The 131068-nt window shown below is 44.4% G+C and overlaps 2 protein-coding genes across 2 annotated transcripts in view; both read right to left on the reverse strand.

Annotated features, from left to right (window-relative positions):
- Nucleotides 1-330: 330 nt before the first annotated feature.
- Nucleotides 331-96826, reverse strand: SLC7A6 (solute carrier family 7 member 6). Its single transcript, XM_030204297.1, has 10 exons — nt 96647-96826; nt 78557-79131; nt 57897-58022; nt 56241-56385; nt 51812-51935; nt 47877-47980; nt 38096-38192; nt 24916-25065; nt 1759-1942; nt 331-761 (listed from the first exon to the last, which is right to left on the reverse strand). The coding sequence occupies exons 2-10, from the start codon at nt 79086-79088 to the stop codon at nt 670-672; spliced, it is 1554 nt and encodes a 517-aa protein (XP_030060157.1). The 5' UTR covers nt 79089-79131; nt 96647-96826; the 3' UTR covers nt 331-669.
- A 12418-nt stretch (nt 96827-109244) lies between these two features.
- Nucleotides 109245-131068, reverse strand: part of PLA2G15 (phospholipase A2 group XV) — a 55372-nt gene continuing 33548 nt past the window's right edge. Inside the window, exons 3-6 of the mRNA XM_030205140.1 lie at nt 128499-128617; nt 118615-118713; nt 115074-115298; nt 109245-110090 (exon numbers count right to left, since the gene is read on the reverse strand). Of these exons, the coding sequence (XP_030061000.1) occupies nt 109579-110090; nt 115074-115298; nt 118615-118713; nt 128499-128617 (955 nt within the window). The 3' untranslated portion in view covers nt 109245-109578. The remainder of the gene's footprint in view (nt 110091-115073; nt 115299-118614; nt 118714-128498; nt 128618-131068) is intronic.

Here is a 131068-nt window from a genome sequence, read left to right on the forward strand (position 1 = left end):
TTCATGATTAGCTCTTAAGAATGGATAAAGTTTAATCTGAATTATAACCTGGTAAATGGTTAGCAGCCCATGCTTTACTCCATAGATAACAAGTTTGCTCATATAACTGTGAGGAATCATGGTATTCATTTTGAATAAGGCTGCATCATGTGTCAGAAATTTTTAGTTTCAAGATGCACTATTTCTGAGCTTCAGCCATCCTTAACCAGAGCTGAAGAACAATGCCAAATGCAAGAGGAAGCAAGAACACTAACACACACCAGTATTTAAAAAAAAAATAAAAAAAAAAAACTACCCTAGATTTAAATTGTGTATAGTACAACTACTAAATACAACAAAAAAGAACTCATTTATTCATCCAATTCATAGGCCGCCTGTCTTAACAGTGATTCACTTTGTTATAAAAGGCTTCTTAATTTTGCATCCAAGATGTCTGCCCTTAAGAGTTGACCCAGAAACATATGCATACAAGTAATCCAATCATGTGGACTGACATTCTTGAAATAAAGTGTACACAAAACAGCAGATGATATATTAATGTGTGATGAGAAAGGCAACTGGTGTTCTCCAGTTCATTTGTTTTTGTCTTTCCACCTTTAGCTTGAGTTTTCTAGACTTTTTTTTTTAATTTTTTGGTTTACGACCTATAATCTTCTTAGTCTGAGGATCTCAGATAGATTTGGTGTCTTGCTTCTCTTCCAGGACATCCATTTCAGTCAGAACACAGTATAAAACTAACTGGGTTCCACGAGTAAGAGCACCTAAATGGGAATAAACAGTAAACAATAAAAAAAAAACTGACGCGACTAAAAAACTGACGCGACTATTTGCAAACTAATGCATATCTATTAGGGGACTGGGTGTGAAAAGACATGGTAAAGAATGTCCCATTACTAGCTGCCAGCGAAGCTCTCTCAGCAGCTTTTTTAGGGCCCCTTTTACCAAGCTGCAGCAAAAGGGGGCCGGGCGCTGGCGCATGTTTTATTTTCGGATGCATGTAGCGGACGCGCGCCAAGTGGCATCTGATGCGCGTAGGTCCTTACCGCACAGATTCCTTACCGCTAGGTCTATGGCTGGCGGTAAGGTCAGGCACCCAAAATGGATGTGCGGCAATTTTGATTTTGCCGCACATCCATTTTCTGAAAAAATTTTAAAAAGGCATTTGGTACATGGGCTGAAAAATATTTTTGCATGAGCCCAAAACCCATGCCTACACTATCGCAAGCCACTTTTTACCGCGGCTTAGTAAACGGAGCCCTTAATGATTTATTTTGTACATCACTTTTTTAACTAATTGAGATGTTCATTACCAATGTGTTTAATTATGTATTTATTTACAATATTTTACCCCTGATGCAGCTCTCCAATATGGAGCGAAACATGGCCATGTCGGGTTTTTAATGTTCCTGTATGTTCTGTAGTTAATAAAGCCTTACATTTATTCTATTTGAACATTTGATCTGCTGTTGTTTTTGTACTTCGGCTTCTGCAGATCCTTGCCTCCCTGTTGTATTGTTTGCTTTATACTTAGCGATGTGCAGTTATCCAGAGTGGCCCCTCTGATACTAGGACCTGGTCCTACAGTCAAGAACAGGCAAGATTCTCAAACTATTTCACAGCAAGTTTTTTTATAGCTATTATCTTCCAACCAGGAAGATACATGTGAGCCTCATATCAACAGTTCACTATTACCTCAGTCACAACATTTACTCGTTCCCTTTGTCAAGCAACAATACAGCCCCACCCATCTGATCTTACCTAAAAGTTTTCTAATGCAGGGAAACCTTTTAGACTCTGGCAGGTAGACTCCTATTACATAGATGGGAATTCCAGACACAGCAATGAGAATCCCAATCAAAGAATTAATGGTGTCGCTATATAGTGGTACCACCACCAGGAATACTGTGCATAGAACAAAAACTATGGGGAAAAATAAGCTCATCTGTAAAAGGAAAAAGGAACAGAGTTTAAAAAAAAAAGCATGAAATAGCACTTTTCCAAATACAAATAGAGCGCTGCTTTCGTAAAATAGAGATTGTTCTTATTTTTTAAACATTTTTAATCCACAAAATATCATTTGAACAAATTTAGTTTAAAAGACAGTAGAAAAAGGTTACACATCAGCACTATAGTTTTTAGGTGTGTATAAATTGTACATTTTCCATGTACAATTGTACATGTTTATTTTCCAGCTACTGAGGATTCTGTGAGGGTACAAAAATTAATGTCAACCAGTTTTTGCAAATACCATATATACTCAAATAGTTGTAGAAGCTTAATTACCTACAGTGCATTCTTGGGTCACTGTGGTGACAAAGAAAACTACTGTTTCTATGGAAGGTGGAACAGCTCTGAAGTATGTTCAACATGGGAGAGGCTGAGACAGGATGTGGGAGAGAGTGGTGCTGGACCCATAACAGGGGGAGGTGCTGGATTTGCAGGGGAAAAGATGTTGGACCTGTGAGAGGTAAGGGGACAAAAGAGAAGGGTGAGATACTGGACTACGGGGGCGCTGAACTGTGGAGGGAGGGAGGGAGGTAGAGATCCTTGATTGTGGGGAATGGAGGGAAGAGAGGGGGAGAGACACTGGGCCCAGAGGAGATGCGGCTACACAAATCCTGATGCCATGCTCCTTCCTAGGTTGTGTAGGTGGTAAACAGCACTTAGTAGGCTTTTAGTTCCAGTGCAAAGTTTGTGACATACACACAACCCAGGAAGGAGAACAGCATCAGGATTTATGTTGCTGCATATTTCTGGTTTCCTACTGCAAGTCCAGATTTCCTGCTCTTGCTCTCTCCTCCGAGCTACAGCTTTACTGAACATTAAAACTGCGCTTTTTCGGGGGGGGGGGGGGGGGTGAGGGAGCAAGGTGCTGGACCATAAAATGGGAACGGGAGAGAGAGGGAACATGGAGTTGCTAAAGCATAGGGTAGAGGGAGAAGGAAAAGGGAGCAGAAAATGCTGGACCACAGGGGTAGAGAAAAGGGGACAGAGATGCTGGGCTTCAAGAATGTGGGAAGGGGGAAGGGGGAAGGGGAAAGGAGAAAGGAGGGGGAAATGTTTTGTATGGTGGAACCATGTGGGAGAGCCCATGGGGATTCTCAAGGAGATGAGTGAGAAGAGGAAGGTGAGTACAGAGGGTAGAGGTATAATAATGGGGTGTGAGTGAAAGAAAAGGGAATAGGAGGCTAGAGAAGGAGTGTGACAGGAGAGCTAGAGGGTGAGAAGAGGAGATGGAAAGTTGGTAGGTAAGTGAAATATAGCTGGAAGACTGAAGAGTGAGAGTGAAATCTGAGTAGGTAAAGAAGAGAGGAATATGTCAGAGACAGATGTATTGAGGGAATGGAAGAAGATAGGAAGAAAATGGAGAAAGGACAATAATTTGTATGTGTGAGTTTTGTATTTATTTATTTATCCAAATTTTATTCCGCACAATCCTACGTTCTTGGTGGATTACAAAAAATCACATACACAATCATTAAAACACATCTCCAAAACAACAAGGCAAAATCTCCAAAGATTCATTGATAACAGCGATTGATCAAAGGTAGCCATGCATCAGCCCTTCACCCTATTTTCCCTTAAAGCCTCCTGCTTCGCCAAGTGCTGTTAAAAATAAAAATGTTTTTAACTGTTTTCTGAAAGAAAGAACCAGGCACACCCATTAAAGGGGGGCCGACCACAACCGGGCTGAAGGCCAGCGAAGACAGAAGTGTGGGGGAGGGTACAGGGAGGGACGATGCTGCGATAGCTAACAGACACCTTGCGGACAAGATACACAACCGCACATATAGTCAACACTTAGAAGAGAAGGGTGGTACTGATATATTCCCGGCCCCCGGCATGTATGAAGGGAATTAGCAGAAACCAGGTCTCAAGCATGTTCACAGCCATCAGTTTTCTCGCCAAAGCGGTGGCTGTCCAAAATCCAGCTAGGTCATTTGTTGTCACGAGACTGATGAGAGGATGGGGCAGGCCGGGAGTACCCTACCCAGGTGAAAGAAAACCCAGTACCGGCAGGGAATGGGCCGTCTCTTTGCATCATTAGAGGAGATAAGTGACACTGAGTTTGAGGGCCGTCGAGTCAAATGCGCATTCTCATTAGCTTTGCATGGTGCTCTGCGAGTCAGTGAGTTGGTGGCTACATACAAGCATGCCCACCATGGCACGTCCCTCTTAATACGTGACGCGGCCATTACAGCCGCGGCAACTGACCTACTTATTCGCAAATCAAAATGGATCGGAACGGACATGCCCTGTCCTGAACCTTCAAGCCAACTTAAAACAAAGACCAAAGACCAGCCTGCTGATTCATACACTAGGTACAGTACCCACTCATTTAGGATTAGGGCAGCTACGGCAGTGGCAGCACTAGGAGTGTCCATAGAGGCCATCAAAAGCCTGGGCCGATGGCGACCTAATGTATACAAGCGCTACATCAGACCTGTCTAGTGTATACAAGCGGTACATTGGACACATTAAGGCATCCACAGCAAAGTGATAATGGTTGCTTGCACTGTGCTAACATGTCGCTTCCCATTATATTCTGTTACAGGTATCCATATCCAGAATGAGCTGCAGCGGATCTGGATATGCGGTCACTCATCACTCGTATGTACATTGGGCACAGGGAAAGGCGGTGGGCGCATAGAAGGGCAGCAGTGAGACCGAACAGTGAGAGCCTGGGTTGTCAGGGCGATAGAGGAGCCAGGGCGATAGAGTAGCCATAACAGGGTATAGGTAAGGGAGGGATGCTTCAGGCATTCATGTGTGCATTAAAAGCCATACGGTCCCACATGACTTGCGAATAGATACAAGCCATAGCGTTAGGGCATGACCGCAGCCAGGAGGGGTGGGGGACCACGGCAAACGAGGTGTCATTGCCGTGGCCTGTGGCGTTAGACTACAATGTTTATGCACAGCCAGCAATGGGTACACAGCAGCTTGACACATAACAGTTACAAGTTTGGGGTAACTACTGCTGCAGAAAGAGTTGTGTGGAAAATTATCAAGTTGATGCAAATGGTAGGCTTGCATGTGAGCAGCCTTGTTATAAGGAAACAACGTGTATACAGCTTGTCTCCTAGCTTCGGCGGCCGGGAGGCCTAGAACGTCATTTTATAAATATGGTAGGTGCCTCCTTCAACGGGAGACACCAAGTGACGTCGGGTGCTTAGAAAACAGCACAGGGGGCCACAGGGGCTTGGTACGGCTTGGCCTGTGGCCCAGAATATGCAACTACGTGTAGAAGCTGTGTACCCGGGTAGAAATGCATGCTGGCATAATGATTAGTAGAAGATGTAATGTAATTTGTTTAAGTTATAACAATTTTGATGTTCCTGGCTGCGGCCAAAATAAATCCAATTCTATCGAAGATACGGCTTGTAGTGTGGTATTGAAGGGGGCGGGGGTTGATACGTCTGAGTGTGTGCCGAATGCCCGAGTTGAGCAGTGTTTCAATTTTACTCATTCCAAGTGGTAAAGTATTCCATAATTTATGCCCTGCAATTTGAAAACTAGTAGCACGAAGACCTAACAAACTCACCAATCAAAAACCTTAAAGAATGTGTAAGTTTCTAAATTTTATTTTTAAGAGTAAAAGCAAGCAGAGATGGACCTGCATTATTCAATGCTTTGAAAACCAATGTAAGAACCTTGAATTCAATCCTATAAACAATTGGCAGCCAGTGCAATGGTGCTAATAATTATTTTAATTACATATGATAACTCAAAAAAATATTATTGGTAATGCACTTATATCATTTCCTTAGCATGATATAGGATTTTATATGCATGTGTTTATAGCAGTATGAATAAAAGTTTTGTATATTCTATATAAGTGCATTACAAGTAATAATTTTTTCAGTTAAAATCTGTATTTCTGGTATTTATATTTGATTTACCCCCTGTATTTTCAGTTTTAGAATTACAAATGAGAGACAAGCTGGCCAAAGGTTTACAATAGGTGTCATAAGAAATGGCTTTCCACACAGAGATATCAGAGTTTGTCTTAACTTGAAATGCTCTGTTCTCAAGAAAGGATTGCGTTTGATTGGTTTTTCCCTCCTATTTTTCCCCATAGGAACCAATGATAGTACTGGACTCCATATTGGATAATGACTGTTTAATGCATTTGCATTGTTTCCTATCCAGAGATTTGAGGTTCCATATTTGAATAATTATCTAGTTCTGGTGAATCAAATAAATCAATAATCCATCCAACAGAAACAATTAGCTGTCGAAAACTGCAGGTCAAGATGGTGTCCGTGTGAGGGAGTGCGGCATGTCGGCTCTCAAACGCTAGGGCTCTGCTCCAGTAGCGAATACTTTCTCTCACCTGATATTATGGTGAAGAGAAAGGGGAAAGTCGGGGCAAAAGCCGCCGCGAGCCCTGGCGGAAATCCGACGCTCCGGCAGCCGATCCTGGAATCTTTTGGCCTTCGTGCATCGGGAATTCCGGTACCAGCTTTGGTTGGATCCCCAGGACAACATGGGGATCTTAGCTTAGAGGCGGCATCTTTAAGTCCACCTCTTCAAGCTGCACCGCTGAGACCGAGCTGTGAGATAGGACCAATAGGAGAGCCTCAGGCAGGTCCTTTGGAGATTAGCGGCGGCCCTGTTGGATTCTTAATCCCTGGTGGAATGCCATCTGGAGAGAGTGCGGGAGGTATTGATTCCTCGCCCTTCCCCTGCCAGGAAACCCCGCTCGTTTTGCTCGGCGTGAGGAGTAGACCTGCAGCTTTTACCTTGGAGACCCTTTGGGAGGTGATCCAGACCATAAATTTGTCTCTACTACAACTAACCAATTCCTTTAACTCTGAGGTGAAGGAATTAAAAAACTTTCAGCTAACGATGGAATCGAAGGCTCAGGAGCAGGAGAGAAAATGTGAGTCAAACTCTCAAGAGATAAAGACATTACAAACTGTAGTAACTAATATGGCAATAGATAAAGATTCAATTCAAAGGAAAATTGATTTCTTTGATAATCAACTCAGGCATAAGAACCTGAGATTCCTAAATTTCCCGAAGACTCCTTTGATATCACTGACTGAGATGTTAAAAAAGTACTTTACTGAAGTGCTAGGTATTCCTAAAGAAGCCATACCACCAATTATAAAGGCTTTTTATATCACAGGAGCTAATATAGTTCGAACACAGGTTTCAGAACTGAATGTAACAAAACTTTTAGAAACATCTTTAGAAATTATAACAGAGCGTACAACTCTCCTAGCTACCTTTGCATTCGAGACTGACAGAAACCATGTCTTTAGACTTTACTTCAGAAATATGTCGACCCAGTTTCTCGGAACAAAAATACAAATTTTTCCTGATTTGAGTAAAAATACCCAGAGGAGGAGGAGAGAATTTCTGGGACTTAGGCCTCAGGTTCTCTCCTTAGGTCCTACTTTTAAATTGAAATTTGCCTGTAGGTGTTTAATTTCCTTGAATGCTGTATATTACGTATTTTTTTAACCAGATAGTTTCTAAAGAGAGTGGAGGCGAAAGAGGCCTGCCCCCCCCCCCCCCCCCCCCCGAAGGGAGCTGAAACCCCAAGCTGAGAACGGTCTCTGCCCTCACAGTGTATTTTTTTCTTAGAAGTATAAAGTAAGAATTCCTTGTATCTTGACCATATTATTGTGGACTAAGTAACAATATAATTTCTTTCTCCTTGATGTAAAAAATAAACAATTTCTTATACATTTCCTGATTTTCCCACATTTATATTATGTAAATGTTTATTTTGAAAAAAAAAAAAACAATTAGCTGTCTAGATATTACACTACCTTTTAAACCATTCTGTACGGGGGGGGGGTCACATGATGCCATGACCGAGAGAAGACGCAGGGACTGAGCTCTCCCGGCCTTCCCGCTCCGTTCCGCTCTTAAATTGTATTTTTTTCGATAATAAGACATCACTTTGTGGAGAGGAATCATTATTTACTTGGACAGAGGCATTTTGACAATAATCTGACGATTCATGGCGGCTAAATCTTTCCGTAAAGGCTCGGAGTGTTCACGAGGTGGAGAGGACAAGATGGCGGCGTCGGCTAGTCCCGCCACCGTAGAACTCAGTTCGGCCTGGGTTGCAGAGGTTGTGGCTGAAGTGACAGCGGCAATGAAACCTCATTTGGATAAACGGCTGCAGCCTATAAACACTAAACTGGAACGATTACAGGAGTACCTGGATTCTATTAATCGAGACTTGACACAACAGCAGAACACTAGTGATTTGGAGGGCCATGTGAAGCAATTGGAGGATGAGTGCGATCAATTGCAGACTAAGGTTTCAAGTTATGAGGACAAATTAGAGAATCTTGAAAACCGGTCCAGGAGGAATAATCTTCGTTTGGTGGGCCTCCCGGAATCCGTGGCGGAGAAAGAACTAATCGGGGCTCTAGAGGCTTGGCTCTCATGGGACCTACAATTGCCTATGCACGCTGGGCTTTTGTGTATTGAGAGAGCTCATAGACTTGGGCAATATTTGCCAAATGGCCCCCGACCTCGAGTGGTTATATTTCGTGTTCTTAACTATGCTCATAAAGTATACATTCTACAGGTGCTCAGAAGCGGTATAACATATGATAATCATAAAGTGTTATGTTTTCAAGATTATTCGGCTAAAGTAGCAGCTCAGAAGAGCAGTTTTGCCCCATTGTGTACTCAGTTGATGAATCGAAAGATTCGATTTGTGCTTCAATATCCAGCACGTAAAACTGATGCATGGCAATAAAGTGATGTATTTTGAAACTATGGCCACTGCGCAGGATTTTTTATCTGGGATACCGACGACATCTTCCCCGGAAGAAGCTGAGACTTGAGTCTTGCTTTAGAAGGTCTTATGATACTCTTGGATGGACCTAAGAAGATTCGCCATAGGCCAAGGAGACATGAAGAGTTATGAACTTATTGGGGCACTCTAGTTAGATCCGGACACCCCTCAGGGTGGAATTCGTGGTACATTGATCTGAAACATTGATGTACAGCTAAGTACTTGCTATTGAGCCTACAGATTTGGAGTTTTCATTTGATTTTGCAACGCCGATCATTTCTTGGAATGGAGATTTGAGCCAACTTTTGGAGATGCCGCACCATGGAATCTGGTGGATTACCTCCGTATTGTAAGGATGGGAAACACAGAGAGAGAACTTTTTTTCCCCCTTCATGACTGCTATGACACTGACATTTATATACTTTTATTATTTTTTATGATGCTTGTGTTGGGAGCAGGTCCACTCAAAGATGCCATAACTGTGTTTGTTCCACTCAATCTAGACCAGTGATGGCGAACCTTTCAGAGACCAAGTGCCCAAACAGCAACCCAAAATCTAATTATTTATCGCAAAGTGCCATTCCCCCTCTTCCCTCCCTCTCATTCCCCCCCTCTCCCCCTTCCCCCTCGTCCCCCCTCCACCTCCCCCCGAGTTCCAGGGTCCCCCTCCCTCTGAGTTACACAGGGTCCCCTCACCCTCCCAGTTCCAGGGTCAAGATCCCCCCTCCCCTCTCCCTCCCAGTTCCAGGGCCAGGGTCCCCCCTCCCTTCTCCCTCCCTCCCACCCAGTTCCAGGGTTGTCATGGGAGGAACCAGAATGCTGCTCATTCAATGACTCTCTCCTATCAGCATTTTCCTACTACTGTGGTAGCCAATCTTTGTGCCCCACAAACGGAACGGTGTTTTATTTAATCCTGCAGTGCTGTCGTAGTGAAAACACACCAGCAACCCTACATGGAGGCTGGTCTGACAAGGAAAACCAATAGCGTCAAAGACAAAAGCTTTTCCTGAGCAGCCCGCCCTCCCTCCGTCCGAGTACCAGGGCCCCCCTCCGAAATTTAAAAGTCATACCTGGTCGGGGTTAAGGCAGTGTCGGTGGCAGCAGCAGCAGTGAAAAGCGTGCTGACTCGGCACGCCTTCAGCCTTCCCTTGCGGAAACAGGAAATGAGGGCGGGACCAGAGCTTGAGAGACCGAAGGGAAGGCTGAAGGCGCGCCGAGTCAGCACGCTTTTCACTACTGCTGCTACTGCCGACGCCGCCTTAACCCCAACCAGGTATGACTTTTACATTTCGGAGGTGGACCCTGGGGGGCTGGAATTGGCTGAGGCGACGGCGCGCGTGCCAACAGAGCGGGCTCTGCATGACCTCTCTGGCACGCATGCCATAGGTTCGCCATCACTGATCTAGACTATCCAACATTACTTTGTACTTGTTTTTCTCACCGGATTTGTATTTCTTACCGAACACTACTTTGTATTTGTTTCTTACCGGAATCAGCAACCGCCTTTCCGATAATATGTAAGCCACATTGAGCCTGCAAATAGGTGGGAAAATGTGGGATACAAATGTAACAAATAATAATGTGATGAATGGTAGATTTGAATGAATGCATACATTAGCTGGTTTTTTTTTGTTTGTTTGGGTTGCCATGGGAGTGGACGGAGCGGGAGGGAGGTATTTCAGTGACCTGCCCCTTTATCGGGGCTCTTTAGGTTTTTGGAGAGAAGGATTAAGGGGAAAGGGAATAGGAGGGATTTTTTGGGATTATGGATAGGAGGGATAATTGGGATTTAGTGGGTTGGTATGAAGTTACTTTCTTTAACGCTGGGAATTATAGGGCTTTGGAGGGAATCATGCTGGGACCTTTTGAGGTGGATTATGAATTGGAGAGGGATGGCTGCAGGCTCGATGGGCAAGTGGAGGAGGAGGATTCTGGTGGCTGGGACAGGATCCCCGAGAGTGATAATCATAGTTGGTATTGGTTGGCACTATACTGTGGGACTACCACGTAATACCTAACTTATTTACTTGGAATGTGGGAGGCATCTCCTCCGCCATAAAGAGAAGAAAGATTCTACACACCTTACACAAGAAACATGCACAGATAGCTTTTCTCCAGAAAACACATCTTTGTGCTGAAGAACACAAGAAACGTTTCACAAGGTGAGTGGGTACTTACCTAGAGGCCCCTGCTGTTGCAAAGAAAGTGAATGATACATACCTGTAGCAGGTGTTCTCCGAGGACAGCAGGCTGATTGTTCTCACGACTGGGTGACGTCCGCGGCAGCCCCCACCAACCGGAAAAAAGCTTCGCGGGACGGTCGGCACGCAGGGCACGCCCACCGCGCATGCGCGGCCGTCTTCCCGCCCGTGCGCGACCGCTCCCGCCAGTTGAATGACTAGCAAAAGATGAAACACACAACTCCAAAGGGGAGGAGGGAGGGTAGGTGAGAACAATCAGCCTGCTGTCCTCGGAGAACACCTGCTACAGGTATGTATCATTCACTTTCTCCGAGGACAAGCAGGCTGCTTGTTCTCACGACTGGGGTATCCCTAGCTCTCAGGCTCACTCAAAACAAGAACCCAGGTCAATTGAACCTCGCAACGGCGAGGGTACAACAGAAATTGACCTACGAAGAACAACTAACTGAGAGTGCAGCCTGACCAGAATAAATTCGGGTCCTGGAGGGTGGAGTTGGATTTACACCCCAAACAGATTCTGCAGCACCGACTGCCCGAACCGACTGTCGCGTCGGGTATCCTGCTGGAGGCAGTAATGAGATGTGAATGTGTGGACAGATGACCACGTCGCAGCCTTGCAGATCTCTTCAATAGTGGCTGACTTCAAGTGGGCCACCGACGCTGCCATGGCTCTGACACTATGAGCCGTGACATGACCCTCAAGAGTCAGCCCAGCCTGGGCGTAAGTGAAGGAAATGCAATCTGCTAGCCAATTGGAGATGGTGCGTTTCCCGACAGCGACCCCTAGCCTGTTAGGGTCGAAAGAAATAAACAATTGGGCGGACTGTCTGTTGGGCTGTGTCCGCTCCAAGTAGAAGGCCAATGCTCTCTTGCAGTCCAATGTGTGCAACTGACGTTCAGCAGGGCGGGTATGCGGCCTGGGAAAGAATGTTGGCAAGACAATTGACTGGTTAAGATGGAACTCCGACACCACCTTCGGCAGGAACTTTGGGTGGGTACGGAGCACTACTCTGTTGTGATGAAATTTGGTATATGGAGCATGAGCTACTAGGGCTTGAAGCTCACTGACCCTACGAGCGGAAGTAACTGCCACCAAGAAAATGACCTTCCAGGTCAAGTACTTCAGATGGCAGGTATTCAGTGGCTCAAAAGGAGGTTTCATCAGCTGGGTGAGGACGACGTTGAGATCCCATGACACAGTAGGAGGCTTAGTAGGGGGCTTTGACAAAAGCAAGCCTCTCATGAATCGAACGACTAAAGGCTCTCCAGAGATGGCTTTACCTTCCACACGATAATGGTAAGCACTAATCGCACTAAGGTGATTCCTTACTGAGTTGGTCTTGAGGCCAGACTCTGATAAGTGCAGAAGGTATTCAAGCAGGTTCTGTGCAGGGCAAGAACGAGGTTCTAGGGCCTTGCTCTCACACCACACGACAAACCTCCTCCACTTGAAAAAGTAACTCTTTTTAGTGGAATCCTTCCTAGAGGCAAGCAAGACCCGGGAGACACCCTCAGACAGACCCAACGCAGTGAAGTCTACGCCCTCAACATCCAGGCCGTGAGAGCCAGGGACTGAAGGTTGGGGTGCAGCAACGCTCCGTCGTTCTGCGAGATGAGAGTCGGAAAACACTCCAATCTCCACGGTTCCCCGGAGGACAACTCCAGAAGAAGAGGGAACCAGATCTGACGGGGCCAAAAGGGCGCTATCAGAATCATGGTGCCGCGGTCTTGCTTGAGCTTCAGTAAGGTCTTCCCCACCAAAGGTATGGGAGGATAAGCATACAGGAGGCCGGTCCCCCAATGGAGGAGAAAAGCGTCCGACGCTAGCCTGCCGTGTGCCTGAAGTCTGGAACAGAACAGAGGCAGCTTGTGGTTGGTCTGAGAGGCGAAAAGGTCCACCGAGGGGGTGCCCCACTCTCGGAAGATCTTGCGTACCACTCTGGCGTGGAGCGACCACTCGTGCGGTTGCATGACTCTGCTCAGTCTGTCGGCCAGACTGTTGTTTAAGCCTGCCAGGTACGTGGCTTGGAGGAGCATGCCGAACCGACACGCCCAACGCCACATCCCGACGGCCTCCTGACACAGGGGGCGAGATCCGGTGCCCCCCTGCTTGTTGACGTAATACATTGCAACCTGATTGTCTGTCCGAATTTGGATAATTTGGCAGGACAGCCGATCTCTGAAAGCCTTCAGTGCGTTCCAGATCGCTCGGAGCTCCAGGAGGTTGATCTGCAGATCCTTTTCCTGGAGGGACCACAGACCCTGGGTGTGAAGCCCATCGACATGAGCTCCCCACCCCAGGCGAGATGCATCCGTCGTCAACACTTTCGTGGGCTGTGGAATTTGAAATGGACGTCCCAGTGTCAAATTGGTCCGGATGGTCCACCAGAGCAGTGAAGTGCGGCAACTGGTGGAGAGGCGGATGACATCTTCTAGATTCCCGGTGGCTTGGAACCACTGGGAAGCTAGGGTCCATTGAGCAGATCTCATGTGAAGACGAGCCATGGGAGTCACATGAACTGTGGAGGCCATATGACCCAGAAGTCTCAACATCTGCCGAGCTGTGATCTGCTGAGACGCTCTGGTCTGCGAAGCCAGGGCCAGGAGATTGGTGGCCCTCGCTTCGGGAAGGTAGGCCTGAGCCGTCTGGGTATTCAGCAGAGCTCCTATGAATTCCAGAGACTGGGTTGGCTGGAGATGGGACTTTGGGTAATTTATCACAAACCCCAGCAGCTCCAGAAGCTGAATAGTGCACTGCATGGACCGGAGGGCTCCTGCCTCCGAGGTGTTCTTGACCAGCCAATCGTCGAGATATGGGAACACGTGCACTCCCAGCTTGCGTAGGTAGGCCGCTACCACCACGAGGCACTTGGTAAACACTCGTGGGGCAGAGGCGAGCCCAAAGGGCAGCACACAATACTGAAAGTGCCGTGCACCCAGGCGGAATCTGAGATACTGTCTGTGAGCTGGCAGTATCGGTATGTGAGTATATGCGTCCTTTAAATCCAGGGAACATAGCCAATCGTTTTTCTGAATCATTGGCAGAAGGGTGCCCAAGGAAAGCATCCTGAACTTTTCTTTGACCAGGAATTTGTTCAGGCCTCTCAGGTCTAGGATGGGACGCATCCCCCCTGTTTTCTTTTCCACAAGGAAGTACCTGGAATAGAATCCCTGCCCTTCCTGCCCGGATGGTACGGGCTCGACCGCATTGGCGCTGAGAAGGGCGGAGAGTTCCTCTGCAAGTACCTGCTTGTGATGGGAGCTGAAAGACTGAGCTCCCGGAGGACAATTTGGAGGCAGGGAGGCCAAATTCAGGGCGTATCCGCACCGCACTATTTGGAGAACCCACTGGTCGGAGGTTATGAGAGGCCACCTTTGGTGAAAAAATTTTAACCTCCCTCCGACCGGCAGATCGTCCGGTACGGACACTTGTAGGGCGGCTATGTTCCCGTGGATCCAGTCAAAAGCCCGTCCCCGGCTTTTGCTGTGGGGGCGCAGGGGGCTGCTTAGGCGCACGCTGTTGACGAGAACGAGCGCGCTGGGGCTGTCCCTGTGCCTGACGAGGCCTTCGGGCCGGCTGGTTGTACCTACGCTTCGCAAAAGAATAGGGTGCAGCCTGCCGGGCCCGGGAAAAACGTCCACCTGTGGAGGTGGATGCTGAAGGCGCCCGGTGGGAGAGCTTGTCGAGAGCGGTTTCCCGCTGATGCAGTTGGTCCACCATCTGCTCGACCTTCTCACCAAAAATGTTATCCCCCCGGCAAGGGACGTCGGCCAGTCTCTGCTGGGTGCGGTTGTCCAGGTCAGAGGCACGCAGCCATGAGAGCCTGCGCATCACTATACCTTGGGCCGCAGCACGAGATGCCACGTCACAGGTGTCATAGATACCCCTGGACAGGAACTTTCTGCACGCCTTCAGCTGCCTGACCACCTCCTGATAAGGCCTGGACTGCTCCGGCGGGAGCTTCTCGACCAGGTCCGCCAGTTGCTGCACATAGGTCCGCATGTGAATGCTCATATAGAGCAGGTATGATTGGATGCGGGTCACGAGCATGGAGGATTGGTAGGCCTTCCTCCCAAACGAGTCCAGAGTGCGAGACTCCCGCCCCGGGGGCGCCGAGGCGGTATCCCTCGAACTCCGTGCCCTCTTGAGAGCAGAATCCACGACCGCTGAGTCATGGGGCAATTGTGGCCGCATTAGCTCTGGGTCGAAGTGGATCCTGTACTGGGACTCTGCTTTCTTGGGAATGGTGGGGTTAGTTAATGGTCGCACCCAGTTCCGAAGCAGCGTCTCCTTAAGGACATTGTGCAGCGGCACCGTGGAGGACTCTCTAGGTGGTGATGGATAGCTCTTCCACAGAGACCACGGGGAAGGGAATGCTAATAGACATATCCCGCACAAAGGAGGCAAAGGAGAGACTCTCGGGAGGTGAGAGTTTCCTCTCCGGTGAAGGCGTGGGGTCCGAGGGAAGGCCCGTAGACTCCTCTGAGGAGAAATATCTAGGGTCCTCCTCTTCCCCCCACGAGTCCTCATCCTCGGTGTCGGACATAAGCTCATGTAGCTGAGTCCTGAACCGGGCCCGGCTCGACGTCGAGGCACCAAGGTCTCGGTGTCGTCGAGCGGTGGACTCCCGCGCCGGCGGGGACGGAGCTCCCTCCATCGACGTCGACGGGGACTCCACCTGCGTGGCGGTCGAGACCGGCACCGCAAGCGGCGGCGGTGTCGACGGCCCCGGCGCCGGGCTAGAGCTCGCCGGCGCCACAGTCATCGGCACCGAGGGCGCAAGCACCCCCGGCGCCGGCACAGCCTGGCGCATCAGCCCTTCCAGGATCCCCGGAAGGATGGCTCTGAGGCACTCGTCCAGGCCCGCTGCCGGGAAAGGCGGTGGGGCCGGTAGGGGTGTCGGCGCCAGAAGCTGCTGGGGGCCAGGAGACGGCACCGAGGTGCCGGAACCCCGACGCGTCGGTACCTCCACAACCGACGGAGACCTCTCCTCTCGACGATGACGCTTCGGCGTCGCCTCCTCTCCGATATCCGGATGCACCGAGGGCGACCGGTGACGACGCTTCTTATCTTTCTTACGATGCCCGTCACCGGCGCCGGAAGGCATGGAGGAGGAGGAGGTCGATCCCCCTCGGTCTCGAGGTACCGGGTCAGACAGGGTTCGGTCCCGTGGCCCACGAGCTGAGGGAGTGACCGGGGCCGACTGCCCACGCGGCCTCTCACCCCCACTCTCACCGGAGGACCGGCGGGCCGACGGGACCTGTTCTCCTGGGGTCGCTGCCATCGGTGCCGATGTCTCGGGCATCGATACCGGTACCGAAGGGCCGGGCGTCGATACCGATGCCTTCGAGGTCGACGTCGAGGGGCCGGCGCAAGTTCCAAAAAGACGGTCCCGCAGAACTTGCCTCGCAACCTGAGTCCGTTTCCGGAGACCGAGACACAGAGAACACGACTTGATATTGTGCTCCGGCCCGAGGCACTGGAGGCACCAAGCGTGGGTGTCGGTCTGCGAGATCGGCCGGCCGCAGCGACCACACTTTTTAAATCCACTCGGGACCTTCGAGGACATCGACGGAAAAATCGCGTCGGCGAAGTCAAAGTCGTCAATGGTGGCTGAAATCACACCACGAAAAGGAAAACGACCGTGCGGCCACTAGGCCGCAATGCAGCGTCCCCGCTGGAAGCGAGGGAAAAAGGGAGCGCGTGCTCCACACGCGCAGGGTTTCTTTTTTTTTTTTTTTTTCAAAAAGAAACCGGACGGTAACTAAACCTAAATAAACAAAGAAAAAGCACGATCGGCGTAAACGCGATCGAAAATCCGGCGGCTGAATCAGAGAGAACGGCGGGGCACGACTCTCTCCAGACGCGGAAAAAAAGGAACTGGCGGGAGCGGTCGCGCACGGGCGGGAAGATGGCCGCGCATGCGCGGTGGGCGTGCCCTGCGTGCCGACCGTCCCGCGAAGCTTTTTTCCGGTTGGTGGGGGCTGCCGCGGACGTCACCCAGTCGTGAGAACAAGCAGCCTGCTTGTCCTCGGAGAAAGCTGGAGTAGTTATTCTTTTTCATAAATCATTGCATGTTGAAACACAGAGGGTATTCTCGGATCCAGAGGGCCGGTTTATAATAGCTCATGTGCTCATTGATCGTAAGCACTTGATATTATGTAATGTTTATGCTCCCAATAATTATAAAAAATCCTTTTATGTGCAACTGATGTCCCAGCTCCATCGTTTTCCACCTGATCCTAAAATTGTGGGGGGTGATTTCAATTTTGTAGCAGATCCGGAGTGGGATAGATCACATAACCCACGCCATCATATAGCAGATAAGACCAAGGGTATATCATTATTGTGTGATGCTTTGGATTTATTGGACGTTTGGTGTTTGTTGCACCCCACTGAACGAGACTATACTCACCTCTCTAGAGCATATATGACACACTCCAGAATAGATTATCTACTAGTGGATAGGTCTTTTTTTTCTGAATTCTTGAGGCAGAGATAGGACCAATAGAAGTGTCAGATCATGCATTGGTGTGGATACAATTTCGGGCTAGCGAGGAGCATTTCCTCTCGATTTGTTTACTGATCACCATTTTTTAGATTATATTAGGAATAAGTGGGGGGAGTATAAATCCTTGAATGGTATACACCAAACAGATGCCATCTTGTTCTGGGATACGGCTAAGGCAGTCCTAAGAGGTGATATTATAGCATATTGTGCCGCCAGGAGGAGGGCCCAAGATGGAGCCACTCTCCAACTAGAGAGGAAATTAGTGGGTCTCCGTAGATTGGCGAGATGTTCTCGAGCCCCGGATTACCATAAACAATTGCTGGCTACTCAAGCAGCACTTAATGAACTTTTACATCATAGGCCTAAAAAAATCTGTGGTATACTATCAACATCATTTGTATAAACATGGAGATAAGAGTAGGAGATTATTGGCACACTTGGCGCGCCCACCAGCAGCTTCATCTACTATTTTGGCTTTGAAGGGGGAGGGTGGTTGTGTGATTCATGATACTCCAGGTATTACTGATACTTTCTTAGGGTTTTATAAAGCTTTATACTGTGGAGAACAAGCTGGGGGTTTAGACCCAGAAACTTATTCGTCAAGTCTGGATTTACCAATCCTCACACAGGCCCAAACAGACTCTCTAAATCAACCTATTGAGAAAGATGAGGTGGTGTGGGCCATAAAGCGTAGCTCTCGGTTTAAGGCACCTGGGCCAGATGGATATAGAGCAGAATTTTATAAACGTTTAGTAGCAGATATTGCCCAACCTCTTATGGCAATGTTCAATGAGTTTATTGCGTCCAAACGACTTGCTCAATCTTTGACATTGGCTCATATCACAGTGCTCCCTAAACCTGGTAGGGATCCCACTTTACCAGGTTCATATAGACCTATCTCACTTTTGTGTTGGCCTCAATATTAGCTAATAGATTAGCTAGAGTGTTACCATCCATCATCACTTCTCCTCAGGTGGGATTTGTACTGGATAGACATGCAGTTAAAATATTCAGCAGATCCTGGCCTCTTTGGAAGCTTTTGGTGAGTCTGCATTTATGTAATGTATTGTTGATAAAGCGAATGCTACATACCTGTAGAAGGTATTCTCCGAGGACAGCAGGCTGATTGTTCTCACTGATGGGTGACGTCCACGGCAGCCCCTCCAATCGGAAACTTCACTAGCAAAGTCCTTTGCTAGCCCTCGCGCGCCCGCGCGCACCGCGCATGCGCGGCCGTCTTCCCGCCCGAAACCGGCTCGAGCCGGCCAGTCCAGTATGTAGCAAGACAATACACTTCAAGGGAAGACACAACTCCAAAGGGGAGGCGGGCGGGTTTGTGAGAACAATCAGCCTGCTGTCCTCGGAGAATACCTTCTACAGGTATGTAGCATTCGCTTTCTCCGAGGACAAGCAGGCTGCTTGTTCTCACTGATGGGGTATCCCTAGCCCCCAGGCTCACTCAAAACAACAACATTGGTCAATTGGGCCTCGCAACGGCGAGGACATAACTGAGATTGACCTAAAAAATTTACCAACTAACTGAGAGTGTAGCCTGGAACAGAACAAACAGGGCCCTCGGGGGTGGAGTTGGATCCTAAAGCCCAAACAGGTTCTGAAGAACTGACTGCCCGAACCGACTGTCACGTCGGGTATCCTGCTGCAGGCAGTAATGAGATGTGAATGTGTGGACAGATGACCACGTCGCAGCTTTGCAAATTTCCTCCATGGTGGCTGACTTCAAGTGGGCTACCGACGCTGCCATGGCTCTAACATTATGAGCCGTGACATGACCCTCAAGAGCCAGCCCAGCCTGGGCGTAAGTGAAGGAAATGCAATCTGCTAGCCAATTGGATATGGTGCGTTTCCCTACAGCCACTCCCCTCTTGTTGGGATCAAAAGAAACAAACAATTGGGCGGACTGTCTGTGGGGCTGTGTCCGCTCCAGATAGAAGGCCAATGCTCTCTTGCAGTCCAATGTGTGCAGCTGACGTTCAGCAGGGCAGGAATGAGGACGGGGAAAGAAAGTTGGCAAGACAATTGACTGGTTCAGATGGAACTCCGACACAACCTTTGGCAGAAACTTAGGGTGAGTGCGGAGGACTACTCTGTTGTGATGAAATTTGGTGTAAGGGGCCTGGGCTACCAGGGCCTGAAGCTCACTGACTCTACGAGCCGAGGTAACTGCCACCAAGAAAATGACCTTCCAGGTCAAGTACTTCGGATGGCAGGAATTCAGTGGCTCGAAAGGAGGTTTCATCAGCTGGGTGAGAACGACATTGAGATCCCATGACACTGTAGGAGGCTTGACAGGGGGCTTTGACAAAAGCAAACCTCTCATGAAGCGAACAACTAAAGGCTGTCCTGAGATCGGCTTACCTTCCACTTGGTAATGGTATGCACTGATTGCACTAAGGTGAACCCTTACGGAGTTGGTCTTCAGACCAGACTCAGACAAGTGGAGAAGGTATTCAAGCAGGGTCTGTGTAGGACAAGAGCGAGGATCTAGGGCCTTGCTGTCACACCAGACGGCAAACCTCCTCCAATGAAAGAAGTAACTTCTCTTAGTGGAGTCTTTCCTGGAAGCAAGCAAGATGCGGGAGACACCCTCTGGCAGACCCAAAGAGGCAAAGTCTACGCCCTCAACATCCAGGCCGTGAGAGCCAGGGACTGGAGGTTGGGATGCAGCAGAGCCCCTTCGTCCTGCGTGATGAGGGTCGGAAAACACTCCAATCTCCACGGTTCTTCGGAGGATAACTCCAGAAGAAGAGGGAACCAGATCTGACGCGGCCAAAAGGGAGCAATCAGAATCATGGTGCCTCGGTCTTGCTTGAGTTTCAACAAAGTCTTCCCCACCAGAGGAATGGGAGGATAAGCATACAGCAGACCTTCCCCCCAATCCAGGAGGAAGGCATCCGACGCCAGTCTGCCGTGGGCCTGAAGCCTGGAACAGAACTGAGGGACCTTGTGGTTCACTTGAGATGCGAAGAGATCTACCAGGGGGGTGCCCCACGCCCGGAAGATCTGTCGCACCACACGGGAATTGAGCGACCACTCGTGAGGTTGCATAATCCTGCTCAACCTGTCGGCCAGACTGTTGTTTACGCCTGCCAGATATGTGGCTTGGAGCACCATGCCTTGACGGCGAGCCCAGAGCCACATGCTGACGGCTTCCTGACACAGGGGGCGAGATCCGGTGCCCCCCTGCTTGTTGACATAGTACATGGCAACCTGATTGTCTGTCTGAATTTGGATAATTTGGTGGGACAGCCGATCTCTGAAAGCCTTCAGAGCGTTCCAGATCGCTCGCAACTCCAGAAGATTGATCTGTAGATCGCTTTCTTGGAGGGACCACCTTCCTTGGGTGTGAAGCCCATCGACATGAGCTCCCCATCCCAGGAGAGACGCATCCGTGGTCAGCACTTTTGAGGCTGAGGAATTTGGAAGGGACGTCCCAGAGTCAAATTGGAGCAAATCGTCCACCAATACAGGGTTTCGAGAAAACTCGTGGACAGGTGGATCACGTCCTCTAGACCCCCGGCGGCCTGATACCACTGGGAGGCTAGGGTCCATTGAGCAGATCTCATGTGAAGGCGGGCCATGGGAGTCACATGAACTGTGGAGGCCATGTGGCCCAGCAATCTCAACATCTGCCGAGCTGTGATCTGCTGGGACGCTCGCACCCGCGAGACGAGGGACAACAAGTTGTTGGCCCTCGCCTCTGGGAGATAGGCGCGAGCCGTCCGAGAATCCAGCAGGGCTCCGATGAATTCGAGTTTCTGCACTGGGAGAAGATGGGACTTTGGGTAATTTATCACAAACCCCAGTAGCTCCAGGAGGCGAATAGTCATCTGCATGGACTGCAGGGCTCCTGCCTCGGATGTGTTCTTCACCAGCCAATCGTCGAGATATGGGAACACGTGCACCCCCAGCCTGCGAAGCGCCGCTGCTACCACAGCTAGGCACTTTGTGAACACCCTGGGCGCAGAGGCGAGCCCAAAGGGTAGCACACAGTACTGGAAGTGGCGTGCGCCCAGCTGAAATCGCAGATACTGTCTGTGAGCTGGCAGTATCGGGATGTGTGTGTAGGCATCCTTCAAGTCCAGAGAGCATAGCCAATCGTTTTGCTGAATCATGGGGAGAAGGGTGCCCAGGGAAAGCATCCTGAACTTTTCTTTTACGAGATATTTGTTCAGGGCCCTTAGGTCTAGGATGGGACGCATCCCCCCTGTTTTCTTTTCCACAAGGAAGTACCTGGAATAGAACCCCAGCCCTTCTTGCCCGGATGGCACGGGCTCGACCGCATTGGCGCTGAGAAGGGCGGAGAGTTCCTCTGCAAGTACCTGCTTGTGCTGGAAGCTGTAGGACTGAGCTCCCGGTGGACAATTTGGAGGTTGAGAGGCCAAATTGAGGGTGTATCCTTGCCGGACTATTTGGAGAACCCACTGATCGGAGGTTATAAGAGGCCACCTTTGGTGAAAAGCTTTCAACCTCCCTCCGACAGGCAGGTCGCCCGGCACTGACACTTGGATGTCGGCTATGCTCTGCTGGAGCCAGTCAAAAGCTCGCCCCTTGCTTTTGCTGGGGAGCCGCGGGGCCTTGCTGATTCGCACGCTGCTGACGAGAGCGAGCGCGCTGGGGCTTAGCCTGGGCCGCAGGCTGTCGGGAAGGAGGATTGTACCTACGCTTGCCAGAAGTATAGGGAACAGTCTTCCTTCCCCCGAAAAATCGTCTACCTGTAGAGGTAGAAGCTGAAGGCTGCCGGCGGGCGAACTTGTCGAATGCGGTGTCCCGCTGGTGGAGAGACTCTACCACCTGCTCGACTTTTTCGCCAAAAATGTTATCCGCACGGCAAGGCAAGTCCGTAATCCGCTGCTGGACTCTATTCTCCAGGTCGGCGGCACGCAGCCATGAGAGCCTGCGCATCACCACACCTTGAGCAGCGGCCCTGGACGCAACATCAAAAGTGTCATAAACTCCTCTGGCCAGGAATTTTCTGCACGCCTTCAGCTGCCTGACCACCTCCTGAAAAGGCTTGGCTTGCTCAGGGGGAAGAGCATCAACCAAGCCCGCCAACTGCCGCACATTATTCCGCATGTGTATGCTCGTGTAGAGCTGGTAAGACTGGATCTTGGACACGAGCATAGAGGAATGGTAGGCCTTCCTCCCAAAGGAGTCTAAGGTTCTAGCGTCCTTGCCCGGGGGCGCCGAAGCATGTTCCCTAGAACTCTTAGCCTTCTTTAGGGCCAAATCCACAACTCCAGAGTCATGAGGCAACTGAGTGCGCATCAGCTCTGGGTCCCCATGGATCCGGTACTGGGACTCGATCTTCTTGGGAATGTGGGGATTAGTTAATGGTTTGGTCCAGTTCGCAAGCAATGTCTTCTTCAGGACATGGTGCAAGGGAACAGTGGACGCTTCCTTAGGTGGAGAAGGATAGTCCAGGAGCTCAAACATTTCAGCCCTGGGCTCGTCCTCCACAACCACCGGGAAGGGGATGGCCGTAGACATCTCCCGGACAAAGGAGGCAAAAGACAGACTCTCGGGAGGAGAAAGCTGTCTCTCAGGAGAGGGAGTGGGATCAGACGGAAGACCCCCAGACTCCTCGTCAGAGAAATATCTGGGATCTTCCTCTTCCTCCCACGAGGCCTCACCCTCGGTGTCAGACACAAGTTCACGGACCTGTGTCTGCAACCTCGCCCTGCTCGACTCCGTGGAACCCTGTCCACGATGGGGGCGTCGAGAGGTAGACTCCCTCGCCCGCATCGGCGAAGCTCCCTCCGCCGACGTAGTCGGGGAGCCTTCCTGGGAGGTGGCCGCGGTCGGTACCGCACGCGGTACCGACGTCGGGGACCTCAACCTGGGCGATGGGCCAGCCGGCGCCACGCTCGACGGTACCGGTGGCGCAAGCACCGCCGGTACCGGAGGGGTAGGGCGCAACAGCTCTCCCAGAATCTCTGGGAGAACGGCCCGGAGGCTCTCGTTTAGAGCGGCTGCAGAGAAAGGCTGAGAGGTCGATGCAGGCGTCGACGTCAGTACCTGTTCCGGGCGTGGAGGCTGTTCCGGGCTGTCCAGAGCGGAGCGCATCGACACCTCCTGAACAGAGGGTGAGCGGTCCTCTCGGTGCCGATGCCTGCTGGGTGCCGAATCCCTCGGCGACCCAGAGCTCTCGGTGCCGACACGGGGAGGAGACCGGTGTCGATGCTTCTTCGATTTCTTCCGAAGCATGTCACCGGAGCTCCCCGGCACCGACGAGGAGGACGTCGAATCCACCCGTCGCTTCCTCGGGGCCGAGACTGAAGAAGGTCGATCTCGGGGGGGCTGTACCGCAGGAGCCCTCAGGGTAGGCGGAGACCCACCCGAGGGCTCACCGCCACCAGCAGGGGAATGGACAGCCCTCACCTGCACTCCACCCGATGCACCACCGTCCGACGACATCAGCAGACGAGGTCCTGGTACCACCGACGTCGATGCAGCTATCCGATGTCTCGGCGCCGATGCAGAGGCCCGATGCCTCGATGCACTCGATGCAGGGGCGGCCGAGGAAGATGGTCTGGACGCTGACGACGTCGATGCACTCGAAGATCCCGGTGCCGATGCCGACGAAGAGCCCGAGAACAACACGTTCCACTGGGCTAGTCTCGCTACCTGAGTCCGCCTTTGAAGCAGGGAACACAGACTGCAGTTCTGAGGGCGGTGCTCGGCCCCCAGACACTGAAGACACGACGAGTGTCGATCAGTGAGCGAGATAACCCGGGCGCACTGGGTGCACTTCTTGAAGCCGCTGGAAGGCTTCGATGTCATGGGCGGAAAAATCACGCCGGCGAAATCAAAAGCCGAAATGGCGAAATTCGAAGCACCAAATTTAGAGGGAGAAAAAATCTCGACCGAGGCCGAAAAAAGGCCTACCCCGACGACGAAAGAAAACTTACCGGGGCAAAAAAGCTGGAAGTACGGGGAGGATTTACACGAAACCCGGCGGGGGGTTTCCGGAGCACTTCCCGACAAGGACAAAGCTTTCCCGAAGGAAAAAAACACGTTCAAACAAATTGGACGCGCGAGGTCGACTTTCCGGGGCTCGACACGGCGAAAACACGACCGTACCGAGTGCGGACAAAAGAAGACTGGCCGGCTCGAGCCGGTTTCGGGCGGGAAGACGGCCGCGCATGCGCGGTGCGCGCGGGCGCGCGAGGGCTAGCAAAGGACTTTGCTAGTGAAGTTTCCGATTGGAGGGGCTGCCGTGGACGTCACCCATCAGTGAGAACAAGCAGCCTGCTTGTCCTCGGAGAATGTTACTTCTCTTCAGTCATCAATAACAAACATTTATAAATAAACCATTCTGTACTGCAGAACACTTGCCCCCACAAAAGCAAAACAAAACACTACACACAAGCATTCATGTTTTCAGTAGGTGAGCTTGCTCACAAGTTCCTACCTTAACAGGCCTAGGCCTATTTGGCTCTTTCCAACGGAGGTATATCTGTCCAGCAATTGAAAGTCCCACAAAGAACCAATAACTGAAGCTGTAGTAGTTAATAAGCAGGAAGACGTCTCTTACAGATAAGTAGATCAGTGTTGTAGCACACTGTAAGAACAATTACAAACTATTAATTCATTTATTTTTGTTTCTTTCTAATACCACCAACAATCAGTAAACAAGAAATTACATACATGAGATGCAAAATAAAAAAAATATACGAATGTTAAAGTGTCCATAATAACTGAGACAAAGAGTAAAAGACTTAGGCTATGTGTGATTTAACCAGGCAGTTGCCATTATCGACTGATTAAATCACACATAATCAGCTATTAGCGAATATTCAGTAGGAGATAATCACGAGCCAGCTATCTCAAGGGCATTCCGATGGCGGGTCACGCTTAAAACTTGATATTCAGCGCTAACCAGACAAGGTTAGCACTTAAATAGGACTGCATAAATAGCTGTCCTATCTTTATGCACTAGCCGATGGCCGGTTAGTGCTGAATATCAGCTTAACTAGTTATCAGCTGGCCTGGCATTGAATATCCAGGTTCAGCGCTGGCGGTGGGCTTTAACCATGCTGTCTGCCGCTTGCTGAAAATTGGGATGGGGGGTGAGCTTAAGAACTCAACTCAGACACAGACACTTATCCACAATGCAGACTTCACGTGGACAGAGAAAATGAAGTCTGGTGATCCTGGTTTAACTACCTCCACTCTTCTCAAAACAAGATGTTGCTTTTCTTTCCCAGCAACCCACAATTTAATTTCCAGTGTTACTCATTCAATTAAATCTTCTGCATTATTTCTACCAATAACTAATTAGGTATTCCACTTTATATTGAAAATAACCACCTTACCTGCCCATGTTCTTAATTAGAAAATTGTTTTCATCAAAAAAAAAAAAAAAAAACAGCACGATGACTTGATCACCACAAGAGTTGCAAATCAGAGTATTCCAAACCTTTGTATGTAAGCAACATACGAGCGAACACAATTCATGTAGGGTCATTACTCAACACTATCATCTTTCAGAGAACTGGTCCAATATACTGGATGAAGTACCGCTGTTAAAGGATTTTACAGGCATATTTGGAATGTGACTATATGGATGCCACTGATTCCATATCGAATGAGATGTTGCTTGCATACAACGGTTTGGAGCACTCTGATTTGCAACTCTTACGGTGATCAAGTCATTGCGCTGTTTTTTGGGAAGATTTTACACCTGATGAAAACAATTTTTCTAATTAAGAACGTGGGCAGGCGGTTAACTCAAAATGCAACAGTAAAAGATGAACTGTTGCATTTTGAGTTAAATGCTACTTACACCAAACTGGCCCCATGCTGCATATTATGCTATATTTATGAGAAGATTAAGTTTGTAATTTGTACATGATATGTGAGAGTGTGAGAGAGGTGAATGTGATTTGTATGTAGTAGTGTGAGTGGATGGGCATGTATTAGTAGTTTAATAGAATTGTAATTCATTTGCTTATTGTAACACTTGATAAAGGAATTTGGTACTTGAATAGTTGTTAATATTGTGTGAAATATATTGAATGAGAAGGTTGCAGGAATGTATTCACCGGGAAGGCAGACTCTCAACCCAAACTGAAAGGGTAGGAGGTCACCCCAAATCCAGGATTTTGGCAGGGGAAGCCGTGCACATTTTATTTCCCAAACATCCTTCCTGATGTGTGGCTTTTTGGCTGAGAGGGGGTGGTGTCTTTACTAGTGGAATAGCTGAACTGTAGGTTATGAGCTCAGTTAGCTGAAATCACTACGAGCTACAGCTACTGAGTCATTAGTCAAGAAGATGCAGCATCTTGTGTCAGAAACCCTTCCCAAGGAGAAACGGCCTACCAACAACTGGGCAGAAGGGATTCACAGGAGAGCAGCACTCAGAGCAGAGAGTGGAGGGAGGTCCAGCAGTTGAGTGGTGACTCTTTCAGGCAAATGAGATCCAGCAGCTGTGAATTAGAGCCACAGCCTAGAAAGGTAGAGTTCCAGGAGCGGAAGGCAAAACAGTGGAGGGTAGGCCAGGCTACGCCAGCCACGAGTCAAGTTGCACTCCTGCCTATGGATGAGACGAGGTACAATGGGAAGAAGATTGGGTAGGATAACTAGTAACGGAACATGGGGGAGAAAGATTTTCTACTAACTAGTAATGTTATATTGGGATTAGTACCTCAAACCCCTCTGCTCAGTGTGCAGCAGTGGCTAAGAAAGCAAATAGAATGTTAGGAATTATTAAGAAAAGATTGTAGAACAAAACCAAGATTATTATAATGCCTTTGTATCTGTCCATGGTGCGACTGCACCTCAAATATTGTGTGCAGTTTTGGTCACCGCATCTCAATAAAGATAGCGGAATTAGAAAAGGTACCAAGAAGGGCAATGATAAAAGGGACAGGACAACGTTCCTATAAGGAAAGACTAAAAAGACTAGGGTTATTCAGCTTGAAGAAGACAGCTGAGGAGAGATATGATAAAGGTCTATAAAATACTGAGTGGAGTGGAACGGGTAGATGTGAATCGCTCATTTACACTTTCCAAAAATATAAGGACTGGGACCACACAATGAAGTTACTAAGGTGTAAATTTAAAACAAATTTGTGAAAATATTTCTTCACTTAACTCTAGAATTCATTGCCAAACAATGTGGTAAAAGCAGTTAGTTTAGCAGGGTTTAAAAAAGGTGTGGACAAGTTCCTACGAGAAAAGTCCATAAGCCATTATTAAGATGGCCTTGGGCAAATCCACTGCTTATTTCTGGGATAAGCAGCATAAAATCTGTTTTTATTCTTTTTGGGATCTTGACAGGTACGTCACTGGGCTTGATGGACCTTCGGTCTGAGGCTGTATGGCAATGCTTATGTCTTAAAACTATCTAAATTATCTGATATTATGAAGGAATGTGTAGGCCAGGGCACACTGGTGCACCTTGTGAAAGTCTCTGGTTTGCCCTGGTGGTGACAACCAGGGGCATGGCCACACATGGCCTCATGAGGCTTTTGCCCCATCTTTATTGCACAGTGCCTCAGAGAATAGCCCTCTGCTTCCCACTGCAGCCCTTCCAAGAAGCAGTGAGGGAATAGGAGAGGAGGAGCTGAGATTGGAATAGACAGAGCAAAGAACATCTCTACTCTCGAATCTACCCCTCCCTTCTGTCACAGAAGGAAAGAAGAGAATGGATATGACTGAAGCAGACACTGCAAAGAAGAGCACCTACTCTAATCTGCATAAGACCCTCTCTCTTTTTTCCTACAGTCAAAATGCTGCAGTCAGAGATGAGGCAGAAAGGAAAGAAGGTAAAGATTAAAGCACAGAGCTTTTCTTTGCCCTGCTGTGCCAGCTATAGCCCCAATTCTCCTTCCCTCCAAGGAGAGGAAGCCTAGAGCAGAAACATCTGTTACTTCTATGAGTGATTATTGGGGAGTGAGAGGATGTTTGGGGGGAAGGGGAGGGGGGAAGAGAGAAATTGATGAATTCTGTCTCCTTCCCATGCCCCTGATGCCAGCTTTGCACACTTGGGCTATTTGGATCTTGGAGAGGAAAAGGTTGATGTTCTACACCATGTGTTTTGCAGAAGGTATGAAAAGACCAGGGTAGGTTGCAAAAATAAAGGCTACTGGAGAGAGACATGATAGCCAGTTATCCGCCGCTAAATATTCCTGGTTAGCTTGATTTGACCAGCTATCCCCAAATATTCAGCAAATAGCCAGCTATTCTAAGTGGCCAAATCGGACTGCTTAAATTGCTGGTATATCTTTAGCCAGTTTAAAGATAACCGGATATCTCTGAATATAGACTTAGCCGGTTAACTTTAAACTGGCTAAAAATAGACCAGATCTTCAATGACGGTCGCTGACTTCGAGAATTAGCCTGGCTCCTTCCTGTGGTCTGAATATTGGCCCCAAAATTTTAATGTTGCTTTGTGCAGCCTTTTACCCTAGTTTGCCTCTCTCTCTCTCCTTATTTCTTATTCCTTATAGTCCACATCGAGTCTATAGGTCTTCTCAATTAAAATATCATACAATTTCCCCCTTTACCTAAAGTGTTTGGATTGTTTCCACAACTTGGCCTTTTGTTCTATGGCCCCCTTCTCATTGGAATTTTCCATCTATTAATTTACATCCTGAGACTTCTTACAAAATAATTTAAGAAAGGTGTGAAATCCTGGCTTTTTACCCAGGCATATTTAAATTATTTGCAGCTTCACTTTTTTTTTTTTTTTTTTAATGGGGCTACGAGTCAGCAATGGCCAGCATTTTCCTTTTATGTTTTTTCTGTTAAATGTTTGTTTAAGGGTATTTTTGGTTGCATTTACTCTGGTTTTTCAGTGCTACATGCAATCTTGACAGGACATTTGTTTTGTTTTTATACATCATCATGGTGGTCTATCAAATCTCCTAAATACATTTTTTTTCCTAATGTATGTTTAACCAGCTCTGAGTTTTTTTTCTTGGCTCAAACAATTTTGTGGTAACAAACTTAGAGAATGTGGTTTTAACTAAGGATAGCTTAAGAGTACATTATAGAAAATTGTACAAAGACAGCCACTGGACTTCTTCCATTCCTCTCACCCCAAAAACGAACTGTTCACTCCATTACTAGGAATAAGTTTCAGATTCACCCTCTGAAACTTGGATTGGCCGCTGAAACCTGGATTGGCCGCTGTCGTGGACAGGATGCTGGGCTCGATGGACCCTTGGTCTTTTCCAAGTGTGGCATTGCTTATGTACTTACTAGTAAAAAAGGCCCGTTTCTGTTTGAAAGGAAACGGGCGCTAGCAAGGTTTTCCTCTGAGTGTGTATGTTTGAGAGAGTGACTATGTGAGAGAGGCTTCTGTTCCTGCTGCTGTGCATTCCCCGTGTTGTGCTGATTCGCTGCTCCCTGTATCGTGGCTCCGCCCCTCTCCCTTCTACTGGCCAATCTGATGTGGGTTGTGTGACATCACTATTATCTACTCCAACATGAGCCACGGTTCCAGGCAGCCTCAGAATGTTGGAGGTGAGAATTATTATATAGGATGTACTTATGAGAACTGGTAATCTTATCCTCTCTCCTCCCTGCTCACTAGCAGGAGAAAAGCAGCACATTCTGGGTGCATGCTTCCTCTCTTGGCTTCAATCTGATGCCAAAGCAAGAGGTCCTATAACTTTGAGTTATCTATGGCCTATATTTGGGCATCAGACTGGAGCCAGCAGACGGAGGCACATAGGTATTAATTTTGCTGCTCTTCTGCCAGTGGGAGGGAATGGGGGTCATGCAAAATTTGGTTTGGTGTGCTGTAGGGATCGAACAAACTCAAAAGTGTGCCACAGAATTTAAAAAAAAAAAAAAAAGGTTGAGAAATACTGGTGTAATAGATTCTTGATATTCTCTGGATGGTTATGCTTCAAGGAGTTTAAAACCTCAACTGTTTGAGGGAATAGCTGGTACTTGCTATGAATGTATAATTGATTACATTAATAAAATTTGTAAATACTGCCAGCTAGCCTTGTTTAACTCACATACACTCTTTTTTGTTTGCTTGGGGAAGGAAGGACAATCCTATCTGCTAACACTCTTCTTCAGGTGGAAGCCCCAGCCACCAAGCATTCAGGGACCAACAAAGCTTGACTGAGGGGGGTATTACATTTTGTTATATAAAATACATCAACTATACTTTTTTCTCCATTTAAAAAATTATTTTCTGAGTTTTTCAGTATGAATTTCATTTTTCAAGAACAAAATGTAAGCAAATTGTTTGATTATACATTAACCCCCTAATTCTATATAGTGAGTCACAAGTTAGGCTTTAATTAAGCACCTAACTTTAGGTGCTCAAATGAAAGTTAGCTGTCCAAACAGGGGTAAATGGCAGTTAGGCGCTAACTGCACTTAGGATCTATTCTGTAAATGAGCGCTTAAGTTCCTTACTGCCCAACTGCAAAGGGGGCATGTATGTGGGTGAGGCATACACTTAGGTGCCAAAATTTACAATTGCCTTAGTGTTAGTGGCCTAGTGGTTAGGGTGGTGGACTTTGGTCCTGGGGAACTGAGGAACTGAGTTCAATTCCCACTTCAGGCACAGGCAGCTCCTTGTGACTCTGGGCAAGTCACTTAACCCTCCATTGCCCCAGGTACAAATAAGTACCTGTATACAATATGTAAGCCGCATTGAGCCTGCCATGAGTGGGAAAGCACGGGGTACAAATGTAACAAAAAAAAAAAATGCTAACTTAGGCTTTATTTTATAACAGAATCTGGGTGCCTATATGCCATTATCAAACACAAATAGCACACAGATTTTGGGCACCTAATTTTTAGTGCCCTTTGTGGAATTGCCCTCTTTGGGGATATTTTTATAAAGGATTTTTGTGTGTTTAAATTATATTTTACGTGCTTAAAAGATCCTTCATAAAAGTTACCCTATGGTACACATGTAAATATATGCACTATGACAAGGTGGCCAAAACAATCTTGCACTCAAAAAATTGGCTATACTGTTCCCCAGATTCTGAAATCTAAGCATATTCTATAACAACGCACGTAACTTAATTAGCTTAACAAGCTAATTAGAGTTGATAAAAGCACTTAAGCAATGAGCACTAATTAACAATAATTAGAATTTACATGCACAACTCGTTAAGTGTATTTTGTAAGGCAGTGCACCTAACTTCTAACACACACAGGCAAAACGAGCATGGTTATGGGTGAGGAAATGGACGTTTTGTGGGCATTCCAAAATTTACACGCACTGTTATAGAATATCGCCCTCTGCGCCTAAATCTACATGCTGGGATTTACGCCATGTTTTCATTAGTGTAAATGGAGGCGTACAGATTTAGATGCTATGATTTCTGCCTAAGCGTATTCTATATATCAAATCTATATATCAAATAAAATATATTTAGGTGGAAATATTTTCTGCACTGATTTTTTAGTTGCTATATATAGCATCCCTCCCCATATCACCATGATACCCACATCACAAAGGATTCTTACCATCTCTGCCAATGGCAGACTGCAGTATTTAGCCTTTAAGCGACTGCAGTAATCATTGGTCAAAAAACTCCTTACCAGTCTTTGAAAAATCTTATCATGTTTTTTTACATATGTCCAATAATATTTCTGTTTCGCTATAAGCTGTGCATTCTTCAAATATAATTGTGCATTACACTCTTCAAATATAATTGTGCTTCACAATTAAAAGATACCCTCAGCAACAATGTTGACTTGCAAATACTGCACAATCAATGTCAGGGATCCAAGCCTAAAGAAAAGTGTCACTGACTGTGCAGAGACGGTAAGAATCCTTTGTGACATCTGAGGTCTTTTTCTCCTGCCATCATCTAAGTATATTTCTACTGTCTGTAGTTCAATAGTTCACTTGTGGGTATCTATGACAAGAAGGTGCATACTTTTATGAAATCTGCTTGCACGTGTGGTGCACAGCATAGTTTGCTCACAGTGTAGTCAGAGTAGCATAGAATGCAATTAATTTATAAAATAAGGAAAAATGACAAAGCAGATTGATATAAGACAAAAAATAGTTTATTATTGTAAATCTAATGTACAGATCAGCTGATCTGTACATTCGATTTACAATAATAAACTATTGTTTGTCTTATATCGATCTGCTTTGTCATTTTTCCACCTTGGAGTTTGCAGATCGTCTGCCCTTTTGATTTATAAAATATGTACCTATCTGTATATTTCACCCACTTAGTACTAAAACAGTCCTAACTGCTGTATTAAATGAAATCTATTCTCATCTAGATAAACACATGGTTGTTCTTGCAGTGTCACTTGATCTTTCCACAGCCTTTAACCTGGTAAATCATAGCTTGTTGTTATCACACCTATCATCTTTGGGTATCTCTGGTTCTGTTTGTCATGGTTCTCTTCTTTTCTTTCTGACCGCTCTTGCAAGGTTGCATTTGCATCATCTAGTACTTCTCCCCGTCCTCTGACCTGGGAGTCCGCAAGGGGTCAGTTCTTTCCCTTCTTCAACTTATTCCATAGTTCTCTGGCTTCTCTTATCCAATCCACTGTAGTTTCATCACACTTTTATGCTGATGATATATTGCTCCTTTTTCCTACTAATCCAATTAACCCTGTCATCACTCCACTTCAGGATTGCCAATTGCTTGTCTCAAACTGGCTCAGTGACCATAAATTAGTCCTATACAAACAGAAGATAGTGGCCTGCTGGTTTACTGGTGGGCTGTCTGTCCTGGTTACTACCCTTAATCTTTTTGGCCTTCCTATGCACCCGGTTGACTTATTTCATTGTCTAGGCATTATCTTAGATTCACATCTCACTTTTTCACCACAAAATTCCAGTTTATGTAAGACTAGTTTTCTTGTCCTCAGTCAACTGCGATTTGTCCAAAATATTTCAATCAAGCACAATTTTACTCTCTTGTTCTGTCACTACTAACATGAGACTGGACTATTGTAATATAATATACTTAGGTTCTTCCCGGTCAAATATGAAAAAAAACAAACTCCAGTCAATACAGAATACAGCCATTAAACTCATCTGTCATGCACAGAAGTCTGACCACATCCCCCCTTTATTTCAAAAATTCCACTGGCTTCCCATCGAGCAACACATATATTTAAGCTGCTCACTCTCGACTTCAAGTCCCACAGAGTTGGTCTTTCCAATTGGCCATTCCTTACTCTATTCATCTCCTTCACTCCATTAATGACCACCGCCTGGTTGTCCCAAATCCCTAAGCCGCCCAGGTAGAATTCACCCGCAATCATGCTTTCTTTTTTGAAGCCATCTTCTTTTGGGATTCCCTCCCTCTCTCCTTGCATTACGAACTGTCTTTTAAAAATGTTTAAATAGCTCTGAAAACCTGGCTGTTTAAACAAGCATTTCATCTTGATGATTAAGAGGTGGTAAGCTGCCTTCAATTTCACCACCCCTCATCTACCCACCCCTGTTCCTCTCTCCCTTTCCCCTTCTCTGTTCCAATCTTACCCCTATCTTTAGCTACCTCTAGTCTTGTTATGATTGATCTTTTGTGGCTGTCAAAATATTGCAGTTCCTTTCCAAGCTGTTGTATATGTTTTTTAGTCTGTAAACTGCCCAGTTCCACCAGTCAGCTTAGGCAGTACAGTAAGTTTTAATAAACCATATTTACACTGACTCCTCAGCTGCTGTAAAGTTCAACTGCGATTACAGACTGAGACTGTGAGAGAGTGTGTGTATGAGAATGAAAGTGTGTGTGTGAGAATGAGAGTGTGCGGCAGAGCCCCCCACTCTCCTCCCCCCTCCCTCCCTCCCCTCCCCATTCCAGGTTCGTCCTCCCCCTCCCTCCGCCTTTCAGGGTCGTCCCCCCCCCCCCCTCCACCTTTCAGGGTCGTCGTCCCCCCTCCATCCGCCTTTCATGGTCATCGTCCCCCCCTCCCTCCGCCTTTCATGGTCGTCGCCCCCCCTCCCTCCGCCTTTAAGGGTCCCTGTCCCCCTCCCTCCCTCCCTCCCACCCACGTTCAGGCTCCCACCCACATTCAGGCTCTCTCCCTCCCACGTTCAGACACAGGCAGCCTCCCTCCCTCCCACGTTCAGGCACAGGCAGCCTCCCTCGCTCCCTCCCTCCGACGTTCAGGCTGGCTCCCTCCCAGTTTCACTGAAATGGTCCCGGTCTCCGTCAACCACGGAGTTTCCCAGGTGTAGGTCCCAACGCAACTTGACTGTGCTAAGCCGTGCGCTGGAACCTGGACTCTTGTATTGGTCGCGACGCACTGGGCTACTCCGTCCCTCAAGCTTCTGCTTATCTGAAGCTCCGCCTCCGCCCCTGTGCCATGTCCCTTTCGCCCCTCCTCCGCCCATGTGCCCTGTCCCTTTCACCCCTCCTCCTCTGTCTCTGGTGTTCTACGTGACGTCCACCTGGGAGGGGGGGGCGACACATGCGCAGAATAGCCTTATCTACGGAGCCTAGCAGACCAAGGAGCCACAGTCTGAGGCAGCAAGATTCGAATGTTGGAGGTGGAGGAGTGGCCTAATGGTTAGGGTGGTGGACTTTGGTCCTGGGGAACTGAGGAACTGAGTTCGATTCCCACTTCAGGCACAGGCAGCTCCTTGTGACTCTGGGCAAGTCACTTACCCCTCCATTGCCCCAGGTACAAATAAGTACCTGTATACAATATGTAAGCCGCATTGAGCCTGCCATTAGTGGGAAAGCGCGGGGTACAAATGTAACAAAAATAAAAAAATAAAAATAATTACATAGGATATGTTTCTGTGTCTCTATATAAAACAGCCTCACCCAGCCAACTGCTTGGCCTCCCAAACTAGACGATCTGTTATAAAATTACCCTCTAAAAGCATAATATACTAAAGCAGACACCGCTCTTTAAATGTATTTTTCTGTTTTTATTCTACATAGATATATATGACCTGTAAGAATAATCTTATCATAAGGTAGGACTGAATTCTATTTTGATTTATTCAATTACTAGTAAAAAAGGCCCGTTTCTGAAACAAATGAAATGGGCGCTAGCAAGGTATTTGTTTTCTGCCACGAATGTGTAAGTGATTTTTATTATAATTGTGTTGTGTTGGTAATGAGTAATTGAATTTTTTTGTTTTTTGTGTAGTTTCATTTTTTATTGTTTTCTTTTATTGCTTTTTTTTGTATTGATTTGCATGACAAATCTGCTTTGCCATTTTTTTTGGGGGGGGGAGGGGGTGGTATCGTAGAAAGATGATGATTGTCCCTTTTACAGTTTGTGTATGATGTAGGTGGTGTTGATGGGGGTGGTGGAGGGTTGCAGAGTTTGTATATGATGTGGGGTGGGGGGGGTGTACAGGGTAGCGGTGTCTGTGCTTGAGAGTGTTTGGAGTGGGGACAATTGCATTTGTTCCCCTGTACTTCCCTTTCCTTAGTCCCGTATTGGAAGGAGGGTTGGGTGGGGTGTGGCCTTGGTTATATTTTTTTTTGTATTGTTTGAGTTGCATAACCAATTTGGCTTGCCATTCTTGGGGGGGGGGGGGTGAGGGTAGCATTGTCCTGTTTTTTTTTTTGTTTGTTTTTTGGGTGGTGGGTGGGGGGGTTGTGGGTGTGTGTGTGTGATTGAGAGAGATAGATGTTGAATGTCCTTGTTAGAGTTTGTGTATTAAGGTGGGGTGTGATTGTGTGAGTGTGAGAGAGAGATGCTGTCTTTCCCTGGCAGAGTGTGTGTATGTTGTTGTGTGGTGTGTGGGGGGGCGGTTGCGTGTGTGCGTGTGTGTGTGTGAGAGAGTGAGAGATGTAGATTCTTCAGGGTACAGGTTGTGTATCTATTTTTTGTGTGGGGGGGTGGGGAGTGTGTGGGTGTGAGTGAGAGAAAGAGATCTAGATTCAGCGTGGCAGTGTTTGTGTATGTTGTTTTGGGGGGGGTGTTTGGGGGTAGTGTGTGTGTATCTGAGTGAGTGAGAGAGATGCTTTTTCTCCATAGCACAGTTTTTGTTTGATGCTTGTTGGAAGGGGGGGGGGGGGGGGGTTGAATGAATTTATGTCTGTCTGTGTGTGTGTGAGACAGAAACATGTTTTTTTTTCCTGTGGAGAGTGTTTGTATGATGTGTGTGGGTGGTGTTGGTAGGGGCTGGTGTGTGGAGGTTGGAAGCTTTGGGGAAGGGGGGGGTGGGTGTTTGAAGGAATTTATGTCTGTGTGTTTATCAGACATAAACATGCTGTTTTTTCTTTGGGGAGTTTTTTTATGATATGAGTGGTTGGTGTTGGTAGGGTGTGGTGTGTGTGGAGGTTGACAGGGTTTGTGTATGATGTTGGGGGGGTGGGGAGAGTGTAGTGGCATATGTGGGGCATAGTCTGGCCACTCACCTTGGAAAACGTTTTGTCTGCTGAAAGAATTCTTTCCGTTTTTCCGCACCACACCGTTCTTCCCTCTTTCTGTAAATAGTAATGGTTGGCTATCGGCTGTCATTGTGTGAAATGACAGCTGTTGCTGTGCGCGAGCGGCGAGACACAGTTACCGTTGTTGATGCACAGGGGCGCTTGGTGTATGCACACGACTCGTTTTGCGAGAGATTCATTGTCAGCGAGAGGCAGGTTATTTGCTGCGCAGGCGCGTTTGGCGTGGTCACGCGAGGTTTTTTTTTTGTAGCGATTCTTTTTTCCCGATATACCCGCCCTCAACGTCATCACGTTTTTGTCGCGAGAGCGGAGGTCGATCTTTGTTTTCTTTGATGCGTTTCTTTCATCCCGATTTACCCGCCCTCGACATCATCACGTTTTTGACGCGAGGGCGGAGCTTACATAGATGGAGCCTGAGCTTCGGAAGCTTCATATCCTTCACTGAAGCCATGGAGTCAGCTTCAGAACTTTGAGGGTGCTTTTTATTATATAGGATTTTTCTTTTTGAGATTAAATATTATTTGAGCTTCCGTTATGTGGGCTAAAGCTGTTTATGATTATGAGATAGGATATTTGATTCATTATGTTTTGTAATTACTAGGGCTGTACCGAATATTCGTATTTAATTCAGCCCTGAAGAGTGCCCAAATATATTATTCGTATTCGGCCAAATAGTGATTTAAATTCAAAAAACAACAGCCTGGGGCTCTACTGTGCTAAATTCTACTAAAACACTTGATCTCTGATTGCACGTTGCTGCTTTTATTATTTATGTTGAAGCTCAATGCCCATTATTCGTATTCGGTATTTATATTCGGCTGAATAATATTTTTCATAATTCATATTCAGCCAAATAGCAACATAACCTATTCAGTACAGCTCTAGTAATTACCTTTGAAAGGAGCATTTTCTTTGCATATTATGGCTATGTATATTTTGAATTCTTTAATTAAAAAAAAAAAGACTGTATATTTAATTCACAAGAATCTGAAGAAAGGGACAGTTATATTTAAATGCAGTGTAAAAAATATACCCAATTGGTTTATACACAAAAGGGAAACAATTCAAATGTAAATATGAGATATCAGTAAGAAATAGCAAAAAAAAAAAAAACCCAACAAAGATTTTGTAGATTTCTGGTTAAAAATAGAGAGTACTGACTTAATCAGTGTACATGACCTGGAGTTCTGATGCACAAGTGTCACCCAAAAGGTGCTTTATTCAAAATGCTTAGAAATGTGATGCAGCTACTTTAAAGGAAAGCAATAATCTTACATTAAAGAGCAGCGCTGGTACAGGTGTGAATCTCTTCAAATGGATCAAAGACAACAGATTAGGGAGATGACCTTCCCGTGCACCTACAAAAAACAGCCTGTAAAGAATACACATAATTAACATTGGTTGGAAAAAAAAACCACTTTATCTGATTTAAATTTCACCCCTTCAGCAGAACAGTTCTTGGCTCATACCTACATAAGTACATAAACATTGCCTTACTGGGACAGACCAAAGGTCCATAAAGCCCAGTATCCTTTTTTTCCAATCGTGGCCAATCCAGGTCAGAAGCACCTGGCAGGATCCCAAAAGAGCACAACAGATTTCATGTTTCCCCAAGTCCACCTTAATGATGGGTTTATGGACTTTTCTTCTAGGAATTTGTCCAAGTCTTTTTTAAACTCTGACATGCCAACTCCCTTTACCACTTTCTCTGGCAATGAATTCCAGAGCCTAACTATACACTGAGCGAAGAAATATTTTCTATATATAGTGGAACCCCGATATAAGGCTATGATTGGGATCCATAAAATATCACGTTAAATGTGGGGTCGCGTTACAGTGGGGTCAATAGAAGATGAACACAACTGAACCAAAAACTGATCTGTTGCAAAAAGAGCTGTATGTAAAAATAGGGAAGCCAAGACATGATTGGGTTATATGCAGATTCACGTTATTGCGGGTGCATTATATCAGGGTTCCACTGAAATACGTATTAACTTCATTGCATGCATCCTAGTCCTTACACTATTGGAAAGAGTAAACAAACATTCACATCTACCTGTTCCATTCCATTCTTTATTTTATAGACCTCCATCATATCTCCCCTCAGCCATCTCTTTCTCCAAGCTGAAGAGCTCTAACCTGTTTAGCCTTTCCTCAGAGTGAGATTTTCCATCCCCTTTTTCATTTTGGTCACCCTTCTCTGTACTTTTTATAATTCAGCTATATGTTTTTTTTTTTAGATACAGTAACCAGAATTGCATACAATATTTTAGGTGCAGTCGCACCATAAAGCAACACAAAGACATTATGGTGTTCTGTGTTTAATTCTTCATTCCTTTCCTAATGATTCAAAACCTTCTATTTGCTTCATTGGCCGCTAAAGCGCGGGGTACAAATGTAACAAAAAAAAAAAAGTGAGCAGAGGATTTCAATGTATCAGATGATAAACATATATAACTTTTTCCTGAATGGTGACTCCAAATTAGAGAGCTGCACGGGGACAGAAATTTCACTCGTCCCCGTCTGTCCCCACTGGAATCTCCTCCATCCCTGAAAATAATCTTCTCCATCCCCGCCCATCCCCTGTACTATAATAACCCAACTTAATAGTAGCCCATGTTGATAACTTCCCTTCTCAGTGCTTTTGGGGATTTCAATGATGTCAACCACATCCATTAATTTTTTTTAGTGCTATTATAATTGCTATGCTAACTTAGAAACACAAGCAAAGGATAGGTAGGCTGGCCTGGCACTACATGTCCACGGGAACCCCGCAGGACCTGAATCCATCCCCGCGGGAGTCCTGTGGACCTGGAAAGGATTCCCATTAACTCCGGTCCCATGCAGCTCTTTAATCCAAATACAGAACTTTGCATCAGGTAGCTATAGTTTGTTTTTCTCTTCCCTACATGCTTCACATTAATTCTTACATTTAATCTGCCATTTGGATACCCAGTCTCCCAGTCATACAAGATCCGTCGTCAGGAAATTTATCACCTCACTTGTTATTAATAAATGACATGGACACAAAAATATGTTAAAAAGCAGTGATCCCAGCACAGATCCCTGGTAACCCATTAGTTACCCTTCTCCATTGAGAATATTGACCATTTAACCCACTCTGGTTTTTATCTTTTAACTAGTCTTTAATCCACAAACAGGCCATTGCCTCCTATCCCATGATTTTTTTAATTTCCTCAGGAGTCTCTCATGGGGAACTTTGTCAAATGTTTTCCGAAAATCCAGGTAAGCAATATCAACTGGCTCACCTTTATCCACTTGTTTATTCGTGCCCTCGAAAAGATGCAGAAGACTGGTGAGGCAAGATTTCTCTAGGCTAAATCTATGTTGACTTTGCCCCATTAATCCATGCCTATGCATGTGTTCAGTGACTACTATTTTATTTTAATAGGCCCTCTTTTGACCAATACCAATATCAGGCTCACCAGTCTATAATTTCCTGGGTCACCTCTAGAACCTTTTTAAAACATAATAGCATTATATGACTACCCTCCAATTTTCAGGTGCCACACTTCATTTTAAGGATAAGTTACACTTTCCTAATAGTAGATCTGCAACGTCATTTTTAATTCTATCAGTTTTCTGGGATGTATGCCAAGAAGTCCAGGTGATTTGCTGCTCTTTAGTTTATAAATTTGCCCCATTACCTCTTCCATGTTTACAGAAACTTGTTTCAGTTTCTCCAACCCATGATGGTTAAATATAGGGCCTAAACTGTAAACATAAAAGAAATGGAACTGTGGAACCAGAGAAAGGGACAGGCAAGCCAAGATCAAGAACAACAGTAGAAGAGGGATAGGTGAAGAAGCAGAGAGACTGTTCTCTATTCTGTTCTAAGCTCCCCCCCCCCCCCCCCCCCCCACACACACACACTTCTCCTTTTCTTCCCTGTAGGCTGTCTGGAAGGGAGGTGATGGGGCAGAGCACCCCTGATTCTCTGAAGTCTGAAATAAAGTAGTGGAACTGTGTTCCAGGCCGTTCACCCAGAAATTAAGCTCTGATTAAACACTATTTCTGGCATGGGTATCTCTCTCACATCTTCCTCCTTTGAAGACTGACTGAATCAATTAATTCTTTTCACTATGGTTTTGTCATTCCATCTGCCTTTTTAAATACACGGTCTGCACTTCCAGGATGGTATTTTTGAACATCATCCATGTCTGATGAAGCTCTTAACCTTTGCAGCTGCTCCTCTAAGGTGTTTTGTTTTGTTTTTTAACCATTTACCTCAGTTTATCATGGTCTCCTTTTTAAAAGTTAAATGCTAATATAGGGAATTTTCTGTGTGCATTTAGTCCAGTTATTAAAAATTAAATTGACTCAGAAGACCAGCAAAAGGATTTCAAAACTGTGTCACTTCCACTCTCTTGAAAATAAGGCACCTGACTAGCTTTCTCAGTCATATAAAATTAGTTTGATTTGTGGTTTAATGGCACTTTGTTTGCCTTGAGCTACTCAGCAGCATTCTGTTTTTCATCTCAGAGTGAAATAAACATACAAGAAAAATTTTTTCGTTATTTGCAATTAAAGCTGTACCAAATATTCGTATTTGTTTCGGCCCTGAATACATTATTCATATTTGGTCGAAATTGTGACTTAAATTTAAATACAAATAATCCAGGGCTCTACTGTACTAAATCCTACTGAAATAAACACTTGCTCTCTGATTTCATGTTGCTTCTTTTATTATTTAAGTTAAAGCTCAATGCCCATTATTCATATTCAGCCAAATAATAAAATATGCTATTCAGTGCAGCTCTATTTGCAATGTTCAAAGTTCGTAGATAAAAAGAGCACAGCACTATTCATCCTGATGCAGAGCCTGCTTATCTAAAAAAAAAAAAAAAGAAAAATCATCTAGGATGACAAATATAGGAAATCATTGTATTACAATTTTGAAGGGTAAGAAGAGGTATAAGAAAATATTAGAAATTAATATTCAGTTAAGACAGATTGTGCAAACTTGTTGCATTTTATATCACATTTGCTTTTTAGCTGAATTAACATTACGTATTCCCAGTGCATGTTTTGAAGAGGTTTGTAATGTAACCTATATAGATAACATGTACATTTGAAAATGTAATTTGCTATATTTATTTCATCTGCAGAAACAGGTGCAAAAGTCTCCTGGCCCCCATGGAGGTCAGAAGCTCAACTACCAGTTAGTCTATCCCCTACCTTTTTCTTCAGCTTCTAGCCTGTCTTAAATTACTCTTACCATCTAATGCTGCATTCCCATCATTGGTTTGTCCTGCCTTTTTTCACTGTCTTCTGGCTTGCCTTACATTGCTTACATTCTCATCTGTTGTATTTTTACCTTCCAACTCCTCTGGCTGTTCTGACCCCTTTCTTCTGGTGCCCCTTGGCTGTTCCAATAGCTCTCTTCAGGCACTCACCACTGAATCTCATTTTCTCTCACTATTTCTCTTTCTGTATCATCTATCAAATGTTTTAGGTTGCCATCACTAGGTGCTTCTTTTCTTTGAGTTGTCTACAAACAAATAATACATTTATCTTAAATTTCCCTTTGCAGCTTTTCCTTTGATACTGTTTTTCTTTTGCTATGCTAATCAGTATGGTACTCTGCAAAAATGTTAGTGCATTCTATCCTAGGAGTAGTGCAGCAGAAAACAAAATACCTTTAAAGTTGTACAATGAAGGCTTGTTACGCTTGCAGAGCAACAGTCACTCTTTATGTGCTGTTCTACTTAGAGATAGGTCAGAGAAGGACAAAGTGACTATAAGGATAAGGCAGTATTTACCTTATATTGGCTTTTAACCACACATAACCAGCCAAACGTTATATAGCATTTTATGAATAAGTTCAGTAAACATACTAAGATATTTGTCACCACGGGAACATTTTTCTACCTGTCTTTGTCTTTCTTTAACCCACATAGTTTCTTTTGAAATTAAGGATGCTTAGTGCTTTAAACATGTTGTAAGGACTAAGATGTGGACATAATATGAGTGAACACAATGTGTGAACATGTGCAGGGTTTCTTCTACACTATTCCAGATGTTATCATAAAAGAAACTCATAGTGGATAAGAAATAATGAGGACTATACACTGTTATTCTAGACAGAGAGAGGAGAAAGCCAAGAAATAAATAAATAACCTCAACTGAACTATACTGGTTGAGTCAAGAATAAGTCCTGATGCTAACCTATAAGGTCCAGTATAATGTGGACCCAAAATATTTTGCTGGCTAAGTTTTAAGATCTGTACTCCAGGACAAGTCCTATATTCACAAGAGGTAAACAACTTGAGATGATTAATTTCATCTGCCTCAGCAATGACATGTTCTATGGAGAGAGCGTTGGGTTTTGCTGTTCCACAGCAGTGAAATCCATTACAACTGGAGCTTTAATGTGCAAAAACCCTGACTTGGCTTTTTAAAGGGTTAGGAAGAATTTGGGGTTGAACAATTTGTTATTCCAGGTGAGAGAAGGTAGTACTGTGATTTGTGACCTTAAAAAGCTCTGATATTTTGATAAGATTTTTAAGTTTAGAATGTGAAAGGAATATTAAGGCTTCAATATAATGAACAGCACTATATCAGTGTAGTGGTTTATTTCAGGTTTAATGCTAATTTTGTGGATGCTACATTTACTTCCTGTGCAACAGATTATCATAGCACATAAAAAATAAGCATTGAACATGAAATAAACTACTTCAGCTGCATACAGAATTACATCAAATGCAGAGAACTACACTGACAAAAATTAGTCCAATATTTTTATTTTCTCAATAGCACAAAACTTTACTTCACTTCTAGAGGTGAAGTAAAGTTTTTAATTCCTATTGACTAACAGAAATCAAAGAGAAGTTAAAAATGAGTGCTGGATCCCAATCTCAGAAACTTTTGGAGATGGAATCCCCAGAAATTGTCCTCTCTGATAGGCCAATAATACCAGATTCCAGAGAAGCATCATCCATTATCCTCTTCAACCATCAACCGAAACACAAATAATTTTCAGGATGGAATTGATTGAAGATGACAATGAAGATGGTTCTTCAGGATCAAGTAAGTATTCTAGGTTTACTGGACTAGGTAGGGGAGGAGGCCCAAGATTTAGTTCTCTCTCTAATCAAAGATCTCATTCCTCAAGGGGTCCTGGTAGAAGGAGTACTTGGTAGTTAGCTTTACTTCCATGTTAACAATGTTTAAAAAGTTGTAAAGGTTGTTTTGAAGTTTATTTTTGCTTTACCATATTACCTACACCAATGCATTAGTGCTATTTATTTTTTCCAACCCAACAGAAGTTGGGAAGAATCATACAAGAGAGGTCAAGAATATCTTCTGTCCTCTCTGGAGGCCAAATAACACTCCAAAAATTTAATGAAATGGGATGAAACTTGGCATATCGGAAAGACAGTAAAAAGACACCAAGTTCAAAAATGGGCAAACCTGGACCAGAGATTACAGAGAAATAAGCCCCTCCCCACCAAAAGACCAAAATAATTGAAAATTTAACAGAATGGGATGAAACATGGAATATGAAAAAAATGATTACAAGGAGGAGCGAAGATGATCTGAATAGACGCTCTGACCGACGCTCCTCCCTATCTCCGCTGTGGTCCGTTTCATGTGGGTCTGACCCGGCTTCTGCATGGGGAAGAGGAGGAAAGGAACACTCAGCAATATCCTTCTTTGCCGGCTGCTCCAGTGTCAAGGCAGCCCACACTTGGAGTTTGGGGTCTCGGCCATATCCAGGGCAACTTCCCCTTCAGCCACGCCACAAGATGAGTCTTCCAATAACAGTACAGGCAGGGCATTTCTAAGTCCTGCGTAACAAGGGGCTCCACCACAACCCAGATCAACCTGCCATGCAGAGGGGCGAGTGCAGGAGGAAATGGAAAATCTTACCACCTCTGATGCCATTAGAGGGATTCCCAGTGGTGGGCTCCTCTTTCGTTGAAATTGTTTCCCCTGTTGGTCATCAAAATCTGCAGCAAAGTTTAAGATCAACAAGGAGGGAAAGGAGAGATGATAGCTCCAGAGTTCTGGTGAGAGTGCTGCAGAAACCAAGTAGTGACAATTGAGTCATTATGGGATGCCATGCAAATGTTGAACTCTTCTTTATTAAAACTTTCTTCTAAAATTGTGGGTGATTTGTCTGTGCCCACTCAAAGTGCAGATGCTCAGAACCAAGTACTGGAACAGCATACCTCAGTTTTGGGGTCCTTAGAAGAAAAAGCTTCAGAGTTGCAGACTGTAAATGGGGTAATGATAAAAGGAAATTATTTAAATAATAGATTGGTACTTCTGCAGAATAAACTAAGGAAAATACACTAAGATTCTTAAATTTTCCTAAATCTCCTCTAACATCACATTTGAATATGGTATGGAAATATATGATAGCAGTTCTGAAAATGTCCCCAGAGACGTTGCCATCTGGTCTCTTTATTTGTTTTGGTGAAAGGCCACAGGTCAGCTAATAAACAGGAAGGAATTCTCCAGAAATGAATCTTAGATTTTTTTGGAATCATCTCTGAATATAATCACTCAATATAAGGTGCTTGAGCCTGATTGAAATGCAGAGTTTCGTTTATATTTTCATGCTATATGTCATGTCCCCCACCTCAATGCAAGCAGCGTTCTCGGGCTGCGCGGGGTCCCGTCAACATGCACACTTGACTGGCACTGCCCTGAGCCATGTGTGTGTAGTTCTTCTCTGGGTTTGTTCAGAGAGCGGTGGTTGCAGGCTCCTTAATTGCTTTGCTTCCATGCACCTGTGTCTGCTCTCTCTCTGCCTGGCTTCCAGGCTCCTTGATTGCTTTGCTTCCTCCCACCTGTGTCTGCTCTCCCTCTGCCTGGCTTCCCTTGCTTCTCTCCTATTGATCTTCTGGTTCCTCCTTCCCCTGCTCTTGTCCTATGGCTGTGCTCCTTCTCCCTGCTGGTTCCTGCTGATGTCAGATGCCAGCACTTTATCAGCTGAGCTCTTCCTGGACTCCATGCTTCGGCTTCTACTTTGGTAGGTGTTACCTGCTCAGTAGTTTGCTTCTTGTCTACTTGTCCCTCGTTGCTGACTTTGCCTGTACCTGGATCACTCTCTTGCCTGCTGCCTGCCTATTGACTTTGCCTGTGCCTGGATTACTCTTTTGCCTGCTGCCTGCCTACTGACTTTGCCTGTACGTGGATTATTCTCTTGACTTGCTGCCTGCCTACTGACTTTGCCTGTACCTGGATTACTCTCTTGACTTGCTGCCTGCCTACTGACTTTGCCTGTACCTGGATTACTCTCTTGACCTGCTGCCTGCCTACTGACTTTGCCTGTACCTGGATTACTCTCTTCACCTGCTGCCTGCCTACTGACTTTGCCTGTACCTGGATTACTCTCTTGCCTGTTGTTTGCCTATTGACATTGCCTGTACCTGGATTACTCCCCTGCCTGCTGCTTGCCTGTTGACATTGCCTGTACCTGGATTACTCCCCTGCCTGCTGCTTGCCTGTTGACACTGCCTGTTCCTGGATTACTCCCCTGCCTGATGCCTGCCTATTGACTTTGCCTGTACCTGGATCACTCTCTTGCCTGCTGCCTGCATGGCCAATACGTTCACCACCCCACTTCCAGCTCCATCTCGTAAGTCCTGCAGGCCGCCCGCACCTAGGGGCTCAACCTCTGGGGAACGGCGGTCAATGTAGGTGAAATCCGGGGTTGTCCGGCCGCCAAGCAGAACCTGGTCTGAGTGCCAGGCTCAGCAACGCTCTACTTGGTACAAGAACTCACAAGTCTGACACTACAGAATTTTTTTTATGGATTCAAAAGTGAGAATTTTCCCTGATTTATCTGGAGCAACACAAAAAAGTGTGCCAATAGTTCTTTTCCTTGTGGCCTACAGCATTGGTTCTAGGAGCTACTTTTTGCTTCAGTTTCCGTGTACAAGCGTAGCTGTTCAAGATAAAACATACTTATTTTTTTGACCCCAAGCAATTGTCGGACTTTATTGTGACTAAAGAAGGTTTAAATATATCTGCACGATGATCCATGAATTTAATACTGTTATTGGCTGGCTAGGAACTTTGTGCGGGTTGTAGCATCCTGTTTTTAATTCCTTTTCTTAAATATTTTTCTGAACCTAGCTCTATTTCTATGATGATCAACAAATTATTTGAAATTTTTTCCTTATCTCTGGTTGATGATATTTCATATATAATTTCTTTCTTTATTTCCTTTATCACCACTAAATCTGGTGATTACTGAAAATGTAAGAAGGAACAGAACAAAGCTGGTTTTAAACAAAAAACAAAAACAGAGCTTAAAAGTGGGCCAAATCAGACTAAGGGCTCCAGAGAAATAATGCATTTTTATAGAAGTAGTTCCAGCTTCCATAAAATAGAAACTTACTTATAGTGAAACAAAAGTTAGGGAATTCTCTCTTTCAAACTGCCTCTTCCCCTGTTTTCTGCCCTTCCAACTCTTGACTACCCCCACTCCAATAAAATACACAACCTGCACAACTGTTCCACCCCTAAAACTACCCTCTACCCTACAAATGGCCTCGTTTTGAAAACCTGGCTTTTTCAGAATGTATTTGAGAAGTAGATGACCCGGGATTTCTCAAAAATCTTAGGTTTCAGGGTGGATAGAACCATTATTAGTGGGCAGGGTCTCAGTATCATGCAGTATTTTTTAAGAGGTTGGTTTATTTGGGTTGTGGATGTTGTGTTGGTCTGAGTTTATTTGGGTTTATTGTAATTTATTGAGTGAATGCTGATTGGATGGGTTTTTACTTAGCTAAGCTTTTCTTTTGGTGTATAAATGAATGTGCAGGTTTATAATCTTCTCTTAGAGGCCCTTTTACTAAGGTGTGTTGACATCCAGGCTTAACATATGTTAACAGGGGACCTTACTGCACGCTAAGCCCAGAGTTACTGAAACACATTTTAAAGCATTTAAAAAAATTGTTTAGTCATGTTGTGCACTAATGTTTGCCTGTTTATTTCTATATTAGAAAAATTACACTAATGTCAACACCTACAAGAAAAGTACAGATCATAAATAAATTATAGAAAATTAATACATTACCTAGATGCCGCTAGGATTGATGAATTAAGCCCACCCACACATGAAAGAGCTACAGCAAGTGGAATTGTCCAACTGAAAATTCCATACACCAGGTCAGAAAAAGTCTAGAGAATAAAAAAAATATTAAATACATTCTGAGAAGAAACATCAAAAATGGGCCCAATATTAAAAAAAAAAAAAAAAAACAACCCTGCGGAATTTATGCACCTTAAAGGGGTCTTTTACTAAAGTGCACTAGCATTTGTAGTTGATGCTAAATGCCGAGACGCCCATTATATTCCTATGGGTGTCTCAGCATTTAACACTAGCACGAGCTAAAAATGCTAGTGCACCTTTAGGTTTCTAAACATACGACCCATTTTCTGACAAACCTAGGAGCCTAGGTTTTCTGCTGAAAATTCATCTTAAACTTAGGAGCTTAAAACTGATGCTTATAAATTTAGGCCTGGAACTCATTTGCCTAGATTTATGAGTCTAGTACTAAAAATCATTGCTGAGCACCTAACTTCTTTCTCCACCCTAAAATCACTTCTGTTGTAACCCACTTTTTATGCTCCTAAATTTAAGGGATCTTTTACACTAAAGTGAAGTAAGGTTTTACACCTACACATGTTAAAAGGGGTAAGTGCAAAAATTGAGAAGTAAATGCACGGGGTGTGCCCAGCATCGGTCCTGCATTACCACACATGGCAAAAACCATACCGCACAAAAACCGCAGCCCTGGATTAAATAGGCAGGCCTTTGATGCAGCAGTGCTGCCCACACACACATACACATCCCTCCTTTTCATACCAGACTGCTGATAGTGGCGACTGCACTTAGAACCACCTCATGAAAAAGTACTAAGTGCATCTGTACTATCAGTAAAGACATCTAGCATGTGGTACCAAGCCACACCTCTGCTCCATCCCATCACACCCTTAGCATGTTAGGCAGCTACTGTGGATTTTTGCCACACTAGCTTTTTTTTTCTTCAACATGCATTTGAGGTTGGCACTGGGCCCTGCCAACCCAGGGTAATACGCGTGCTAGCAGCTTACGTTGCTTAGTAAAAGACCCCCCCCCCCCCTTTAGAAGTTTAGCAAATTTTTGCATATAAATTTAGAAGCTAAATTTAGGAGCTCAGCCATTAAATTTTTAAAGAGGCCAATCTGGAGCATAAATCCTTGGAATATCAGGCCCAGAGCCCTGTTTACTAAGGTGCACTAGTGTTTTTAGCGCGTGCTAAAAATTAGCGCATACTAATGCTAGAGACACCCATAGGAATTTATGGGTGCCTCTAGCATTACATACATAGTAACATAGTAGATGACAGCAGAGAAAGACCTGTATAGTCCATCCAGTCTGCCCAACAAGATAAACTCATATGTGCTACTTTATGTGTAGCACATGCTAAAAATGCTACTGAGCCTATAGCGCAGCTTAGTAAACAGGGCCTCCAATGTTTTTAATTTGGTTTGGAAATACATGCATCAAGTTATTTATCAGGGGGTCAAGTTTCTCCATTGGTATGTACAGTAAATTAGACATTCTTCATGGAACTGTATTGGTTAACAACTGGCATTTTAAAATTCAAATATTACCCATTATGTACCATTCTGCATTTCAGCACATTTAAAACATGATATAATTTGAAAAAAAAAAAAGAAAAAAAAAACCAAGATATTGTGGGAGAGAAGGTAGTGGCTGAACTATGGGGAATATGGCTGTAATTAAAATGAACCCACAAATATCCTAAACAATCCCCTTACAGAATAGGCACAACTTGCAAAAAATAAAATGGAAATCCAAATGCTGAGATGGTATTAAAATATATGGAGGAAAAGACCTCAAAAATCTGCTGGACTTGATTTTTATTCACCAAAGCACTGTGCAGATCAGAAAATCATCATTGGTCTAAAAACCTCCAAAACCTCTCTTTAATTATTTATTTTTCTTTTTATAATTGCAGACAAAAAGGCACACTTATCTTTTTGTCTGCAATTATAAAATGAAACATAAATAATTAAAGAAAGCCGTTAAAGGCTTTGAAGGTTTTATGACGAATGATGATTTATTGATCTGACAGTGCTTTGGTGAAAAAAAGATCAGGTCCAGCAGAATTTTGAGGTCTTTTTCCTCCATATATTTTAATACCATTTGTCAGCATTTGAAAATTTAGGGGGTCTTTTACTAAAGCTTAGCTCGACTTATCTGCAGCAGGGCCCATTTTATTCCTATGGGCCCTGCTGCAGATAACTCGAGCTAAGCTTTGGTAAAAGACCCTCTCAATTTCCACTTGTTTTCGCAATGTGTAATTAAAATGAACACATAAATCACTTCAGGTCTGTCAACAGAGATTAATAAAATGTAAATAAACAGAAATAAATAAAAAGCACCTAACTTGAAATACTATACAACATAGTGGTAATAAGTTATAAGCTATTAATGGATTTGTGTCAATGTTTTGGATACTGTTGTCATTTGACACAGGCACAAAACAAATAACTTTGAAAAAAAGAAAAACTTTAAAATGACAGTTTAAAGTCTGCAAATACTGTGTACAATTCCAGACATCTATTAGTTTGAAACATCAGATTCCACCATTCTTGGTGTGTGGCTTGGTTCAAAGATTTCCAGTACATGAAAACAACCTTCAAGGCTAAGGTGAACAAGGTATTTACAAGCTTGCATTCAGCAGGATTTAACATGGATCTGAAACATTGGTCTCTAAGCAACACATATTTGTACAATATGGGACCAGTAAAATGAAACACAGCTTAGTACAAGGAACCCTAGATTACTAATTCCCTATGTTCCTTTAAAAACACTTCAATCGGTGTTACAGAAAACAGAATCAACTAGTGTTTCCATCTTTTTGCAATCTAGGACTAGATACCACACGAGCTAAAATATTCAGTGTTATTGGTCCATCATTGTGGAATGCTATTGCATTGCCACTCCACCAAGAAGAATCATTGGGAAATTTGAAAAGACAGTTGGAAGCATTTCTTTTTCAAGATGTCTTTGGCATCTAACACACTTTCTATAGTTAATAATATGGGATAATATTCTACATGGTTGCACCATAGAATTATACATCATAATAATCACAGATTTCCTTCTATGAATTATTAACATTCTATTTGCTTTTGACTTGCTGTGTACTGGTCCGTTAGGGTTTTAGGGCCCTGTTTACCAAGGCGCGTTAGCATTTTTAACGTGTCTACAATTAGTGCGCGCGCTAACCGTGTAGGCACATACAGGGATATTGTAGGCGCATACATGGTTAATGTGCATTAAAGATGCGAATGCGCCTCTAACGCAGCTTAGTAAACAGGGCCCTTAATGTACTGTCTACATGATTCCAATGTCCTTTTTCTCAGTGGTAACTCCTAATGTGGAATCCAGTTTTATGTTTAAAAAATAAAACGAAGTAACAAAAAATCCCAATGATAAACACGAGAGCAAAACCTCCAAAAATTGAGTATTTAATTTAGGGCTTCTTTTACAAAGCCGCACTAGCGATTCCCACGTGGCAAATGAGAAGAAGCCCATAGAAACTGAATGGGCTACCTCTCATTTGCTGCACCAGGAATCGCTAACACGGTTTAATAAAAGAGGTCCTTAATTGGGCTATTATTTTAAGAATTCTGTTATTGGATTTCATTTTCAGAAACATTGAAAATTTCTTTCCAGCATCAAAATTTCTTCTTTTTGTGGTTTTTATTTACCAGGGACCACTATCCCCATGTACACTGTTTGCATACATGGGTTAAGTGACTAGAATACTAACATTTATGCACGTTCTAGCTGCCAGAATCGAGGTGGCTTATTATATATAGAATTAACCCAAAATGCCTTCTTGCAAGTTCTGTTTAAACACATTTTACAAGTGCTCATTACCAATATCATCATGAAACAAAGAACAGATCAGTTTTATACATTTGACTTACCACAGCCACAGCCTCACTGGCAAGAATAGCATTAATATCCAATACCGTGTAGTAAGCCACGTTGGTCAAGATATAGATAATAGTCACCAGTGGCATAGAAATTGCAATTGCCATTGGCAAGTTCCTAATAAAGAGAAAGACAAGAAAGTTTCTTAAAGTGATAGCAAAATTCCGTTGCCAACATCTTTTGAAGCAAACTCCCATGATTTACCAGTACCTATACTTCCACTTAGGTAAATAAAGGGATCCTTTCACTACACTGTGTTAAGCAATAGAGCACATTTATCGCACCTTAAAATGGCTTACCACGGGATGTACTCAGGCGTCCTGCGGTAAGTTCCAAATCTGTACATGCTGCTCGAGTGCTAAAAAAATATTTTAAACATTTTTGATGGAGGGGGTGTGTCTGGGGGGGCAGAAAGTTGGTGTTCCTACACCAATCAGTTAGAGTGTCTGCATTACCACATGCTAAATAGTTAGCACAGGAATACCATCTACAAAACAGGTGTGCTCCTGCTGCAATTCTTTAATGGCTATGAGCTAATAGCAACATTAGCGCATGGCTATTAACAGAAAAGAAAAATAGGAAATCGGCCATTTTCTGGGTGCCATAAAAATGGCCTTAGCACATGGGAAAAACCTGCCTAAGGGTGCGCCAAAGCCACTTTTTATCGCAGCTTAGTAGAACGATCCCAAAATATTTAATAGCTTTTTAAAGATACCAATTCCAAATGAAAGATGGACGCCCATCTTTTTTCGAAAATACGCTTTTCCCCGCCTCCGGATTTGGACGTTTTACAAAGACATCCAAATCCCAACTTGGACCTTTCGTTTGAAAATGCCCCTCCACATCACCTTTGTCTGTTGGAAATTGACCTCTTTCAAACATGTATGTGATGTGTTTGGTGAGGTGCTCGATGAACCAGTCTGGTGAGTTTTTCAACATGTAGTTAGGGCATTTGTCAAGTAGGCAGTATGCACGCTCGTATTTTGTGAATAGTGTCTTTACTGTATCTAGTTGAGGTGGTTTGAACGTGTTCCATATTTTGTCTGCTGCAGTGTGATTGTCATGTGTTTCACAATCCTGTAGGTAGTCTGTGATGTTTATTTGTGGTTTTGCAAGGTTTGATCTTGTGTTTGTTATTTTCTTTTTGAAGTATTGTACAAGCTCTTCTGCAGTTGGTGGTATTTCAGTAATTGCCAGTATGTTCTGGGTTTTCAATAGTTTGTTCATGAGTTTGAACATTTTTGTCTGGTCGAATATATATACTGTAGTGTTGTACTTTCGCTTTCTTTATGCTGTTTGTGTATGTTCTTATGGCTTTTCTCCATATGGTTTTGTTTGCGTCTGTTTTGTTTTTGGCCTGTGCTCTTTTGAGTTTCCTATAGAGTTTCATCATGTGTAGAAGTTTGTCAAATAAATCAGGGACTTGGTTGTTTTGTGATTTTTGTTTTTGTTTTGAGTAGTGCTATTTTGTTTAGTGTGTTTTCACTTGTTTCGTTCCAGTTTCTCATGAAGTGTTTATCCTCAGGTGGTATGTCATTGAGTTCATTTATTGTTGTTGTCCACAATGTGTGGTTGTCTACTTTTCCTCTGGTTGTGAATGTGTGTTGGTTCTTGGCTCTCTTTTCTTGCCACTTTCTTTCCACTGTAGTGTGAAAGTGAACTTGCTGTGGTCTGGCCATGGTACCTTTTCTCATGTGTGGTTTGTTAATATGTAGTTGTTACTCGTTGAGAACCTGTGGACTAGTATGTCTAATTGGTGTCCTATTGTGTGCGATGAGACTCCTTGTGCTGTTGTGAAGTTGCATTGGATTATGAAGTTCATTAGTGTTCTGGTGTTTGTGTCGTTTTGTTTTTCTAGGTGCAAGTTTGTGTCACCTATTAATAGGACATTTGGGTGAATGGTGCAAATGTTTGATACGAAGTCTGTGAAATCATCTTGGGTGTTTCTTCAGCTTCCTGGAAGGCAGTAGAATAATGTGATGCATAGTTGGTCAGTTAGTGTTTTGACGGTGATTCTGCATGCCAGGCTTTTGATTGTTCAGGATGTATGTTTAGTGACAGGTTCTGCTGTGAAGGAGGATTTGTATATTATTGCAATGCCTCCTCCCCTCCTTTTGGTTCTGTTGATCTGTATTATTTTGTATGCTGGTGGGCATAGGTCTAGTACTGCAGTGTCGTCTTCGAGGGCCGTGTTTTGGCTGAATGGCCTGTGTCAGGAGTCTGAAGATTACCTCATCCACGATATTTCAGTGCTAAAATGCCAATGTTCCATGAGAGGCACAATGTGACTCTCTCCTCAGGTGTGTCAGCTAGAAGTAAACTTGAGACCAGTGCTGTGGCTTATTTTGGAATTGAAACTGCAGCTAAAATTGCTTGCAACCTGGGTTGGTAGTATCATTAAAAACACCTCCCCAATGAAACCGAAGAAAGAAGTCCTGTACTGTGCAGCTGTCAAAACAATGTACGTTCTTCTGGGTTTCCCAGAGTATCCTGCTTACTCTCGTTATCTTTTATTTTAAAGAAAGAGGATAGCACAAGAAGTGAGGTGGGGAGAAAATCTCAGATTCAAAAATGTCCCCCTGGCTCCAGGCAAAAATGTTTTTGTTTTTTGGGTTTTTTTTTAATGTTCAACAGAGCCCCCCCCCCCCTTATTCTTGATTGATTACCAGTTCTCCCACTGTACCAGATGTTTCCCTCAGAGGCTAGTCCAGGAATGCATGGTTGGACCACCAGTATTTCCCTGTCTCCAGCAGATGGTGAACACCTAATGCTGCACAGTGCCCTTATAGGGAAGGGCCAAGAATTCTAGAAACTGTCTCCACATCTACTGGCTGATGGGTACATCCCACAAGTCCTGCACTGGTCTGGTAAGGACATTAAGGAACAGCAATTTCATTTTTGAGTTCTTTCAATACTCTGGGGTTTATCATCTGGTCCAGGTGATTTGCTGCTCTTCAACTTGTCGATTTGACTTATTACATATTCCAGGCTTACTTAAATTTCAGCTCCTCCTTGGCATCACCCTTAAATATATTTCTGGCACAGTTAGCTCCCTTACATCCTCCTCAATAAAGGCAGAAGCAAAGAATTAATTTAGTCTCTCCACTATGGTATGGTCTTCCCTTAGTGCCCCTTTTACTCTTTGATAATCTAATGGTCCCACTGACTCCTTCCCATACTTTCTGCTTCTAACGTACCTGAAAAGTTGTTATGGAGTTTGTGCTTCTACGGCAAGATTCTTCCTGATCAATGCTTTGCATATAACTTACCAGTGCTTAAGCTGCTTTCTTTCTGTTTCACTCAGATTCTTTTTCTGTTTTTTTGACAGATGTTCTGACTCTAATTGCTTCTCTTTCATCTCACGTTTTTACTATGGCAGCCATTGTTTGGCCTGCCTTTCGCCTTTAATATGTGGAATATATCTGGTCTGGGCATCAAAGATGGAATTCTTAAATAACGTCTACACCTGATTTAGACTCCAAAACGTTTAGCTTTTTTTTTTTTCTAAACATTTTTCTTGTTTTATCACACTTGTCATTTTGAAAGTTAAATGATGACACAGTAGATTTCCTTAGTGTCTGCACTCCAGATAGTAACTCAGATTTGACCATGTTCTGATCACTATTACCAAGAGGACCAAACACCTCTCACAAAAAGTTCTGCATTTCACCAAGGACAAGATCTAAAATAGTTCCCCCTCTTGTCTGGTCCTGAACCAGAAGCAGTCATTTATTTTGGGTAAAAAAAAAAAAAAAACTTTACCTAGGTATTTTTAATCCACAAATTTTCAAGGTTTCAAAAGGCATGGCTTTTCTCTGGAAATTAAGGGTGCCTGCATCACTCTGTACCTCTTTGTTTGAACACTTTTACAGGGTAAAAGTATATGTGTACTTCTAAGTACCTCTCCAACTCTGCCCTGGAAATATGTCCCCTCCGTCTAGAAAAATTTCACACGTGATGGCTGTACATGCCTGGATTTTAATTGAAACACGTGTTGGGCAATTTTCAAAGACCCCACTTCCATTCATAGTCATTGTTTTACAGAAACAGGTTTTGAAAATTGCCCTCAATGCAATTCATATTCTCTCTAAAACTGTAGCTTGTAAATCTTTCTTCATTTGCGAAATATTTGACAGATTCCTCAGATATCAACACTTTAATTTATTAATAAGCATAGAATGCAATAAACTAGGAATGCATTGCTTATAATCTAAAAATTATGTATAATCTCTTCGCAATTTTCCACATAAAATTAAAAACTGGAAATTTTTCCTGACTTCTGTACTGTTTTTAGTCAAATCAAATATAAGCAATAAAACCAATGAGCCACAAATTTTATTGATCTCTGTTACAGAAATACTTAGCAAAATATCAAGACAGTTACCGATTGTAAAGCAAGCTTAAAAATGTATCTATTTTTACCTTTCTGGATTTTTTATTTCTTCTGTTACAAAATTAAGGGTATCCCAACCAGAATAGGAGAATAGTGCAGAATACAGTGCAAGAGAAATATTCCCTGGGTTCCATAAAGAGCCTTCAAATGAATTCTCAAAATGTTCTGTTTGCCCTGTTTATTGGGGAAAATAATTGAGAATAGCAATGATCTGGACAGACAAATATAATCACACAGACATATGATAACTTGTATTTTTTTCATTGAGGTGCTTTTACTAAAGTGAGCTAATAATTTAGCATGCACTAAATGCCAAGAAGCCTGTTTTATAGCTACGGACTTCTCAGCAGTTAGTGCATACTAAGGGCTCCTTTTATCTCGCTTCAGTAAAAGGGAGCCCATGGTCACACACGCCAAGACCCCCTTTTACTCCAGCGGGTAAAAAGTGTTTTCTGTGTTTTAAAGAAAATGGCTGTGCGGCAAGTTAACCATTTGCCACATGGCCACTTCCCAGGGGAGACCTTACTGCCATCTATTTAGGAGGCAGTAAGTGCTCCCGCGCTAACTCGATGGTAGCCAGGCAGTGCCGTAAGTCCCCAGTGCAGAAGCTTTTATGAAAAACCTGGCGTGCAAAGAGGGCAGGCACTACTGCCAGGCTCCTGCGGTAGCCTGGTGATAGTGCCCGACTGGCGCATGTCAATGCCTCAATAGCTGTACCACGGCATTGTAAAAGGACCCCTAAATCCATTCGTGCACCTTAGTAAAAGTCCCTTTGTATCCTACTTCTCTTTGGCTATTAGTTCTTTAAAACAAAAAATAAAATAAAAAATAAACCCAGTCTCGCAGCCAAAATTTTAAGAAAGAGATGGGGACCTGTGGCTAATGGTCCAGATCCAATATTATGACATCCATGCCAGGACCTCTACAACCTGCCTGTAGCCAACTGACAAAGAAAGGAACAGGCTCATTACATCTGGCAGCTATATCACTGCTGTTAATCCTGATGCCTGGAAGCCATGCCACTCCTGAAGTAGCTGCAATGTACAGGAATTATAGGAAAGCAAAGGCTGAAGCTAAGACCTAGCCCACCTGTATATTTCTACTATAACAGAAGTGGGAGATGCACAGGTTCCTCTCGTCAGGTGGCATTACAACTGTGCAACTGAGAAAGCCTGGTCAGAGCTTGGGACCTGAGAGCAGCAAACTAGGCGAGAGGTAAAGAAGCCACTGGAGGTGAAGAAAGGCTGCACTAAAATTTTAAAGTTGGACGAGCAAGAAGGATTGGGAAGTTTCTGTGCACAGTTGAGAACATGGGAAAGAAAGAATGTGGAGATGTACTGCTGTGGGATACAATGGAGAGGAGGGAAGAGGAATGGGGTTGGGTAAGGGGGAAAAGAGAAAGCATACTGGGGCTGGGTCTTGCCACTTGTAATCCCTAATTAGGTCCATGAAATACTTGGGATGAGTGGGGGAAGAAGGAATTCCCCCTCCCCCAACAGAAACTGTTAATGCAGTCCCCCAAAGGTCATATTATTGCTAGCTGCTTCATCCAAAAACGCTCTTCTACCCCGCTTTAAGTGGACAAACATGGGATTCTAATTTTTAAAAAAGATTTTCACTAATTTGGTTAAATTACCATAAAAAATTCCAACAGATGCAACGGTCCAGTCACTTGAAAAGCTTACCCTGGCATAGTTTAACAATCCCAGTTATGATGATAGCAATTAGTGCAATGACTTTGGCATAGGTGAATAAATCCTGAACACGTGTTCCCCATTTAACATAGGCACAGTTTACAAATGTAAGACCACCTAAAAGAGAACAATGAAGAACAGGTAAAAAGTAAATTAGGATTTACCTTCAGTTTCATCTACAAGTAATACTACTTCTACATGACATACTACTTGCATCTTACATACTGTATTTCACAATAACTATTATTAAGCATAAGAAAAAAATATGGATATACCAAGCATCTAGTGTTCAGTAATGATACAGTGTCACTTTTTATTATTATTAGAGCTATATTTTACTATTCAGACAAATACAAATAATGGGCATTGAGCTTTAACCCATTAGTGCCCAATGTTCCCATATGTGGGAACATTGAGCACTAATGGGTTAAAATAAATAATAAAAGAAGCAACGTAAAATCAGAGCTCAAGCGTTTTATTTCAGTGGGGTTTAGCACAGTAGAGTTCTGGATTTTTCATATTCAAATTTAAATCACTATTCCGCATTATTCGGGATCGAATCAAATACAAATATTCAGTACATCCCTAATATTTAAATGTCTTTTTTTTCACTTAAAAAAAGAAAATCAGAAAATGTGCTCAACAGTGCTCCTAGTGAGAATTAACATACATTAAAAAGGACACACCATCTATCACCTCCCTCTTCGCCACAGTACATCTAGATTTTCAATATATTGGGAATTCAATAAAGATTCTACTGTTAATGTAGTGTCTACCTTTGTAGTCATAAACTCTACATTCAGGAAAGTTAATAACTTATGACTGACATTACTTCCATCTGCCTTCCAACTTGTTCCTGCACAGCTCTCAGGTGTATGTTCTCTCCATCGATGTCAAACTGTCTTCAGTATTGCAATTCATACCCAAAAATTGAATGGAGGGATTAACATTCATCAGAGGCCAAAACTATAATCAAAACCAAATTTCTATCATTAAAAATTCACAAATCTGGTTCAATAAAGTTATAGATTTCCAGTTTGTAATCATGATCCCAAAGACTGGCATTTTAAAATCAGTGCAGTTAAGGCTCTTCTTTAAAACAATAGGTTTACTGTATCCTAAGTAGTCAGAACTATAACAGAGCACCAATAGTATGCAGTAGATGGGAAGCAAAGACCCTGGAACCAAGTACAATCGAATCTGCCTCCGGAGTTGTCTTACAAAAGTTGCCAGAAAACACTCACTAGGTATCAAGTACTACCACATTGTGCTGCGTACAAATTAGTCCCGCATGCAAACCTGGCATGTTGCCATCACACAATCTGGACCCACGCAATAACGCTGCGTGTACAAATTTTAAGCCTAGCCACAATCAAAACTCCATGCTGCCAGTAAACATTTTCAAACTTTGTGGGCTCATGCTTCCTGACTGCGCACTTGGGTGACACAGAGTTTTACAGTAACCATCTGAGTGAACTGGACATAGATTGGGTTGGTAAAAAGGCTCCCCCTTCCCATCAATGGCCTCTTCCCTACACACCACTAATAGCAATGTTGTCACTTTTTAGCAATGGACCAATAAAACGTTTATGAGCCCCTTCTCTAGAGCCCTGATGATAAATATAGAATGCTGATGAAAGCCAAAGCAAACCACAAAAATATAATTTAGAACCAGTGAAGCTATGCAAGTAGAAGTATTTTACACAATTTATTAGTATTCAAGAAACAGTGGATTTTTTTCCCTATCCACAAACTGACCTATAACCACATGGATCCTTTAAAAAAAAAACACCTCAGAACACTAACTTTATGGTTTAGCAGGATTTGCTCTACCAGTTTTCCAGACAAGCATATCAAAGCGGTTTACAGTACAAAAACTGCAAAACCAAAGAAAAGAAGACACAGAAATCCATCATCAGATAGGATAGGTTACTATACATATCACAACCAAGGAGCAAAGTAAGTAGATTCACTACAGAAAAGTCTCTGGTAAATTCCAGCCTCACGTATAATGTTGCAGGAAGCACCAGACTATGCTTTGGCTGTCCCAGGACCAATTGGAAAGGTATATATATAGGGTAATTAAAGAAGCTAAAGAATGCAGCAAGGCAGACGGTCTTTTAGATCTAACGTGGAAAACACAAAAGAGAAGCAGACCTGATGAAGAACAAGCTGTCTTTATTAAAACATAAAAGCTCCCGGGAATCTAACTGTATTTGAATTCCTGGGAGCTTTTATCTATATAAATAATTCTCACCTTCTCTCTCACCTGCTGAAGCTCAATCTGTGCTGAAGCTCACTCTGTGGGAGGCAAACACAACACTCACTCTCACACTCATGCACCACTGTCACTCATAGACCCGCCCCCCCAGCCACGCCCCTTCCAGACATAATTCACAACCCCAACGTTCTAAATGAAGCCTCCAAATTGCTCCAAACCGGAAGTGTGAGGCCTCAGAGATATCCTGTTTGCCCAGGCCTCCAAACCGGAACTCAGAACTCTGAAGCGCCGTATGCCCCGCCCTCATGACGACGAGGGCGGAGCACACTGCAGGAGCAGGACACAAACTCAATCTCCCGGCTGGGACAGCGATGCTGCAAATGCTATCTCCCCATGCCCGGCCCTCAGCGACTCGACGGCCATGCCTCACACCGAACCTGCATCACAGAGGGGTTGCGGGACAGCTGCCTCGCTGACGGTACGTCGATGCTGAAAACCCGATCTCCCCGTGCCCCAAAACCTTGCTAGCGCCCGTTTCATCTCTCCAAGAAACGGGCGTTTTTTACTAGTATATTAATAAAGACAGTTTGATTTTCATACGGTCTGCTTCTCTTTTTGTGTTTCCCATCATACACAGAGCTTTATGCACCAGGACCAAAATCTTGATGCCAAAAAAAATTATGGTACAGAGGAGCCTGTGTTCTGAAGACACTGGAGCCATTTTCTAGTTCTGGACATTTCCTATACAGACTGTTACAGTAGTCAAGGTGGGAAATTAATAATGCATGAAAGTAGGGTGTGTAGGGCCAATTCGTCAAAATAGCTATGAACAGAATGCAACTGTCCTTATTTATTTGTGACATATATACCCCACATTATCCCAAACAAGTTTGAGTTCAATGTGGCTTACAATAAACAGTATAGGATACATAACAAAGAATTATTTATTTGTTACATTTGTATCCCACATTTTCCCACCTATTTGCAGGCTCACTGTGGCTTACATAGTACCGGAAAGGCGTTTACAGATGCATAAGAAAGTAATTTGTTGTAAGAATCCAATTTTGCAATACAATATCATAAACATACTGGGATAGCTATGGATGTTTAACATTTAGAAAATCTATTATGAAAAAGAAATTGTGCATGAAGCAAAGAGAAAGTTAATGGTAAAGAGTAATAGCCAATTCTTGAACTACATTAGAAACCTGTACTTTGAAAGAGAGAGTTAGTAGTCAATAATGACAGTCATATTGTAGAGGTATCCGCTGTATCTCACCTTTTGCAGGCCTGAGTCCTGAGTAGGCCATGAACCATTTTGTCTGAACAAAACCATCATGGATACTGCATTACTTCCTGGAAGCACTGAGCTAGCTGACATCATCCAAGGGCATTCTGTGCATCTGCACTAACCCTCCAACGTAATGGAATGTAATCTTCGTTAGCTACCCGTTAGCAAGGCACCCTGTACTACTCCTAATAAGGTAGACCATCTGGAAGCCCAAGGGCCCCTCATTATTAGTGACTGTATATCACCTGTTGGACAGATGTTCCTGATTGGTCCAGCATAGTCAGCTGCGGACCACTGGGGCAGAGCAGACACCAGCTTTGGGAAACAGTTTGGACTGGCGGTGTATGCATCTGTCTGGGGAGAGGGACTGAATTGTTAGTAATGCCTATGAACTGTGCCTTTCTGTGAAACTCTCTTCTCTGCAGTTTCACACAAAATAGACTGGAGGACTAGAGAAGGTGGACAGCATGTCGTTGGATGATACCGGCTATTTCTTGAGCTCGTGCCCCTATAAAATTACATTTTTTTATGTTTCTAATTAGTGATTAAATTTAATTAGTGTAATCTCCCCATTTCAGTTTTAGTACTTTACATATAATGTAGTCACATTAAAGTTCTGTATTTTTAAGCTTTTTTCCCTGTGCATGCAGCCATGTGCTCTGCTGCATGCCAACTTTCATCATTTTTGCTTGAGTAATATGTATTGTGTGGGATTGGTACTTTTTAATACTGTTAATTGATTTTTTTAAATTTTGGCCCTCTTTTACAAAGCCCACTGCACCATAAGCCACTGGCGCAGCTTTGTAAACGGGGGCCTTTATTTTTTGGAAACATTTTACACAAAGATAGCACAAATACAGAAACATCTGCATAATCCAAATAGAGAGAAACACACACACACAAAATCAACCAATTTCCTAACCTCTTATCCTTTGAACCTCTCTCCCCATTCCCCAATACCTAAGCCTTCTCAGTTACCAGAAATGTTGCACAGATATACTACCATATAGAACTAATACTAAAGGACAAATATCAATTAAACATATGTGTGGTTGAAAAAGATTGAGAATAAAACCTGCTGCATAATGACAGACTACAATAGCAGATTGACTGTGCATCATTACCAAGAAAAGATAACAAATATCTCATGTCCATGATCGTAATGTCTAGTATGATCCGGTTCCCTCATACCAGGTTAGAAAAGGGGCCCAGATTTTTCTAATTTTGCAACTCGTCTTTACTTAAGATCAGCAGCTTTACTAAGACAACATGCATCCCAAAAAACCCTCCACAAGAGTGAGAAATCAGGAATCGAGGACATCCCCATCTCTTCACAGTCTCCCACCTAACAATAGCTATACACGATAGCAATATTTTTACAGCATGATGTGGGAAAATGTCAGGCGCCAGATTCAAGAGAAAGCAGGCTGGATCATAATCTATCTTCACAGCAAACAAGAAAATACGTACCATTTGTACCACAGCCTCTCACCAGCACCATTTATCATATTTAGGATTAAACTTAGCAAGTCTGGTAGGGGGGAGGTACCATCTGTAAAGAGATTTCACACCTCCTGTTCAGCCCCCATATTCATGGAGGCAGGGTATATTATAATGTATATTTAATATGAGTTATTATTTGTATTTACTTGCATTGCTTGTTTAACAGATAGCACTGTGTATTAGGTCTGCTTTTCCTAGTTTGCAGTTCCTGTTATTGACTCCATGTAAGCTTTCCCTATTGGCAGTTAGCTCTGAGCTAGGGCCAGCCCTTCCTCTCTGTCCCCCTGCGGGCTGTGTGAGAGAGCCCCCAGTCTTCCTAGCATGCCTTTGTGATCAGCAGCTGTTCTAGGGGCTGATCAAATCTACTGTAATTCCATCAAGAGTTTTCACCATTTTCCAAAGTCATCTCCTAAAGTCACTTTTTCCCCACCAATTCATTCCTCATTTATTTTCTCTGAGTTCTCCCCCTTATTTTGCTTGAGTGTTGCAGCTTTTCCTCTCAGCTGGGCTGAGGTTCTGGCCATCTCCTTGCCTCTGAGATGGCTAGATACAGACTCTATGGGCAGAAGGCCACAATTCTTTTACAAGCAACTGAACTGTAAGTTGGATTTTCTTTGTTTCTCCAAAGACAAGCAGGCTGATATTCTCACAAGTGGGTGACGCCACGTCGGCCCCGGAGGATTTTAAAGCAAAATCTCAAAATCTCTTTACGGCGTTCCGTCGCGCGAGCGATCGTACTGCGCATGTGCGCACACCTCTTCCCGCTCGCTGTGCGGACACGCCCCTCAGTTTTTCTTTTTCCGCGTCTGAGGAGACACGGAGTTCGTTAGTGCTTCGTGTTTTCTTCAGGTCCTCGGAGTTAAATCTCTTTTTTATTTTACCCTTTTGGGTGTTCTTTATTTTTTCATTTGTACTCTTTCATGGCAGGCTCATTGTGGCTTATATATACAGGTACTTTTTGTACCTGGGGCAAGGAAAAGTTAAGTAATTGCCAGAGTCACAAGGGGCTATGCCTGAAAGGAAGACAAAGCATATAAGCTTCTCTTTTTCCTTATGGGCTCTCTCTCGCCAGCAAACTAAACAAGCCCACATTTTTAGGATCCATTTATTAAAACTTTACAAATGGCTCTCCAGAGCTGTGAGAGCCTGCTTCAGCACACCACTGTCCTTAAGTCCCACAAGTGGTGAAGGTGTAATGTCACAGGAAAAAAACAGGAACCTAAGCAGGTGCATCCCTGGTCAGCCACTGAATGGGCAACCTGGTGACACAAAATCAGTGGTGTAACCTTTGAAGTGAGTCTCCACCCGCCTCGGCGCCTCCTGCTCTGCAGGTCATTCGGGCGCATCGGAGGATGTGTCTTGGGCCGGATCATCTCCCTGTGAAGCGCAAGTAGTGTCTCAAAGACGAGACGTATTCTACTCTGCCAGGGATGCCCAAAGGAGATCATTCTGGCGTCCGACAGAGACCGATGCACGCTGGGTATAGTTATGCATCGAGTAGGTCTCCACCTGCCTCGGCGCCTCCTGCTTGGCAGGTCATTCGGGCGCATCAGCGGGTGTCGGTACCATCGGTGCCCAGAGCTTTGCTCCCTCTGTTATGGAGGTATCCGGGCTTCAGACATCAGTCGGTGCCGAGAGCGTTGCTCCCTCTGTTATGGAGGTATCCTGGCATTGGACGTCGATACACCGGTACCAGGTATCAACAGTGCCATCGGTACCGGGTATCATCGGTGCCGTGGATACCATCGGCGTCGGTACCGAGTATCATCGGTACCATGGGTGCCGTCGGTACCGAGTACCATCGGTGCCATGGGTACCGTCGGTGCCGAATATCAAAAGGAGGTATCCTGGCATTGGACGTCGATACACCGGTACCAGGTATCAACAATCGGTACCGGGTATCATCGGTGCCGTGGATACCATCGGCGTCGGTACTGAGTATCTTCGGTACCATGGGTACCGTCGGTACCGAGTATCATCGGTACCATGGGTGCCGTCGGTACCGAGTGCCATCGGTGCCATGGGTACCGTCGGTGCCGAATATTATCGGTGCGTCGGTACCGAGGAGTATCGGTACCAGGAACATTGGTGCCATGATCGGTGCCATGGGTCCCGTCGGTGCCGCATGTCATCGGGGCATGGGTGCCGTCGGTACCAGGTATCATGGGCACCATCGGCACCAGGTATTACCACATCGGTATCGGGTATCGTCGGTACCATGGACACCATGGGTATCAGGTATCACATTGGTACCGGGGTGTCATGAGTACCGTCGGTACCATGTGTACCATCGGTACCGTCGGTGCTGTTGGTGCCGGATATCATGGGTACCATCGGTACCAGGTATCATGGGTACCATCGATACCAGATATCGTGACTATCATCGGTACCAAGTACCATGGGTACCATTGGTACCGGGGGTCATCGGTACCATCTGTATCATCGGTACCGTCGATGCCATGGGTACTATCGGTACCATCGGTCACATCTCTGTTATGGAAGTCATCTGGCAGTCTGGTTTCGATTCCCTTGCATTTCCAGATTTTGTCCTTGGCTTCGGGACCATGGGTACCATTGGATGCCATGGGTGCTACCGCCTCCTGCGGCATCTAGCTTTTCACCTGGTCTCCTTCACCGATGCTGCCTCTGGTATGGGTGTTTGCAGCCTACTGGGGCAACTTCTCGACCCCGTCGTAGAACTTACCACGCCTCCATACCTTGGCTTCCAGGACAGGAGAACATAATTTTCCATAGCTGTTCTGGTATAATTGTATGTATGATCAATGTTTGGATCTGAACTGCTCTGTTTGAGTAGTTAGCTCAGTTCAATGATGGTTCATCTGATGAACATGAAGGTCATGGGGTTTTCTCTGCTGAGAATCCTCTAGATCTTCTATCTGTCTTGACACATTACAGTCGAGATTGTGAATCAACCCAATGCCCAGATGCTCGAGGTCCTGGACTATCATCTTCACCTGAGTCTTCTGCCACTCAGAACAGATAGGAGTTCTAAGAACTTGCTTCGGCGCCCCCGGGGCCAGAGCATACATCCTTAGCCTCCTTTGGAGAATGGCGTACCAGGCTGGCATGATCGCGTCCAAAACCAAGTCCTGCCAGATCTATACGAGCATTTCCACCGGAGTAGGCTACACCTTTTCACCAAGTGGTCAGGTAGCACACGGTGTATTGCAAGTTCCTGTCCAATGGCATTTCGACACTTGTAATGTAACACCTAGATTTCTGCTCTAGGTACAGTGATGCGCAGACTCTTATGACTGTGTGCCTCTCACCTGGAGGAGGAGACTCAGCAGAAAATTGTAGATATGCTGTGCATACACTTCCTCATCTCGAAGTTCTTTAAAGAGAAGAGTAGTTTTCCTTGTGCCTTAAGGGGTCGTACGTATACTCTTACTTCTCGACAGCCGGTTCAGGCTATGCCTCAGCACGCTCGTTCTAGTCAGCGGCGTACACCTAATCAGGCTCCTGCAGCTATTCCGCAGGAACCAGAGAGGGGTTTTTGACTGGCTCCAATTCAGCATAGCCACTATAAAAAAAAAAAAAAATGTCCGTACCGGCCAATCTGCATTCTCAATCTGGAATCAAACCCTCCACATTGTTCATTGGGAGCTTAATCCTTTAGCTTCCATCAACAGTGAGTACTTGCAGAGGAACTCTCTGCCTTTCTCAGTGCCAATGCAGTCGAGCCCGTTCCACCAGGGCAAGAAGGGTTGAGTTTCTATTCCAGGTCCTTCCTTGTGGGTTGCGTCCCATCATAGACATAAGAGGCCTAAACAGATTTTCGTTCAGGATGTTTTCCCTGGGCATCCTTCTTCCCATACTTCAGGAAAACGATTGGTTATGCTCTCTGGACTTACAGGATACTTATACTCACTTTGCGTCCAGAGTATGTTTTTCCTAGTGTCTGGCTGTTCTGCAGCGTATCTTCATGGACTGGGAGTGCATGTGTTCCCTTAACACCCATGGCACTTTTGCACATGACATCCGCTCGGTGCATCCTAGCTTCCCAGTGGTATCAACTTTAGGGTATCTAGAGGATGTGACCCAACTGTTTGCCAGTCTTCGGAATTCCCTTCAGAGGTGGTTAATTCTCTCCATTTTGATTCTGAGGCTTCCCGTCCACCTTACTCAGTCAAAAGCTGCTCACGAAGGTTGCATCCCTCCTGGCTATCCAACCAAATTATTTTAATTCAACCAAACAATCGGGTTGTGATGTACTCGATAACAAAGGAGTACTGGATCTTGTCCTCTGAGTCAGGATGCCATGCAGATGTAGCGGTGGGCCCGCCAACGCGGCATGTTTTCTCCAAGCCATTTATCTAATTGGCGTAAACAGCAGTCTGGCCGACAGGCTGAGCAGGATAATGCTACAGTCATGGTTGTTTAGCATGGCTGTAGCTCGAAAGATCTTCCGGGAGTGAGATACCCCCTCAGTGGATCTTTTTACTACTTAGTCCAATCACAAAGTCCCTCAGTTCTGTTCCAGGCTGCAGGTTCACGGCAGGCTACCATCGGATGCCTTTCTCCTTCTTTGGGGGACAGGTTTTCTGTATGCGTATCCTCCCATACATCTGGTGGAAAAGACTTTGCTGATTCTCAAGCAAGATTGTGGAGCCATGATTCTGATTGCTCCTTTCTAGCTACGTCAGATACGATTCCCTCTTCTTCTGGAGTTGGAATGTTTTCCAGCTCTCATTACGCAGAACGAGGGGGCACTTCTACATCCCAACCTCCAATCTCTAGTTCACACGGTCTGGATGTTGAATGTGTAGGTTTCGTTGAGTTTTCCAGAAGAGTGTCTCCCGACTCTTGCCTGCTTCCAGAAAAGATTTCACAAAGAGGTGTTATTCTTTTCATGGAAGAGGTTTGCCGTCTGGTGTGGCAGCAAGGCCCTAGATCCTGCCTCTTGTCTTATATAGACCTTGCTTGAGTTCTTTCTACACCTGTCTGAGTCTGGTCTCAAGACCAACTCTGTCAGTATTCATCTTCGTGCAATAAGAGCTTATCATCAACGTGTAAAAGGTCAGCCTTTAGCTGTCCACTTCATGAGAGGTTTATTTCCCCCCCCCAATATTGAGAAAATTCCTTGTATGTGTCTAGGGGGGATTATTTCTGTTGGGCTTAGCACAATAATTTTCACAGTTGGCTCTTATGCTTCGGTCAGAGCCCCTATCACTCCTTATTCAGTATCTTGGGGTCTCAATGTCGTTTTCATCCAGCTGCTGCAAGCTCAATTTGGGCCACTGGATTCCTGTCATCTGAAGTATTGGACCTGGAAGGTTGTTTTCCTAAGTGGCTGTTCCTTCAACTCGTAAGGTCGGTGAGCTTCAGACTCTAGTAGCTCAAGCGCCTTACCTTACTTCTCATCTTAACAGAGTAGTTCTCTGCATGCAGACAAAGTTCTTATTGGCGCTGCTATCAGAGTACCAGCTGATCCAGTCAATTGTCTTGCCAACATTCTTTCTCCCTCATCTTACAAGCCCTGGCGAAAGCAAGCTGCGCACTTTTTGCGTGGAGCAGACGAGCTCCCCCGGACGGTCCGCCCAGTTGTTTATTTCTTTTAATGCCAGTTGCTGTCGGAAACCGCATCATTTCTTCTTAGCTAGCAGATTGCATCTCCTTCATTTTTGTCCAAGCTGGACTGACTCTAGAGGGCCATGTCACGGCTCACAAAATTAGAGCCATGGCTGAGTCGGTGGCTCATCTAAGATCACTCACTATTGAAGAGATCTGCAAAGCTGCGACGTGGTCATCAGTCCACACATTCACATCTCACTACTGCCTTCAGCAGAATAGCCGACGCGTCAGTCGGTTTGGGCAGTCGGGGCTGCAGAACTTCTTTGGGCTTTAGAATCCAACTCCAACCCTCCTAAGCCCATGTTTGTTCTGTTCCAGGCTACACTCATTTAGATGTTTCTTCTTTTCAGGTCAATTTTTATTCTGGCCTCGCCGTTGCGAGACTCAATTGACCACTGTTTGTTGTGTAAGCCTGGAAGCTAGGGATACCCCACTTGTGAGAATATCAGCCTGCTTGTCTTTGGAGAAAGAGTAGTTACTTACCTGTAACAGGTGTTCTCCGAAGACAGCAGGCTGCATATTCTCACAAACCCTCCCACCTCCCCTTTTGGAGTTGTCTCCTCCATCTTTTAGATATAACTGAGGGGCGTGTCCGCACAGCGAGCGGGAAGAGGTGTGCGCACATGCGCAGTACGATCGCTCGCGCGACAAAACGCCGTAAAGAGATTTTGCTTTAAAATCCTCCGGGGCCGAAGTGGCGTCACCCACTTGTGAGAATATGCAGCCTGCTGTCTTCGGAGAACACCTGTTACAGGTAAGTAACTACTCTTTATTCTGAGTGCTACAATAAAGAAGATTTGCTTAAGAATTAAGAGTCTACTGGTGAAGCTCCTTCTTGGGGATGGTTTATGCTGGCTGTTTAAGACACACTATATTTTGCCTAGAACGATACACCACCTTCTACAAGATTAGCAGAGATGGGACTATGAAGGATATGTGATAGATGTTAACCCACTCCTGATCAGTAAATGCCTGACCCAATTTGGAATGTATGCCCCTTTAACAAATCATATAAGATGGAGGTCAATTTACACTGTCTTGCTCTAGCTTGTATCAGTTCTTCAAAAGATGATAACTTGGCTTCCAACCACAATTTAAGGGGAACACTTGGAGCAAATGACACAGTTGGAGAATACCATATCTCTCTCTCAAGTCTTGAAAGGACCCGAGAGTATGGTTGCCATACTGGTAACCAATACACTGAATACCCCTACATTCCCATAGTTGGGGCAATCTACGATCAACCGCAGGGCATAAGTACATAAAATCCCGAGAGGTGCTAGCACAGACAATCCCTTTGTTCCATGTAAAAAGCACTTTAGCCCAGCTCCATAATTTAACAGAGTGCCTAGGAGAGGGGTTGGTGAGCTCCTCTCTGCCCAGTATTTTCTCTTGAGCCCACAGGGACTCCCCATCCTCCCTTCACTCTTCGATTAATTACTGCTATCCTACAGACCCGAGTGGAGGAGTAGCCTAGTGGTTAGTGCAGTGGACTTTGATCCTGGGGAACTGAGTTAAGTTCCCACTGCAGCTCCTTGTGACTCTGGGCAAGTCACTTAACCCTCCTTTGCCCCTGGTACAAAATAAGTACCTGAATATATGTAAACCGCTTTGAATGTAGTTGCAAAAACCTCAGAAAGGCGATATATCATTTCTCTTTCCCTTCCCTTCCACACAAAAGAATATTTTCCTTTGCAGTTGCACATGAGCATTCTCTGGTAGTGCGCTCCCCTGGTAATATCTGTGGGAGTGTGACACAGCTAAAAACGCCAGTGCACCTTAGTAAACAGGGCCCTAAGTCCCTCAATGTCTCATAGGCACATAAAAATTTTAAATTTTGTTACATTTGTACCCCGCGCTTTCCCACTCATGGCAGGCTCAATGCGGCTTACATGGGGCAATGGAGGGTTAAGTGACTTGCCCAGAGTCACAAGGAGCTGCCTGTGCCTGAAGTGGGAATCGAACTCAGTTCCTCAGTTCCCCAGGACCAAAGTCAACCACCCTAACCACTAGGCTTCTACTCGGCATTTCTATTCCATTAGAGCACCCGCTGTGGTGAAAAGGGCCTCAGCACGTGGCAAAACCCGTTTTACCACAGCTTAGTAAAAGGGCCCCTCAGTTCCTAATGTGTGTGCACGCTGCGTCAGAGTGAAAGTTCCTTTACAAAGACACCACGCCGTCTGGGTAGTTCCTGTTCCTGGAGGGCTCACAATCTAATTTTGTACCTGAGGCAATGGAGAGTTAAGTGATTTGCCCAAGATCACAAGGAGCAGCAGTGGGATTTCAATTGGGCATCTTTGGACGTCAAGGATGGTGCTCTAACCACTAGGCTGCTGCTCCTCCCAGTAAGTCTTGTTATTTTTAGATAACCCTCATTTACACACACTTCACAACCCATCATGCTTTCCATGCCATTTATTACCACCAAAACAGAATACAGTTTGCTATAACTATTACCTTTGAGATTGGTTCTATTTATTTTCTTGGCTAGTTTCAGCATTAGCTCCACACAAATACCCAACAGTCACTCACATATATTTTTAATCATTATCTACATGTATCTCATACATTTCTCTTACAACAACAATCACATATATTAATATAGGCACCCCGACATAATAGACCATACAAAAAAAAACAGACAAAAAAAACCCTCACAAAAAAAACCTATACAAAAAAACCCACAACAAAACAACCCAAGACAAAACAGACTCTACACAAAACAACCCCCTAAGAAAAAAATAACACATCACAAAAAAATATAATAAACTACAACTGAAATCTTCACTGATGTAGAGGGGCATTTTCGAAAGGGACGTCCAAGTTTCGATTTGGACATCCTTGCAAAACGTCCAAATTCAGGGGCAGGGAAACCTCCTTAATCAATCAGGCCCTTTGTCGGGAGTCTATTTTGTCAGGGACTTTTATGTCGGGAACTTTTTTTGTTTGGAGCTTTTTTGTCTGGTTTCTTTTGACCGGGTGCCATTTATATAATCTTTTATGTTTTAATTCACAGTACTCAGTAATCATTTTTACGTTTTCGGTTCTATTTGATTTTATCATTATTCAATTTATACTGTAACATTGTTTTATTTGTCTTTTGGTTTCACGTGTAATTTATATTTTTAGATGTTCAATCTGTTTTTATACTTTCATATATTTAGAAATGTTTGTTTCTCTAGAACTATTGATTTGACCCTTGATGTAGGCAGTGTGATACGCCGAAACACAGGAGAAGCTAATACATATAAAAGGGTCACATACCTACTAGAGTCCCAAAGGGCACTTATACCTAATAGTGAGTTCAAAAACAAACAGCTGCAGTTTCACAGTAAAACCTGAAAGCAGCAAAAGCAGCAAAAACAACAGGACATATCAGTGAATTGTTAAAAATGTTCAAGGTTTCAAAACAGTGGAAGTTAAAAAGGAGCAAGTACTCACAAACAGCAGTAACAGATCTCTGACCCACAGAGCTCCTTCCTCCTCAATCAGCATTCAAACAGTACCACATGGGTTAGCTAGTTTATATGCTATCTGCCATGGGTCAAAGGTTACCTTATTGTTAAAACATAGCAAAACTTAAAAAAACACGAGGAATTTTAATCCAAACCTGATTAAAATTGTGTAGAGAGAAAACAAAACATATAACCATAATAAAGGTTGTGTAGAGAGAAAACAAAACGTATAACCATAATAAAGGAAGTGCAGGGGAGTGCAAAAACTTAAACTGCATGTTAAAAGTGAAATACTCCCTCTGAATTCCATCCTCTGCAAAATAATAATGATTTTTGAGCTAAAGTATGGGATACAAACATCAGAAAAAGGTACGCCAGCAGGGACTATCATCCTCCACATAGGACAGAATTCAGAGGGAGGGGGGACAAGGCAGATGGAGAGGCTGGAGGGTGAACAACTTCCAGCATTGGCCACAGTGATTCCCGACACACCTAAAATTAATATGACTGATACAAAGTAACTGATATACAGTTACATGTCCCAAGTTTGTTCCCACTACTTTGCATGATAACTAGGAGAGCTCTTTTTCACTTTGAAAGAAAAAAGCTTAGGATCACTCAGTTTTTTGCTGTACATCCAACTCCTGACACCGATAGATCTATGGTTAAGAAAACATTTCTGCGGGTCCTCCCCCCCTAGTCCTCTCATCTCCACTTTTCACCAATGTGTACTTAGAGGGCCAATTAATAAAGGACCACTTTTATCACAACCTTGAAGGCCCTTGGTGCTGTTTTCTTGTTGCTTATTGTTTCTACGTGTGTTACTTGTCCCTATGATAAGGGCTAACGTGCCCAGGCTTTTCTTTTTCTCTCTTAACATGTCTGTATGGTAGGACAATACAAACACACTGTTTTATCAAAGGTTGCTTTTTAATAAACCTTTTTGGACTATTCAACCACTAGTTGGTTTGCTTGGCTGCACCTTCTCTGTGTCTCTTTCTCCCTACCCTTTTATATGCCAATTAGCCAATACCACTAAGTTTTTCAGTTTGTCAATACAGTTGACTCTTTCAATTTTGCCATACAGGTGAGTTTGGCAACCTAGCTGAATCAATATAGCTGACTCTCCCAGATAGACTGTTAAAAACAGAAGAAATCCAGCCAAATGCCTGATGGTAGAAAGGCACACTGATGGCTTGCAGAATCCAGAAGGAAATCTTAAGCTGGTTGGAAGCCGAATAAAGTCCTATAATTCTAGAGTTTGAGTCTGGCTGAATGTGTTTGCAAAACTTGAGTATCCAAAGCAGGAGAAAATAACTTGTCCACCAGATTCCATATATGGTGCCCAGATTTGGGCATACTCGCGAGATGCACGTACAATTTAATTGGCTAATGAGCCATTAACAAGCAATAACAGGATGCTACCAACTGATGTTAACCGGCACCAACTGAGACTTGCACGTGCATCTGGCTGCACCCTATTCTATAATGATGGATGCCACAATACCATAGAGCACAACAGAAAAGGGGCACGGTCGCTCTGAATAATTGTGCGCATTGATATAGAATACTGGGTCAGCGTGCCCAACTTGGGCACCAGTATTTACACTAGATTTCACCAGCTGTGAGTCTGGTACCCAAAGTTAGGGCGTGGGAATTGGCACCAAGCACAATTTTATAAAAGGCGCTTAAGGTGGCACTTAGCGTTGAGCTTTTCTGGCACCCATTTTTGAGCACCATTTATAGAATTTGGCCCTGTCTGCCTGAAAAGAAAAAAAGGGAACATCTCCCTTAGCCAAACTTTTCTAAGGGAACAGTCAGGAGCAGAAACTCAAAAGCCAGCAGGAAGAGGTCGCAGAGAGCCAATGAATATGAGAATGGAATATGAAATAGTAACAATATTATTATTATTATTATTATTATTAACATCTTGTGTTCCGCCAGTAAAATAAAACTCATCTAGCCTGCCCTTGTTTAGTAACCCGTGAATCACAAGTCTGTAAACAAAAAAAATTTTAAGAAGAAAAAGCCTCTAGAACCATCATGTGGAGAGTGCGTAAGAGGATGACTGCAAACAAAAACCAGTTGGCTCAGCCAATATTTATTGTTAAGATTTACGTTGTTCATGGTACCAGCTATGAAAAGAGTAAGGAAAAATATGCTAGGTAGCGTTCTGTACTCTGGGGACAATAATCTAAAGTTTATATCTGGGTCAATGTGTTTTATCTATAAGAAAAATGGGCAGGGGAGAGAGACAGTTCAGGGGAGTGAAAGCATGCACAGAGACTTCAAACTCTCTGCACGTACATTGCATATTGCATCTGTTTCAAGGGCTGATGGGAAGTAGGTGGCTGAGCACCAATTTCACAGGCAAATACACAGGTAGTTTCCCTTTGAAAAAGAGCTGGCAGATTCACAGGTATAAGCTCTCCATAGAGTTTCATTATTGCTCTCAAGAGTCAATGCAGAAAGTCACACAATAAAGTCATGTGCAGATGGCCAAGCGCGCACCTCCTACCACAAGCTTCAAACCACATCATGCAGAAAGATAATGTTATGCAAATACTATGAATGCTAACCAGGGGGAAGACTGCAAGGCACATGAGCACTAGGACTGAGAGGTAAGCGCAGCTTCTTGTGGGCATGTCCGAAGAAAATTAAAGTTGCTAGTACGCATCTGCAGCTGTTATTGTGCACATAAATATTAGCCTTATACCAATTTCTTGCACATAAAACTTTTGAAAGGCATACGCACATATAGTTTTGTTCAGACATGCGTTCATCACTGCTGTTACCTCCTATGTGCGTTTTAAAGTTGCAGATGCTATTCTAGCTAGAAATAAAAAAGAGAAACAAGGCATTTGCATTGCAAAACGGGCATAAAATCACCTTGAGCAACCCTTCAATGCTGCAATGCACCTGGTGAAAAGTTTCTCACCTTATGCACATGTCAAAGGCCACAGTTTCTTTCTGCACATTGCCGCAGAATACTTAATGGCCTCACAAATGTTCATTTGAATGCAGTGTGTGGCTGTGTCTTCTGTGTGAGTTAACACCGAGCTTAACCCCTCTCTGAATTGCTTGGCCATTAACATGCACATACAAACCACGGTAGCTTTTTTACATCTGCCTCATAATGCTTAAGCTAAGGGGCAAAAACAAACCCCAATCAGCCAATGGTAGGCTCTGCTATAGAGGCTACTCCAATGCCTAAAAACAAGTTTGGAAATAAAACAGGTCCTTTCACCTGCAAGAAGAATTCCAGTGGCAGAAAGTAACAACAAATGTTTTAAAATGAAAAAATGGATAGCGTAGCACAAAATTATCCAGTGCAAAAGGAAACAAGTGTTAAAGCAAGAAACTTGGCAGATCTGTGGGAAATAACTTGTCAGAAGGCAAGCCAAATTTCAAAACCGCACAGTCAGCAACTCCCTAGATGTAAATACCTGAAACCATAGTGCTTGCTTTCCTGTTTGCTTTTCCACACAACTCACTAGAAAAAAAAAAACCTTCAGAATTCCTTTATCAGTTTTATTTAAAAAGCAACCACTTTAATGCACAAGGTGGAACACAATTTCCACTAGTACATAAAAATATTAAACTATTCTTAGCTGAAATGAAGACGGCATGGGAAGCCACTACTTCCCCTGGGATAGGCAGCATGAAATGTTGCTACTATTTGGGTTTCTGCCACATGAACCATTGGTCTGACCCAGTATAGCTATTCTTATGTTCTTACTAGTAAAAAAAGGCCCGTTTCTGAAGGCAAGGAAACGGGCCCTAGGCAGGCAATTAATCCCCGCCCTGCGCTACGGCCCCCTCCACCCCCCCCCCGGCCCGCCGAAAACCGCCCCCCGCTGCCGTTGTGGACTACCTGTGCCGACAGGGGACCCAAACCCCTCAACAGCCGAAGTGCTGTTGTGCCCTTCGCGTTGTTCATCTTCTCTGCAAGTTTCTCTGAGTGCGTCCATCTTCTCTGGAAGTTTCTCTGCATGCGTCTGACGTCAGTCGCACGCAGAGAAACTTGCAGAGAAGATGAACAACGCGAAGGGCACAACATCACTTCGGCTGTCGGGGGTTTGGGTACCCCGTCAGCACAGGTAGTCCACAACGGCAGCGGGGGGCGGTTTTCGGCGGGCCGGGGGGGGTCGAGGGGGCCGTAGCGCGGGGGGTGACAGATGATTCCGAGGCAGGGGGAGGAGTAGGGAAACACGCGGCGCGTGTTTCCCTACTCCTCCCCTTGCCTTGGAATCAGCTGTCCTGACGTCAGTGACGTCAGTGCGTGTCTGCCTAGCAGACCACCACCTCCAGGGAGCCACGGTCCCAAGCACAGAACGTTGGAGGTGAGAATTATTATATAGGATGTGATTGAGACAAGGACTATGGACAGTCCTCTGGGAGCCACAGATGCTTGGCTTTCCCAAGGTCTTTCATGAGCTATTCCAAGTCCTCCACAAACAATAAAACAGCCCTCAAGTGGCAGCTTATATAAGCTCACCTTACAGGCCAGATCAGCAACTCAATGCCACAGAAACAGCTACCACTGAATCCACTCAGATGCAGACAAGATCATATAGTACATCTGCAAGAAAGCCACCTCCGAGGATTCCAGCAACACTTGGGCCTACTGTAGGAGGTCCCAAGCCACATTTCCCCTGCACATGGATACTTCATTCTCATAGTCAAGGAAGCAAAACGCCTACTTGAGGAGCTGTTCCACCTTTGTTTTGTGTATCCTTCAGTGCCAAGTCGCTCTCAACAGGAATAGCGATCTTCTTGGTCACAATCGTGACCAGAGTATCCACCCTAGGAAAACAGAACAAACTCTCCAGCTTCTCACTCAGTAGGGAAGAGAGCCTACCCCAGTGTTTAGTGCCTTGGAAGATACCCCCCAGCCCTTCCTGCTTCACAGGGTCCTTTTGCAGATGGTTCTGGCTGAGTGGGATGCCTTGAATGGCTTCTGGAGGGTTTCCAGGATGGAGTCTCCAGCTGAGATCTCTTCCTGGGTCAATGCAGAGATGTGCAAGGCCAAGTCACTCCTCCCTGAGCAAGTAAACACCAGAGAGTCATCATCCCGAATGAGAAGTCCACCATGCCTAGTGAGGAAGTCAACAGGGGCAGACCCTCAAGATCCTCCTCCTCTACCCCCCACCGCCACCAACTCTTACCAAAGATGCTTAGCTCTGTGGACCACAGCCCCCAAGGGCCTCTGAGACCTCAGATCTCGAAGTACCTTCACAGCTAGGATGGTGCACCCCAAACTAGAAAATCTGCCTGCTGCCAAGGCCTGCCGGACATATTCCGAGATAGCATGGATCAACTATGGACTCAGGGTCCCCCTCCCCACAACTGGATTCTCCAAGTAGAAAGTCTCCATCTCCCTCCCCCCACCCATTTTAAGGACAGCATGCTCCTCTGACTGCACCAGACTTTGGCAGGCCAGCTGCAAAATGGCTACTGATCCTGTCAAAAGCCAGAGTTGTGGCAGATATAGTCACAAGCTGTGAGGTGGTACAGAACCCCACCCCTAGCCCCACCCACAGGCAGAAGCCATGTGGGAACCTCTTTCAGACTGCCTCACTGAGCTACAGGCTAAGGTTTGGGACTGCAAATGTTCAGACCCTGACTTCAACTGGGCTAAGAACCACGGCCCAAACGCCAGGAGCAACACCAGACAAAAGGACTCAACCACAAGGGATGCAGGCCATGGACTGCGACCTGGGGAGTCAGGCCTACCAAATAAAATCTGCACCATCTGCTGGAGCTACAGAAATACAGAAAGGTTCCAGGCTGCACCAACCCTTACAACAGTAACATCAATGGAAAAGTTCAGTTTCTCTACCTCCATCTGTGTTAGGAGACACAACTCATTGCTCTGAACCAGTCTAGCAGAATGAAAAGAAAAAAACAAATCTCATGTCAAAACCAATCCTCTAATAAAGGCAACAGAAAAAATGCATACACTGATATAATTATTTATTAATCTACCCTACTTTAAGCTAAATGAAGAATCTTTGGGAACCATCCAGCACATTGTTTTACTTTATCATTTGAAAAACAGAAAAGAACTGTTCCTTGTCTCATGTTAAAGAGTAAGCGAGGGTTATCGTACTTTTAACAGCTAACATTTAACCAACCCAAAGGTGTTCCTGTCACTATTCCAATAGTTTTCAACAAAGTACAGAAACCACAGGAATTCAGTAGATGAAAAATATACATTCTGATTTTACTTTGAAATTTAGGATTAGCTATGTATCCCATTGTTTCTATGGGAATTGATTCATTTTTAAACCAGTTACTATAGGGAACATTTTAGGGACCAGATGAGTATGGTTTTAGCCCACATACATTTGTTTAATCTTTCCATAAGAAATGTAAGTGTCAAGTTACAGGTAATCATGCCTAGTTTTGAATACATCATCTGCAGCTACCTGTGTCTCCAGTGTCTCATCCCCACAAAAAATATATAAACTGCGTCTTCATAGCCATTGGTAGCAAATGACATTACTAACCTGAGAATACTGAAAATATAAAACTATCATAGAAAAAATAGAGTCACTTTTCTTTTTTTTTTAAGTATACTTACAAACACAGGCAGCTGCAATGAGACGAGATGCAATATATGGAGGTTCACAGGTAGGAAAGATGGGCTGCACCAAATAGTTTGCAAAAGTTATTGCAATAATAGCCTGACCAGTTGGTTCAACAATCAGGAGTGAAGTCCACAAGCGAATGAATGCAACAAAACCTCCAAAGGCTTCTAGAATATATGCATAGCTGGCTCCTGATTTAGTAATAGTGGTTCCCAGTTCAGCATAGCACAGAGCTCCAATTACAGAAAAAATTCCACCAAGTGCCCAAAGCACAAGTGACAAGCCATAGGATGCACTATAAATCAATACTCCTTTGGGTGAGATGAAAATACCTGAACCGATCATGTTTCCCACAATGAGGCTGACCCCATTAAACAGAGAGATTTCTTTCTTCAGTTGCACAGTGTCTTGGTTTCCATTCTGCATTTTGCAATTGACACCTACATCAGGACTGTTTATGTCACTGGAATGACTGCAGTCAGCAGCAGTGTTAAGAGGAAGCTTGGCACCTTCTTGCTCATCCATTGTGAAAGTATGGTACAGTCTTCTCTACAATGGCAATCACAATCTGGAACAAAATACAAATATCAAGTTACTACAGTTTCTTCTATCTTGAATAAAGAAACAAATATTAATATTAGTTTAAATAGATAACAATACAGGCTGACAAATTGCAGAAGAAATAGGCAGAATTGTGCCAACTTCCATAAGATAGAAGTTGTGTAATTTTTTTCCACTGTACTCTCCTTCACAATGACAGTCACAGCTGGTGTATGATTAGATGGGAAGATTTCTCCACAAATAAGCCCTTGGGTGTTGCTTAGAAAACTTAGTTGCCAGATACAAAAGTTGCTTACCTGTAATGGGTGTTCCCGTAAATGAAACAAGTTGGTGGCATAGAATTAGAAGGGGTTTTTTTTTCTTTTTCTGAGCATATGGAGACTACCCACTCAGCCACCCTGAGTTATTTTAGTCTAATTCTAGCTTAAGCGTAAACTCTTTAGGATGGTGGTTGGATCCACGTGTAATTTTATGCCATTTACAGAGAACCTCCATTACACGTAAGCAATTTCTTTCCCCACTGACAAAGGAAGATAGAGAAGCCACACAAGTGAATAATTCTATAGCTGAGAGTTGCTCTATATTGATTTGCTTTGGTTTCTGAGGGCAACTTAGATAAATATATTTTGGTGGGGTTGACTTAATGGGGAAGGGGGAGGTTGTAGAACTGCTTGCCCAAATGCACTGTCTCTTTCAGACATACCCAGAAAATGAAACGCAAAAGATGTGAATGGAAGGCCATACTGAAGCTCTATATTATTTCTTGGATAGAAAATTAAGTAGAGATGGACAGCTGATATTTTATGCAATGGGGCCTATTTATTAATAATACACGTTAACAGCATTATTAAATCCAGCCCTACATTTGTAACAGAGACTACAGCTGGAAGTGAAACAACATTCCTAAGGTTCAATATAATTTGAACCTTGGCTCTCAGCCTGCTGCTCTGGTCACTGAGCTACTTCTCCACTTGATCAGATATCCGAAATCCTACCAGACTGTAGTAGTAGGGATATGCAGTTTGCTAGGCAGCTCAAACGTATTAGCTACTGGTCCTGTTAATTCATTCAACTTTTCTTATCCTTTAATCCCATGTGGCTGTGTACCTTTCATATAGTAGCCAGCACTCTGTTACCCTTAGCGTGAACAGGGTTTGTTCACTTATTTTTTTTTAGGGGGAGGCAGAGACCTTGGGGAAAATATAGGAAGCACAATGATTTGGTGTGAAGAGTTTAAAGCACCTTCAGTAGAAAACCAGGGTTGGTGGGAGCAGGTATAACAAATAGGCATCATACAATTGAAGCTCTGTTACTCTTTAGGCCTAAGTTGTTGCCTCAAAGAGATAACTCCCCCCCACCATTTGAAACTATATAATCTTCTTGAGATTGTTTGACAGAAGCTATTAAAAAATCCTGTACTCTGGCCCTGGCTTTCTTTTTCAGATTCCCTAGGAAACGTATTAGGTATCAAAGGTAGGTCCTACTTACTGTGCCCTTGCAACTGGGAAAAAAAAATTGTAAGAAATGATCAATCTTGCCAATCACCTCCTACTTTGTATAGCTGCTGAAACACTCAGATAATAAAGATAGGGGGAAAACATATTTTTTTCTGAATTGTAATATGTCCACTTTAAGAATTGTGTATCCTCCCCTCGGTCTCCACTATCTTAGGAATGATGGCGAGATGGGGCCCACCCTATGACAATTTCCCCCCCCCCCCCCCCAAGGGCCCATTCATTCCTAGCTACACCACTGCCAACTAGCATTCTATGCAAGTCATAGAAACATAGAAACATGACAGCAGATAAAGGCCATATGACCCATCCAGTCATCATCTGTAACCCCTAACTCTTCTTTTTCCTAAGCAATCCCACATGTTTATTCCATGCATTTTAAAATTCTGGAACAGTCCTCGACTCCACAACCTCCACCGGGATGCCATCCCCTGCTTCCACCTCACTGTGGGCATCATCTAAGGCCTCAGAGCCCGAACACTAGACGCTGCTTGCTGCTTCCTTCAGTGCAAGTAGCATTTAACTAACTTAGCAGCCATAAGACAGCCTTCAAATAGCAGTCTGCTAGATCATGCTTCCTGTGTCCCTGTGTTGTTTTATTATTAGTATTATTATTTTACTGAAAGAAAGAAAGGAAGATAAACTCACCACCAGACCCTAAAGAAAGAAAGAATCCCACCAACGCAGGTAGTAATGCTGCAGGAAGTTCTCTCTCCCTAAACAGCCAAAGCACAAAGTGCAAACTCCCCCCCCCCCCCCCCCTTTTTTTTTTTTTGTTTTGTAAACTACAGGCAGAGCTGTGAGGAAGGCAGGTCTAGCAAAGGAATTTAGGAAGAGGAGAATTTATTTATTTATTTATTTATTGCATTTGTATCCCACATTTTCCCACCTTTTTGCGGGCTCAGTGTGGCTTACAATAGGATATGAATAATGGAAATACAATTTGTTATAACTTGGTTATGGATTACATTGTGCAGAGTTATGCAAGACAATTGAAGTATCGTTAAGGAATATAACAATGTGAGACAATCGAAGTATCGTTAAGGAATATAACAATGGAACACAAACATTGAAACATTGGAATGAGACAATGGGAAGCTTAAAGGGCAATATAAGACACTAAGACATATGGTATATATATTTCTGTGAGTAAAGGTATGAGTGATGTGAGATTACGGGGGATGAGAGTTCAAAAGTGGTGTATGATGCATTAATGAACAGTGAGTGTGGACTTTATGTGTTTTGGCTTTTTCCGTAGATTTTTTCAAAAAGATGGGTCTTCAATAATTTGCGGAAGGAAGCTTGCTCGTCGATCGTTCTTAAGTTGCGTGACAGTGTATTCCAAAACTGCGTGCTCATGTGAGAAAAGGTTGACGAGTGTAGCATCTTGTATTTCAAGCCCTTGCAATTAGGGAAGTGGAGGTTGAGGAAAGTTCGGGATGATCTTTTAGCGTTTCTGGGTGGGAAGTCTATTAACTCAGACATGTAGGCTGGATTTTGTGGACTAATGTGCATACTTTAAAAGTGATGCGTTCCTTGAGTGGAAGCCAATGTAGTTTCTCTCGTAATGGTTTTGCACTTTCATATTTTGGTTTTCTGAAGATGAGTCTGGCTGCTGTATTCTGGGCTGTTTGAAGTTTCCTCAGTATTTGCTCTTTGCAACCTGCATATAGTGAGTTGCAGTAATCCAGATGGCTGAGTACGAGGGATTGCACTAGGCTGCGAAAGACGGATCTTGGGAAGAATGGTCTTATCCTTTTCAATTTCCACATGCAGTAAAACATCTTTTTAGTTGTGTTGTTTGCGTGAGTTTCGAGTGTTAGATGGCGGTCGATGGTGACTCTAGGGATTTTTAGCGTTTCTGAGATTGGAAGGTTTAGGTTTGGTGTGTTTATAGCGGTAAATTCATTCATGTTGTATTGGGAGGTGAGTATCAGGCATTGAGTTTTTTCTGCATTTAATTTCAGACGAAATGCATCTGCCCATGTGTTCATGATGTGTAGACTTTGATTGATTTCGTTGAAGATTTCTTTGATGTCTTGTTTGAAAGGGATGTATATTGTCACATCATCAGCGTATATATATGGGTTGAGGTTGTGGTTTGATAGGAGTTTTGCCAAAGGGATCATCATTAGGTTGAAAATGGTTGGTGAGAGGGGTGATCCTTGTGGTACTCCACATTCAGGTGTCCATGCCTTAGACGTGGTTAAATTTGATGTGGAGTGGGGGAGGGACCTGGGGTGGCCAGGTGTACCCCATGAGGCTGGCACCATTCAGCCAGAACACCCCCAGCTCTACTGAACTAGACAAGCCAGAACAGGAGCCACCACAGATGAAACCAGGAGCCTGTGAAGCACGTCTGACCACCTGCTGGAGATAGAGAATACTGACTGGCCAGCCAGCATCATGTCCTATATACACAGGGCAAATCAGTGCTCTCTATCTCCACCTGCGGGTAGACGGCACAACCCACAGATCCCTGGCTTCATCTGCTGCTGATGCTAAGGAAATAAGTGAGGGAGGGGGTTTGGGGGGGGGGGTTCTGGATGCTTACATTTAGATGCAAGTAACACATGTCAATGGCTGCTTTAAATTTAGATGCAGGACAAGAATGCCAATGTGTGCTGCACGTTCAGGCCTGCTGTTTCTCACAACCAGCGCTGACGGGCTTCCTTCTGCTTCCAAAAGCAATCAAAACCAGTAGATTTTGCAGAAAGAATCAAGAGAAGCACAAGAATCATAGGAAATCTCTCTTCCAACACCCTAACACCTGCTTGGACCTGGTGTTATTTTTTTACAGCGGTAAGGCACCTTAGTTTCGGGCACTCTTTTCTGATCTTTGGGAAGGAATACAAAATGACCTCATTTAAATAAGCTTGACTACATTTGCATGCTATCTGTACTAAGGCCTGGCATGCTCATTGTTTGCTGCGCTAGAACACCTTCATCATTCTGAACTGTTTCATACATGCCGAGGCCAATTTTTGGCATGCCTTTAAAAAGCCAAAAATCCCATTTTGGCAATAATGGCCATGCGCTAATTCTCCCATTAGTATGTGGCCATTAGCGTCTGAGCCCTTACCGCCTCCCATTTTGTAGGCAATAAGGGCTCACAGGCTAACCAATTAGCATAGGTGCATCAAATCTCCACCTCAACATACCCCCCAGCACTAAAAAAATACAATGTTTTTCAGCACACGGTTGGAGCGCACCAATGCAAAATTAGCACGTCACTGAACGCAGTCCACAGCCGTGGATTTTAAGTGCTGATAAGCATGCATTAGTGCTTGAGGCCACTTGGTAAAAGGGCCTCTTAGTTTTTCTGAATTTGTTCAGGTCTGGAATGTTGTCGTTTATTTGTATATTGTTTAAATGCACAATGGGCAGACATTACAATCCAAGCAGGTTTTTTTTGTTGTTACATTTGTACCCCGCGCTTTCCCACTCATGGCAGGCTCAATGCAGCGGATAATGGAGGGTTAAGTGACTTACCCAGAGTCACAAGGAGCTGCCTATGCCGGGAATCAAACTCAGTTCCTCAGTTCCCCAGGACCAAAGTCCACCATCCTAACCACTGGGCCACTCCTCCACTCTTAAAATGGACCAGATTATGCAGGTGCTAAAAGGCTAGTTAAGGAGAAGGGAAAATTAGGTTCTTACCTTGGTAATTTTCTTTCCTTTAGTCATAGCAGATGAAGCCATTACGTATGGGTTATGTCCATCAACCAGCAGGGGAGATAGAGAGCACTCAAACTTTCACAGTGACCTCTTGGCCAGCTAGCTCCACTGCCTCTTCAGTATTTGAAGCTTCCAAAGCAGTATGGCAAACCGCAATGGGAATCACAAGAGCTTTCCTCACAGCGAACGATGGCCCATCACAAGGGCATGAACTCATAAAGGAGGGAATGCACATCCTCCTGGAGGGAATAAACTCATCCTCCTTATTGTATAAGTGGAGGGGAACACACGCGCCTCCTGGAGAGAATCAACACATCCTCCAAACAAAAACATGCTGGAGGGAATGAACACATCCTCCTAAATTTAAACTGATCATGAATCATGAAGATTGTTTTCCAACTTTCTCCCAAGGAAGGAACTTCAGGAAATTAGAACAGAACCTGAAAAAACAGATTCACAGCATACAGACAATCATACAGGGAGGGCTCATGGCTTCATCTGCTATGACTAAAGGAAAGAAAATTACCAAGGTAAGAACCTAATTTTCCCTTCCTTGTCATCAAGCAGATGAAGCCATTACGTATGGGATGTAACAAAGCAATCCCTAGATAGGGTGGGAACAAGCCACACCACGCGCTAGCACTTGTGCACCAAAACGCGCATCCCTCCTGGCAGCCACATCCAGCCTGTAATGTCGGGCAAAGGAGAGCTTAGAAGCCCATGTTGCTGCACTGCATATCTCTTGAAGAGAGAGTGCTCCAGTTTCAGCCCAAGAGGAAGAAATCGCTCTAGTAGAATGCGCCTTAAAGGCTACAGGCGGAACCCTGCCGGCCAGCAGATAAGCTGAAAAGATAGTTTCTTTGAGCCAGCAGGCAATAGTGGCTTTAGACGCTGGAGACCCTCTGCGAGAACCGGATAGCAAAACAAACAGATGATCAGAAGTCCTGAAAGAGTTAGTAACTCGCAGATACTGCAGCAGAGTCCTGCGCACATCCAAAAGGTGCAGCTGCCCAAAAGATTCTGGAAACTCTTCCTCTGAAAAAGAGGGCAAGAAAATAGGCTGGTTTAGGTGAAAGGCTGAAACCACCTTAGGCATAAAGGAAGGCACGGTCCGAACCGTGACTCCGGACTCTGAAAATTGCAGAAATGGGTCTCTACAGGACAGCGCCTGGAGTTCTGACACCCGTCTCGCCGAGGTAATGGCCACCAGAAAAAACGGCCTTCAGTGTCAAATCTTTCTCCGATGCTCGCCGAAGCGGCTCAAAAGGAGATGCCTGCAGGGCTTTCAAAACTAGCCCCAGGTTCCAAGCTGGACAGGGTGCTCGCACTGGAGGTCGGAGCCGAAGCACCCCTCTAAGAAACCGTGCCACATCTGGGTGAGCAGCCAAAGACACGCCTTCCACCTTACCACGAAGGGAGGCCAACGCTGCCACCTGCACCCGCAGGGAATTTTAGGCCAAGCCTTTTTGTACACCTCCCTGCAAAAAGTCCAGAATCGGCGAGACAGGAGCCCGCATTGGAGCAATGGCTCTGGAAGCACACCAAGACTCAAACAGGCACCAAATCCTGGCATAAGCCACGGAAGTGGGCCGCTTGCGGGCTTGCAGGAGAGTGGAAATAACTTTATTGGAATAACCTTTATCCCTCAATTGCGCCCTCTCAATAGCCATGCCGTAAGACCAAAGCGGCCGGTGTCCTCCATGGCTACCGGTCCCTGAGTCAACAGGTTTGGTACCAGAGGTAACGGCAGAGGAGCCTCCAGGAGCATCTGTCGGAGGTCTGCATACCAAGGTCTCCTTGGCCAATCCGGGGCGATGAGGACCACTTCTCCTGGGTGCAGCCGAATCCGCAAGAGCAGGCGCCCTATCAAGGGCCATGGGGGAAACACATAAAGTAGACCTGGAGGCCAGGGTTGAGCCAAGGCATCCAACCCCGCCGAGCGAGGATCTCTTCGTCTGCTGAAGAAGCACGAGACTTTGGTATTGGCACTTGTCGCCATTAGATCCATCACGGGCTTGCCCCATTTGGCACAGATCTGCAGGAATACTTCGTCTGCCAGATTCCATTCTGCTGGATCGATCTGATGCCTGCTCAGATAATCGGCCTGCACATTGCTCTGACCTGCAATATGAGCTGCCGACAGACACTGAAGATGCAGCTCGGCCCAGTGGCAAATCAGTTCGGCCTGCGCGGCTAGTGCTCTGCACCTTGTTCCGCCTTGTCGATTTATATAGGCCACCGTTGTAGTCTTGTCCGACATCACTCTGACAGCCAATCCTTCCAGGGTCACTTGAAAGGCCAGAAGCGCCTGAAACACCGCTTTCAACTCTAGGCGGTTGATGGACCACTCCGACTCCTCGGGTGTCCACAGACCCTGGGCATGCTTCCCCTTGCAATGTGCGCCCCAGCCCTTCAGGCTGGCATCTGTTACTACTAGGCACCAAACGGGGAGCGCCAGCGGCATTCCTCGCCGCAGCATGCTGTCCGAGAGCCACCACTCCATGCTGAGTCGGGCCGCAGGGAGCCAAGTAAGTCTGCATTGGTAATCCTGAGAAATAGGAGACCATCTCCGGAGTAGGGAATACTGTAGAGGTCTCAGGTGCGCTCTCGCCCAGGGTACCACTTCCATCGTGGCTGTCATCGATCCCAGCAGCTGGACAATGTCCCAAGCTCGCGGGCGGGGCATCCTCAGGAGCAGACGGACCTGATTCTGAAGCTTGCACCGCCTTAGCTCGGGTAGGAACACATAGCCCGAGACTGTGTCGAACCTGGCCCCCAAAAATTCTAGAGATTGTGAACGCATCAGGTGACTTTTGGCCATATTGACGACCCAGCCTAGAGATTGCAGTACTGAGACCACTCTGGCTGTAGCTTGTAAGCTCTCTGTTGCAGAGTCTGCTCTGATGAGCCAGTCGTCTAGGTACGGGTGAACCCTGATACCCTCTCGCCTGAGAAAAGCAGCTACTACCACCTTTACCTTCGAAAAGGTTCGGGGAGCTGTGGCGAGGCCAAAAGGCAAGGCCCTGAACTGGAAATGCTTTCCCAACACCGCAAACCTCAGAAACTTCTGGTGCGGGGGCCAAATCGATATGTGCAAGTAAGCTTCTTTCAGGTCTAGAGACGTGAGAAACTCTCCTGGCTGTACCGCCGCAATGACGGAGCGCAGGGATTCCATGTGGAAATGCCGCACTCTCAGGGACTTGTTCACTTCTTTTAAGTCCAGAATAGGGCGAAAGGACCCACCTTTTCCCGGCACTACAAAGTAGATGGAGTATCGGCCGCAGCCCTGCTCGGCGGGAGGCACCGGGGTCACTGCCCCTAACTGAATCAGACCTTGTAAAGTCTCCTCCACCACCGCCCGTTTGACGGCAGAACCGCATCGGGACTCCACAAACACGTCTCTTACTGGGGCGTTGAATTCTATTCTGTATCCATCTCTGATCAGGTCCAGAACCCACTGATCTGAGGAAATCTTGGCCCACTCCTCGACAAAGAGGGAAAGCCGTCCTCCGATGACAGGCATCGAGGAGAGGGCCAGCGCACCATCATTGAGAGGGTCGCCCCTGAACTCCTGGTCTTGAGCCACCGGCTGCAGAACGCTTGTCCGAGTGAAAGGAGTTCCTCTGCTGACCACGGGCACGTGAAGTGAACCCAGCAGAACGCCCCGGGCGGTACCTTCTAGCTTCACGGAAGCGAGGTCTGTACGAGGAGTGGACCGCCTGGCCCTTAGAGGAAGGCCTCTGCCTATCTTCGGGCAAGCGCTGGGGTTTTGGATCACCCAGGCCTTTCACAATTTTCTCCAACTCCTCACCAAATAGGAGAAGTCCTTGAAAAGGCAATTTCACCAACCTTTGCTTAGAGGCCATGTCCGCTGCCCAGTGTCGTAGCCACAGACGACGGCGAGCCGCCACTGCTACTGCCATTTGTTTAGCCGAAGCTCTGACAAGGTCATAAAGGGCATCAGCCAGAAAGAACAAGGCCACCTCCATCCGCGGAGCCACATCCAAGAAGGGCTCCGCTCCATCTCCGGGCTGAGCCACTGCCTGTTGCAGCCAAGCTAGGCAGGCTCTAATAACATAACAGCTGCATGCAGACGCCCGAACAGTGAGACCTGCAATTTCAAAGGACCGTTTCAATGCTGTTTCCAGCCTACGGTCTTGAACATCCTTCAGGGCAACACCTCCTTCAATAGGGAGGGTAGTTCTCTTTGTCACCGCAGTGACTAGGGCATCCACTGTAGGCATTTGAAAACGAGCCAAATGTCCCTCACGCAGAGGGTATAACTGCCCCATAGCCCTGGAAACTCTTAAAGGTCCCTCGGGGTCAGCCCACTGAGCCGAAACAAGCTCTAGGATGGAGTCATGCAAAGGGAAGGCCCGAGCAGCTTTCTTGGTACTAGCCATTCTGGGATTACCCGAGGAGGCCATGCCACTGTCAGGATCTTCAATCGAGAGGGCCTGCAGGGTATCTGAAATAAGCGCTGGCAGCTCATCACGGTGGAAAATCCTCACCGCGGAGGGATCATCCAGATCCTGTGGTAAATCCGCACCTGACTCTGGTTCCTCAGACCAAGAACGTCTGTCAGAGTTCTCCAAATCCTCACACCCCGACCACGGGGGGGGGGGGGGGGGGGGGGGGGGGGAAAGGTGCACCACAATCTGAAGGGGAATTAACCCTTCTGCGCTTATCTTTAGGCCAAGCATCCGGGAAAAAAGCCTCACTGGGCAGTCCCAGGCCAGAATCCATCGGGGGGGGTAATCAGAGGAGCCTCAGGCGACCCCTGAGGAAGGGCTCTTTTCATCATGTATGCTTTATGCAGCAAAAGCACAAAATCCGGGGAGAAAATCTCACCCTGGGCACCCAAATCCTGTCCGGTGCTAGCCACTCCTGAAATAACCTCATCTCGAGGTGCCCCACCCGGCTCAGGTCTCTCCGTGTCCACTGATGCTGCGCCATGCGGTGTAAGCAAAATGGCGCCCGCTGCCAGCTCAGAGCGGGAAGAAACATCGCTCGCCATGCTCGGGCCGGCTCCTACGCCAGTACAGCACGATTTACAGAGCCCTGCTGCTGATTTGCGCTTGCCACAAGTGGAACAGCGCTTTACATTGTCCGCAGCCATCGCCAAAAAACGGCAGTAAAATCCAAAATGGCGGTTTCGCGCCAAAATCGCCCCGATCGCGGGCCCACCCCGGAGGAGTTGGAAAACACTCTTACCTCAAAGGATCTAGTGTACAACTACGATCCTGCTGAAAATCAGGTCAAAAACCTCTGTTCCAGTGTCTCTGCGTTTAAAAACGCGACGCGACTTTTTTTTTTTTTTTTTTAAGCTGTGAGGAAAGCAGAGGTATTGAAGACTCCGGAGGCTCAGATGAGTGGGAAAGGCAGGGAAAGGGCGAACCTATATGCCTGCATCCACTGTTGGTGGGTAAGGACAGGGAAAGCAAGGCTATATGTCCACATCCACAGAGGTATGGGTAAGGCAGGGAAAGGGCTAACCTATGTGCCTTTAAAGTGAAGCTGCTATAGCCTCCAACACCCCGGTTAACAACTGGCAAGCCAGGAACCACCTCCCGGCAGATTTTTCTGGAGCTCGAACAAGCTGCAGCCACCCTGCTAGGGGAGATAGAGAATACTGAAGAGGCAGTGGAGCTAGCTGGCCAAGAGGGCACTGTGAAAGTTTGAGTATCTCCCCTGCTGGTTGATGGACATAACCCATACGTAATGGCTTCATCTGCTTGATGACAAGGAAATTAGGTTTATATTTATTTCAAATTTGACATCCCACCAAATCTGGAAACAGGTCAAGGCAGCGGGTCATTGTTTTTTTTAGCAAGGTGTCTCCACTGAATGGCAAATGGAAACACCTTGCTAAAACAGTTTGTAGAATTAAGTAATTATTTAATGCCTAGACATCCTTTGGAAGTTGATTCCTCAGAAGTGACCCAAGAAAAAGCTTGTTCACCCATTTCAACTAATGAGCTGAGAAAAACTGTGGTAGAAACACTTCCAACAAATAGAACAGATATAGAACATATTTCAGGCAGTCTCAGGGTCTTTGGCCTAAATTTCACATGATGCTCTAATAAAGGAAGATAAAAATCTTCTAATCCCCTGTACCAACATGCCAGTGACGAAGACTGTACATGGTTTGAATTATATGGTCATAATGTAAGGTTTATCAACATGCTATGCCATATTGTGCTAATAGATTTATTTTTGTTGTAGGCTCACATACAGTGCATTACAAAATGAAAAGCTGGAATCAACTAGACCTACATGCTCACAAGAGCAAGGGTTTTGTTTTTTGTTTTATTTAAAATTTTTTATTCAGCATCACAAAAAGGAAACATCATCCAGCCTCAGGAATTAAATCCCAGAAGAATACAACCTCATGAAAAACACACAGTCATTTCCCAACTGAAGCAGGTGCCAGCGACTTTTCTGTGAACATCTCCAAAGAAAACGAAAAGTGCCAGCAAAGTCTGTGCATAAATATCTACCCTATAAAAAATGTATTGCAAGAAAACCTTACAAGTTTAATATTTGAGCAGAGAAAAAGTGCTCAGATGGATACTGGCACTTTTATTTTCTTCAGACATGCACAAAAGAAAAGCCACTGTTACTGCAAAACCTTTGTGCGAATATGTCCAAAAGGCTTTCCCTGATTAGCACACAAGTGTTGCACACTTGGAATTTGCATCTCATTAGCTTACTGCATCATCATGGAATATTTTCTTGTTAATCTTGAATTAGTAGTCACACACTTGGCCACACAGTAGAGCTGCATACCAATAGCTTTCTGTATTGAACTTAGTGTAAAACTGCAGGACCCTGAAAAGAAGACAATGCTCTCTTTTTTGGCAATCTTGATACAAGAGGAGGGGCACAGCATATGTTTAATAGAGATAACTATTAAACATAGAAAGCCTTTGAAATATATAGTGGGCCACAGGTTAAGGCAACGATTGCCAAACCTGCTGCAGGGGAACCCCAGTCAGCCAGGTTTTCAGGATATTGTGAGCAGGCAGGTGAAAAGGGATCACGGAAGTCACGAGGAAAGGGGGTGCAGAGAGCAGGGGAACCCCAGCAGGGCAGATTTCATAATCACCACTCCAGCATTCAGAAAGCCGGACTACCGGAGGCTGAAAGGCTAGCCGGGTTAAGGAAGAAGGGGAGGAACTACCATTCCCAGAATCCCTCTCTTCCCCACCTGGCTGTGCAGGAGTTAGGGGAGGAGATAGAAGATTGGGAAATGGTTTCTGAGGAAGGTAATGAGGGCCAGCTGGAGAGGTTGGGGGCGGAGGAAGCTGGGGAGGAGGATAAAATGGAGGTTGCTGAAGGACTAGAGGAGGAGCAGATGGAGATTGGGACTTGGGCCCAAACGAGGAAAGGTATTGTGAGAGGGTGGCTGGCAGCTCCTTGGAGACAGTGGTAGAAGACCGGAGGAGAGAGGCTGAAGCACTGGGGAAGGTCTCTGCTAAAGAGGGGACAGGTGCTGGCCTCAAGAAAGAGACAGGAGCTGAGTACAATGCAAACCCCAGCATGACCAAGGTGGGAAAAATGTTGTTTATCTGTGCTGTAAGATGAAGCAGGAAAAGCTGTATAAACTGTTTGATACTGGAAACTGCTGGGGCTACAAAATACAGAGCTACTGGGTTGCCTTTCTGGATATGCTCTGTTCCAAAGAGAAGTAATTTTGGTTAAAAGGAGTGAAGTTATATGGACTGTTTAAAACCTGAATGAGACTGTGACAGCAAACCTTAACAACCTGGGATTAAGGTGTTTCCCTTTGTGTTTATGCTGAATGGAAGCAAGAAAATAAAGTTTTTTTTCTTATAAACGTTTTGCTTTGATTGAGCCTCTGTGGAAACAATAGAGGGATGAGGAAGCCCTGCGAACTCTCAAGGGATCTGGCGCTGAGTCACAGAGCAGGCCAAGGTGGTGTGGAGCGAGGCAACAGTTGTGTGAGGAAGGAAGCTAAGCAGGGTCGAGCCTGGCTGGGCCCTGGAAGGGGAACCCAGCTACAATATCCACAAAGAATATGCATGAGATAGACTTGAATATCAAGGAAACGGTGTATGCAAATTGATTCACGCATATTCATTGTGGATATCCTGAAAATCTGACTGGCTGGGATTCTCCCAGAACAAAGTTTGGGAATCACTGGGTTAAGAGGCAAGTATGAGGTTCAGCTGTGATATCATGGAGAACAAGGAAAACATTTTAGAAGCCTGGAGAAATTATGATATAGACACTGACCCTTGGGAATTAAAGAGGGAGGAGGGGAGAAGAGTACAGAAACAAAAAAGGGAACGTTAGGAGTGAAAATATGCTTCAAAAGTAAAGACAAAATGTTGAATTTAACTGAAAAATGTTTGTAAATAATGTGAGCAACTGTCTTTTATATTCTTCACTAATTAAATCTAATAAAGAAATGTTTGGATTTCTTTTGTTCGCCCAGAGAACTGAGTAGGTCTCACCAGGAGAAAATGAGGTCCAAGAGCTCAGGGCCCGTTATCAAACAAATACCATAATACTCATGAAAATGCTGGTCCTGTTCATAGAAGAGTGAGGAAAACAGAAGCCCAAATGCCACAACAAAATTTTATCAAGGTCATGGATAAAAACGGAAAGAAAAGGCTGTGTGTGGCAGAGGCATATAAAATTCCACACAGTTAATTAAAACCTTCTTTGCTTTCTACAGAACACTCTGCCTGATCACCTTCAGATAATATCACCCACTTGTGTGGATGAGTCACCTGCTTATCTAGAAAGAATAAAGATATTCCTAGCCTTATGACAAGTTCAGTTATCCCAAAGCATACTGCCTGTTGACACAACAGTAGCAGATAAGACCGTTAGGAACTGGTGTTTGTGCCCTCGGCATTAGGGGCAATCTTCCAAAATAAACAGGCACAGCTCATATTTCAAACACCACCTTGTTTTAAGAAGCAAGAAATTCTTCTAAACAGGCAATCTTCAAAACTATTTACATAGGCAAAAAGCATTTTACCTGCCATTAACCAGCTGTCTGAAAATTATATTTCTTCAATGAGACTAGAAATCCATGCATTGTTCCACAACACATTTACCTGAAGCCACTCTGAAAGGAGTTCCTGGAAGCAGGTTTAGGTCAGGGAAGGCAACTACATATATTCATGGCATTTCCAAATCTATGTGTACCTTTCCAACAACAACAAAAAAAAACCTACCTGCAGAATATAAAAAGGTATAGGTGGCCATGGGGATCATTTTAGAAAAACATCCAAAAATTGGCAGATGGACGTTTTTCCTCGCAAAAATGTCCAAATCTCTATTTTTGAAACTCATTTTTTTTAGACTTTTCTATGCTGTTCATCTGCAGTGTGTCCAAATCAGAAGGGGGCATGTAAGGGGCGTGTTAAGGGTGGAATTTGGGCATTCCAAACACTTGGACGTTTTTCTGCTTTAATGGAAGGAACAAAACAAAAACATTCAGGGCTAAAAGTTGGACGTTTTGGTCCAGACCTGTTTTAATAACAACTAAGTATAATACTAAGCTGAAATAAGCTTAACTAACCCAATCACTTAAAAGTATGTGGTATCAAGTTAATGACTTTCTTTTTTCTTTTGTCTGGAGTGGAGAAAATGACCTCAGTAGTCACCGAGTGGCAGCAGAACAATAAATGCACTCAATGCCCGTGTATCTTTGACTCCGTTTTTATCATTGGTCAAAGAAACTCCAGTGTGTGTAAGTAAGGGCTATAGATAAGGTTGAATAAAACCAGTAAAGAATAGTCTGAGTCGTGTTGCTTGACTGTTGCTTTAACAAGTAATGTTACTTAGCAAAATTAAAAAAGCTAAGTAGCATTACTTGTTTAAGCAACAGTCAAGCAACACAATTCAGACTATTCTTTACAGCTAACGAAAATGGAATGCAAATGAGCAAATTAGTATTATAATGTGTATACGATGCACTACCGTTTTCCGATCCCCTTACCGTGGAAAACCTAATGGGAGGTCTGCACCTCTCGTTGGAGCTGCTGTGAGGGAATCGGAAGGAAAAAAAAAAAAGGTCCAAGTGCTCGTCAGGGACGTCCTTCTAAAGTGCCTAACATGGATGTCCTTCACTCAAAAACAAAAAAGGACGTCCCTGACGAGCACCTGGATGTTTTCCTTCAGCTTTTGTGATGGGCGTCCTTCTTGGACTTGTTTTTCTTACGTGCCTGAAATGACCACAGCCATGGAGGTTCTCTCAACATTCTCCGTCCCCTCCAAGGTTGTTTTCAGCTTGCACCCCCCCCCCCCCCCCCCCAGGATTGGGACTCTCAGCCAATCACAGCGCATTTAGCTGATACCGGTGAGAACTAAACGCGCTGTGATTGGCTGAGAGAGACATGGAGGGAGGGACATCCAAATAGTTTTGATCTGGACGTCCCTCCGTCCAGGTCTCTCTCACCCAATCACAGCGCATTTAGCTGCCTCTGGTATCAGCTAAACGCTCTGTGACTGGCTGAGAGAGACCTGGAGGAAGGGATGTCCAAATAGTTTTGATTTGGACATCCTCGCACGTCCTGATCCTAGGGGGGGGGAGGGGGGGAACGCAAGCTGAAAACAACCTTGAAGGGGATGAGAATGTTAAGAGAACCTCCATGGCTGTGGTCATTTCAGGCACGTAAGAAAAACACGTCCAAGAAGGACGTGTGCTCCATTTTATATTAGCTATTCACACTTACCTGTGCACTCAAGCCTGATCTTTAAACCATGGTTGTGTAGCACGGGGACAAAGTTTGTCCCCACGGGCTCTGTCCCCATCTGCACAAGCCTCGAACACATGATTTTATATTTAAATCTTTTTATTAAAATATAAAAAGAAACTATATTCCGTACAACTGTTTTCTATTTGTGATTTATAAACAACGAACAAGAATAACCATATTAACTCCCCCCACACCCATCCAACCCCAACAACAGCTGACTTCTACTACCTCAAGGATCTCTAATCCACCCAGGGCTACAAAATACAACTCTCGCTGTATGCCCTAGCGGGGAGAAATATGCCTTATGAAGCACTGTTATGATTTTTTAATCTGTGGATGATCAATAAGCCTTCAACAACCTTAGGATTCAGTCTAGCTCTCCTGTCTTCCACAGTCCTTCCCACAATAGAAAATGTCCTCTCAGAAGATGCTGGTAGCAGGAATGCACAGGAGCCCCCATACAAATTTTGCCAGCACTTTTGCTTGTTTTTCCAAAACATCGTTGTCTGCATTAGAGAATGACACAGGACAAAGTTTGTCCTGACCCCATGGGCTCTGTCCCCATCCCTATGTCATTCTCTAGTGGCAGAGCTTAGCACACAGTACTATCATGGCGTGTGCAACCTAACGCGTTTGAAAATACTGTCCCAAGGTCAAACGTATAAGGTCTATATGATGGGGATAAGGATCTCGTCAAAATATTAAACTAGACCATGATCAAAGCAAAAGGATTAAACCTACCCTTACAGGAAAAAAAAAAGGAAAGGGGAGGGGAGTCTTGGTTCACCTCTTAAGTCTTAATGTTGTTGAACATGGGACAAAACAACTCATTTTCAGTCTTTTTTTTTTTAACTCTGCTTACTGACAACTAAAATAAAACACACATATTGCAAGACCTATTTCTTTGGCACATTCAAAGAATGGGCATGCCCCGTCTGATGCAACACCAGCCTTCTTGGAGGATGATTTGTTGATTCACGCTACTGTGCTTTACTTGGAATTCTGTTTTCACAACCCCTACCCACAGGTCATAAATCTTTGTGAAAGCCACAACTCGGGTCCCTCCTTAATTTCCAGAGCGTGCAATTATCCTTAACCTGTCGCAAGAAGCACAGCACCAAGAGCAATCCACCCTATCTTCAGAAGACGAACAATATCCTCGGCACCCCCCCCCCCCCCCTCCTCCAACACTGCACATGGCACCTCCTCGAGGCCCTTTCCGTCTCTTGAGGGGAAAAAGTCCCTTAAGGCATACGGCTGCGGCATAAACCAAAGCCTCACTTAGCATCCCAACCTCCCAGTTCGTTAAGCTCTTTCACAAACACATGAGGAGCAGCTACAGCCGGGTTCACCCGGATCTCTCGGTCGTATTAACTTCACCGTACGTTTAACAAAGATTCCAAGTCACACGCGTTCGACTGTGCGTGCGCACACTTCAACACGCCGAGCACACCCCTCCTCACACACACTCGGGGAGCCGGTCTCCTGCTGCCACGCATTCGGGGACCGGTCTCCCCTCCGCATCATCCTGCCATCTCTCCCACTCTCCTCCTTGTCCTCTATGGCACCTCTCCCCCAATCAAACTCATACCTGAGGTCGCCCACAAACAATCCCACAGTTTTCCTTCTCCGGTGCCCCGTCCCCTGTGATACAGTACTACACACATCACACAACTTCTTCTCTCCTTCTACATCCCGTCTTGCCGGAAAGAGGAAGTTGCGTGGGTGCGTCGGAAGAGAGCGCTGCACATCCAAAATCTGCATCAGTAAGAAAAAGGTAGGGCATACGAGCCCTAGGATCGATCCGTTGCGACAAAAAGTTAGTTCTTTTGATTGGTTGAGGGCGAGGCAGATGCCGTTCCCGTACAGAAAGAGATAACTGAGATGGGCGGCGCGTGGGCATGTTGTGTGAGTGAAATAAACGGTTTGCATCAGTATGAGCAGGGCAGCAGCAGGTGGAGTGGACCAAGGAGGTTGGATACGCTATCGATAACAATAGCAAACGATTATTAGAAAGAAAGGACTGCCTAGGCACGGTCCATCTGTAAAAAGTCTAAAGCTGTTCCATTTGGATAAGCAATGCTTTAAAAGATGGAAGACAAATTGTTTTGGGGTTTTTTTTTTTTTTTTTTTTTGACAGCTTTTTAATTTACTTGAAAGCTTCCCATATCTAGATATAAGTATCATGAAATAAAAATTGAATGTCACTAAAACAAGTTCAAAAATGATTGTAGCTGGTGGAAACAGCAGTTATGAAATCTGTATTTTGTACTCATTTTTCAACACTGTTCTATACAATACAGATGGCCAGATTTCAGTGAGAATGTTTTGTTTCATGCAGATCTCTTTTGTTTAAACATAACCATGAGTCCCTAATGCAGTCCATTGATTTTCTTATATTTTGTTCTTGTGATTTATTTGTTGCATTTGTATCCCACATTTTCCCACCTATTTGCAGGCTCAATGTGGCTTACATTATTCCGTAATGGTGATCGCCATTTCCGGAATGAGAAATACAAGTTAATTGCATTAAGGTTCGTAAGAGACAGAGTAGATTAAGCTGTCAACTATAGAGAATTCATATTCAGAATGAGAAAAAAAAGTGGTATTGCATTAAAGTTCCTTCATGACAAAGTAACGGAGGCAGTCAAGTATAGAGAGTTCGGTTTTGTCCAGTTCTGGTATGAGTTTCATTGTCTGGTATTTAGGATGGAGCATTGTGGTATGCTTTATTGAACAGGTTGGTTTTTAGTGATTTTCGGAAGTTAGTTAGGTCGTGCATTGTTTTTATGGCATTTGGTAGTGATGACTTATACTGTACCAAAACTGAAAACTCATCTCTGGTTGCTAATAAATGGAGCTCATTGTGAATCCTATCAACCCACAAAGGTTGTTTTGTGGCTGTATATGAGGAATTGTGATATTGCATAAATAAGTATATGTTTTTGTTCCTAGTCATACATCCAAAGGTTATATAATCCTTTTAAGAAATCCATTTTATCATTTAATTTATTCGTGGACTATAACCACAGAGGCATGGTATGGTCACATTTTCAATAGGGTAATACTAGGGCCCAGCTAAGGAACAAGTTATTTTTAGTTCATCTTCACTGGACCAAACTTGCTTCATCACTATCCAGCGGGTAGGCAGTGTCTTAAAAGGTGAAGGATAAAGGACTTTTTTTTTTACATTTATATCACACATTATCCCAAGCAAAGTTGGGTTCAATGTGGCTTACATTTGACAATACAGTGAGACAGAATAATAGAATTCAGTTATATCATGGGAGCAAATAGATGGATATGTATGAAACATTTAACAAAATTGAGGTTAGCATATACACCCAACTGGTCATTTAGAAGTTTGGCCTTTAATGATGCCACATGTTCAGAAATCATAGCCATAAGTATAGGCAGTTATTCAAAGATTATCAAATGCACACACCAGAGCAGGCATCCATCACATTGCAAAAGTAACAACTTCTACAGAGTATATCCAAAATTTAGGGCCCTGTTTACTAAGTCACGCTACCGTTTTTAGCGCGTGCTAATGCTAGAGACATCCATGTATTCCTATGGGTGTCTCTAGCGTGCGCTAATTTTTAGCGCATGCTACAGCGCGGCTTAGTATACAGGGCCCTACATTTTTATTTTCTCATTTCCGTCATCCAGAACTCCAGCCATCAGATGTACAGATCAGCAGGACCCAAAGCACTCAAAAACCATGTTCATTTAAGGTCCATATAAACAAATTAAAACATTCAAACATTTAAAGCAAATGCACATAATATGTAATACCTGGTAGCAATAATTAAATATTGATGGAATATTCACATAGCAGGCAGCCTGAGCCAACAGATTTATTTTCCACTGAATATAATTAACTTTCTATGAACTTGGTGGCTAATAGTGTGCTGAACTAGACAATATTGGCATATTTAGACTGACTCTGGACTTCTGCATGAAGGTAGCTCTGCCCTCATTATTCAACATCTTTGAAATAATAGTTAATAAAAAAATATCACATGCATTTTTATAATATACCACTAACATATCTCTCCATGCAAGTAACCCTCTTACTTATAATATTGTAATCCTTTAAGGAGGAAAAAAGACTTCAAACGCTCAACATTCTGTGTGGCCACACAGTGAATGATTGAATGCTTTATATCCACTAACACTGGAAGTTCATCCCAATGTGGATAATGCATGAGCTCCTCATAAGTCAAAAAACCATGGCAGCCCCCCCTTGGGTGACCCATAGTGGCCTCTAGAAACTCTAAGTTGGAACCACTCTCTCAATATCTAGACTGGTTTCTCAGTCCCGTTGTACAAAGCAGTCGTTCGTATTTAAGAGACAGTACCCATTTCCTGACAATACTTAAGGGAATACCTTCTGAGGCGCATCCTTTGCTGATGGTTACACTAGACGTTACTGCTTTTTACACTTCCCACCTCAACAAGACTGTTTACAGATCATTGAAGATTGTCTAGATAGTAGAGCTCGTCCACACCAAGTACCGACCCCCTTTTTGATTGAACTAGCTAAGATTGCGTTAACAAATTTTTTTTCTATTTGAAGACCAGTTCTATCAACAAGTTAAAGGAGTAGCAATGGGAGCCACTTGTGCCCCTTCGATCGCTTGTTTGTACATGGTCCAGTTCGAAGAGCAATGGTTGCTAAGGAATCCCTGGAAGCATTTTATCTATACATGGCATCGCTACATAGATGGCATATTCATGCTGTGGAAAGGCAGCAAGGAACAACTACAACAGTTCTTTTCTTGGCTGAATGACAGAGACGGCCATATACAGTTCACCATGCAACAAGCAATTACCCAAATTAATTTCTTGGACGTGTTAATCACCCAATCACAAAAAGCATTTAATACAGAAGTCTATATTAAACCAACAGACCACAATACTTTTCTACATTTTCAAAGCAATCATCCACAAGCTACTAAGAATAGCTTACCTTTCTCACATCTTTTAAGATTTTGGCGGATTTGTAGTGAGATCAGGTCCTTTAAAAGGCAGTCGAAATATTTAATGCAGAAGTTCAGTGAAAAAGGATATCCCAATGAAGTCCTACAAACATCCTATGTTAGGGCGAAGTATAACCATAGGAACACCTTATTACAGCCTCGCATCAAAGAACCTGACCATAACTTGCAAACCTGTGTGCTTCGGTATACTTATGGTACCAATGCAGCAGTTCGGATATTAAAACAAAATTGGAGAATGCTGCAAACCCATCCCATGCTCCGGGAGCATCAATTGAGGATAGCCTACTCACGCAGTACAAATCTTAGAGATCAATTACAATATCAGCAGACTACTCAACATACAGCAACCACAGGAGGACATAGGGAATGTGGTAAATGTGTGTTTTGCCCAAATATGATTAGAACAAGGTCATTCATTAACCCTGGGGACCAGAAAGAATATAGGTTGAGATATAATACTAATTGTGAAATTACTCATGTAGTTTATATTCTAGTCTGTCCCTGTAAAAAACTGTATGTGGGCAAGACCACGCGAGCTTTAAAACAGCGTCTGAGTGACCATAAATTCAATTTAGGTCATCACAGAGCAGAGGCGCCCTTAGTGGCACACAGTATGTCAGTACCACATATTTTTGAGGATTTTAAATGCATTGCAATTGATCATATAACACAATCGATAAGAGGAGGAGATCGAGACCACAGACTCCATCATGTGGAATAGCGTTGGATCTACAGGTTACAATCCTTGGCCCCTATAGGACTGAATAATCACATCAAATGGGGATTCTTTCTTTAGTGGTTATTGCGGTAGATCCCTGTAATTGCTGGCTGGCCCTTTAAGTAATTAGTTATTCTCGCAATAGGGAAAGCGAAGGTTTAAAAACAGACAGCCATTACGCAGGTAGCTCTGGCGTAGCAAGATGGCTGGATATAACTAGGTAAGTGTTGCACAGTGTGATCCCGTTACCACGTTGCATATACTCCCCCCCCCCCCCCCCCCCCCATTAACTGCTGTATTTTTGATATTGTATGATTTTAAATAAGGCCATGGATTTCGCTCCTTAAGAAGCTAAAGCAAAACAGAAGCGTTCTGTAGAGCGTTCCCAGCCGCAGTCACAGTCTAGATGAATGTTGCCAGTATATAATGAGAGAGAACATAAAAAGATAAGTTTCTCACCTTATGACAAAAGGTTATTAAGCCTATTAACATATTGGTTGGAGGTTTTTTGGCTCATGAGGAACTCATGCATTATCCACATTGGAATGAACTTCCAGTGTTAGTGGATATAAAGCATTCAATCATTCACCGTGTGCCCGTGTAGCATGATATGAGTTTATGTTTAAACAATTTTTTATTAAGGCAATTACATAATAGCCACACGATAACAGCACTGAACACACTACTGCAATAAATCTAACATTATGTAGCTAACCATCGGACGAACAGCGTCTATAGCCTTTTTTTTCTCCCTTTCCTTCCCAACCCCATCCCCCCATCTCATGCTCCCCTCTTCCTCCCCCTCCGTATATTCACAGCCATTAACAACAAAGTAATTTTTCCAACTGAAAAGAACAATATATAAACATTGAGCAACTCCCACCTCCCCACCCTCTCTCCACCACCTGAGACTGCCTTGACCGTAGAAGAGTGAGGACTCTCTCCATTAGAGAATATCAATTCAACCACACAGTCCCAGCCTCTGATTACGCCACTGAGGTAGTAATCACTCTTTTGCCTTATGAAACTTCAAGGTTACGATGGAAGACCAACTAATCATGTATTCAGCGTGTCTTCTTGCTTCCCACCTCCCAACCCCTCTACTCCGTATGTCACCTCCTACCTTCCCCATCCCTCCCTTACCCCTCCAACCTTCAACCTCCCTCCCTAACCCACACATTCACACTCACCCTAACTCATTTAATACCTGACTTCGTGCTCTAGAGGAAATTTGTTCCAGATAGGCTCCCCATATTTTAATAAAAGACTGTCGTCTTTTTGCCGTATGCCGTGCTCCACGCGCTTCCCAGAGCATCAGCTCATGCAACTTATTCCTCCAGTACCAGTATGATGGGGCCTTGTCAGAGACCCAATAGTTAAAAATACATTTTTTCCCCAAGATACTGGATTTACTTAGAGTTTCTCCCCTCTGGTTCCTTTATCCCACACTCCCACTGCACTAAATACCACTCGTTGAAAAGACAGCCTGATCCAACCTCCAAGGACCCCTGACAGAAATCGGGAGAGAGCTGACCAGAACATCCGGATATATCTACACTGCCATAATCCATGTGTTAAAGTTGCCGACCCCACTCCACACTTCGTACACTTCTCTGAAACTATGGCTCCCGCGTACCATGCTTGTCTGCCCGAAAAGTATGCCCTATATATAATCCGGAAGTGGCTCTCTTGTAACTCTGTGCTGTGTACCACTCCTGTTATTCCTTTAAGGGCTGCCAAGAGTTTACCCCCGGTTACCCTTTCTCCCGACTCCTTACTCCACCTTTCAGCCAATTCACTCACATCTCGTACAGGTTTGTACTTTCCCAGGACTTTGTGAAACCATGCTACGGATACTTGTCCGGCTGGGTCTCCGGCCAGGAATTCCCTGAGCTTCCCCCCCCCCCCCCGAACTCCATCGCAAGAGCAGGCTGATGCAGACCCCAGACATAGTGGCGTAACTGAAGATAGGCCAGCTTTGCCAGCTCCTGCACAGCGCCTCTCAAACTCCGAGAAGGGCAGTACGGACCCATCAATCTGCAAAAAATGCTCCAACAAATTCACCCCCTGTCTCTCCAGCTCTTGAAATATTCTGTTGTCACGACCCGCTGGGGACTCCGCATTGCCGGAGAGTGGCAACAGAACACTGCATTCCGGCTTCTGGTCCCATAATCGTACTACAACCCGCCAGAGCTGCCGCATAGATCTCAAGAGCACACTCTTTTTAAACGGTGCCGGAATTCCGGCCACCTTCGCATGCAACAGATAATTCATATCCCAAGGGTGAAAGTACGCCTTTTCCCATCTTACATCTGTGAAAGCTGTGGTACCTAACATCCAGTCCCTCATGTGTCTAAGGAGGCATGCTTGATTGTAGGCCCTCATGTCTGGTATCCCTAATTCTCCTCTGCTCTGGGCTTCACCCACATACTGCCACCTCATTTTTTTGTTCCCCCCCCCCCCCCAACAGAACCTCGCTATTAACCTCTGCAGTGCTCTTAGGTCTTTGTTAAGCAGCCAGCGACTGCAACATGTAGAGCCTCTTCGGGAACGTTACCATTCTATAAAGATGTGTCCTACCCATGAAAGCTAAAGGCAAGGAGATCCATGCCACCAGCTGATCTTTGGTATCTTTCAGCAGCTTGGGTACATTATGAGTATATAGTTGGGCTGGATTCACAGGTAACAAGATCCCCAGGTATTTGAATACTGCTTGTGCTCGACGTAACGGGAACTGGTCCCAGACCGCCTGCTGGACCCCCTCACTTGCTAAGGCCTCCGACTTTTCCAGGTTTAACTTAAAACCTGAGAACGCTCCATATTCTGTTAAACTTTCCATAAGATATTTCAGGGATGTCTTAGGATCCTGGATTAACACCAGTAAATCGTCTGCAAAGGCCGCAGTTTTGAATGTCTGGTCTCTGATTTGCACCCCCTTAATATCAGTGTTACTGTTAATTTCCTGTAACAGTGGGTCCAGCGTCAGCACAAACAGAAGGGTCGAAAGGGGGCAACCCTGCCGGGTCCCCCTACCAATGGAAAACCAGTCAGAGAACATCCCATTAACACTCACTCTCGCCTGGGGATCATAGCATCTAGACTGCGTGTTCAAAAAAGCCCTGTATGCCATAGGCCCCTAATATCGCGAACAGGAATCCCCAGTCCACTCTATCAAAGGCCTTTTCGGCATCGAAACTTATTAACATAGCCTGCATGTGTTCCATTTTCACCCTCTCCAGCGCTGCCAGAATCCTTCTCATATTCTTAGCTATCTTCCTATCTCTAATGAATCCCACTTGCGAGTCCTCTATCAGAGTCGGAAGGAGCATGATATGAGTTTAATTGTCAGTTATTGATTTTGCTGGATCAGATACAAATATATATATATATAAAATAAATACAGCTGCAAAGACTTATTGGGACAGAATCAGTAAACTGGTCTGGCTTTCATCCCCCCCCCCCCCCACCCTCCCCTAGAAACTATTGATAACAAAAACTAGCTGGGTGGATACCTAAGCCCATCAACACATCTCCAAAGAACAAAACTCTGAAAAGGGACAGTAATCACAGAGACTACAGTTAACCAAAGACAGAGAAACTCCACCTATTCTCAGACAATGACTCAGACTGAAAAGCCCATCTACCTATCTAATCAGACAAAAGAAGCCCACTTACTCTCAGACAATGGATGTGTATATCACAGCAGATGTCCAGACAGAAAGTCTTATGATGTCATTAAACATGTGACCAGTTACCATGCCCCATCTCAAAACCAGATGAAGCCAGTTCTCAGACACCCCACCTGACTTCAGCCTAGGGTCCAGCAAGAAAATATAAAAAGCCTGGAAAATGCCCAGCTCTTGCTGTTGTGATCTGCCTCCTGCCTCTCTGCTGGACTTCACACACCCTGATAAGACTTTCTCCAGGTTCCAACTACAATTCTGCAACAAAAGACTCCTGTTTCAGCAAGGATTTCCAGCACTCCACCCAGCAGCCTCTATCGAAGTGAGTTACCATTATCCAGCATAATTTATAATTCAGACTTGATATCTTGAAAAGCACATTTCCCTTGTGAAAGATTCTGAAAAACTGCCTTGTAACATTGTTACATTACCTGTATTGTAAATAAACCTGTTAAATTTAAATATATGGTCTTTATGTTCTGAGCACATGTCCTTAAACCTTGCAGTGCAGGTTATTGTAATTCAACAAATATAGTATTTAATTCCCCCTTTTCTTACATATTCTTATTCTCACCCAATTACATATAAGGTAATACCCACACAGATTGTTGAGCGTCTGAAGTCTTTTTTCCTCCTTAAAGGATTACAGCATGATAAGTAAGAGGGTTACTTGCGTGGAGAGATATAACATTAGTTTGTAGCAAGTACCATTGATAATTTTGATATACCACTGCAATCCACAAAACAAAAGGAGGAAGTCCCCAGAGGCTACTACTGTGGATGTGAGCCAAGGCTGCTGCTGGGGGGGGGGGGGGGGGGGGTAGGTGATGGAGTGGCTGTGTTTGTTGGGAGTGGATGGTATTAGCAGTGGGGAGGGGTTAAAATTGCAGGTGCTGGGGGCAGTCTTTAGTAGTTGCAGCTTTGGCTTCTCTCCCTTCGTCCAGGTTATATCAGTTTAACCTGGGTTTAATCAATATTTCAATATAGTTACACTAATGATCAAAATCTAAAACACTATGACCAAATTGTATAACTTGTTACACTCTTTATTGAAAATAATATTATTATATCACAAAATCACTAAAATATGTTTACCCCATATTCTGAGAAGCAGTACTGAAGCAGGCTTCCTGAAGAGCAGCTAAGTACAATCATGTTGTCCCTGCCCACATTATAGAGACTCTCTTGCACTTGGAGTTGTACAGCTGTTGGGATTGCTTCTCCAACGCTAATAAACTATGGTCAGACAATACTAATACGCATACTATATACATGCTGTTAAGGCTATTGAATCCATGAACAAAGGCGACTGTGCTGAATCAGGGCGAGGAAACCATATTCAATGTGACAAAGATAGGACTATTACTATCATGACAAATGTCTCCCTTTATTAGTTTTTAGAGTCTTCGGTAGCAGCAGAACTGGAAGAGCTTAGTCCCCCTAGTGGATGTGGAAAGCAATAGCTGACATACAGAGCAGCTTACTCTTCAGGAACAAAATAGAGGCATTTGAAGTTGTCCTGGGATGCAAAGAGATTATAGACGAGGCTCCTTGTTTCTGGAAAATATCCTCTGGTACCGTCTCACATATGGATCATTCCAAAAGTTTCCAGGCACAGCTTTAACACTTGAAATCACAATCTGCTTACCGGAAAGAACAGTCAAAAGAATATACAACATGTTATGCAAACAAGAATCCACTGAAATGAGAGAGTACAGACACTTTTTTTTTTAATTAATTCTTACCATCAATAGCATGTGAAAGGTTTGCAGTGCTGAAGATTGCCCTAAATTCCAAGGGTATAAATTTGTCATGTTTTTTTTTCTTTTTCATCCATTCTCTGATGTGAAGTGATAGTCACATATTCCCCTACATAAGTTTATCCATCTCAAGGGCTGCTGTTTGATCATGAAAGACAACCTACTACCCAGTCTAAGCCAAACTGAGATACAACCTTTCAGTATTACAAAGTAACTGGGTAGAGAGATGTAAAACAACTGTTCAACACAGGCTTTCAGAACTGTCAAAGTTCCTTCCTTCAAGGCAGATGATTCACTTTAGGATTTTCCCTAAGGAGCCAATGCAGATTTAAAACAAAAAATATTTTGACAAATCAGCTCAACCAACTTACTGATTTTTCACAGGTTTTTCAAACTTTGTCCTAAAGGAATCACAGCCTCACATGTAACATTATACTCCATTAGCAGAAGTTGCTTCTGCTTTTCCAGTTGGGGAGTGGAAATAATCTTACCTGAGAAAATCCCAGATCGTTTGCCTGACTGCCCACCAGGCACAGAGGTTACCATTTGTGCAAAGCTCATTATATTCTTTATCAAAATTTGTACTCTGCACTGCCAACAGATGGCAGCATTCTCATAAAAATAAAATAATTTAACCCAACATCATAGCTATTCTTTTGACAGATTTGAGCCTGGTTTGTTTGGGTTTTTTTATTTTGTTGGGAGGAGGAAGAGGGAGGGGGAAAATATTTGCATGCACTGGTTCTGTTGCATGCAAGTCTGTCTCATCACTATTCATTGTGGATATCCTCAAAACCTGCCTAGGACTGGGTTTGGGAACCATTGGTACAGTGGCATGAGATGAAAATGGCCTCTCTCTAATAAGAGAAGAATTCCAGTCTTCAGTGGCACTTATACAAGAATCATGCTCAACGCATAGGGGCATCACACAAGGGGAAAAAAATATAGATTATTTCTAGTCAAAACATAAATGATTCGCACAAATGGGGGAGAAAACAAAATCTATATATGTATATAAAGGGGGGCGGGAGAGGTGACCTGCATGGAGCAGCATACACAACCCTAACAAGAAAAGGGGGAGGGCAGGATGCATGGAGTGGCAAGTGCAACCGTGGTCACCTTTCTGGGCATAGTGGATAGACCATGTTGTGATGAAAATAGGACAAGGCTTCATACACAGGTTGCAGAAGCTTCTATGACACAGCTGCTGTTGATAAAGTCGATTACTATGTGAATTATTCTCTGGATTCAAAAAATTAAGTGTTCCATTACCACTGAAATATTGTATGTTTACAATTCTGCACATAAATGAGTATTTAGCCTTTCAGTTAAGAAAACTTTTAAATGAAAAGAAGTTAAGGTCAAGTATTTGAATTTTCCATTTAGTTATTGGTGACTAAGGTTAACTGCGCAGGATCCCCTGCACAGGATGGTATTTGGGGAGAAGGGGATTGTGGAATGGCATCAGAAAGGGGCTACCACACAGACCTCACCCTCTTATTAAGTGGAGGCATTGCTTACGCTATTAGAACCTCTTTAACACCAATGATATGTTTCATGTCTTTTTCAAAAGAATTAGCAGTCTGTGTGGCATTTCTGCATTTTCACATACTAAAACAATTTGATGCTTGTTAAAAAGCAGCAATGAAATTATAAAAAAAATGAAAAAGCAAAGTTACATGGAACTACAATTTTCTAGCTGCTCATCCTTATCAGGATCTATTACTGTAGACGCTGAAATGTTCCCAGGTTTAAAACATGCAAAACTAATTATGTTGTTCCCCAACAACATACAGCAAAGGGTCAAGCTACTTTGTAGATGCTAGGTTTACTTCAATAGCAATGCGTACTTAAGAGCATTCTTCCACAGCTTCAACCCCCTTAAAACACTTTTTCCAATTTAAATTAAATAGCATCCCATCTACTGGGAATCTTTATTTTGAGATATCAGCCCTTCCTGAAGAGGGACCGTCACTCTTGTCATCACATGTTTCAGTGCAGTCCAGTAAACATCTGAATGTGTCCTTTCTGAGTTTATTATATACCTTAAAGGGCAATTCTATAACTGGGTGTCCCCATTTATGCGCTCCTAGCATGCGTAAATTTACAGAACACCAGCACTTTTGCAGGTAAGTATAAGTGCTGATAGGGTGCCTAAGCACTATTCTGTGAGGGAACACAAGTGGCAAGGGGGGGGGGGGGGGATCATTCACAAGGGTGGAGCATCCACTTACAATATTCTGTAAGTTAGCATGACCTTGCCAAATTTAGGTGCCTGCAGTTATACCAGGCCTATAGGTGAAGTAAATTCAGATGCCTCAATGTAAACAACGCCTATACCAGGTTATACTAGTATTCTATAACAGAATCTGGGGTGCACAGAATAGACTTTTACCCTGTAGCATCAGTTCACCTAAATGGAGGTGCCAACTTATAGAATTGCCCCCTGTCACTCCAAGGAATGCAAAATGAACATACCTTGGCTTCAGCACCTACTTATGGGGGCCCTTTTACAAAGGCACGCTGAAAAATGGCCTGTGGTAGTGTAGACGTGTGTTTTGGGCGTACGCAGAATCATTTTTCAGAGCACCTGTAAAAAAAATGCCGTTTTTTAAATTTTTGGCAAAAATGAGCATGCAGCAAAATGAAAATTGCCACACGTCCATTTTGGGTCTGAGAACTTACCGCCAGCCATTGACCTAGCACGGTAACCAGGCAATAATGATCTATATCGGCGCACCTAGCAGACGAGCGTCAAAAATGAAATTACCACAAGGGCCACACAGTAGCTGGGCGGTAACTCAAAACTGACGTACATTGGTACATTAGTAAAAGGGCCCCTATGTTCCTTTGTACCAGACTTAAAAGCAAAAAGCATTTTGCAGAAGCAGCCCAGATTAAGTGTTTATTGTCTTTGTTTCAACAGGGAATACTGATTGTTTAATAAAAATGAGCTGTTGCTACATCTTTCAAAAAAACTCCCACTCCAACATGTCCACTGAATTTCCTATTTAAAAAGAAAAAAAAAAAAAAACACCACACCCAACAACAACAAAATAAATGGTGGCATTTCAATTACTAAGACTGCATCAATGACCTAGAAAAAAAAAGGCATTACTGCAGCTCTTCAATAAATTGAATGTAATACTGAGTGCACAGCATCATTACATGAACAATGAGGGACAATCCAATGCACTATACATTCTGTCCCAAAGAACACCCAAACAGCTCATGGAAAATCGCTTCAGGACGTTAACCACTTCTTGTGCAAAATCAAAGTGTGTAGAAACAACAAGGGAGCACAAATCTTTCCCTTGCTTGACTGAAGGCATCAAGGGTGACTGACTACTGTAATATCACAAATTAAATAAAATCTTTTTCAAATAGCCAATGGTTGTAACACTAGACAACATGTCAATGTGCTCTGTCCTTGGCAGTTCCACCATAGTTATTCCCTCTTTCTGCTTATCCTGCCAGCGCTGGCACTGCAAGGCACTCTGAAGATTCACAGTCCCATCACCATCACTACAACAGACATCAGGATCCTTGTCGGGGAAGCTATCATAATGGAATGAGTCTGGCGTTGGGACGCCTGTGCCATAGAGACAGTGGACATGCACGCCAGGTGGCGTCAATGAGTACACCAGATGCTCAGTATCTTTTCTCATCAGCCAGCCATCCTCAAAGTTGATGTCCTGGTAGAACTTCTGGAAATCCCGGATGGTGTAATTAGCTTTAGGTGTGCTTACAAAGATTTTATCTGGTGACCAGGTGTGATTGTAAGGCAGCAGCCAACTGGTAGAGACAGACGATCTCTGCTGTTCTCTGATCTTAAGTGAGCTGATAACAGGAATTCTGTTGTTGTCACCTGAAAAATAAAACATTTTTCTGTTAACAAAAAGGCTAAAGGATAGATACTCTCTTTTTGGAACTTCCAAATCAGACCTAGTAACATACGGCAGATAAAGACCTGAATGGTCCATCCAGTCTATCCAACAGTCACATTTGTTATCAATTCAAGATTTAAATCAACAATGAACGTGATATTTACTTGATCATGGTCTTTCTTTGGTGTTTCTGGGACATTGACCAAAGACAAATCGATAATAGTTAACAACAATATTCTACATTTGGATATGGACAACAGTTTAACAGTTTCATAGACAAAACCAAAGTCCCCTAAACCCACACATCACACAGAAACATGACTCTTGTAAGCAAGTTTACCCAATTACCATCTTATTTTGCAATTATCAACTGCTTTCCTTAAGTTTCATTAACAATTTTAAACAGCTGAATTAATAAATAAGAGAGGGAGGGGAAAAAAGATTTGCATATGGTTGACACAGTCTCATATTATTCTATAGCAAATCCGTACAGCGGACATAAATAGACAGTGAAGTTGCCAATACCCTTTACTTTACAATAACATGAACTGCTATGCAAGTATTTAAACAGCCTTTATGATTGCTCTCTCTTTAATGGGCAAGACAACTATTAGGATGGAGGAAGCAGAGTACCAATCATTGTGTATTAAACAAATCTTTAAGAGGACGCGCCAGAATCTCTCTGAGCTCCCTCAATATCCTGGGATGGATCCCATCGGGTCCCACTGCCTTGTCCACCTTCGATTTTTCAAGTTGTTCATAAACACATTCTTTTGTGAACGGCGCGATATCCACTTCCATTTTTATATGTACCTTTACCAGCTGATCATGGTCATTCTCCAGGATTTTCTTCCGTGAACAGATTTGTTTAGCACATTCGCTTTTTCATCATCACTCTCCACATAGCCATCCACAGCTATCCCCCGCTGAATACTGTAAGTTAGCAGCTAACAGTAACCAGTTATATTGGGCGGTATAACCGGCTATCCACAGATTTTCAGCCTGAGTTTAGCAAACATGGAATATCTTTGGCCAGTTTCAAGATAACCAGTTAACTCTGAATATCTACTTAGCCGGTTATATTGAAACTGGCTAAAAATAAACTGGATATTTAATGCCGGTCACTAGAAACGGCCAGACACTGAATATCTGGCATCACACTGTGGATTGCAGCTAACTCCTCACATTCTCAGCAACTACTGAGGAAAAGGAGTACTGCAAGGATCACCACTATCACCGATCCTTTTCAACCTCATGACGACTCCACTAGCCAAGACCTTATCCTCCCAAGGCCTTAACCCATTTATCTACGCTGATGACGTCACATTATACATCCCCTTCAAACGGAAATCACCAACGAAATCAAGCTAAGTTTAAACATCATGAACTCATGGGCAAATGCATTCCAACTAAAACTCAATACTGAAAAAACACTGTCTCATCATCTCATCCCAATACAATACATACAAACCCACAAACATTAACACCCCAGGATACACCCAGCCTGAAACTTCTCAGAGTAACAATCGACTGTAACCTATCAGTAGAGACCCAAGCAAAATCCACCATAAAGAAAATGTTTTTCTCAATGTGGAAACTCAAACGCGTGAAACCATTCTTCCCGAGGGAAATATTTCGTAACATGTACTGTAATGGAATCTATGCGGGATGCAAGGATCAAATCAAAGAAACTTCAGACCGCCCAAAACACAGCAGCCAGGCTTGTATTTGGAAAAACACGTTTTGACAGTGCCAAACCTCTGAGAAAAACTGCATTGGCTACCAATAAAAGAACGTATCACTTTCAAAATCTGTACAACTGTCCATAAAATTATCTACGGTGAGACAGCGGGATACATGACAGACCTTATCGACCTGCCAACCACAAACACCACAAAATCTGCACGATCATACCTAAACCTCCACTACCAAAGCAGCAAAGGACTCAAATACAAATCCAGCTATGCATCCAGCTTTTCCTACCTAAGCGCACAATTATGGAACACATTACCAAAAGCAGTAAAAACTACGCTAGACCACCTAAATTTTCAGAAAGCACTAAAGACAGACCTGTTCAGAAAAGCATACTCCACCGACCCAACATAAAAATACCTGGACACTTGCGACACAATGTAACCAAAGACCGTAACGGACATTGCCTGATTCTTCTTCCCCCCAATTGTGCCTACCATACATGTACCTCATTCTACCACAATATCACTTTGTATTCATTCATACCCTGTATTTGTTCAGACTGGAATCGGTTAACGACGTTTACGGTTATATGTAAGGCACATTGAGCCTGCAAAAAAAGTGGGATACAAACGTAACAAATAATAATAATAATAATAAAAAGTCCATAGACAGTTATTAAAATGGACTTGGGGAAAATCCGCTGCTTATTTCTAGGAAAAAAGTGGCATAAAATGTATTGTACTTTTTTGGGATCTTGCCAGGTACTTGTGACCTCCAGGGGTATCCACCCTATTGCAGATTTTGGAACATCCATAACGAGGCAAACCTTACCAGACAGCCCTTCAGCAATATAGCTTACAAAAAATGTTAAAAAGAACCAGCCCAAGAACTGAACCTTGTGGCTCAACACTTGTAACATCCTTTTCCTCAGAATGAGCTCCATTTACCACTATCCTCTGTCACCTTCCTCTTAACCAGTTCCTAATCCAGTCAGTTCCTTTAGGGCCCATACCAAGGGCACTCAGCTTATTTATTAGTCATCTATGTGGAACCGTGTCAAAGGCTTTGCTGAAATCTAAATACACTATATGTAGTGCTCTCCCTCGATCCAACTCTCTGGTCACACATCTAATATAATAATTTGCACCTCCAACATTCTGAAGCTGATTCTGTGGCAGCATAGCCGTGAAGCCATGTAGTGTTCGTAATCGCCCCACCCTGAAGGGAACTCTGAGCCCCCGCGCCTCCCTCTCTCTCTCTGCCTAGCACGACCTGTCCTCCGGCAGCCCCTTGCCTTCCTAAGTGCTGGCTGTATTTTAAAAATTCTTACCTTGAGGAGTGGAGTCCACAGTGAAGGCGAGCGGCGCTTCAAACTGCTTTCGCATGTGTCTCAGCTCTGCCTCTGGTCCCGCCCTTCCGGAAACAGGAAATGAGAGCGGGACCAGAGGCAGCCAGCACTTAGGAAGGCGAGGGGCTGCCGGACAGGTCGTGCTTGGAGGGCAGAGAGAGAGGGAGGGAGGCGCAGAGGCGTGAAAATCGGAGGACAGGGAGGGGGGGCGTGGACCTCGGAGGGAGGGAGGCGCGGGGGTGTGGAAAACGAGAATGGGGGCATGGAACTCAGAGGGGAGAGGAGGGAGGGGGTCCTGGAACTCAAAGGGGAGAGGGGCCTGGAACTCAGAGGGGAGAAAGATGAGGGGACCGGGTTCCTGGATATGGGTGGATGGAGGAGAGGCCAGGGGAGAATGCACAGTTGATGCACATGTAGGGGGGGAGGGCAAGGGACAGAGGAGAATTGCTGCACCACGATGGATGGAGGGGGCAGGGGAGAGATGCTGCACATGGATGGATGAAGGGGGCATGGCACAGAGGATGTTTGCAGCATATGGATGAATGCAGGGGAGAGAGCATAATTGGTGCACACGGGACACACACACTCTGTCTGACTCTCTCTCTCTGACACACACTCTGTCTCTCTCACACATACTCATTCAGTCTCTCACACATACTTACTCACTCACTCTCTCCTGACAGTTCCCTTAAAAACACAATTGCCATTAGAGGACAACCCTGCTAGCACCGGTTTCATTTCTTTCAGAAACAGGCTTTCTTTTCTAGTAAGTACCAGTGCCGTAGCGAGGGTGGCTGACACCCGGGGCGGGTCGCCGCTGCGCACTCCCCCCCCCCCGGATGCAGCACGGCGCACCCCCCCTCGGCAAGCACCCCCCCCCCCCCCCCGGAGCGCATTAGTACTTGCATAGGGAAGCGGTGAGCACAATCCGCCCCGAATGCACGTCGTTGGGAGCTGCGTCGGCTCCGCTGGTTCCCTGCTCTCTGTGCCCCGGAACAGGAAGTAACCTGTTCCGGGGCAGAGGGAGCAGGGAACCAGTGAAGCCGACACCCCCCCAGTGGTGTGCACCCAGGGCGGACCGCCCCACCCCCTTTCTTACGCCACTGGCAAGTACATAAGTATTGCCATACTGGGACAGTCTGAAGGTCCATCAAGCCCAGCATCCTGTTTCCAACAGTGGCCAATCGAGGTCACAAGTACAATACATTTTATGCCGCTTATCCTAGAAATAAGCAGTGGCTTTTCCCAAAGTCCATTTTAATAAATGTCTATGGACTTTTCCTTTAGGAAGCCATCCAAACCTTTTTTAAACCCCGCTAAGCTAACTGCTTTTACTACATTCTCTGGCAACAAATTCCAGAGTTTAATTACACGTTGAGAACTGTTGAAGTCTGTAGGTACAGGTACTAATGGACTTGTAATTAAAATGTATAGGGCCCTGTTTACTAAGGTGCGCTAGCGTTTTTAGCGCATGCACAAAATTAGCACGTATTGTGTAGGCACCCAAAGGAATATTGTGGGCGCCTACACAGCACGCACTAAAGAAGTGCACTAAAAACGCTAACATGCCTCTAGCACGGCTTAGTAAACAATGCACATAGTTTTGAAACTCTCTCTATAAGCATACAGTAATTAGGTAAAATGTAATTTTCTGACATACGAGCTTCTAATGAGTTCATATTTTACCCAATTACCCAATGGTTCAACATAAAATTATCTGTATCTTTAGATGTGAGTTTTCATGGTTGTATCAAATGTTGTTCTAAAAATAAGAACCTTCATATTGTTCTCTCGCTTTTTCTTAAATACCTTACCCCAGCCAGCTAATTGAGCCAGGACACCAACTTTAGTCTCCTGCACCCTAGCACTTGAACCACCACACTTGCCAACTTCAAGTTACCAATAAACCTTGCAAACATACCTGAAGCAAGAACTCGAAGGGTTTTAGGAACTCCTCCCCAAGGGGCACCCAATGACACAAAACATTTGATGTATTTGTTCTTCCAGTCCTGAGGCTGCTGGTTAAGGAAATAGAGAGTGTACATGTTACCCATGCTGTGGGCAATCAGGACCACAGGACTTCCATATTCTTCATACATGGACTCTATCATCTTCCGCAGTGCCACAAAATAATCCCCATTCTCATCTAGAAAAATGCCAGCAAAAAGAAAAAAAAACGTTATATGGCAACCTTATGCCTTACTTAGATTGTGAGCCCTCCTGGGACAGAGAAATATCCAGATTACCTGTATGTAACTCACCTTGAGCTACTACTGAAAAAGGTGTGAGCAAAATCTAAACAAATAAATATATCTATTTTTGCTGTGCATCACTGAGCTCAGAATGCTATATAAGTAGTTAATGTATAAACAGAAATGCATTCTCTGTTTCAGTTTTGATCTGGGAGACTTGGCATGCTTTTCTAAAGGGCCCTTTTAACTAAGCAGCAGTAGGCCCACCATGGACTTACCGTGCACCAATCGAGAACTACCGTCGGGCTACTGCAGGAGCCCAGCGGTAGTTCCCACCTCTAGGGTGCGCCATTTCTGGTGCTACAAAAATATAATCTATTTCTGTAGCGCCAGAATGTAACTGGGCAGTGCTGTGGGCTGCCCAGTTACCGCCAAGTTAGTGTGGGAGCCCTTACCGCCTGGCGGTAAGGGCTCCCCTCCCACAAAATGGCCCTGCGGTAATTGTTTCACTTACCACATGGCCATTTCTTTTCCTCAAAAAGAGACAGCCTTTTAACCACGGTAGTAAAAGGGGGCCTCAGTGCACATCAAAAACATGTACCGATGCTAGCACAGGCCCCCTTTTACTGCAGCTTAGTAAAACTGCCACTAAGATAAAGATAATAATACATTCTACAACTAAACACACACATCATTAAGGTTCAGGCAGTCAGTTTAAAATCTTAAAAGACATACTTTAGCATTGAGCTTGGTTTACTTGTCTCTGTTGATAACGATTGATTCATGCACACAAGTGACATCAGACAGTGTCACGATGGAACATCTTTCCCAGAACTCAGAATTAGTGTAATGTTCTGAGGATGCATGACTTTATGAAAGAGAGGTGAAGAAATTAAGAAACTTTTCTAACATGCCTTTGGGAAAAGATCCCAGACTGAGTCACCTATGGAAGAAAATCTTGTAAAATGTTATACTATCTGCATAGCCTGTTCTAGAACTGTGTTTCCCAAGTCTGGTCCTGGAGTACCCCTTACCAGTCAGGTTATTAGGATATCCACAATGAATATGCATGAGCTTGATTTGCATACACTGATTCCATTATCTCTTTCATGCATATTCATTGTGGATATCCTAAAAACCTGACTGGCAAGGGGTACTCCAGGACCGGACTTGGGAAACACTGTTCTAGAAGTTACAAGCAATTTCTGTTTTCCAGCTCTAACCCTATCTGAAGTAACACCCATTTTGTCAATGAATTTGGACATCTTTGATATTCTAGACAAATTGTCGACAGATACTTTGCATGACTATGGGCATTCTAACTATGAGAAGGTGTGCATGCCAAGTTGGCACACCCTGAATTAGACTTACAGGAAAGCAGTTAATACCATAAAGGACCACCACCTTAAAGCATATATTATCTTCTAGATGAATGAGAACAACCCAGAGTTCAAGAAAGCTTCTTTTCCTAAACGCACAAAAAAAGGGAGATGCTTTGCAAGTGCAACAGGCTCAATGACAGCCTTACGCTAGGTTTTTGCCTCTCTCTGACAAGGCCTAAACAGACTACCCCTGTTCAGGGCAAGCAACCTTTTTTTTGAAGAAACCATCTGGACACCACCATGTCATTTCACAAGTCACACCTGTTGAGGATTAGGTTCACTACTACTTTTAGCAACGTGAAAGTAGAATAACTGATGCTGAACACCCAGGAATCAAAAGCATAAAGTATCACCTCCGATTTCTATCCATTCCTCCCATTACCTGGCATATAAATCCCACTCCCAGTTTTTTCAAGAAGTTCTTCTACTGCTGTAGGCCAATTCCATAATGTCTGTTCCACTACAAAACAGGAAATATGGTTTCTATTCCAAATATTTCCTCATCCAGAGACCTGCATCCCATCTCAGATCTCAAACTTCAACCTTTCTCCTCAAGGCAAAGTTCAGAATGAACACCCTTCCCACTGTCCTTCCCTATGTGGCCAAAAGGGACTGGCTGTTTTCACTTTTTTTTCAAGTATGTGTACACACATCAATTTATCTTAATGGCAGAAATAGCTTTGCTTCATCCTGCAAAACCACCATTACCAATGCAAGGTCCATTAAGACTATTCTCAGCTCCTGGGGTATTCACCAAAAGGTCAATATTCAAATAGCAATTATAGGGTCAGGAGACCTTTAAATCTTTCTGTATTTATACTTTGGACACATCTGTAAACCTCTTTGGGGTGGTCCACCCATGGCATCTCTGGGTGAAAATGACTTGCCCAGCTTCCCTGGTGCTCAGGCCAGTGCTTTATCCACTAGGCCACTCCACTGAAAGTATGTGCTTGCACAATACCAATGCTCAGTCACAAACTCTTACGGATGCCACACCCAGAGCTATGTTCTGTGAATTTTTCCCTCATGTTACTCCAAGACTAACCATGAGAGAAGGCAGCCATGATAGAAGATCTGATGAGCTGCAGAAAACAAAAAGTGCATGCTACTCAGTGGGGGAGTGCAAATAAGCCTACTTGAGATCGAGCACGGTTAAGAACTCTCCCTGCTGAACCACCACAATGACAGATCTCAAAGTTTCCATATGAAAATGGCGCACCCACAGCGCCTTGTTGATGAACTTGAGATCGAGGACAGTGTCCTCATACTGAGCCTGCCAAGGGCTGATTACAACCTTACCCCCTGAGCGCTGTTTCCAGCTACAGCCACAGCTCCCTCGCCTGTCCGCCTGAAAATATTAATAATTGAAACGCTCACCAGCTACTGCTTTCTTCAGTTTTTTTTTTATTTTTGAAGGAGGCAGGAGAGAAGCTGAAGCCACGTATGGTCAGAGGCACAAATACACAGAGGGTCAGCAAGAGGAGGAGAGGGAGGAACCTGGCACCACCAGGTGTACCCAGAATTCCACACAGGGAACAACCCCAAAATAGGCTCTACTGGACCAGGGGAATGGACAGGAGCCAACTCAATGCACAGCTGCACAGATGTCTCTCTACCTGCTAGATAGAAAGAATACTAAGGTGATAAAACTTGTACAGGGTCACATATACCAAACCTCTGAGGTTCTCTCTATGTCCACCTGCTGGGAGAGGACATAACCCACAAATCTCTGGATTGATCTGTGGGACGCTATGGAATTCTACATTAAACAATGTTTTGACATTTTTCCAATCAAGTCACATTTTAAATTAACAAAAGGTAATGGTAACAGCCTATCAAATAAAATAATAGTGCTGTATATCTCATCAAGTAGAAAGGTTTCACTTACTTGGAGCTTTCCGCCAGTCGTAAGGAGCGCCCCTGATATCTTCATCTCGTCTGTAGCCCAAATCTACTAAAGACTGCACCAGAGTGTGAAAGTAAATACCTGTGGAAAACAAACAAAACCAACATCATGCCACTACAACTTCTACAGAACGGGTCCCCAAGAGCCGTAACCCTCTCAGATTTTCCAAAAAGAAAACACTCGGTATGCCTGCAGAAACAGAGGTAGTGTATAGAAATAGATCTCATGCATATTCATTATGGACATGAGAAAACAAATGGGTTGCTGCCCTAGAGGTCCAGTATTGCATAGGTTCAACCTAACCTAGGATAAATACTCACTGCTATTCATATCCTGAACCCTTATATGATACAACCTCTATAACAGCACTTGGGCACACCTAAGCCATTGTAGGCTACTAGCATAAAGACACCAGGTACACTGAAAGAGAGACACACCCACTTATACCAGATCAATAGCTGGAATAAGCTGGAATGCCTAAGTATGCCATGCAACATGCATTAACTGACAGTATTCTAAAGCTGCACAAATTGCTTGGTGAAACACCATGGCCTGCCCCATTGCAATTAAGTGCTATAGCACGTGGGTGGCATTTTTGAAAGTACGTCCAAGTCAGAAGTGGGACATCTTGTTCATAACATCCAAGAAAGTCCATCTCTCAGCTATTTTCAAACAGGAAATACGTTGGGGTTTCCTGTTCGAAAATACATGAGACTGTCCAAATAACAAACACCAAACATCCAGGGACAAAAACATCTGGTAGCAGCATTTTAACAAATATGGCCACACAGACATCCTTGCACAGCAGAGGGGCAGCTTAGTGGTCAACATAGTGGATTGTAAGCCAGGGCACCCAGGTTCATACCCCCCCTACAACTCATTTTAAATGCTGAGCCCTCCAGGAACAGGAAAATACCTACTGTATGCCACCTCAGTAGCCTACAGGCTTGCAGGTGTCAAAAATATTTAGGTACAGTAGGTATATGTGTTTCTGGAGGGATCACAACTAATAATAAGTTGAAGTGGGAATTGAGCCTGGGTCCCCTGGTTTACAGTCCACTGCACTGACCATTAGGCTACTCCTCAGATCTGCTTTCTGCTTTGCTCAGAATGCCCATAATACCTGATGCCATCATACTGCTTGATATTCTTTTCCTCCAGCTTCTCTCAAAAAGATTATTCCCTGGCACATAGCATCTGCCAACCTTTGTTGAACCGCCGGGTGCAAGTCAGACATACGCAGCCATGAGCATCTGTGCATCGCCATACTCTGAGCACAGATCCTAGACGCTACATGAAAAAAGTGTCATAGGTGCCCCTGGCCAAGAATTTACGACATGCCTTCTGCTGCTTGACCAACTGGCGAACAGATTCAGCCTGCTTCAGTGTGAGACAGTCTGTCATATCAGACATAATATGTACCAAGGACCACAAGTACAGGCTCGTGTAGAGCTGGTACGATTGAATATGAGAGATGAGCATAGAGGCCTGATATATCTTCTGCCCAAAAGAATCCAGGGTTCTAGCTTCTCTGCCAGTGGATGCTGAAGCATAATCCCTAGAACTCTTGGCCCTTTTGAGCACAGATTCCACCACTAGAGAAAAAGGCAACTGAGGCCTATCAAACCCAGGGAAAGACTGAATCTGGTACACAGTGTCAATCTTCTTGGGAAGGACAGGGACCGACAGAGGGGACTCTCAGGTCTTCACCTGAATGTCCCTTAAGATCTCGTGAAGCGGGACCCTCACAGTCTCTCTAGGAGGAGACTCGGTCCAGGACCTCAAAAATCTTAGCCCTGGGCTCATCCTCCACTTCCAAAGGAACTGGAATGGCATTCAACATTTCCTTAATAAAATATGGGAAGGAAAGGATCTCAGGTGAAGGACTCTCCATTCCTGTGGAGGGGAGGGATCAGACGGGATGCCATAAGACTACTACAACGACTCCCATGAGCGCTCCTCATCGGTGTCAGCCAGGAACTCTTCATGGGAAGGCCAAGACTAAGCCTGCCTTGATGAAAAGGAACCATGTTCCCGAGAGGAGTGTCGTGGTGTTGGCTCCATCCTCAACTCTGGCAAAGCTTCCTCTACCGATGTTGCGGGGGTGCCAACATGGGTGACAGTCGATGCTGAGACCTCAAGCGGTTCTGAAGACCCCACCACAGGCTAATGGCCATGTGAGACAGCAGCAAGAGGTATGGCAGGCGCAAGCATCCCAGACGCCGATGCACTCTGTTGTATAAACCCCGCCAAAAGCTCAGGGAGCAAGGCCCGGAGGTGCTCATTGAAGACAGACATTAGGAAAAGCTGGGGCGTCTGTGCAGCAGCAGGTTGCTGAACTTGTGGGGGTCAAAGTGGGTGTTTTGTCCTGGCTGCCTGGGGACCCATGCATCAGCACCTCCTGTATGGAAGGAGAGTGGTCCTCCCAGCACCAGTGCTTCTCGGGCGCTGGGTAATTGCTTAGTGCCCTGGAGCTCCTGGCAGCATGCGTCGAGGGCGATAGACGCCAATGCTTGGCATAGGCACTCCTCGGTGCCAATGAGAACATAGAGTCCTCACATCACCTCGGGGTCGGGTCAGACGCCGATTGGTCCCGGGGGGCCTGCATAGCAGCTAGTGCCAAGGCAGGTGGAAACCCACTTGATGCACGGTCACTCCCCATGTCTAAGGGTCTCACAGCCATATGGACTGATGCACTCAATGCAGACCCCTGAAACATGCTCAAAACAGAATAATCCATTTGTACAAATGAGATGAGAAGATGTGATTCCATGTGCCCCAATGAAAGGAGCGTTTAATTTTACTTCCAATCTTTATAACACCAGGCTTCCCAAGGCAGATTACAACAACAGTTAAGATGAACCCATCAGTAAACAGGATAATCCTCACTGAAATTTGGCCGTGCATTACTGTATTGCATAGAACAGTGTAGAAAAATAAGCACAAAATACATCCTTAGTGCGGTTTCTACGAGCAACCATATTTTTTGAAGCATTTTAGTGATATTCAGATTTTATTTCATGACTTATATTACAAATGAAAGCTTTCAAATAAATTAAAAAGCTGTCAAATAAGTAAAAAATAAAATAAAGCCTTTTTAGACACTGCCTATCCAACTGGAACAGTTTTTGACTTTTACAGATGGACCACACATCAATCGTTATTCTAGTAATCTTTTGCTATTGTTGTCAATAGCGTTTGCTATCGTCTCTGCCTACCAGCTTAACCATATAATGGGCTAGTTAGCTTTGTACATCTAACCTCCCTGCCCCTTACCAAATCTTTTTCCTCCTCCCTGCACCCCCACATCCAACCTTTTTACAGCCCCCACCCATGAACAAACCACCAACATCCATCCACCTCCCCTCCAGCCTTGGGTGCCCTCCCTGCTCATACCTCAAGGAGCCCTGGTGGTTTAGTGGCTTCTTTGGGGCAGGAAATATCCTCATCCTTCTCAATCAGATGCCTTTAATACTGTTTTAGCACTACCTACTCCTTGATATGCTGTCCTCTGTTAGATTTTGGGGGCTCTGTCTTTCATGGTTTTCTTATCTCCCACTTTTAGCGTATGCTCCGATGGATCCTCCTCCACTTCTATCCCACTTTCAGTTGGTGTACCTCAGGACCTCTTCTTTTCTCCATCTATACTTATTCCCTTTGTGCTCTCATCTCCTCCCATGGTTTTTAGTATCACCTTTATGTTGACTCCCCCCAAATCTACCTTTCTTCACCAGAAATTTCAGCAGGAATCCAGGGCCAAGTTTCAACCTGCCTGTCCAACACTGCTGCCTTGATGGCCATGTTTAATTTCAGATGGTGGCGAGACAAGACTGAGCTTCTTATCTTTCCACCTAAACTCACCTCTCCTCTTCCCCCATTCTCTATCTCTGTGGATAGCACACCCGTTCTCCCTGTCTCATCAGTTCGTAACCTTGGGGTTATCTTTGACTCCTCTCTCTTTATCTCTCTCTACACATAGCCAAAAGACTGCTAAAACCTGTTTCTCTCTAATATCACAAACTTTGTTCCTTCCTTTCAGAGCACATTTCCAAAACCCTTATCCACACTCTTATCACCTAATACTAAGACTACTGCACCTTGCTTCTCATGTCTCCCACCAAGCCATCTCTCTCCCCTTCAATCCATTTTTAGTCCCCTGTGGGATTTCAATTTGGTGCTTAGCATGCTTGCAGGAGCTGCCTTTGAGCCCTTGAGAGCCATGTCTTTCAAAGATCTTACATTGAAGACAATTTTCTTAGTGGCCATTGCCTTAGCCAGAACTGTTTTTGGAGTGTCAGGCACCTTCTTAGAGGACTTTTTGTGACCATCCACAGTTCTTTCCTTCCTCACAAAGGTCATTTAATCATGCCATTTGAATAAAGAAGTGTCTCTCCCTCCTTTCTGGATCAGGGAACTGACACCAGGGTTAAGAAACTCTAAGTTGGATTGTTCACAGTATTTTGCTTTGGTATTTGCAGAAGATGAAGACTTTCTGGCTCTCTGTGCTTTTCATGGCCTGCGCAAGTGCCAGGTGGCAAAGACTTCCACTGCACACTAGATAAAAGGTGGCCATCGAGGCCGCCTATCTTTACAGAAACAAGCAGATGCCTCCAGGCCTGCAGGTGCACTCACGTTTGTTCAGGTGAGTCTAGGGCACAGGCCAAGCAGTTCTGCTGGAGAATATCTACAGAGGCAGCAACCTGGTTGTAACTCCATTGTTTGTGAAGCACTACACGCTATATGTGCTAGGCAGAGCCTGGCAGCACGTGGCAAAGCTATCATTCAGGTACTCTGTCTTGCCCTGCCAGTGAGTCTCTGCTTGGTAAAGAGACTGGTGCAGTTGGATGCTAAGAAAGAGGACATCGACAGGTATGACTAAATTTCACTTTTTAGTCCTGCTGCACCAGTCTGTGACCTTTCCTGGAAGACTTTGCTTCAAGGGACGCATTGAGTTTTTCTGTTTCTCTCTAGTGATGTTCCTTACAAATCATTGCCTATCTACAGCACACTCTGCTATGACCTTTCCAGTCCACTCCAGCCCATCTATTACAACCCTATTCTCCCCTCTCCAGCTAGTCCTCAATAGTCCCTCTTCTCTACATAACCAGTGCACACCATAAAAATTCTCCTCTCAGACCATCCCCACTCTTTCTCCAGTCCTCCTCATCTTATCTTCTTCTTTCTCTTGCCTCTCATATTTCTTATTTTGTTTTCCCCTCACTTCCTTCTCCCAAAGCAGTTTGACTTTTGTTTAGAGTTGGAGCTTAATACTCTTCTCCGTACCTACTCCACGCCTCACTCTAACTTCTCTGCTCTCTACATCCTCCTTCCATTAGGTCCCTCTCACGCTACCTTGGTCAATGCTCCTCTCTGCAGGCTAGTCCACCTCACCCATCCCTCATACCTCCTAAACAGATTCATCTCACGTTTCAAACATTTTTTAGCCCACCCTTCCTGGCAACAATCATATCCTTCCCAAAGCCCCAGTCCATCACGTGTCTCAAGAACTCACAGACTGCAATACAATAGCAGTTCCACATCCAGAAAAGGCCTATGACTGCTCCCCACCTGCATGCACAAATCTGGAAGCTCAGCACAATCAGTTGTTCCACAGCCCTAGGACCACATTTGCATGTGGCACTTCCTGCCCTCAGACTGAAGTGAAGTGGAGGAGTGGCCCTAGTGGTTAGGGTGGTTAGGGTGGTGGACTCTGGTCCAGGGGAACTGAGTTCGATTCCACTTCAGGCACAGCTCCTTGTGACTCTGGGCAAGTCACTTAACCCTCCATTGCCCCCAGGTACAAATAAGTACCTGTATATGTAAGCCGCATTGAGCCTGCCATGAGTGGGAAAGTGCGGGGTACAAATGTAACTAAAAAAAAAAAAATCCCAAAGATCATATACTGAGCTGGAAAAAAAAAAAAAAAAAATCAGTGAACCCAAAAGGCTGCATTCATTATCAAGCCCACCTGCTAAAGCTCTAGCAGAGTAAGTGGTTGACTTGGGGAGCTCAGTTAGCACCCGACTAGTGCTCTTCTGCAAAAATGGAAATTGGGATTTCATTTGGTGATAACAGCTTGGCACAATGCCCCCTTCTTTATTAATGGTGACTCTAGTACAGCATCCCTCTTACTCTCCTCCTTTTACCAACATCCCCATTCTTTCTCCTCCATTGTCTGCCCAGCCACCACTATCCCCCCACTCCCTTTTTCCCTGGCCCACATTTATGCATTCTTGTATCCCACTAGTATCCAAAATAAGTTTCAGTTCAAAGTGGCTTACAGTTTACATTCTGGTTGAAATTACAATGGATTGCTTACAGTTTGCCTTCTGGTGGAATTTACAATAATGATTTATACTCAGGAAGCGACTAACAATTAGAAATCGACTAACAGTGGTGGTTTACAACTAGGAAGCGGAAATATCTTTAGGGCTTAGTTTCAAGTGTATAGCGCTGCGAACATCTAGTAGCGCTTTAGAAATGATAAGTAGTAGTAGTAGCACTTAGTTGTAGATTTTTTTTTTTAAAGAGGTAGGTTTTCAGTTCTTTTCTGAATTGGAGAAAGTTGATGATGCTTCTGTGATCTTTGGTATTGAATTCCACCATTTGGAACCCAAGTAACTAATCCAGCCATGCAGATAGCTTTGTGGGTTATGTTTCTGCGTTGGCTAGGTGAAGAAGCAGGTAGCCTGTGGTTTCTGCAGGGATAGTTTGATGATATCTAGCATATATTCAGGCAACATACCGAATATATTTTGTAGATGATGTGCTGCTAGCTTGAAGATAATATGGAAGGATATGGGGATGGCACCCCTATAGCAGTACCCCCCCCCCCCCCATTCATGGTGCCCTGCACAGCCACACAGGCCACACATCCCAAAGCTAGCCTGTAGCAGAGCTGTGCTGGGAGCGAGAATGGAAAGCAAAGGCTTAGCAGCAGAGCCAAGGAGGGAAACCAGACCAAGAACCTCTTGCCCCATTCAAATGCAATCCACCCTCTCCTGTAACCTGTTTCTGCTGCGGCCATGCTATTTATTTGGGACAATACAGCATAATGAGCCCACTTAGTCCAACACTACTGTCTCCATAAGATGTAATGAGGAAATGACTGTTTTATTTATGTGAAAAAGGGAGATGTGAAAAAGAGGGAGATGGTGTTACTCTCTGTTCCCCTTTCAATTTGAGTCTCAATCATAGGTCTCTACACTTCAGAGCTGCCAAAGACAAGCAATTTTAAATATATTTTTTAGACTATGGCATCAAATACTGACACAATCCCCTCCTGCTCCCCAGGTCTTTCCAGTAAAAGAACAGATTAATTCTGGCGACTACAGGACTGGAGAAGGGCAAAATACAGCTATTGTCTACCCTTGGTCCATCCCAGCTAGAACAGAAATCTTTACTAAAAACTTAAAACAATTTTCCAACTTGTATTTTTAGTTTAAAGTCATTCCTCTGTCTCTATTTGTTCTTGGTTTTCTCTCTGCTCTCACATTCCTCTTTTAAGGGTTCTCTTCCAGTCTTCCTCCTATGTCGTCATAATTCCTCTGTGTTTGTCTCTCCATAGTCTCTTTCTACAGCTTCCCTCCCTCCCTCCTCTGCTTCTCAACCTTTTCTCACCTTCATCTTTGTTCTCTCCAACCAGACCCCCTTTTTCAAGTCCCACACAGCTATTCCCTCTCTCTCTCTTTCAACTCCTCTTGTGTCTGCTCTTCTTTCTCGCTCCTAGATCATGGATCCTTATGCTAGCTAAGCAACTTTCTCACACCCTGCCCATGCTCTCCCCTCACCCTCAAAGCCTTTGTCTATTCCTCTCCCCACAGCTCCACTATCAGTCCCATCTCCCAGCCTCTCTTACCTTTAAGGCTATCAACTGGATCTGATTGCAGGACAGGTTGATTCAGTCCTGGAACTAGTAGTCTTTCTGTTCTTAGGGAATGCAATGGTGAAATCAGAACTACAAGTCCCTGCATACAATGGGGTAAACCCAGGACTGGATCAACCCTGTCCTGTGAATCTGGATCCAGTTGGCAGCCTTAATTTACAGCTCTTTTTCAGATTCTTCCAATATTTCTCTCCCAAGGTAGTAAACCCTTTAAATCCCTTCACCCCTTCATTCTTCTCCCAGTATTTCTCCACTACTATAGGTATTACTTTGGCAATATAGGTAAAACTGTCATACCAACAATGTTATCACTGTCATACCAATAATGTTATCGGAATCTGTCTATTCCTTTGTTATTGTGTCTGCTGCACTTGCCTTCCCCATTGGCAGTGCTAGGCTACAGCAACTCCCTCATCCCCTTGCCGTCTATTGGGCAGGTACAGCCAGCCAACCAGCTGCAGGGGAGGTGGAAGCAGTAGGCAGGATACAGAAGCACTTCCTTCCTGTGTTTTCCTGTATCTCTGCCCCAGATCTACCGACTTACAGGGGAAATATTGAAGATGCTCAGGCACCCACAGAGCTGGCGCCTATGCCTTCCACTGCTTTGGCAGAGGCATACTGGAGTTTTCCACAAAGCCATACAGGTGTGCGGATGTTATAATGCCGTTGTATCGCTCCATGGTGCGACCGCACCTGGAGTTTGTGTTCAGTACTGGTCTCCGTATCTCAAAAAAGATATAGTAGAATTGGAAAAGGTACAGCGAAGGGCGACGAAAATGATAGTGGGGATGGGACGACTTTCCTATGAAGAGAGGCTGAGAAGGCTAGGGCTTTTTAGCTTGGAGAAGAGACGGCCTGAGGGGAGATATGATAGAAGTGTATCAAATAATGAGTGGAATGGATCGGGTGGATGTGAAGCGACTGTTCACGCTATCCAAAATACTAGGACTAGAGGGCATGAGTGAAGCTACAGTGTGGTAAATTTAAAACGAATCGGAGAAAATTTTTCTTCATCCAACGTGTATTAGACTCTGGATTTGTTGCCGGAGAACGTGGTACGGGCGGTTAGCTTGACGGAGTTTAAAAAGGGGTTAGATAGATTCCTAAAGGACAAGTCCATAGACCACTATTAAATGGACTTGGAAAAATTCCGCATTTTTAGGTATAACTTGTCTGGAATGTTTTTACGTTTGGGGAGCGTGCCAGGTGCCCTGACCTGGATTGGCCACTGTCGGTGACAGGATGCTGGGCTAGATGGACCTTTGGTCTTTCCCAGTATGGCACTACTTATGTACTTATGTACTTCTATACAGCCTTTATAATGGTGATGTCACTGGGAAGGTCAGTTTCTCTACCTCCATCTGCTGGTAGGAAGGGGATATAAGCCAATTGTACAGACTGGTGAGCCAGGACTAAAGCAAAGGAAATTAACAGGTATGACTAAATTTCACTTTACTGCAGATTAACCCTACAGGGTTGCAGCTGCCACTTTCAACCCACAGCAGAGCTTCACTCCATCCACTAGATTACCAGCGAGACCCTCGGGTTGAGTCCTGGAGGGAGGATATATGTGTGGGGATGGTGGGGGGGAGAAAGAGGAACATGGGTTCTCTTTTTTGAGACTGCAATCGCTACTGTATTGCCAATAGCGTGGCCTTACTCAGCACCATCTCTTGAGGTACCATTAAAAGTGCAACCGCACTATAGGCAGTCCTGACAACTAGCACATTGTAACATCCCGCACACTACCTGTCAGTGCTGGCTACACCCCATCTCCACCCACTCCCATGCTAACCAGCTATTGCAGGATTTTCCCCCCACACAAGCTGGTTTTAGCATACAGTAGTCACCAGCACGGGCCCACACTAATACCTATGTTAGTCGCTTAGCGCAACATCCTCTTAAGACAGATAAAAGTTAATACACTTAGCGAATATTAATATTTTCTATTTACAGGCCCCCTTCTTATATAAAAACATACCAATAGATCGTTTGCTGGGGTCAAGAAATTCCAAGAAGAATGTCTGTCCAAACCCTGGAACTCTGACATCTACGCCATCAGGTGACATTGTTGTCTTACTTGTTCTGTTGTACACCAATCTGTGAGTAATTTTTGAAAAATGTATTAAAAAAAAATATATGAATATACACAAATTCTAGATATTCCATTATTGGCTCATAACACTAAGCAATCAGTTCTGGAAAAAAGTTGATGAAAAAAAAGTCTTCAGTTTTTGCAGACTATAGTTGAGAATCTATCTGCATTTATGTAGCCTCACAAGAAAGAGGACACATTCATTAAGGGGTCCTTTTATTAAGGTGCAGTGGGCCTACAGTGCGGTAAAAGGGCATTACTGCAGGATGTGCTCAGGCATCCCAAAGTAGTTTGGCCATCAGCGCATGTTACTCTAGCGGTAAAAAAAATATTTATTTTTTGCCGCGGGAAGCATGTCTAGGGGCAGAGAGTAGGCATGCACATTACTACGCACTACCCAATTAGCATGGGAGCCCTTACCGCCTCCTAAATAGGAAGCAGTAAGGGTTCCCGGAGGTAATGGACACTCACAGTACGTGGCCATTAAAAACATAAAAAACAAAAAGACAATGGCCATTTTTCAGCCACGCTAGAAAGTGGCCAGAGCACATGGCAAACCCAAGCACTAATCACAGCGCCGGCTACTGTCTAGTGAACCTTGGTAAAAGGACCCCTAATTAACATTAATTTTTTTCCTTTTAAAAATTGTAGCACTAGCTGAAAAGTTAAAATTGCAGTTCAATCTTCTTACACTACAAGAAGCTAATCTCTCATCTGTGGTCAAGGCCAGCAATGCTTGGTAAACAGCAATGAGCAGCAAAAAAAACTGCAACCTCTGTTTCTAGTCAGCTGCTTCCCCTATAGCCTGGCCATAATCACTGCTAACAGAATAGGCAATCAGCTGGCCTCTCAGAACACTGCTAGGGAATCAAATGAAGAGGAAGTGATGGTATCTCAAAGCATTTGCTCATGTAGACAGCAGAAAGTTTTGAGACATCAATAAAAATGCTAAAAGATAGACCCCAAACGCAGTGCCGAGTGAAGCGGATGAACCTGGCTGCTGCTAAAATCAGTAATTGTGATGTATTGGCGGCGATGGTCCCACTCTGACTGGGGACTAAAATTACAACTTATTGGTGAGATGGAACATATGACAGATCAGCATTAGGGCCATTTTGATCCAGAGGCAGCAGAGTGGCTCCACCTAACACGAATGTTACAGTCCTGCAAGTTGGTTTTGAGATGACTGACAACATGGGACGTGTAAGGGGTGCTCTTATGATTGGTTTGCTCTAATTCTATAGAGGAAGTCAGCTACCAGGACTTTTTGCATTCTGTTCATATTCCAGGCAGAGGGGAGTTTCGGGGAGGGAGGGAGGTGGGAAGGTTACCTGTGGGGCAAAGGTAGTTGTTGTTGTAGTTTATTGCTATCTAAAAATGTACTGGTGTACGCAGTTTTGTGACTATACTTAAGTTTCTTCAATAAAAATCTATTGTTACAAAAAAAAATGCTAAGAGAAGAACAAATCCAATATCTAAAGACATGACAGTGTAACAAATTCATTTCTATATATGCTGTGCACAGGGGAGTAAATCTAAATAAAAAGGCCTCCAACTTGTGATACGTATTTCACAGAGACACCAAGTTTAAAAACATTCCACAAGCAGGACAGAGAAAAGAAAAAGATAATTTTCAATTATAGAACAAATGACCAACTATAACACTTCATAAATGTGCATACTAAAACATATTACTACAACTGATATAAGCATATCCCAATGACACTTGAATTTCCTGAAGCAGCTCAGGTCTAAACTGAAGCAAAGTTCATGAAACCGTTAATATCTGTATTAAATTTGAAAACCTCTGCAAATATTTTGCTTAAAGTTTCCCCACCTTGTGTTGTGTCTTTTTTTTTTTTTGGTGGGGTGGGGAAGTTTAAAGTATCCATGTTGGTAAAGATGGTGGCAAGATGGACCCCTTTCTCTTCCGTCTCATAAATTCCCACCCTCTTTCCTCCTTTCTGATCCTCTCTCGTCCTCATCCTAGTAATCCCCACCCCCACTTGTAATACTAAGTGCCAAAATATACTCACACCAACTGCCATCCGCTATCCCCTCTTAATAGGTAGTGTGGAGGAGATGAGATGTGATACCGATTTGCACATCCCCCTTTGCTGTCCAGGGCCAGAATTCTGCTTTTGAACATGATTTGTGATAATCAGGCTTCTGGTGGAAGAGGAGCCAGTGAAGAGCTGCCACTCACCACCACCTCCTCTAAAACTCAAAACGGTGGTGTCAGAAGGGTGAAGAGGGGGAGACAAAAGAAATGGCAGCTGGAAGCAAAAATTGTATGTGCACCAGTAGCTAACCATCTCACATCCTCCCCCACCCCCACTACACATGCCTTTTAATTCCATGAAGATCTCAAGAGAGATCTATCTAAAGCAATATAAAGGCACTGTAAAGAGGAGAAACTCTCAAGACATTGCTTGAGAAAATATCTGACATTATAT

Source organism: Microcaecilia unicolor, chromosome 5 (assembly GCF_901765095.1).
Source record: "Microcaecilia unicolor chromosome 5, aMicUni1.1, whole genome shotgun sequence".
NCBI lineage: Eukaryota > Metazoa > Chordata > Amphibia > Gymnophiona > Siphonopidae > Microcaecilia > Microcaecilia unicolor.

What these genes read in the sequence shown, in the direction of transcription:
- SLC7A6 (XM_030204297.1), bottom strand. Translation starts at nt 79,088, where the DNA reads ATGGATGAGCAAGAAGGTGCCAAGCTTCCTCTTAACACTGCTGCTGAC. An exon ending in GATTGTTAAACTATGCCAGG is followed by an intron (nt 56,386 to 57,896) that starts GTAAGCTTTTCA and finishes CCCAATAAACAG; the next exon opens with GGCAAACAGAACATTTTGAG. An exon ending in TCAATCCTAGCGGCATCTAG is followed by an intron (nt 38,193 to 47,876) that starts GTAATGTATTAA and finishes TATTCTTTACAG; the next exon opens with GCTGTTTTTTGTAGGTGCAC.